The 119,346-nt window shown below is 33.0% G+C and overlaps 13 protein-coding genes, 1 non-coding gene and 3 pseudogenes across 16 annotated transcripts; 6 read left to right on the top strand and 11 right to left on the bottom strand.

The window, feature by feature from the left end:
• Nucleotides 1–6,108: 6,108 nt before the first annotated feature.
• On the bottom strand, nt 6,109–7,199 carry LOC107628154 (FCS-Like Zinc finger 17). Its single transcript, XM_016330950.3, has 2 exons — nt 6,832–7,199; nt 6,109–6,478 (listed from the first exon to the last, which is right to left on the bottom strand). Exons 1-2 carry the CDS (start codon nt 7,137–7,139, stop codon nt 6,280–6,282), a joined length of 507 nt encoding a protein of 168 aa, XP_016186436.1. The 5' UTR covers nt 7,140–7,199; the 3' UTR covers nt 6,109–6,279.
• Nucleotides 7,200–18,731: 11,532 nt separating this feature from the next.
• LOC148572958 (uncharacterized) lies at nt 18,732–20,542 on the top strand (annotated as a pseudogene).
• A 4,494-nt stretch (nt 20,543–25,036) lies between these two features.
• LOC107624770 (AT-rich interactive domain-containing protein 4) lies at nt 25,037–32,261 on the top strand. Its single transcript, XM_088504725.1, has 16 exons — nt 25,037–25,407; nt 25,528–25,745; nt 26,141–26,329; nt 26,890–26,943; nt 27,680–27,768; nt 27,918–28,200; nt 28,342–28,398; nt 28,826–28,857; nt 29,023–29,158; nt 29,309–29,479; nt 29,959–30,594; nt 30,752–30,889; nt 30,991–31,089; nt 31,282–31,382; nt 31,512–31,602; nt 31,729–32,261. Exons 2-16 carry the CDS (start codon nt 25,602–25,604, stop codon nt 31,849–31,851), a joined length of 2,343 nt encoding a protein of 780 aa, XP_088360851.1. The 5' UTR covers nt 25,037–25,407; nt 25,528–25,601; the 3' UTR covers nt 31,852–32,261.
• Nucleotides 32,262–38,971: 6,710 nt separating this feature from the next.
• LOC107624765 (uncharacterized) lies at nt 38,972–41,665 on the bottom strand. Of its 2 annotated transcripts, XR_002356990.2 has the most exons (6): nt 41,187–41,665; nt 40,449–40,601; nt 40,213–40,354; nt 39,765–40,006; nt 39,435–39,528; nt 38,972–39,340 (listed from the first exon to the last, which is right to left on the bottom strand). XR_002356990.2 is itself a non-coding variant. In XM_016327223.3 (5 exons), the coding sequence occupies exons 1-5, from the start codon at nt 41,520–41,522 to the stop codon at nt 39,134–39,136; spliced, it is 1,080 nt and encodes a 359-aa protein (XP_016182709.1). In that variant the 5' UTR covers nt 41,523–41,663; the 3' UTR covers nt 38,972–39,133. The 2 variants fall into 2 exon arrangements, 1 of the variants encoding a protein (XP_016182709.1); XM_016327223.3 differs by lacking the exon at nt 39,435–39,528 and having other exon boundaries at nt 41,187–41,663.
• Nucleotides 41,666–43,480: 1,815 nt separating this feature from the next.
• LOC107624764 (transferring glycosyl group transferase) lies at nt 43,481–46,520 on the bottom strand. The gene is made up of 3 exons (XM_016327222.3): nt 45,690–46,520; nt 44,904–45,067; nt 43,481–44,795 (listed from the first exon to the last, which is right to left on the bottom strand). The coding sequence occupies exons 1-3, from the start codon at nt 46,294–46,296 to the stop codon at nt 43,722–43,724; spliced, it is 1,845 nt and encodes a 614-aa protein (XP_016182708.1). The 5' UTR covers nt 46,297–46,520; the 3' UTR covers nt 43,481–43,721.
• A 3,558-nt stretch (nt 46,521–50,078) lies between these two features.
• LOC107624767 (vacuolar-sorting protein BRO1-like) lies at nt 50,079–52,334 on the bottom strand. Its single transcript, XM_016327225.3, has 3 exons — nt 51,653–52,334; nt 50,512–51,574; nt 50,079–50,411 (listed from the first exon to the last, which is right to left on the bottom strand). Exons 2-3 carry the CDS (start codon nt 51,307–51,309, stop codon nt 50,079–50,081), a joined length of 1,131 nt encoding a protein of 376 aa, XP_016182711.2. The 5' UTR covers nt 51,310–51,574; nt 51,653–52,334.
• Nucleotides 51,323–52,352, bottom strand: LOC148572957 (vacuolar-sorting protein BRO1-like; annotated as a pseudogene).
• Nucleotides 52,353–56,755: 4,403 nt separating this feature from the next.
• On the bottom strand, nt 56,756–58,312 carry LOC148572956 (uncharacterized). Its single transcript, XM_088505596.1, has 5 exons — nt 57,875–58,312; nt 57,653–57,787; nt 57,459–57,610; nt 57,040–57,281; nt 56,756–56,931 (listed from the first exon to the last, which is right to left on the bottom strand). Exons 1-5 carry the CDS (start codon nt 58,310–58,312, stop codon nt 56,756–56,758), a joined length of 1,143 nt encoding a protein of 380 aa, XP_088361722.1.
• Nucleotides 58,313–59,017: 705 nt separating this feature from the next.
• LOC148572955 (uncharacterized) lies at nt 59,018–59,626 on the bottom strand. Its single transcript, XM_088505595.1, has one exon. The coding sequence runs from the start codon at nt 59,624–59,626 to the stop codon at nt 59,018–59,020; it is 609 nt and encodes a 202-aa protein (XP_088361721.1).
• Nucleotides 59,627–63,338: 3,712 nt separating this feature from the next.
• LOC107624768 (cysteine proteinase inhibitor) lies at nt 63,339–64,194 on the bottom strand. Its single transcript, XM_016327226.3, has 2 exons — nt 64,002–64,194; nt 63,339–63,718 (listed from the first exon to the last, which is right to left on the bottom strand). The coding sequence occupies exons 1-2, from the start codon at nt 64,101–64,103 to the stop codon at nt 63,485–63,487; spliced, it is 336 nt and encodes a 111-aa protein (XP_016182712.1). The 5' UTR covers nt 64,104–64,194; the 3' UTR covers nt 63,339–63,484.
• Nucleotides 64,195–64,522: 328 nt separating this feature from the next.
• LOC148572954 (signal recognition particle RNA) lies at nt 64,523–64,826 on the top strand. The gene has a single exon (XR_015906590.1).
• A 3,199-nt stretch (nt 64,827–68,025) lies between these two features.
• On the top strand, nt 68,026–72,220 carry LOC107624769 (protein PARTING DANCERS-like; annotated as a pseudogene). The gene is made up of 11 exons (XR_015905348.1): nt 68,026–68,381; nt 68,620–68,698; nt 68,784–68,872; nt 68,976–69,071; nt 69,212–69,215; nt 69,305–69,393; nt 69,627–69,852; nt 70,191–70,283; nt 71,314–71,417; nt 71,704–71,811; nt 71,904–72,220. The product of XR_015905348.1 is annotated as a protein PARTING DANCERS-like (transcript).
• A 6,108-nt stretch (nt 72,221–78,328) lies between these two features.
• LOC107624766 (LURP-one-like protein) lies at nt 78,329–80,023 on the bottom strand. The gene is made up of 3 exons (XM_016327224.3): nt 79,580–80,023; nt 79,252–79,482; nt 78,329–78,736 (listed from the first exon to the last, which is right to left on the bottom strand). The coding sequence occupies exons 1-3, from the start codon at nt 79,811–79,813 to the stop codon at nt 78,602–78,604; spliced, it is 600 nt and encodes a 199-aa protein (XP_016182710.1). The 5' UTR covers nt 79,814–80,023; the 3' UTR covers nt 78,329–78,601.
• Nucleotides 80,024–89,617: 9,594 nt separating this feature from the next.
• On the top strand, nt 89,618–90,121 carry LOC148572953 (uncharacterized). Its single transcript, XM_088505590.1, has one exon. The coding sequence runs from the start codon at nt 89,618–89,620 to the stop codon at nt 90,119–90,121; it is 504 nt and encodes a 167-aa protein (XP_088361716.1).
• Nucleotides 90,122–90,620: 499 nt separating this feature from the next.
• LOC148572952 (uncharacterized) lies at nt 90,621–91,517 on the bottom strand. The gene has a single exon (XM_088504611.1). It carries the CDS (start codon nt 91,515–91,517, stop codon nt 90,621–90,623), a length of 897 nt encoding a protein of 298 aa, XP_088360737.1.
• Nucleotides 91,518–100,052: 8,535 nt separating this feature from the next.
• LOC107624763 (1-phosphatidylinositol-3-phosphate 5-kinase FAB1B) lies at nt 100,053–108,965 on the top strand. Its single transcript, XM_016327220.3, has 11 exons — nt 100,053–102,061; nt 102,476–103,213; nt 103,290–103,443; nt 103,551–103,898; nt 104,126–104,983; nt 105,077–105,408; nt 105,634–105,757; nt 105,830–105,949; nt 106,233–107,735; nt 107,929–108,195; nt 108,310–108,965. Exons 1-11 carry the CDS (start codon nt 101,439–101,441, stop codon nt 108,634–108,636), a joined length of 5,394 nt encoding a protein of 1,797 aa, XP_016182706.1. The 5' UTR covers nt 100,053–101,438; the 3' UTR covers nt 108,637–108,965.
• Nucleotides 108,966–114,970: 6,005 nt separating this feature from the next.
• LOC107628152 (uncharacterized) lies at nt 114,971–116,051 on the bottom strand. The gene is made up of 3 exons (XM_016330948.3): nt 115,688–116,051; nt 115,443–115,564; nt 114,971–115,333 (listed from the first exon to the last, which is right to left on the bottom strand). Exons 1-3 carry the CDS (start codon nt 115,856–115,858, stop codon nt 115,195–115,197), a joined length of 432 nt encoding a protein of 143 aa, XP_016186434.1. The 5' UTR covers nt 115,859–116,051; the 3' UTR covers nt 114,971–115,194.
• Nucleotides 116,052–119,346: the final 3,295 nt, after the last annotated feature.

Raw genomic sequence — 119,346 nt, 5'->3', positions numbered from 1 at the left:
CAATTCCGTCCTAAAGAAGAAAATGAAGATATCCTTGGTCCTGAAGTACCATATCTTAGTGTCATTGGAGCGCTAATGTATCTTGCTAATAATACACGATCCGATATATCATTTGCTATGAATTTACTAGTAAGGTATAGTTCCTTTCCAACCAGAAGGCATTGGAATGGAATCAAACAAATCTTTCGATATATTCATGGAACAGTTGATATGGGATTGTTTTATCCATATGGATCCAAGTCACAACTAGTTGGCTATGTCGATGTAGGATACTTGTCTGATCCACACAAAGAGATATCTCAAACAGGATATCTGTTCACATATGGTGGTACAGCTATATCATGGAGGTCCACGAAACAGACGATAGCGGCAACATCTTCTAATCATGCTGAAATACTAGCGATTCATGAAACAAGTCGCGAATGTTTTTGGCTCAGGAGTTTGATCCAATATATTCTGTCATCATGTAGACTGATTGACCATAAGATAGCTCTAAATGTTCTGTTTGAAGATAATACAGCACCCATTGCTCAACCTAAGGGTGGATACATCAAAGGTGATAGAACAAAGCATATTTCTCCCAAATTCTTCTTCACTCATGACCTTCAAAATCAAGGAACAATTGATATCCAACAGATCCGCTCAAGCGATAATCTGGCAGATTATTTACAAAGTCACTTCCAAAATCCTCTTTTAAAAGATTCGTACATCAGATTGGGATGTGCCAATTTCGAAATATTAAATAATGTCGACAAGAGGGGAAGACTGTACTCTTTTTTTCTTGATAAGGTTTTTTTCCATTGAGTTTTTCTTAACAAGGTTTTTAATGAGGTAGTCCCTATCACAAAGGATTTTGTACTCTTTTTCGTTTATTAAAGTTTTTTCCCATTGAGTTTTCTTTAGTAAGATTTTAATGAGGTATAATCTTAAATGGACATCCAAGGGAGAATATTGTGATAAGTATGATTGATGGCCATTTAATACGGGCGGTTCGTATTTTACAATGTTGAAGGATGAAGATATCAAGAGGAATAAATTTATTGTATGTATAAATAGAGGAAGTGAACGTTTGAAATAACACACATCAATAACAACAATCTTCTCTCTCTTTTCATATTACTAACAATATTCTCTCTTTTATATATATATATATATAGTATCTTTTATATATATGAATAATATTGGTGAATACTGATAGTAGAGTTTTCTATTTATACTTCTTTATTTTATATTTATTATATCTTCCTTATTTATTTTACAACAACATGAACATTATCAAATATAATGAAAACTATATATATATATATATATATATATATATATATATATATATATATAATATAAATTATGGGTAAAGTATACTTTTTATTCCTGAAATTTGGCAAAAATTTTAAAAATACCCCTGAGTTTTATTTTGTTTCAATTTTGTCCCAAAAGTTTTCAATTTGCATCAAATATACTTTCGACGGCTAAATTTTCAAAAAATTTAAGACTAATCTAACAATAATGCATTAAAATTATGCTTGATTTGCTTGTATTGAAAGTTGTTCTTATAAAATTGTTGTTGAATTTATCTTAAATGTTTTGAAAAATTAGCTATTAGAGATATATTTGATGCAAATAAAAAATTTTTGGAACAAAATTAAAATAAAATAAAACTTAAAAATATTTTTAAAATTTTTATCAAAATTTTAAAACAAAAAATTTACTTTACCCATATATTAAAAAGCATGTCTCAATATCAACCGTAGCAAACAATAGATGAAGAGAAAGCAACATAACATTGATTTTAAATAAGGTGAAATCAGGTCAGGTAGTCACTCAGGGATTTTGGGCATGATAAAAAAAAATTGTAATTCAAGCTCATGATAAAATCTTTCTAGCTTGAACCAACTTGGGTTACATTAGTTTAATGGTTAGATGATTAATCTATTTCAATAAGTATTGAGAATTTGAATTTTTATTTTGTACATGCAGTAATTTATTAATTAATAATAAACTTTTAAATTAAACTCTGATCCACCACAAATTAATTCTTAACCTATCAATTCAGAAAATGCCGTAAAAAACCCAATTTTTTTTTCTGGTTTGAGAGTAGACTGAATTCGAACTCATTGAAAAGCTTGCAAGGCCTATTAGGTTGGCCTTGACCTATTTAAAATGATCATGTATATATGTTGTTTAACAATATTGTTACGTAACCAACAAAGATTCTATCAATTTTTGCCAATTTTTGTTTATAGCTGTGTTTAATGAAAATATTTTTGTGGATATGTCTAATAAAAATATTTTTTTTATGATTGTGTCTAATTAAAGTGTCTTTGTGAATGTGTCTCCTATATATATCTTTTTATATATGTGTCTTTTAATGGAGATGTCTTTAATATTAATTATTATTGATAATAAATTAGTACATAGTATATTAGTACCCTATATTTTTTCGTTGTTTAATAAAATATTATTGTAAGTAAGATTTAAACATTAAACTTTTAAGTAAGGATAGATTTTCGAATAGGCCAGACTCAAGTTTCTAAACAAGCCTTTAATAAATTATTGGCCAAACTTAAATTGAATAACTGTAATATATACTTAACCTTTTAATGATAAAATCTAGCAGACTTGTCCTATTTTCATCCCTAACTCTAACAACCAAGTAACTAATTAAAGATGCTATCGTCGTTGAGAAACTTTAAATGAAAACTGAAAAGTGATAAAAATCTTGAACAAAAAATAAAAAAATAATAAAACACGAGATTCAGAAGAAAGAAAGTAAGAAACTCTAACAGAAGAAAACCTAACAAATCTAAAATGCTAATTCCCCCTTGTGTCAATTGTCTGTCTTCCTTGGCTTTAGTCTAGAAAAGCTTTACTACTCTAGGGTCGAGAGATTGGGTTGTAGAATTTAAACTTTTGTGGCCCAAATCACATGATAACTAAAAAGAATTGACACAAATGCAACTTCAAAGTACAAAAAAAAGACAAAAAAAATTTAATGAGCCTTGACTCTAATGGCATTTCTCCCCCTTTTCCACCTTAAAGGTTTAGGGTTCAAATCCTAGAGAATACAATTGAGAAAAAATGTGTAAAGAGTGTGGGTGTGTTGTGTACCTAGATCTGGAAGTTGTCAAATCCATTAGGGTACTTACTACTTAAGATTGGGGGTTGTCCAATCCACTTCTCCAAAAAAAAAAAATACACAAAAAAATATATAAAAAACAAATGCAACTTCAAAGTACATAAAAAAGTATATAAAAAAATGTGTTATCAATTATCATGCATCACCACCAAATAGATTATAAAGTTTGTACGTTTATTTTTATGTTTGCGTCTCTACATATTTGCCGTATAGTTGTATGTGTAACTTTTTTTATGAATAAAATATTATATCATTTGTTAAAAAAATAATTAACTAAAAATATCTCTAATGTTAATTCTAATTTTATTTTATTTTGAGCCTTATAAAAATATTTATGAGACCATATATTATAAATAATAATTTAAAATTAAAAATAAAATTTGTTCTTCCAATATTTTATATTAGTTCAATTAGAACTTTATATTATTTTAAATTATTTTATTAACATAATTATATAAGCGATAAAATTTTATTAATTTTTCATTAAGATAATACTATATCTCTAAAGTAATACAGTTTTATTTCATAAATCAATTTTAATATAAATTTTAATTTTAAATTAATTTATTTTTTAAAAATATTAAAAAATGATACTCTAAAAATACTCTATTAAAATATTTGTAATACCTTAATTAAGAATACAAAAGTAGAAAGATAGTATGGAAAAGGTAGAAATTTTTTTAAGTTTTTATTGATTATTAAATGTATAAAAATTCAACTTCTCTATTCTATTTTTATCCTTAAAAAGAAAAAAAAAAAACTTAAAATCTAAAAGGACTTTATTCCATATGAAATGGAGTACTACTGGCCATTATTCCAACTTAGCCCCTCGAAAATATAATTCCATCAAACTCAATTATTCATCTTTGGAACATGTTCCACTTCCACCCTTCTTCTGCAATATATACTCTATATATATACTTTTGTTCTGAAAATACCACCTCTTGACTATGTGGAGGGCAAACCATTAAAAATTGTATTTGAATTATTTTAGTATCGATAAAAATATTTTTAAAATTTTGTTATTAATAAAAATATTTTTTAATTATTTAAATATGCGATAAAAATATCTAATATTAAATATATATATTCATAAAAAAAATATAGTATGATTAGAAAAATAAAAAATTTTTATTTTTAAAATTTGATAATTTTTTGCTAAATATATTTTTTATGATTTTTTGTTAATAATCAATAATAATTTTAAAATATGAAAAAATATAGAAATCAAATTTTTATATGATTTTTTATGTATATTTTTTAAATAGTTATCTATATATTCCTATAAAATTTTGGGTTAAATACATAAGAAATTTTTCAAATAAAATAGTCGTTTGTCATTTATAAAAAAAATAATATTCTTTTTGACATTTTTATCGCATTTTAAAATAATTTGATGATTTTTTTATCGATAATAAAATTCGAAAATATTTTTGTCAGCACCAAAATAATTTGAATGTATTTTTTGTGGTTTATCCTTATGTGGTAGAATAAACGTTATAATGTTATTTAGTACTCTTTTTTTTTATTGTATCTTTCGATCCGTCGGAAAAAAAAATTAATCTGTTACGTTGTAAATATGACTTTCGTTTAAAGATTTATTGTCAACTAATAATAAATTGATATATGTACAAAGTATAATTCAAATTTCTAATACTTACTTATTCAGATGAATAAACATACCAGTCGATCAATCAAAATTGATATATTCTTTACCACTGCTAATAAGATGCAAAAGCACCCTAACTAGTTTTAATTAGAGACAAAGCGTTGTGGGATATCATAGTTTTAGAGACATGATGATCAATTTAGGTTCATCTCACTATCACACACAAAATCCTTTATTCATGGTAAGGATATCCGAATAATTAAGGTTCCTCTATATATATATAGTTCAATGAACATCTTTTGATAAAGAGATAAAATGCCTAGAAAATTATAATGGAACATGACACCACCACCTACTAGTTCTAGTTCCCCATTAAGTTGTCCTATCTTAGAGAGAAGAAAAAAATAAAAGAAAAAGTAAAAGGCATCTTATTATATATATTTTGGCCCATCATCAAAATACAATGACATGTCACAATTTTGCTAAAAAGAATTCAAACTTAATTAATAAATTGAGTTTCCTTCACCTTTTTTCATTGAAAGGGGAAAAAACTCAAAAAGGGACCAAGGCATATGAAACTATATATATGGTAATGTGGTACGGAAAAAAAGTAATTCCATTGATATAAAACTTTTTTACTTTATATAATTTTGATATGCATGTACCTAATAACACCAAGCTATATTATTTCAGATTAAATGGTCCACCATTTTTTCATTTAATAATTTATCAGTTTATTAGTTGATGAATTAATTCTTATGCAAGCTAAGAGCCATATTCATCATCAATTGATGGATAAATATCTTGTATTGAAGCCCCCTTCAATATCAAAATTAATGCAATGTGTCCACAGATTCTTTGGATTTTTGCATTAGACAAGAGAAAGACAATGATGGACAGGGTGTGACATAATGTATCATAATAATAAACCACAGTGTAAATAATAAAATAAATAAACAATTATATTAAGTACATGTACACAAAAAATTAGTCATTAATTGATTATCTTATAAAATATATATAATTAGAATTTTTTTTAAATAAAATTATTATTCTACTATAAAAAAATTTGATTATTCTGCTTGAGCAAATTTGATTTTTCTAGTAAAAACTATTTGATTATTTTAGAATACAATTATTTAATTAAAAAAATATGTGAATGGATATGTATAAATGTAGTCACAAATATAAGATGACTGATTTTTTTTCAGTCATTGTTTTTAACAAATAAATAAATAAAAATTTACCTTATGTATTATTTAATTTGCATTTACTAATATATATATAAGGTAGAAAATTACACTTCAGAAGCTCCACTATAAACAAAGTAGTACTAGTTAGTATTTACACTCATATCCAGCAATTAAAAGCAAAATGAAAGAGCTCAAATATATCTACATCAATATAATACATACATATATATATAGATCCCTCTCTCTACAAAATTATTGCATGCCAGCAGTGACTTCCATTTTTGACAAGGAAATTTTGATTTGATTAATTAACACATAATAATAATTATTAGAGTTCCAATTCAGAATCTATATTTGAGTCTTTGCATTCTGAGATCTTCAAGTATGAGACGAGTTTCTAAGCGTGCGTCATTGCAACAATGGTGTGTCCTATTATTATAAGATGCAACCATCTGCTTTGTAGAATTCTCTAATTCTCTCATATCATCCAAAACTATTTGTCTGTTCCTACACTCTATGCTGCAGAAACCTTGGTCACCCCTGCATCATAATAATAATTAACCATCCATCATAAGTAAACATAGTGAAAACTCAGGTACAGTCGACTTCACGTGAAGTTGATGGTTGAGAGTCGTTAGATGAAAATTTAATCAAATCAGTCAAATCATCTAACGGCTCTCAGTTATAAACTTCACATAAAATTGACTGCACCTGAGTTTCTACCACCAAACATACCCATATATATTTTTATGTGTAAAATCAAATTAAAACAATCCATCATCCTTGGAGATTAAATAATTAATATTTTTTAAAAAATAAATTATTTAAAATTAACTTCTAGAAATATATATTTTTTAGAGTAATAATTAAAATATAATTAAACAAATATTTACCTGTACATGTAGATATCCTTGTCAGATCTAAGCTGCTTATTGCAAAGGTTACAAGTTTTAAGGAAGCAATAATCTTGTTGAGATTGTTGAGGGCATGTTTGGATTTGATGATTATGATTATATGCTTTATTTCTCACTAATAGTAGTGAAGATTTCACAAGAACATTGCTCTTTGATGATGAGCTTGTGAGAAGCCTCAAACCAACAACAACATCCATGCTATTCTTATTATTCTTGTTATTGTGATTGTTCCCTTTTTCTTCTTCTTGTGTTTCCACCATGAAAGAACTCATGAACTTTGGTAGCATCTTCGAGAGTTTTTTTTTTTTTCTTTTTCTAAAGGAGAAGAAGGAGAAAGAATTAATGAAATGAATGAAAGAAAAGAAACAATGGTGGATATTTAAAAGGAAAAGCATGCCCCACGAAAGGGACAGCACCATTATTTTTTTTTCCACCATAGTGTGTGTAGAAATTAAAGTGTTACTAATTTTTTATTAACACGTGCTTCAATTGCATAGTGCAAAATATAGTTTTTAAATCTCTTCTCTCTCAATGTTTCACTCATGCTTTTTCTATGGTCAAAAACGAAAAGTGCAAGAGTTAATTAAAAAAAAAATACAAAAAGTAATATCTGAAATCATTATTTTGGTCCTCAGAAGATTAATTAATATATAATTCGTTGAACGTATGATATGTTTTTGAGAAAAAAAATATTAAGTGTACACAAAAAATTAATAATAAATGAACTATAATATATTTATATATTAATTTACTAATATTTATTATTTATTATATTATATTAAAATTAAATTTTTAAATTTAATGATAGAGTTGATATAATATATTTTTAAAAGTATTTTTTAATTTATTAAATTTAATTAATTATTTTTTAATTTATTTCTTTTAATTTAATAAATTAAATTAATTATATAATTAATTATTTAATTTGATCAGGTATATGTTAATTATTTATATTAACTAATTAACTTAATTAATTTTTAGAAATATTTTTATTTAATTTATTTAAATATATTAATTATAATTAATTAATTATTTAATTTGATTAGGATAAATATTAAATTATTTGATATTAGTGATGGAGCTGACATGAAAAGTTATTAGAGGTATTTTTTAATTTATTTTTTAAATTTATTGAATTAAAATAATTATACTAATTATTTGTATCAATTAATTAATTTAATTAATTTTTAGAGATATTTTTATTTAATTTGTTTGATTCATTTAAATTCATTAATTATAACTAATATATGTTATTTAGTTTAATTCGAATATATGTTATTTGATTTAATTTATTGTTCAATGTTCATTCTAGGTCTTATGCATCACCATAATAAATGCTATTTTATTTTATTTTATCCTTAATGTTTTAATATATTTCAGTAATATAACTAAAGTGAACAACATTAATTATAACTAATTAATTATATTAATTATTTGATTTAACTAAGATAAATATTAAATTATTTAATGAATAAAGAATAAAAATAAAATAAATAAATTTAATTTAAATTATTCTCTTATTATTTTCAATATATATGAAATTAGAATATATTTTATACTTTTTTTCTCTTTCTGGCTCTCTTGTGCTTCAGTTATAATTTTTATAATTTCTATATTTTTTGGTTTTATTTATCTTTATTTTGCCAAATTGTTTCCATAATTTTATTTTATATTTTTATGCATTTTAATTAATAATTTTTTAAGTGTGCCATTATTTTGTTTACTAATAATTTAAATCTTCTATAATATTTTTATAGAACTTGATTAATAAGTTTTTCTTCATAATATTTTTTTTGAAATATTTTAATAAGAATATATCTTAATTTTACTTTTATCTTTTATATTTATTAATTATACTAATTTTTTTACAATAATTTTTTATTACTTATATGTATTGTCTTTTCTATCTTTTTCTCTTTCTTTTAATTGCTTTCTTTATTTTATTTTTAATTATTTATTTTATTTTTATTCCTCATATATTTAGTATATTTTACTTCATCTGAGTCTCGTAGTTATCTTTTAATTGTATAAAATTAAATAATTTTATTTAAAATATAGTTAAATATATTATTTATTATATACAATAATTAGGATAAATAAACAAATATAAACTGAATATATAATTTAATTTGAATTTAAATTAAAAGATGAATGAATTATCAGGAGAGAATAAACCAATTTTATTTTTAATTTTTTTATAATTTTATTTAATGATAAAAGTCTCATTATAGCCACTTAATGGTTAATACAAAAAAAAAAAAGATATAAGCCTTTATAAAATAAAATAAAATATATATAAAATAAATAACATATATATAATTTAATTTTAAAGTTATTATTTATAGACTATAGAAAAATTACTAAAAAAAAATCTTATAAATCAACATGTAATTTTTAATATTTTTTATTTTTTCTAAAGTTGTTCAGTCTTATCAATATTTAAATTATTTATATATTATTTTTTAAAATATTATGATTTTATAAGTTATAATATGTAATATTTATTATTGTTATATATATAAAAAATGTGATTGATTTAGTGTTTAACTATTTATCTTCTATTATAACAAGGATACATGTGTTTTTATGAGAATGATATAACTTAAACTTTGGTTAGCTATAAATTTACTAAGTGGTAACAGTAACTACACGTTACGAACCAACAACTAGTAATAGGAATGATAAAAAAAATTAAATCAGCTGAAAACGGATATTCGCATGAATTACTTTCGATTTGGGATTAGATAAAGAACCGTAAAACCCGTTAAATCCACAAAAATATTAAATTAATGATTTATCCTAATTTATATAAACATAATAAATCCATTTCTTAAATTTAGTAATCCTAATTTAATTTCTACTTCCAATTCAAATCCTTCTTGTTTTTTTCGAGACTCATCCTCTATTGCCTCAATTTTACGCTCTCTCTAATTCGCTTTTTCTAACTCTCAAGTTCATCATTAGGTCGCTTAACCTCACCCAAAAAATTATGTTATATTTTTATGTTAAAATATTTTTTATATTTTTTTTGAAATGTTATTTTTCATAATAAATATGTTATGCACTGTGTTAAATTATATTGAATTGATTATTATATTTTTTTTATTTTTTTCTAAAAAATTTTAAAGAATGTCCATAAAACATTTGCGGGTATCTGCATCTCTTGAGAAAATCATTAAATAGGGACTTGCGATAGATATAGACAGGAACGAGGGATATTTTTTTTAAATAGGAGTGAGGGACGGTGAAGGGGGCTCTTGCGCCCCACAAGTACTTATTACCATTTTTAACTAGCAAAAAGATATCTAATTTGAGCCGATTTGAGAGGAGACATATGGACTTCATTCGCATTGAGTCTCAAGGTAATAAAACTAAATCATATTTAGGATTCTAATAATGGACCTATGTTAAATTTTACTTGATTGGATCTTATTGGACACAAGTATTATATATATATATATATAAAGTTGGCTATATTTACAAAAAAATAATTCAAATTAAGAAAATTTTTAATTATCTTTTTTTTTTTCTCTTTTAGGTTTAAATATTATTTACTAATATAATGAAAAAGTAAAAATAATAATAATCATTCACATAATTAAAATAGATCATCTTAATATATATCAAGGATTATTATATAGGACAAATTATTATAATAAATCAAGTTCATTCCAAAATTACCCAAATCCCCCAAAACAGAAAAGGCTACCTGAATGTCCCAAGTTGCATTTCTATATAAATCAAATTGATTAAATTCGATTTATCCAAATACGTACTAAATCGAATCCATTATATTCGAATTGCATGCAAATGAAATTCGTTTATAAATCGAAGCTAATGACTTCGAATTAAGTACCCACACTAAATCGAAACAATGAGATTCGATTTTTAATTGCATGTAAATCGAACCCATTCAGTTCGATTTAGAATGATACGTAGCATTTTATGTAAATCGTAGCCAATAGGGTCATTTAGTATGTATTACACTATATGATTAAATCGAATGCACTTAATTCGATTTATACATTACTGACATCTATAAATACGAGCTCAACGTGAAATTTTTACCATAGTGAGATTCACCATGGCTAGTGATAAAAAGTTTTGTAGCTCTTGTGCACTATAGAGGGTCCATTAAAAAAAAAAACGTGATTAGGTATTAAGTTTACTGATAAGGACCCACTGAGTATTTTCTCAAACATTTGACGAGTTTTGCTGAGTTTAAGGATACTATACTCTAGAAACTAGGTCTGCTTGGCATCAAACAGGTGGAGAAGTTGTTATATAGAATCCCGATATCCGTGTTACGCGATGATGTGAAGTATGATTCATTTGTTATTAGCAGTGACGAAGACTTGCAAGTTCTGCACAATTGTCGCCGTCAATTTTCTGAGGTGAGGACTCCGGAACTATTGGCTAAGCTTGTAGATTCAGTATCTAGTTCTGAAGGTTCGAATCGGAATCCTCAGGACATCCAACCTGCTCTAGTTCCATGCTTGTTGGTGCCTCGTTGGTTGCGCTGGTCATTGCACCTGAGACAGTTTTAGTTGCTTCTACTTCTTTTACATTCAATCTAAACCGCAGTGGTGATGTCGGAGTTGGTGAGACCGGACCATTGGGGGAGGTAATATTTGCGATGCCGGTTTTCTGCAATGGTCCCGGTCTTCAAAGAGGTTGGAGTACTCGATGGGGTTGAGGATGCACTGCATAATGATGATGATGATGTGGAGCCGCCACAATAGCGGATGATAGTGACGATGACACACCACGGTTCGGGTACTAATTAGTTTTTCCCACACTTCTCAGCTTTGGACTTGGATGCCATGGCACCTCAGTGAATCCGGGAGTACCTGTTGAGTTCGAGGCTAGCGAGACACAGAATACAGAAGTTGTATCTGAATTTGAAGTTGGTCAGCAGTTTCAGGATAAAGAAGAAGTCGTGTTAAGCGTGAAGACTTATAGCATTCGCCGTGGGCGGAGTTGAGTACAAGGTATTGGAATCCGATCATCGCAAGTAATATGGCAAGTGCAAGGAGTTCGGCAGCGGGTGCGTATGGCTCATTCGGGTTAGCCTCTGCTAGTGCAGGAGTATTTGGAAGGTAAAACGATACAATGGTCCTCATACTTGTCTAGCCACATCGATATCTAGTGATCACAGAAAACTTGATTATTACGTCATATCGGCCTTCATACTGCCCATGATTAGAGTTGATGCTGCCGTCTCAATCAAGGTACTGCAGAATGTCATAGAGGCACACTTCGGATTCAGACCGACTTACAGAAAGGTTTGGATGGCTAAACAGAAAGTCGTGACCCAGGTTTGGTATGCCACATCCTGGAGCGTGATCGTGCACTCCCCAAATGGCATGTGAAAAGTGTGCGTCTCAGGCCTCCATCTCTCCACGAATGCGCTGACCAATGGCTCGTCCTGTTGAAACCATGTCTCGTTCAGTCTTGCAAGATGGTATAAATCGGCCATCTGCAAGTACCGAACGATCTTATCGTCCAATGGCATACCGTGTTGGTGTCTCATGCTAGAGATGCAGCGATGGGACTGCACAATGATAAAAAATTCCTTATCACAATCGTCACAATACAATTTTCAATGAATGAAATTCTGAAAACAATTAACATGGCATGCTCTAACTTTAAAACTTGTTTATAATATCGCCTAAAGCTTTAGTAATCGAACCAAACACAAAATTCTAAATAATTCATGACCAAATTCCAAAAAAAAAAAGCATTTAGTCCCACACATTTACACAAAGACAAAAATGATTAAAAAACTGAAAAAAATATAACATATCATAATATTTCTAATCATAACTATCTAACTCAAAAAATCACAATTATAGAAAATATTTATATTACTTTTTTTAAAGAACTCAAAAAATTTATGGCCATCGCTCCTCATAAACCACGTCTCGTTGCATATAAGACTAATAACTTCAAAAATCTAACATATCCTACAATCCAAAACAACTTTCTTAGGTACTATTTCAACTTATCAAAATCTAACCACCTACTAGCTTACTAATTCTAACATGCATCTATATTAAAAAAAATTTTCTCCTAATCCCTAATTAAAGACTCTAATCAACTACCACACACTTTATGTTAATATTACTAGAATGACTAATCTATGTTTAAAAAGGAAAAATTTTCACTAATCTCGAGGTGGATGGCGCCAGCAATATGCGCGACTCCATCTAGCCGATATAGACGATTCGGGTCGTCCTCCATGTGTCCAGCTTCGATTTTTCTTGGGCGACTTTCCGATAATTTTGGATCTAGGTGGTGGGGTTGGGTGTGGGGTTTGTATGTTTCGTAGTTCGAATGAATAAAATTCGATTTGTATATATAGCAATATTGAGTATAAATTGAAGCCATTGGATTCGAACTACTTGAGGGAGATGTTGCTTGTAAATCAAATCTATGAGTTTCAATTCACAAAAATCATTAAATCGAAACCATTGGTTTCGATTTACCATCGACTGCTCTTCACCTGTCTAAATCGAACTGAATGGGTTCGATTTAAATGCAATTAAAAATCGAATCTCATTGTTTCGATTTAGTGTGGGTACTTAATTCGAAGTCATTAGCTTCGATTTATAAACGAATTCTATCTGCATGCAATTCGAATCTAATGGATTCGATTTAGTACGTATTTGGATATGTCGAATTTAATCCATTCAATTTATATAGAAATGCAATTTGAGACATTCAGGTAGTCTTTCTGTTTTGGGGGATCTGGATAATTTTAAAAGAGACTTAATTTATTATAGTAATTTGCCTTACTATATATGATAAATAATTTTTTTTTGTAATGACCATCTAATTAGTTTATTTGTAAATCAACTAATCTTCATAATATATAATTTATTGCAAAATTTTTTCCTCTTAATATGAATAAATTAATGAATTTAAGATACAAAATATTATTTATATTATTTAACATACGAAATAAACAACTTAAATCATCGTCTAAGATAAATATAATAATGCAAAACCTACTTATTTATTAATATTAAAAAATATATAAATAGTATAAACTAATTTTTTGGTAAAAAAATAATAAAAATTATTAATTAAATTAATTATGTAATAAAAATTATGGATAATTTCTTAAATAATAAAAAATAAGGTCGCCAATTAACATATTACAAAGTTTATAAAATAAATTTGGACAATAAATTAACTCTCAACAAATTGTACATTATATATTATTATAATATATATTATCGAATATTAAGTTATAATATATTTCTAACCCAATTTTGATAATTGAAATTTGAATGATTGAAATAATTAAATGCTGAATATTTTTTATTTATCTAATTTTGTTTTGGTTATTAAAATTAAAAAAAGAGTGAGTTATTAATCAATTCTAAATTTAAATTTAAATTTGAGTAAGAAAAAAATATTTTAAATTTTATCTTATTAATAAGAATTAATTTCAAAATAAAAATTACTTTGCACATCATATTATAAAATAGTATAATTATTTATTTTTTTTAATGATAATTATTATCAAATAAAATGGTATATGTATTTACCAATTCAAAGAATAATAATTTATTTTCTAATAGAATAAATTATTGAATAATAAAAGTTATTATAGTTTTTCTTTACACAACTTAATACTCAACGATGGTGTTCCAATAATGTTATCCATGAATATTAACCAATCTAATAGCTTTATTTTGTAATGACATAAATCTATCAACTTGGATATTGTGTCATAAAATATAAAATTTTAATAGGTAATAATTTTTTTCTCGGTATTTCTCAACTCGAGAGACTTTAAAGACAAATAGTATCTTTTTTTACGGTATTTGCCAACTATTGTATATTGGAGTTAAGGATTTTCTATTAGTTAATATGTTACTATACACAAAGTGTGATTCGAAACTCTAATACTTATTTAAGCGGATGAGTGAGATGATTATTCAGCTAACTCAAATTAGTTGAGACAAATATTATTTATTTTTAATATCGAAAACTATTAAACTTTAGTTTTAATTCTAACTTTATAAATATTTATAGTGATAATAACTATATATATTTTCACTTATTTTTTAATAAAAAATTTCATATATTTTTATATATTATCTTGTGCAGAATACAAAAATATATACTAATTTTCAATTAGATAATCATTTATAGGAATAATTAGATCTGACTAATGAAATAATCAAATTTGTAATCAACCAATAATCAAATTTATTTATAATAATATACTTTTTTTATAAATTTCCAAATATACATGTATATGTAATGACTGTTAAGTGATTAATCTTTTATGTACACATAATAGTATTGATGAAAAATATATTATAAATTTAACAATAAATAATTATTTAAAAAAAGCTGAAATTATTATCAGTTACATATGAAACTATTTCTTTAAAAGAATATTTAACTGGTATACCTTTACAAAATCATATTGAAAACAAATGATATATATATATATATAGACAATTATTTTTTTTTTTTTGCCAAATATAGATAATTTCTTAACATTTTCAAGCATGCACGAATATGAGTCTCCATCTAACGTACTTTATACTATTCTCTCTCTCGCTTTTTTTTTTTTTTTTTTTTTTTTGTTTCAAGCTTTTCTGCATGTCATTTCTCTATCCAAATTCCAAAATACTTATAGTGAGATAGTGTGTTACTTTTTGCAGCTTTTATTATTGCTTGATAATTTATATTATTGGTCCACACGGTGGAGTAACGAGTAGAGTCGTAGACAGATTTATTTTTATTGTGCGTAATTTGCAATTAGTACATGTGTAACTTGTGGTATGGAACAGGACATTACATAAATAAAATTATAAGCAGAGATTCCCTTTCTGGTGTTTTGTTGTGTTCCCCCTCAAAGTTTAACTTCCCACTCTTTGGAATCCGAACAAAGCAGGTGAGAATTTAGGCCAGGGTAAAATATATATTTTTTTAATTCGCGATGTTGGCAAGAATTTTGGAATTATTTTAAAATTTAATTTGTATAATTTTAAGTTTTTGTTTAGAGGAATGCTACGGGGCCAGCAATTTTTGTGATTTGTAGCCATCAAGTAGTCATCAATAATGATTTTAATGGTGTGAGATTGGTATAAGATTTCATCCAATGGCTCACTTTTCTTTGCTGATTACATGCTAGCCAGAATTTAACAAAATTGCTGGCCCCTAGACTTTTTCTTTTGTTTATAATATGTATAATTTTACTTTTAATACTTAAAATACATTTTAATGTTATTACGTGTTAATAACTTAGTTTAAGAGTAAACTCTCGAATTAGTTTTTAAAAAATTTTAGGTTAGTGCATTTGTCATTTTGAAATAGATTAATTTGTCTTATAGTAATATTCTATAGGATTTAATTATCTTATAGTAAAATTTATTAAGAACTTATTTGTTTAATTTGCATATTCGAAATTTAATTGAAAGACGAAGTAATTTATTGATCAGAGTAGTTAATAAGGACTTATAGTAAATAAAAAGGGATAAGTACTTTTTTCGTTCACAAGGTCTGGGGTCGAAATCAAAATCGTTCCCGACATTTTTTCTTATTAAAATCATCCTCAACGTTCAAAAACGCTTTAAAATAATCCTTTTCCGAATTTTTGGACCAAAATACCCTCATCATCATCATTCTTCTCTTCACCTTCCTCACCAATATTACCACCACAACCACCACCACCACCACCACCACCACCACCACCAAACAACAACAACACCCTCACCCCACTCTCTCACCGTAACCCCCCCCAACCCCTCACCCCCTCCCTCACCGTAACCCTCCCCACCCCTCACCCCCTCATCGTGACCCCCCACCCCCTCACCCCACTCCCTCACCGTAACCCCCAACCCCCTTCCTCATGCCCCTCTTTTCATGGTCATCATCATCATCATCAACAGATTTCATCAATAACAACAAATTTCATCAAAAATCCAGAAATTTAAATTTCAACAACAACAAATTTCATCAACAAATTTTATCAAAAATTCAGTTCACAGAAGAAGAAGAAAAAGAAGAAGAAGAAGCAGAAGGCAGAAAGCAAAAGCAGAAAAGCAGAGGCGGCGACAGGTTGGACGCGGGGCGGCGGGGGGATGGACGCGGGGCGGCGACGGGATGGACGCAGCGGCGGCGGTGGGCTGGACGCGGGGCGGCGGCAGGCTAGACGCAGGAGCGGCAGGGGTGAGGGGGTGATGGAGTGATGGAGTGAGGATTTGAGGGTGGGGTTTAGGGGTGGGTGTAGGAGGAAGGGAAATTGGGGTGTTGGGGGGGGGGAGAGGAGAGAGATGAAGAAATGCTGATGGATGTGGGTGGGGGTGGGGTTTTATTTTTTTTAATATTATTTTTAATTTTTATTAATAGTTAAGGGTAATTTGGCACAAAAAAAAAATAGAAAAGGACGATTTTATAACGTTTTATAACGTTGAGGATGATTTTAATAAAAAAAAAAGTTCGGGGACGATTTTGATTTTGACCCCAGACCTTGGGGACGAAAAAAGTACTTATCCCTAAATAAAAATTTGTTCTAGACCAATATATTTGTTCTAAAATTTTTTATTGGATTTGAAATTCCTCGTCTTCTTTACAACCGCTCTCTTTGTTCTCGCATGTCACCCCTTAAACTTTTCCTTTTCGTCGTACCCCTACATTTCTATTGCCCACCCTACTAATCCACCTCTCGTCGACGCTTTTCCTCTCTATCACCTCTCGTCGGGTCAAAGCCAACCTCTTGTTGATGATCTCCCTTTATCAATGATGAATTTAAAAAATTTTGACAATAGAGATACAATATATATATAACACAATAAAATGAGAGAGATAGAACAATAGGATCAAATTTAAAATAACAGGAACAATTATGCATAATTTTTATGTAATATTAAGGATATTTTCAAATTTTAGTAGGAAAACTTGCCCTCACAATAATAATAGTGGATTTGTCTCTACCATCGGCCTTGTTTCTTGCAAATTTGTCTTTGTGTCGCGACTTCTGTAGATTTGTCTCTCGTTATGTTTCTACCTCTATCTGACTACGCCACTGGTTTCATTGTATTCGCCCTCTTTTATTGTCGTCGACTTACATCCATCTATAGGTTACAAGCGGATCATTCATCTCTATTTGATTATTTAGGGTTTATAGAAGTTTAAAATAATTTTTTGATTTTCTCTCCTAATAATATTAAGAGTAAAGTATCATTTATGTCCCCAACGTTTGGGGTAAGTCTCAAACATGTCCCTAACGTGTTAAACGTCCTATTTGTGTCCCAAACATTTTTAAATGGAGTCAATGTTGTCCTACCGTCAAAATGATAAACATTTCGCTAACGGCGTTACCTACGTGGACGCTGAGGTTGTAAGCCCAAAGGTTTAGAGAGACACGTCTGCCTCTTCGCGCCCATTATACCATTCACTGAAGGAAATACGAAACGTTGAAGAAACATAGCACCTATACGCAAGGGTGTCCAGTCCAGTTCTCCTCACCACACACCTCTGACACTTCTTCGAGGGTGATCGCAGGGAGGGGCTACAAGGTAGTTAGCGGGTTGCTGTTGCTTGTGTTGCATGAAATATCACACCTTTAGTCTGGCGACAGAGAGGTTTCCTTCGACAAGGTATGTACGAGAAAGAAATTTTGTTTCTTGGGTTTTTATTTAGTAGTTCGATGAAGAACAAAGGTCATATAGGATATTGTTTACACTTTAGGGTTTATTTGATTTTATGTATTCCCAGAAAAAATGTTCGTTGCGAATGTTAGTTAGGGCATGAATTGACTTGTTTTTGGTGACTCAATCTGTGGTTACGAATTTACTCACTCTTACTAGTTTCACTATGCTGATATGATGTAACAGAGTTTGCTGTTTAGGATGAGTTATTTTAGTGTGAAAGTTTACCACCATGGTAGCTTTGGTCTTGAAGGAGGGCTTTTGAAGTATTTGGGTGGAGAGACAACTGTGATAGACTACTGTAATGAAGATGAGTGGAGCCTGATTGAGGTTTATGACATACTGAGTAGACAAGGGTATTTAAAAAAAGACATTGCAGCAATGTGGTACAAATCACTGGGAGAGAGTACAGAAGAAGGCTTAACGATGCTGCGAACCGACAAAGATGCAATGGATATGGCTAATATTGGGGTTAGGGAGGATATGGTGGAGCTGTATGTTGTTCATAAAACTAGTGATATCCATGAAGAGGTTGAGAATGTACACATGTTAGGGAGTACTGAAATTACCATGCAAGAGCAGGCTGGTGGATCTAATGGGCCAGGTCCAATGGTAACATTTGAGGCCCATTCAGCAATATAAGTGGAGACAAATTCTGGCCCAAATGTGGAGGAAAAAAATGTGGGTGAGAAAAATGGAAAAGATGAATCAGATGAGGAAGAAGAGGGTAGTGATGGGAGTGAGGACGAGGACTATACTCCCAAGGGTGGTGTAGATGATAGTAGTGATTCATGGAGTTCTGATTCCAGAAATGGTTATTACTCAGAAGATAGTGCTGCTGAGGTTATGTTTGGTGACAGTTATGATAAGAAGGAAGAGGCTGAGGGGTTAATTGATGTCAACATCAGGGTAGGGGATACATTCGAGGTTGGCACAACTGAAACCCAAACAGATGCAGCAAAAGAGAGTAGGAATGACAATGACAGAGGCAAGGAGAAGATTGCTGCATGTTTAGGGGATGAGGAAGAAGGATATAAATCTGAAGATTTTCTTGATATGCCTACTGTTGGTGATGATGATGATAATAATGTTGCCAAGAAGTATCCGTTGCACAAGCAGCTAAAGGACATGAGTGAGTACAAGTGGGAGGTTGGAACTCTTTATGTATCAAGAGAGGAGTTTAAGGATTGTGCTACTGCCTATGCTGTACATACTGGGAAGGGTTTGAGGTTTGATAAGGTTGACCTTCGGAGAGTGAATGTCATTTGCGTGGAGGGTTGCAAATGGTTTGCATACTGTGGGAAGATGAAGAATGAGCAAACATGGCAATTAACTAGCTACCACAACAAGCATAGCTGTTCTAGGGAGTTGAAAATTGGGATTATGCATGCAAAATGGTTGAGCAAGGTCTTTCTAAAAAAATTGCTGAGAATCCAAAGATAAAGCTCTCCACACTAATGAATAAAGCATACAGCAAGTGGAATGTAGAGCTGACTAAGTCTAAAGCTGCCCGGGTTAAACAGTTTGCTCTTGATGAGTTACAAGGGACGTATATAGAGCAGTATCGGAGGCTCTATGACTACTGTCATGAATTGCTGAGGTCTAACCCGGGTTCTACAGTAAAGTTGCAAGTGGAGAGACCACCTGAGTTTGCTTCTGAGAGACCAAAACCTGGTGTGGATTTAAGGCCAAAGTTTCAGAGACTCTATATGTGCCTTGATGCATGCAAGAAGAGTTTCATGGTTTGCCGTCCAATAATTTGCCTTGACGGGTGCTTCATCAAGACACCATATGGAGGTCAGCTTCTCACGGCTATTGGCTGGGACCCGAACGACCAGATATTGCCAATAGCCTATGTAGTGGTTGAAGCAGAGACGAAGGACACATGGACCAGGTTCCTTACCAATCTGTGTGATGACTTTGGCTATGACAAGATAAGGAGCTGCACCTTCATGTCTGACCAACAGAAGGTACTTATTTCTAAACTTAGTTTTAAGGAGCTACTTCATTGAACCTAGTATTAGTGTTAGTCTTGCTGCCCTGATTATGCTGGTGTTTGAATTGTAGGAGGTACTGTTTGTAGTGTATGAGTTAGTGTCTGAATTGTAATGACTTACTGAATTACTACATTAACTGATTTAATTATGCCTATCAGATATCATGCTGATTTAATTACTTAATTAACTGTTACTGGTGGGTTTAGGGTTTACTTAATCTAGCTATCTAACAATTTTCTCCTATAACTCATCATAACCAGCAACATCATTCTAGTGAAAGTCTCCCAAATTTGGTTGCTGTTGTTTTTTCAAACACCAATATCAGTGCAAGTGTCCATCCAACTAAAGCAACTCCCACTGCAACCATGAACCTGAACTCCACCATATCCAATTTGCCCTTCAAATTTCTGACCTTCAATCTTAACCTAGAAACTTGTGAGGGATCTTCCTCTGGTTATGCCATACAAAGTAGCCGCATTCTTCGCCAACCTAGACAAAACATGAGACAGTCGAGTCACACCCATAGATGGTCAAAACATATAACTCAACAACAAATAAAGACATGGCTAAAACTCACTCCGAAATTAACGCAACCCCAGAACCTCCGCCCAAGATTTTCTGCCGTCGACGACGTTGTGAGCACAGGTCGTTCCCCACAGTAACAGGTTGTCCTCCTTCAACGTGCTAGGTTTCTACTTCGTGTGGCTTGCTTGCTGCCTTGCGCCGCTTCAGATTGGCATGCTTCATGCTCCATCTCTTCTCACACAGAGGGAATCGCCCTTCAGAGGCAGCGCAGCAGCAACGAGAAGCAAAGATTTGGGGATTAGGGTTTCGAAGAGGACCCTCTGCTTCACATTTATTTATTTATTTTTTTAAATTGAATAACGGTAACAACACATGCGCTGCCACCGTGTCACATAACATCCACGTAGGTAACACCGTTAACGAAATGTTTACCATTTTGACGGTAGGACAACATTGACTCCATTTAGAAACGTTTGTGACACAAATAGGACGTTTAAAATGTTAGGGACAAGTTTGAGACTTACCCCAAACATTGAGGACATAAATGATACTTTACTCTAATATTTATGGTGTGATTTTAGATTTTTAGGTTTAGTTCATGTACTTTTTTCTGTTTAAAATTGATTTTGTTAAAATTGTCTTCATCCTAATGATTATGTAGCATTCAAACAATTTGGATTGTATATGAGGACTCACAAGTTAAAGTCTTCTAATTCTATGGAAAATTCTGTCGTAATTTTTTAAAAACTTAAGTTAAAAGAGCAAAATTTTTTGAAAACGTATGTAATGAAGAATTGTGACACCAACAGCTCAAAGTTGATTTTGGATGTTCTATAAAGTGCATCTAATTTATTCTATTATAATCATGAACCAATATAGTATGTTTAAAGAAAAGAACTTCCGGCTACTAGGCCGTCTATAATTAAAAAAAGGGTTCAATTTTATTATTTACAAATACCACAACAGTCTAAAATTAAATAATTAAATATTATCAATTAATATTGACAAATCTTTATCATCGGTTTAATTATTATATATATATTTTTTTTATATTTTAGTAACATTTTACCGATGTGACGGTCACGTGAATTATATCAATGAAATTTTGATCGACAAACTTTAATTACAAGTAGCTTGACCATGATAATCCTAAATGTTTTTTATTGACTTATTGCGAATTTAGAGTTAATTGATATAAATTAAATTTAAAGGTATTTTTTTAAAAAAATTAAATACTATTAGAAATAAAGAATATATTTTTCCTCCTTATTAGTGGAATATATATTATCTGTATTTTTTGGTTAAATTAATGTACAATTTTTTTATTAAAAATAAATTATTCAAAAATAAGTATCTAAAAAGATATTATGAAAAAAATTCTATAAAGTTTAAAGTTATTTTTAATATATAGATATCTGTAATGAGTTCATATTCAATGATCACAATTAAATTAAATTAAGAATGTTATGCAAAGAATTTATAATGTCATTTTGATATTTAAAATGGACATTATTTTAAACAAAAAAATGTATCTTTTTTTTTTAATAAATAAACATACATATCTATCTATTTTATTCCTTAATCACAACATTCCAAGAAGAAAAAGTGACACTATAGGCACTTTGATGTGTATAGGTGAATAGATGCCCTAAAGATGGGATCCAAGTGGCACCCCCTATATTGTAGAATTCTAATTTCTAAGAATAAAAATATATATTCATAATCAGGGCAAGAATAATCTCTCTTGGATAGTGTGGGAATGAAACTTAGCATCCATTTTGGAAAAATGCAAAATGGAAAGTTGGAAACATCAGAATGTGATGTTTGTGCCACTTTATGGCCTTTTCATTATGAAACATTATGGGCAGCAAAATCCTATTATTATGCACAATCTGATGTGTACCAATTTTAATTTTTAACTTATGAATAATATAGATAATAATTTAGTATAGAAAAAATTTTAAGTGTACCGAGAACACCGGCATTTCAATTATTTTAACAGTTAATTTCAATTAATATATTATATATATTTTTTATAATTTAAATCAACAGTTAAAATAATTGAAATATCGATGTTTTTAATACACTTAAAACTCTTCCGTACAGTATATCAAGGAAGAGCACACACACTAGTGACTAGACATTATTGAGTATAAAATTTGAAGGGTGTTGGTTCTTCATATTATTCTCAAACATTTAAAATATTTTATCTTGTCTTATAATTTTTTTTTTTAAATTTACTGTTCTCTCGTTATTAAGTTGAAAAAAAAAATACTTGATGCCATTAGTAATTTAGTATAGTATATATGTATAAGTATAATACAATATTATTAGTAGTTAAGCAATTATTGTTAGTCCAGTTATTTTAAATTCATCTATTGTCATTATATTTAACATAATAAATAGACAAAAAATATTTTTATATTATTATACTTAAACATGATTAATTGAAAAAAATATTTTAAATAAATTATAACTCTTTATTTTTTAAAACTTATCTAAACAAGATTTTGAAACCATAAACACATGTTAAAGGTGAGCGGATTACTATAACCTACTCTATGTATATTATATAGCAATATTTTTCATTTTGTATTGTTGGAAACATATATTAAAAGTTGAATTGAAATATAGGAACCGACCAAGAAAATCAACCATAATAAAACGTGACTGAACTGTGTTTCTCTATTCTTTACCGACGCTACCTTTATTGGTTTCTTCAACTCTTCACAATTCCTATGGTTTAGGTGTGAGTACGTTTAATTTAAGGTTTTTATTAGTAAATATAAGGATTTAGCTAATGTAAGCTTTAAGACTAAGAGTATATATTAATGTTATCGTTACTAAGAATTTTAATTTTTTTTAATAATGCATAAAATGATTGTACTCATAAGTGAGCTATGTTTTTACTGTTTTTTTTTTTATTTTTTATTAGATGAATTAGACAATCTCCAATTTTAGATATTACAATATCACAACACATTCACAATTCATACTCATTCACACAACACAAAAAAAAATTCTTATTCAATCACTGGTTTGATTCATCTATTTTTAATTTTTTACTACAACATGACACACATTTTACAATAGGAAAAATTTCAAGTGTACCAGGAAACATTGGTATTCCAGTTTTTTTTTTTTTTTTAACCAAAGATAGGAGACTCAAACCCGCAACCTCTTAATTGAGTATGAGAAAACTATGCCATTTGAGCTATTACTCATTGGCACATCGGTATTCCAGTTGTTTTAACCGTTGATTTCAATTAATATATATTATATATATTTTATAATTCAGATCAACGGTTAAAACAATTGGAACACCGGTGTTTTCAATACACCTGAAACTCTTCCTTTACAATATTAAACACAAGATAGAAGAACTTGAAACATTGGGTGTTTTGGGCCTCATTGGGCCGAGAGGGACATGAGTTGGACAAAGAGACAAAAACTTCTAAAGAAATCATACAGTGGACCCATTTCAACAAAAATATTGATCCAAGTCTTTTCAGTATATTGACACAAACATTAATGTATATGCATTTCATCTGTGCATCGTTATCTTTTCTCAAAATTTCAAGTACATGTATGGTCATTGGTCAGGCATTTAAAAGTGTACTTTTAAGTTTTAACTGTAAGTAGTTCTGTGATTTATATCCATAATCACGAATTACATAACTAAAAATAAATAATAGACTTTGATCCTAAACCCTAACTTGATATAGTCATTTATGAATATATATTTTCGGTCAATTTGTATATAAATATAAATTATACTAAATTCATATGAGTATGATAGTATATATAAAAATTGATAAAATATTAAAAGGTTAGTATATTAGCGGAAAAAATTTATTAATCCTTTATAATTTCTAATTTTTTGAAAAGAAAAAGAATGGTAGGAGTCATTATTAAATTATTATTATTTAAAAAAATTATTAGTAATCCACTTATTATTTGTTGAAAGATGAGCAATCACACTCTAATTCAAGAATATGAAACATGTAGACTTGGATAAAATCTTTGATTTATTTTCTATAATCTACAGCAGGTTTCAAAAAGATTTTTTTTAAAGGTAAAAGGATGCAAAACGATGTCGTTTTCGGTTTTAGAAGAACAAGAGCAAATGTGAATCCACATGCTTCCTCAATCATCATCTTGTTCTTCATCTCGTTGTTGTTGTTTGATTCTCAAATCCAATCCCAAATTCATCGTTTTAGGGTTTTGAGAACTCTCAATTAGTTTACAAATCAACACCATTGCAGCCACCTCTCCTCCCTCTATCGCCAACTCACCGCATCCCAGCCATGCACCGGAGCCTCGCCAATTCCTCCGTGATTTCCTGCTGAAAAACGGTACGGAACTCTGTTTTAGGGTTTCGAACTATCTATCTCTCAATTACTCCGTTTTTTCTTTTTCTTTTTCTTTTTTCTGTACTTTATTTATTTATTTATTTATGTTTATTTTTGTTGCAGAGGCTATTGTTGGTCGAAGTTTGATTCTTTAGTGCGTCTGTGTGGTGGTGGTGGTGGTGGTTGTTGTTGAAAAGATGTTTCAGTTTCATCCACAAGGAACTCAAAAACAGAGTTGTACTCTGCTTGCTGTCACCGGTGGCTCTGAGCAGAAGCTGCCACCACCACAGGATCAGCTCAATTATCCATTCCCTCAGCTGGTTTCTTCAGGGCGTCTTGAGGTATAAAGATAGAGACTTTATAGTATTGTAATGCAGCTTTCAATAGCTTAGATTTTGATGAGTTGTGATGTGGTTTAGGAGAGTCAAAATGGCGCCGATGCCATTTAGTTCATTTAGCTGACTTAACATTACAATGCTGGTTTTAGTGGCTAGATTTTGATATTTTGCATGTAGACATGGTTTTTCATGTGATGCAATAGTATTTAGTAAACCAAACTTACTGGGAAAACGGCTTAGTGTTGTTGTAATGTGGATTTGCAGCTATTTGTTTTGGTGGGAGAAGGGGGTATAGACTTTGGAATTTAGGAAAAATGTGTTTTGTGTAGTGGTCTTAGGTGGTGTTTTTTCTTTTTTTAAGTATAGAGATATTCCTGAGTAGATTGTTGTTGGTGTAGGTTCAAGTCCTGAGCAATCCTGATAAGGAGCAGTTTCGGAAAGTTCTGGATACATATCAGCCAAATTTTGTTTACTTACAAGGGGAGCAGCTAGCCAATGGTGAAGTTGGTTTGCTGGTTTGGCAGGGTGTGAAATTGTCTAATCCTGACGATATAACAGAGCTCTTTGGTTCCACATTGCCAACTGCTGTATGTATTTTCATAAATTAGCTGCCCCATAATCTATTTATTTATTTATTTTCTTTTTTATGTGATTCTTGTTATAAGGGCTGTAGGATACACATAATATGGTTGTAGAAAGCAAGTGTGTGTATAAGTAGAACTGCCACTTCCCATATATAGGAATTAGGAACACAGAGTTTCATGCTAAGAAAAATGTTAGATCAGTGGTGTTGCATAGAAATTTGTAATCACACTAATATTGAACTTGCCAATGCTATGTTTACGGCTGGTTAATTGGATAAAGTTTTAAATGTTGAATTACTAGAGTATTTAGATTTAGGAATAACAGAGTATGAAGAGTTTGTGCTACTTGGAAACAGCTCGTAAAATTTACTTGTGTTTCTCACACTTTCAAGGTCTATGCCAGTTGGAATCAATATTTAAGATTACATAATATTGTCTGATCATATACGAACTATTTGGCTTATTTGATTGTGATTTGTGATATTTCTCTCCAACCTCTGCTCCTTGGTTGGCTTTATTGGTAGTATGTATTCTATTGGATATAATTTGAACAACTTCTACAGGTTTATTTAGAAATACCAAATGGAGAAGATTTTGCAGAGGCTCTTCATGTTAAGGTAATTCTGTCTAAGGTTGCATGAGAAAAATTGGTGTTAATTGTCAATGTACTGCTTTTATTGAGTACTGATAAAATGATGGGTGGTGTTATACTTAAAATTTCTTATTTCTTAAGGGGTTGATTGGATTGTAAATTTTTTTTAAATCATTTTTAATTTTACTTTCGAATTTAGGAAATGCATTTGGCCTTAAAAGACATTTCTGGTTTCAAATTGTGGAATAAAAAAAATGTTTGATCTGTAAAACTAAATTTCATTTTCAACTACTTAAGCATTTTAATTAAAAATTAATACATCTGCCAATTTACCTATTTGCTTGTGTATTACAAAATTAAGAAGTAAAAAACTGAATGTAATTATATTTTGTCAAAACATACTTATTAAATATATATTTCATTAGTAATTTTATGAATAACTACTTTTTCATAGTGACAAGGACTCGAAACCAGAAATAACCAGTAGTGAGTGAAGTTAACGCAAAAAAGGAAAAAAAGTTTTCATAAATATATTCCAAATATCTTTTAAGAAGTGCTGGAAAGGCGGAAATAACATTTTCTCATTTTCTGAAACATGGCTCTTTTATGAAATGTTTTCATAAAAATATTTTTATCGACTTGCAACCAAACATTTTTATGTGTATTTTCTATTTTATCGAAAATGAAGTAGAAAATGGGTAAACCACTTACACCCTAAGAACTTATGGGGGAACTGATTCTTTTTAGTTTTGAATTTGCAGGGAATTCCGCATGTGATATTCTGGAAGAATGCGTTTTCTTATTTTGCTGCATGCCATTTTCGTCAAGCATTTCTTTCAGTGGTCCAGAGGTATGTTATTGTATATCTGTTTGCCACTAGTACAAAATGGCATATTATGTCTAAAAATAGTAATAAACTAGAAGTATGCTTTTTTTCCCTGGTTTAACAATTTTGAGAGTAACCAAATATTCAATGCTATTTTAACATTTCTTTTGCAGTTCATCTACACATACATGGGATGCTTTCCATCTTGCACGTGCCTCTTTTGAGTTTTACTGTGTTCAAAACAACCATGTACTTCCTACCGACAGCAATGATGCTGATAGTGAGATGGGGCCACACCTTATGGGTGACTGTCTCAAAATTAACATTGACCCTCCTGAGGTGGCCGAAGAAGATGACGACGATGATGAAAATTCCTCAGGCGATCTTCCTGCTATAAAGATACATGATGATGAAGTGAACTTGAGATTTCTCATTTGTGGTGCACCTTCTGGCGTTGTAAGCTGTGAAATCCTACTCCTTGTTTTGTCTGCTAAACCACACTTAAGCGTGCACTTTGCCACACGCACAGATGCATGTATAATTGTACTTTCCCGTAGTAGATGTGATTTGCTAACACATGGGCTTGTTTCTTTTCAGGACGAGTCATTGCTGAGATCTTTGGAGGATGGACTCAGTGCTCTCTTAACTATTGAAGTATGATCACTATAGTTAATCAAAATAATCTTAGTTGGACCAAACTCTCTTTTTTGCGAAATCTTAAAGATATATATCCCCTTTTTCAAGCAAAAGATTTTTCTGTTTACCAAATGGTGGAATGCTTGCCTTTTCATTATCATTCAGCCTGATGGTCTTTCCATGGAGTCCATCATTAACCATCTGTCCTAAAAGTATACGTTGTTGGTTAGAGTTACATGAATGATTTTATCTTAACACATCCCCTCACCAAGACCCTCATTGGTGGACGTGTCTGTGTTTGTGTCTTAAACACATCCATGATTTATGTTGTTGTTTTAAGAGCTTTTTTGTTTTCTTATTTTATATTGTTTTGTCACAATTTTTTCCACCTCTTCAAGGTGATGTCTGAGGTAATTTTCTCAATTTACTTATTTTAAAATTTCAGATCCGTGGTTGCAAGCTCCATGGCAAGTTTAGGTATGTTCTGCATGTTGATATAACTTGTGACTAGTTGTTTTGATGACTTTTATATCTTTTCTCTTTTTCATTTTTTCAATTTATATATCTTTGTCTATTTTTCATTAGGACTGTATAATGGAGGTATTGCCACTATGTAACATATATCTTTCTGCTTTGGTACAGTGCACCCCCACCACCTCTTCAGGCAGCTGCTTTTTCTCGTGGAGTTGTTACCATGCGATGTGATATATCTACCTGTAGTTCAGCACATATCTCTCTTCTGGTATCAGGCAGTGCACAAACGTGTTTCAACGATCAGGTATCCTCTGAATGTTCCTTGTTGGGTTTACGTATGATACAAAATCAAGCAATTTATTCTATGAACTCTGTAAGATATGAGTTGTGCAGGTAACTTTTTCCTACTGAAAATTTTATCTTATTCTTTGTTCTGTCTGCATTACTTTTCAAGCTCTTGGAGAGTCATATAAAAAATGAAATAATTGAGAAGAGTGAAATAGTTCATGCACAACTCAACGACGGGAACAAACAGAGTTCTTCCGAACCTCGCAGATCTGCTTCAATTGCTTGTGGAGCACCTGTATTTGAAGTTTGCATGAAGCTTCCTCAATGGGCCTTGCAGGTTTTTATGGTTCTTATTCTTTTGAATGTTCTTTATCCTAATGTTATCTTTATTGGTGTTGTTTAAGCAGTTTATGAATGAGTCTTCCCTTGCAAGTTGATAGTCTTATAGTTGGGACCCTTTATGGTTTTAGTTCTATGTGGCTGCCATTTTAAGAAATAGGATTAAAAAATATTGTAATGGGAAAGAAACAATGTCTATGTGTTTGATACAGGGAAAGGAGTCTTGAAAATTGAACTCTTGCATTTATGTAGGGTATCTATGTTGTTTCAAGTCTTTCTTTCTTGTTTTGGAAAATCTCATTAAAAATACCTTGATATAAAGCATATTGCCTAATTATATCCTGTGATCTTTGGAATTGAGTATACTTAAGCATATTAGTTGTTTCTTGTTATTGAAGTTATGATGAAGTTAAAATGTGCTCTTCTTTATGTTTCTTTTTCTGGTTTCTGATCATATTTTTTGTTGCTCCCCTTCAGATTTTGAGACAGCTAGCACCTGATATTTCTTATCGAAGTTTAGTTGCACTTGGCATTGCTAGTATTCAGGGGTTGCCTGTAGCATCTTTTGAGAAAGATGATGCTGAGCGCTTACTTTTCTTCTATCAAGGCTGTGATAAAGATAGCTATGCAAACAATACGATTTTCAGCAGTCCTCCTGGTTGGTTGAAACCACCCCCTCCTACTAGAAAGAGGTATGAACCAACCCAAGGAGCAAGTCTTGCCCTTCATGATGGCGCCTTTGCAGGGGATGGTGCTGTTCGAAAAGTAGATGAAGAAGAAAGGGATGGGAAAATGGCAAATGGGATCAGCACACCCTTAACTCCAGCCAGGCAGAGATTGAAAGTATCAGCAATGAGGCCAATTCCTCATGTTCGTCGCCATAGAATGACACCTTTTAGTGGACCTTCTCAGACAGATGGTTTTGATGGTGCCCCAGTTGAGCCTCATTTGCCTATTGTTGTCCCTGCAAAGAGGAGTAGCATTGGATCAACTTCTGCATCACAGAGAAAATCATTTTTAGGAGCCGCCCAGTCTAAGCAGGTTATTTCATTGAACCCATTGCCTTTGAAGAAACATGGTTGTGGCAGAGGCCCAGTACAGACCTGCTCTGAGGTGAGTTTTTATTTGGTCATTATCTTTACTATGATTTTCAGTATTGTTTAAAAACACATTACTTGACTTACGTTACTAAATCATATTTGGTTAGCCAATATCTTCATGATGCAATTTTGAAAACTTTAACAATTTAATTATTTTTAATTTCTGTTAGGAGGAATTTCTTAAAGATGTCATGGAGTTTTTAATTATTCGGGGACATAACCGATTGATTCCCCAAGGAGGCCTTGCCGAGTTCCCTGATGCTATACTCAATGGAAAACGCCTTGATCTTTACAACTTGTATAAAGAGGTGAGTTTGTCAAACTCTGTTCCTTGGCAAATGACAATGATAATGAATGAACTTTTTTTTATTTATTTTAAATGTTGTTATTTGATTTGTTGGTATTTTAGGTGGTTACCAGGGGAGGATTTCATGTTGGCAATGGCATCAACTGGAAAGGACAAATCTTCTCAAAGATGCGCAATTACACAACCACCAATAGAATGACTGTATGTTCGATGGCTGTTTGTATCTCACCCTTGCATGATCTATCATATTTTGTCATGTAGTCTCCGGAATTCCAATTAAGTTTTTGAGATTTCAAATATTGGAAACACATTGTTTTTTTCTAATCCTATGTATGGCACAAGAAATTAAATGCTATGATTAAGGTTTTTAACATAATTTGTCTTCTTCTGCAGGGAGTTGGAAATACACTTAAAAGACATTATGAAACCTACCTTTTAGAATATGAATTAGCACATGATGATGTGGATGGGGAGTGCTGCTTGTTGTGTCACAGGTCTGTGCTTAATATTTATTTATTTTTAATAATTATTTAATATGAAACCTTCCTTCTTGTTCTGGTGCATACAGTACAAGAATCTATTTTTGGTAAATTCTTTCTTACAATATGTCAACTGTTTAACAGTAGTGCAGCTGGGGATTGGGTGAATTGTGGTATATGTGGCGAGTGGGCGCACTTTGGATGTGACAGAAGACAGGGGCTAGGGGCATTCAAGGTAATAACGTCACTTGCCATATTGTTGCATATATGAAGAATCATGATTTTATTTTGTGCAATACCATTCTCATTTGTTCCTTCAATTATATTTAAAGATTCGTTTTTCTTCTGACAAACTTTGCAGGATTATGCAAAAACAGATGGGCTAGAATATATATGTCCTCACTGTAGTGTTACAAATTTCAAGAAGAAACAAAGTGTTGCTAATGGGTATTCTCAAGGGTCAATGTCGTCGCGACCCCTTTGATACGGTTTGGCCTCTCCCCTTTCTCGGAATGGCTGGCAATTAGTTCCTTTTGTTGGAATTTGTCTGTAACCATAATGTTTTAGATTAGATTAGTGAAGTATAGGCGAAGAAAATTTGAGAATTAGAGTCAATTAGGTTTAAGCAACACAGGTTTTATTAGGAGTAGGATCTCCTTAACCCCCCTTATACCTTTGTTGTTGACCAAGGGGGGGACAAATCACAAACAAATTAGAACTTCTACCGCTTTGGTGGCCCATCAAGCCCTCCATTATGAGCAGTGACTTCCAAGTTTGCTTTATTCTCTGTCCTATTTTGTATTTAAAGGAAATTGTATAGTCATATTCACTGAGTATCATGATATGAATTTTTTTTATTTTTATTTTTTTTCAATAGAAGTCTTTTCACTTTTATACAGAAGCACAAATATGCAATTATATGCATACATAGGAATGACAATACCACCCGGACCTGCAGGTACCCGCCCTGCACCGGGGCGGGTTGTTTCTGACTTTCTGTGACAGATCTTGTTATGGGGTGTGGCGGAACCAGGGTCAGTGTGCACAAATGCATTGTTTATACAAATAAATGCATGCATATACATGAATGGCCATTGTCCTTTCTAGGCTTGTGTTGAGGACTAAATTTCTAATGTTCTAAAAGCTTACTATTTATATTAGATAATGTTCCATTTTAGTTATGCAGGTAACTTGCAACTAGATAGTTGTGACTAAACTTGTTTCATGAAACTAAGTAAAGATATATTCCTTAGCTTCAAACTAGTTGACATCAAGCTAAACATTTTAAACGAAAAAAATAATGACAAAGACTATTTGTCAAGTAGTCAAAGGTATCTGCACGTGATTATCTGCATGATCATAACATCAAGGTGGAAATCTTTTTTTAATTGAGTGATTATTTGTATTAGTCCAAATTAGAATCGTTTTAGCTGTACAGCATTTTCATGTTTGCTTAGAATCAATTTAGGCTCTGCTTTAAAGTCCATTTTTAGTGTGGGGATTGTGGCCTAATGAAGCAGCTATATCTCCTATCTACAGATACTTTAATTGGGGAATAAATTTGATTTGCCATTTCCATTAAGAATATGTTCTTATAAACATGGCAAAAACATTTGTCAACAAAAAAAAAAAATTTAATAGTATTTTCTAATTTATTGACACTATTGCACACTAAAATTAAGTCTCTCAAAGAATCTAATTCTATCCCCTTATGTTTCATGCAATAAATTTGTGTAGCCCTTCTAAAGAATGCCGATGCTTGTAATGTCCAGGGGGGTTTATGCCTGAAGAAAAATATTTTTAGGTAGAAGCATAGAAATAAAAAGGGAAAAAAAAATCTCTCAATTTTACTTAATATACATTCAAATAAATATATTATAAGCTTAATTACTTGCTCTTTATAAATAAAAATTTTGTAATTTTTTTATATTTGATAAAAGAATTTTAATTAGGTATCTTTTAATTATTTTTTTGTTAAAACATACGAAATATTAATCTTTGTATTTGGTGTAAGATGAATTATGAATTATTCTAAAAGTAATTGTTTTAGGACTATGCATTTTTTTTCCGAAAGATAACTACTTGAAAGGATCATATTAAAAAAATTTATTTAGTACAGAGATTCAATTACAAATTTTCAAACTATAAGAATTAATAGAATAATTAATTTTATATTATATCAACATTGAATCTTATTACCATCATCTAAAAAAATATTAAACATTTTTTACATATAATATTGTGCTATTGGTTTATCAACTAACCTTATTAAAAAAAAAAAAAAAGAAGACCCACAACCTTTATAAGCTAAGCATAATATTGCATGTAACAAAATGCATGAATATCACCACCTTTTAGATTCCCACTTGGAAGTTCCATGCTCCAAGTGATGGCAACGTTGCCTTGTAAATTGACTATAACTCAGTTTACAACGACTTTTAAACGGTATCAATGTCCATGAACCAAAAGAATAAAGCAAAACCTCCTATTGCTATAGAAGATGATTACCATCATTATCTTAGAAGAATAAAAATGCCGTGGTTATTATTCACTATTCTTAGTATAACTTGCAACTTACATACTAATCAACACTTTTTTCTCTTAATTGGGTGCTTTTAGAGTAATTTTCTCTCTCTTTCTGAACTATAGTCTATGGAATTTTATTGAAAAATGTATAGTTAAAGTAGGAGACACCAAGAACCTTCAAATTTAAATTGAACATTAAATAGTTTATAGCATTTCTTCTTCTTTTAAAGGAACTTAATTTTTTTTCAGTAAATGTATATATCAACATGAATGATGCCACATGACCTGATTATTATATTCCGCCAGGCCAGTTGTTTAATTTAGTTTTGGCTGTAATATTATTATGAGTTTAACCATTCTTTTAATTCTAAAAAGTTTAAATTTTAAATTTTAAATCATAAATCTTAATATTCCAAGTTCATTATTCTAAATCTTAATTTTTTTTTTCAAAAAATAAAGGTTAAAAATAATTTTATAATAAAAAAAGTTAGTTAATATTTAATTAAAATTATTTTCCTATACATATTATTATTATTATTATTATTATTATTATTATTATTATTATTATTATTATTATTATTATTATTATTATTATTATTCAAGTGACTGCAACATTTCATTTCTTGCTTTCCAAACTAAGTTGGTGTATTACTATTTTGCATGGGTGTGGTAGCTAGAACTTCATGTTTGTTTCGTAAATAACTTCCTTATATACAACCTTTTGGACTTTGGTCAATATATTCCTTTTATCGATCACTACACATTATTCTCTCTATACTGAATCCGGAAAATTTTTCACCAGAATTTAAGTATCAACTATTTGGACCCACAATCAAGGTAGAGAAAATCGAGATTTTACGTGAAATCGAAAAAGTAAATAAAAAACGTAAAACGTAAAATCTTAACAAGATTTAAATCGTAAAATCGTCAGACTTAGTACAAATTTCGTAAAATCGATAAACTCATTTAAAATCGTAATATCGAAAGATTTTAAGAGTTAAATCGAAATTCTAGCTACTATGCCCACAATAGTATCTTATATTTAGGTGAGTAATCATACCATCAATAATTCAAAATTTAAAAATAATAATTTATGTTACTTTTCAAGTGGTAATTTAATTTACATTATATATTCTCGGAAAAGTGTATGTCTGAATTAAATTATTCTTATATAACGTGGGATTTAGTTTGTTTCAAGAGTTTGAATATGTATTTCTTAGAATTATATATTGCTGAAAATATTATACCCGGAAAAATTATTCTTACGTATTGAAAAGAGTTTGTTTATCTAACAAAAAAAAAAACATTCTAACTATATATAAATAATAATTCTAAAATATCCCTAACACATTTAATTAGGTAAATTACATTCTTTAAAGGACATACATATTATTATTATTATTATTATTATTATTATTATTATTATTATAAAGTGACGTACGCTTTTTCTTCGCTTTATATAAGATCCCTTCTTCCAAAAGAAATCTTCATCCATATACATTTGAGAGTTAGAGTTCATTCTTTGTATCAGTTTATGCAATCTTCATCAAGATGAACATCATCATCACCAAGCTTCCTATCAACCCTCTTCTCCTTCTCAGGTTTCCTTCTTCTTCTATATTATTATATTCATTTTAATTTCCTTTGCATGACTTTATATATATATATATAGGGTAAAGTATACTTTTTGTCCCTAAAGTTTGGCAAAAGTTTTAAAAATACTCCTAAGTTTTATTTTGTTTCAATTTTGTCTCAAAAGTTTTCGATTTGCATCAAATATACCTTTGACTGGTAAATTTTCAAAAAATTTAAGACCAATCTAATAATAATGCATGAAAATTATACTTGATTTGCTTATGTTGAGGGTTGTTCTTATGAAATTGTTGTTGAATTGGTATTAAATTTTTTGAAAAATTAGCCGTCAAGGGTACGAAAACTTCTAGGACAAAATTAAAACAAAATAAAACTTAGGGATATTTTTGAAATTTTTGTCAAATTTCAGGGACAAAAAATATACTTTACCATATATATATATATATCCAGAATTTAATTTTAATACACTGAGTTACACAATCGTGTAATCATATCCATCTTTTAGGATGACCATTTTTGTGTCAATAAAAAAATAATTATTTTTATTGATATAATAATATTAATTACGTGATTGAATGGCTTTGTAAAGTTATTTTATACTGAGAGAATGAAAAAAATATTATGTATTCACAATGTTTAGATTAATTACATCTTTTCTATCTATAATTATATGTTATTTTTGTCACATTCTTAACCGAATGTTCACACAAAACGTTAAGTCTTTTGGATTAAATGGTTTCATGATACACATGTTCAAATCTTCTTCCTTTCTTTTTTGTCTCTATATATAAAAAAAAAATTGAAAATCTTGTTATAATGATGAAAAGAAATAATCAATGTAGCAGGAGGAAGAGATACTATGGAGTTGTAGCAAAAGATGTGGAGCTTCAAATGGGAGCAACAAGGATGGTGAGTGAGTCACAATCATCATCAGCCAAAAATGATAATAAAAATAAAGATGAAATTTTTTGGATGAGAGATCCAAAGAGTGGAAACTGGATTCCTGAGAATCACTTTGATGAACAAGTTGATGCTGCTGACCTCAGAGCCAAGTTCCTTTCACAACAACAAAATCAACACTCAAACAATTTTTGATCATATTGGCTTTATAATTTTAGAATACTTAAAAAGTGTTACTAAGATTAAGGTTATATTTATTTTTATATTTTTCAAATCAAGAAGTTTTTTTTTAAATATTAAAATATTATTTTAATTTTAACAAAATATTACTAAAGTTGTATAATTACTGTAGTCATCATAATGATAATTACTATAACATGTACCAATATATATGATGGAATAAAAATACTTATAATAAATTTCATCAGAAGTTATATTATATGTGTAAACCTTAGGTTGTTGCAACATTTCAAGTCCTTGCTCAAATTGATTGAGAATTAGAAACTACTTATCATTAATTAATATGTATTTTATTTCTTGCTCACTCAAATTGATGTGTAATATATTTCTTATGATATTTTTAATTATATATATGGACATAATATAGGTATCCATCCCAATATGTTAATTAAACCAAGAATATAATCTATCAAACAATGAGAATTATATATAAGATTAGGGAATAATTCTTTCATTGATCTAAACACATACTGGTGCATGCCAAAATATAAGATAAGATTCTACAATTCTACTTATACAAAATATAGGAAACATTTCAAGTGCACCCAGTTATTTTAACTATTAATCTGAATTATAAAAAATATATATAATATATATTAATTAAAATCAACGGTTAAAATAATTGGTGCACCGATACTCTCCGATGCACTTGAAATGTTTCCCAAAATATAAATGAGTTTATTAATAAAAAGGAGTGTGTACAAAAATTAACTTTAAGATGATCTTTGTGTTGTTGTCGTTTGAATTTACTAATTTAGCCAATTACCCTCATTCAATTTTAATTTTTACACTAATGAATAAGCATTTTTCATTCTTTATTAATTTATTTCCTTGTCTCTTGCATGATGTGACTCAACATTTGTGTTACATTTTCTTTTCACAATAATAAGGACGATCAAAATGACAACAATATCTATGAAACTAGTTTCTTATTGCACATATGAAGAAAAGATCATAATAATGGAGAATTGTGGGATCCACAGACTTATATAGAGGCCATGAAATCCAATTATATGGAATTATGATATCTTCTTAGATTCTGTAGAATTATATATGGCTTTCTCTTCGCATTGTGTAAATATAAAGAGAAAAGAAAAGAATGGATGGTGATGGCAAAAAGCCTAGCATGCTACCTATATATAAGAAAAAAAAAAACACATTTTATGTAAAAGTAACACAATTGAAATTTTAAAACTAGTTTTATGATATCATCATGGTGATTAATCCAATTCAACGTAACGCTTTTTAAAATATCCTGAAATTTCACGTTAATAAAGAGACATAATATTAGTATTCATAAAAGGGGATTTTTTTTTTTCCCAAAAGAAAAATAGTATCTAACTTTGAATTCTTTCAAGAGGTATTATTGTTGTTGGTTACTAATTCGAAAAGTTAATACTTAATAGTTAATACGCATACAATAAAATAAAATAACAACTATAAATTATTATTTATTTCAAAATTTAAATTTAATTAATATAAATATAAATATAAAATTATGAATGTATCTTATAAATAATTTAGTTATTTATTTATCGAAAATACTATGTGCACATAAAAATCAACTACTAAATTAGTCATCATGTATTTTTATGTATAATACATGTGTAATTTAATTCATATTTTTAATGTATATTTTATATTAAAATATGTATTATATACTGATAACTAATTTTAGTGTATATCTAACATGATTGTTTGTCAACAAATTTAAAAAGTAGAATAAATGATCATTTATATCCATAAAAGATGAAAACGCCGACATATGTACCCATATTAGATCGAAACTAAACTTGTACCCACGCAAGATGCCCAAAAGTACCATGTCTTTGGAGGGTTGGAGTGCCACGTAGAGTACTTTTGTCACATGGAGGACATCTTGTGTGGGTACAAGTTTAGTTTCAATTTAGTATGAATACATATATCAACGTTTTCATCTTTCATAGATACAAATAGTCATTTATTATTAAAAAGTATTCAAATTCAAATGATATATATATCATTAACTACATTTTAGCTTGAAAGAATAAATTCTTAAAAAGCACAAGCGAGTGGTTGTATACTATGTTCAAGTCTTCAACAACTTAGGCACTTGGCAAGTTCTACGAGGATCAGTAAAATAGAAAATCTCCATAACACAACTATATAAAACAAAATGAATTCAATTTTAACCACCAAATACATGGTAATTATAAGATATATAGTTATTTATGTATCTTTATCTATCAATTTAAGCTTTTAGTTTAAGTGACTTTATGATATTATCAAAATTTCTATGACAGAAAAATATATAGTTCAATCATTGTTTATCCCAAAAGAAAGAATTTCAGAGGCTATGCAAAATCTACTAAAACACAATGGAAACACTATGATCCCCAATTTATATATTGAAGTTGGCAATGCAAGTAGTTGTTACAAAACTGTTATCGTGATCAGATACAAATGATCTTGATTCTTGAAATGGGACCAACATGAACAAAATTGTACATGGATGGTGATGAGAGAGACTATAAGTATAGCTGGATAAGCTCATCACTAACAACAGATGGAGTAAGAACACCTAAATCTGTGAAGAGCAGAGTCAGATATTGAGGAGGAGTGTAATCCCTGGCAGAACATTCAACCTCTACCTTTGATGGAATTGGTACACCGAAGTCAACTGGGCGCAATGCAGGTGCCAAATCCTTTTGATCCAACGGGTAAAGGCGAGCAAACTGCAGAGTATTAGGGAAATCAGTGAGTTAGTTAAGTAGTTAGATATCAGTTACTCTCATAGGCCTAAATAAGGCGTGTAATCACACGTATTACTCTGACTTAGTTGCGAAACGCAGCCTTAATGATTGTTTTTCTCACGGCAATGTTTGCTCATTTGACACTGTACTCAAGTCATATGGTGTTCTACCTACAAGAAATGTGGCATCAACATTTGTATCTGATCAATGCCCTAAAGATTCAACTATGTTCTACCTTATTGTAGAAAATCAAACACAATCCTCCTGGCTATGTAGAAATTTGCATTAAAGAACAAAGGTAGAATTTTCTTATTGATGTTAGATATGCACAAAAAGGTTGCAAGAATCCTAACATCTAAACTAACAACTGAAATACTATAATAACTTTTGTATGGAGCAAGTGTACCTTGTAGCTTTCAGCTGCCACATAAACTGGCTTGCTCATGCTCTTTGCGACCATTGCAATTTGGTATGTGCCCATCATGTTGATTATACCGCCACTTTCGACAACTCCATCTGCCCCTACAAATACCATGTCCACCTCATCCATAGTATATGCCACCGCAGAGTCTATTACAAGTTTCACAGGAACATCCAGCTTGGCTAATTCATTGGACAACCGTAACCCTGTTCGGTCTGGTCTCCCCTCTGCAAATTTACGCGAGAAAAAAAAAACAAAATTTTGATGTCTTGACATGATTTACTAAAATTGAATACAACAACGATATGGACTTCATCCAAGAGATTAGAATGAGATAAATCCAGAAACTGAGGTGATGAACAAAGTTATAAGGACCAAAAACTTGAGATTAATCCAAGGCATAAATATCTAACAGGAGAAGGATGGCACAAACCTGTGCACAAAACCCGAAACAATTTTTTATTTTGTGCTGCCAATTTCAGAACTTCCAAGACAACTCTGGAAAAACCATGAACCAAAATTGTACAACCATTGAATATAAAATCTTGACTGAGCATTGCAATGACTTTGCGAGCCTGCAAAACAAAGCCAATATGGGCAACCAAGTATGTAAATAAAATCATGTTGTACTGGAGAACAACCAACTCATCAGTCATTTAAGTAGCATACCGTGTATGAGATTTCGCCAAACTTATCGGCACGTTCAATCAAGCGAGATTTAGCCGAATTGAAGTCTTCGTATTCTAAAGCAGCAGTCCTAGTTACATACCGCATAAACAGATCACATGCTGCTGTCAATGATATAGAGGTTGTATCCCATGACTGCAAAACCTCATTGAAGATTTTAGTCAACAATTAACCAGCAAAACCAACAATTCCGAAAATTTGAAAAAAGCCAGTCCCATTACCTCTTTTTTACTCCTTAAAACTTACTTCAAATCCAGTTCAATTCAGGTTTTTCAACATAATCACATTCAGAAATGAACAACAAACCATGAGCACCCCAAGAACCGTAATGTTAAATTGACCATGCATAGAATAAGTAAACTTTCCAACAAAAACAAAACAAAACTAAAGTACAAGCTACCAAAACAAGTGATAACTATGCAGATAGCTAAAGGGTGCATTTGAAATTTTGAATAAGCTGAAAAAAAATAAAATAAAAATAATTGTTTGTTTGTTTCAGTTGCAAAATAACTTTACAATCCAAAACTTCTTGAGACAGCTTAAAAATTTATTCATTATTTTGGGATTCCACATTTTTTTTTTCTTCAGAAGAATGGAAAAACATTACCAAAAGCAGAGAATAAAAAGGGAATAAAAAGGAGCTGAAAGAACAGAACTTAATAGCTTCAAAGCAAAACAACTCCTTTTTTTTCACCACTAAACAGAAAATTCGTTACGAACCTTGAGCGAATCGGAAGCAGATTTGAGCTCGATCTCGAGCTGCATCATGGTGGTGGCCATGCTGGACCTTATGACTGCGGCGAGGGCGCGGATTGCGGCGACGGCCTCCGCCAGGTCGGGCTGTTTCCGCCACCGGTTGAATTCGTCGATGACCGAGAACGAGGGTTTCTGGTGGCTGGGATCGGAGAGAGTTGCGGCGGTTGGTGGCGGAGATGGTGGTGGTGGGGTGGTGGTGATGGCGGAGGCGGACTGGGCCTGGGCGAGCCAGTCGTTGGTGACTGCACCGAAGTGCGCCATACGTGTTTGGTAGTACGCCGAAATCTTTGGGTCCGCCATTGGAACAAGCTGTGTCTCAATGCGACGTCGTTTGGTATTTTTTATTTTTGTGAGAAGATGAATTAATGAAGGAAGTAGCACTGTACACTATTACCCACTCTGCAACAGTTTTCTTTTGTTTTCTTTTCTTTTATTTGTGGCACTGTGGTGTGAATGATGGTGGTGTCATACTTCACCCTATTTTCTAACTCAACCAATTAAGGATTAATAATTAATTTATTACGAATTTAAAATTTATTTAAAAATTTATTATTTAATAAATAATTTATTATATATATAAAACAAAATTTAAATTTTTTATATTTATTTAAATAAAAAAGTAAATTAATTATTAAACTAATCAAAATTAATTTTTATTTTAGTCAATTTTGTTATTTATTTTATATATTTTTTTAATCAGATAAATTAGACAATTTTTAATTTTAAATATCACACAACATACTTACACACTTTTTACATATTTATCAGATTTTTTTTCGATTAGATTATACTTGATAAGACTCGAATCCGAGATTTTGAGGTAGAGAAAGAAAAACTTGAAAATGAAATAATAGGTCTAAGAAAATGTGGTCAAAAAAACATTGTTAAGAAAAAACAGTAAAATAATAGTTTTCAGTCAATTTTCTACTCATTTAAGGTAATTGAGTGAAATTTAACTACTACTATAATTTTTCATGTTAATGTAAAAATATGTAAAAATAAGTGTATTATGATGTAATTGCGTTGCATATTAAATTATTAATGAAAGAAAGATAATAGAATAAATATTCAAATTGATTTTCAAGTAATTTTAATTTGTAGGATTTGGTTTTTAATATATTTTTATTCTTCAATTTTTAAGAATTATCTTTGTAGGATGAATTGATTTTTTATTGTTATTAGAGGTGAGAGTGAGTCGAGTTAGACCAAACTCAAGCTCATCTCACGAAAATTGAGTTTGTCTCACGGCTCAACTCATTAACAATCAAGTCTATTTTTTAAACTCAATTTGACTCACTTCCAGCCCTAATTGTTACGAATGAGAATTAATTTATTTTACAGTAATTTTTTTGAGATGTAATTTTCTTATAATAAAATTTGTTTAAAATTTATTTGTTCTAGTAGCTATCCTCCAGGACCTATCGTCAGATGTGAGCTTTTTGCTGTTTGGAGGGGTTTGATTTTATCTTGGGATTATGACTTGAGAAATATTGTGTGCAAAACAGATTGTCTTGACATTTTGCACATTTTAAACAATCCGGCAAATGGATTAAATTGTGATGTGGTTGATATTCTTCAGAAGATACTGGAGCTTCTGTCAAGACCTTGGGTTGTGAATTTTAAATGGATTACCCGTGATGTTAACGATGTGGCGGATTGGCTGGCGAAATATGCAGTCAAGACCAATCCAACTCATGTTATTTGGTCTTGGTCGGAATCTTGTGATGAACTTCAGCATCTTATGTTTGCTGATTTAGGATAATCGTCTTTTTTTTTCTTTATTTCTTTGTTTGTTGAGTCAAAAAAAAAATTAATTGAAAGTGACAAAGAGATTAATATGTTGAATGAAAGTAATTTTCAAAAACTTCTAATGAATAAAAATTTATTAGGGACCAAAGTGTCTAATTTAATAGTTTTGGATTTGTAAAATTACTTAAAGGTAGAATTAATTCTGTGAAATTAGTTTAGTTAAAATTGATTATAATTTTTTATTAAAAAAATTTAACAAGTTTTTACTTTTTTCCAAAATCAATTCTAGAGGACACAATTAATTTTGAATAAACGTAATCATATATTTACCTCTAATTCTGTTAGGTAATGCAAACCAAATATTATTCATCATATTGGCAAGTTCATTATATTCATCCCTGTTTAAATACAGAGCTTAGTTACGTGGTAGTCTTTGTTTTACAGCGACACAACACACATGAATCCTCCAAATCCTAAATTAGCATAGGAAACTAGGAAACATGAATGACTGTGATGAAAGGTAAACCTTGTATACAAAGAACTCTGTTCATTGAGAGGTTACTACTACACAAAATGACAAAATGCAGCTCAGGAAATTAATTCCAACACATCTAAACTCATTCACAGCTTAATTTTGTTACAAGTGATGATACAAAATGAGCAAAAGAATGTGTAAGCCAAACTGGCATTAAAAAAGTATAGAAAAAGATAAAATGTAAATGTAAATCTACTTCTATCTGCCACAAAATGCTATGACTTGTGACATACCACTGCTGTGCAGGATAAATCACTGTCTATACTCCATAAATTCAACTCTTCAAGACATTTTTGAACGGATTCTAGTTCCATCACAGTTGACCAATGTACCAACTTTTTATCCTCAAAAGAAGATTTGCCAACTTCATCAGAACAAATCTTCATTCCAAAGGTAGTCTCATCAACTCTTCCAATCATAGCACCACTCTCTTCCAATAATTTTTTTACCACATATACAAACCTTATACCATCATTTTTTCTTGCCAATGAGTTTGCCATAGCTACAACCTTCGACACGAAGTCATTACTCCAAACTTTCTCACTCGAAGATGAGCTTTTAGCATAGAAGAAATCCAAGTTGTTTGCAACAAAGAAGTCCTTATTGAGATCACTGGATTCGGACAAGAGGTTAGAATTGAGAAGCATGTTTCCATTGATCACCCATGTGTTATACCTATTATGGATACACTTTCTAATTACATAAGCCTTTGCCAAAATACTCTTGATGGCAACAGAATTTGGACCTTTGGAAGTCGATTTATACACTCCAACGCTACTTAGAAATTGGTCCATATCAACTACAGGATGCCCCCTCCTTGCAAGATCAAACAAGAAGTCAGATGGAGGGCCCATAAATATATAATTCCTGATATCTAGCCTCTCAAAGTGACATAATAAGTTTCTAGCTACTGCATCTGATACCCCAACAATATTAACTACAACGATACTATCTTGTTTCGGTAGAGAGTGAAGCATAGATCCAAGTTCTTCCATGTTTGTCACCACCTTGCTGGGAAGTACTTCTTTGAAACAAAAATCGTACCATTTTAAACTGCTCAGAGGCTGCATTTCCAAAAGATTGAAGTCCAGTGATCTTTCCTCAATTAATTGAGAATCAGGTCCAGCACTTTTTCCATAGTTTACTCCTGCATCTCTGTGGGAAACACTTAATGCTCTCTCATGCAGAAAGTTCTGGTAGATATTAAAGTAACCACGGGATTGAATAAATTTAATGAACCAAGGTGTCCAAATTTTCTCCCCCATCTTCTTATACCATCCTGTAGTCACCTACACAGAATTTTGCAACAAAAATTATATGCTAAAATCAACAAATCTGAGAACTGGATAAGAGTGAAGAACACAAATTTTTTTCTTACAGTAAAAAGGAAATATTACCATTCCCTCAAGAAAGGGCCTAATTCCCTTTGCCTTGTTTCCATCGTACCACAACCTGAACTCTTTCCAAGGCTTTGGAAAGAGAATTTGACCCCAAGTCCCAACCAGTTGGTATAAAAATAGTCGTGTCTGGTCATCTAACTGTAATTTGTTTCCATGTTTACCTGCAGCCCCGAACCAATAATACCATCAGTACCCATATTAACATACACAAATAATGAAGCAGCAGAGAATAATTACTTAGGCAGCAGATAAAAGAAGAAAGTTACACCAAGTGTTCAACAAAGTTCTTCCACCGTTCTCAACTTTGTAACATCCATTTTCATTTTCCAAATAATCATCACACACAAAGAAAAAGGTTCAACTCCATTCCATCAAAACTCAAAACACCAGTTTCTCACAGATCAAATTCTTATACTAAACATGATTGCCGCCGGCACGGAATCCTACTGCCGGAAGTATCCCACTACTCAACTAGTGAAATTGCATGCATTCGCAGCTTCCATTCTCAATTTTCAAGCATCACCATCAGAATTGGAAAGTATTAAAAGACAACTTCAAAAATCAAATAAACAATTAGAAAATCAGATAAAGCATAGATGAAGAACTTTGCCATTTCTATGGTATCTACATGATTAAACCATATTCCTTCAATACATAAAACTTCACCTACTTGTCAAAACACACACACAAAACAACATTTAAAATAAGTTTGCACAATTTTGAGCAAAATCAATCAAATTAATTAATCGTTAGAAAAACAAATAAACAGAAAAAACATGGTACCTGGGACAAACCTTGCTCTTTGCAACGATACACCATAGATGGAAGGGCTATAATTGGAGGCATTGTAATAGAAATTCATGATCACTCCTTTCACGAACTCGTAATAGAGTGAAGAAACCTCCAAATCATCCTCCACAACGAACGCAAACTCGTCATCGTTGCTTGGCCACCACGCTTCCAGCCACTGCGCCTGCAAGCCAGCATTCAGGGTCCTGTAAAGCACAACTTTTTCCCCAAATTTCCAATCGAACGAATCGACGAACTCCAAAATCCGGTGCGATTCTCTAAGCTTCTCATCAATCTCCGATGATCCATTGGCAAAATGGTCAATGTAGATGTGGAGGTGGACGCGGTCGCCGAGGTAATCGGCGGAGGAGAGTGAGCGGAGGCAGCGGGAGAGGGAGTCGAGGCGATTAAAGGCGAGGACTTTGATGATGAAGGTGAAGTTAGGGTTAGGGTTTTTCCGAATTGGGTTTTGGAGGGTGAAATTGGGGTTGAGTTCGGGGGCGGAAGGTGGTGGCAGTGAAGACTGGTGGAATGTGTAGAAGATGAAGGCGGTAACGGAGATTAAGATCAGTGGAAGGAAGTGTCTTTTCGGTCCCACCATTTGCGTTAGGGTTCGTTTGGGAGTGAAGAAGTTGCATCTGAGAGTGGCATTGGAAGGATTTCTGCGACTCTGATGAAGAAGAACACAGATCTCAAATCTCAGTTAAGACTTAAACGACAACGAATTTATGAAACGACACTAGCACAGACACCTCAAAACGACAGTAGTAGTGCGGTGATACTATGTGACCAAGGCATTTTGGCAATTAAATTAGACTCAGCCCCATTTGGGAAGTAGCTATTTATTTATTTATTTATTTATTTATTTATTTATTTACTTTTAAATTATGAAAAGTTATAAAGACATTATTTTAAAAAAAATTAATTTTTCGAAAAGTTAATTCACAATTTTTTTTAAAAGTACAAATATACGACTTCTCCTCTTCGATAAGTTATTTTATTATTTTCGTAAAAAAATGACTTTAAAATAAAAAATCTACTTTTATTCTTGACTCTTAGAAAAATATTTTTTGTTTTTGCTGAAAATATTGGCCCTCCATCGCCATTTTCACCGCAAGGTTCCATCTGCTAGAAGCACTGGCCTTCCACCATCATTTTCACATAATGATTCCTCGCTAAAAGTATTGACCCTCAACCATCATTTTAAAACAATGTTCCATCTAAACTACCTATTGCATGTATTCCTTCCAGTTTTATTTTACCATTTTACCACTCTATTTTTATTATTAAATTTGTATTTAACATTGTGTGATATAAAATCTTAGTTTTATTTTTATTTTTTTCTAAATCATGATGACTTTTCTCTACATGTTGTCGAAAATACCGCCATAGAATTAGAGGCATTCGATGTAGAGCCCACATTATAATCACGAGAGAATTCCGAAAACTGTTGTGGGTTTTGAGAATTATTTACTCCATTTACACCCCCGAAACGAACAGGAAGAACAAAATCACTCACTGGTGGAATATAACCAGGAGGAAGGCTATAAGGCGGGGCCAACCACCGGTTACTGAAGACTGGATTGGCGGTAAGTTACCACGTAGATGAATATTACGTCCAATATTTTCTGTTTGTACACTAGTAACCACTGTACTTTCACTTACAACTAACCATTCGGAACGTGAAGTAACGTCCAAAAATTACACCGTTATTGGTATACTGTCATTAGTGGACGAACCACCATTCACATTTGACACTTCTTCAGCCATGTGAACAATCCTTCCACTTCTTAATTGCATACACCAAATGACACTAAAAAATTATTTGACACACTTTAGTTTAAAACTATCCCACCGGACGTGCCAATTTGTTTTGTCAATTTTTAGCAAATCGATGGTGGTTCGATTCTAATGGTCTGGGAGCGAAACGTACTCCTCTTTTGCAGGTACCAGTTCTATAAGTGCATCAAAGGTTCTCGAATTAGCCTGAGTATTAAAATAGGAAAATAAGTTCGAAAAATGCCAAAGGATAAAAGAAGTGTAAAATAAAGGATTTGAAAAGGAGACTGACTGAAATCGAAATAATTTGCACTGAATTATAAAGAAAGCAATTAAAATGCCTCCGACAGGATCAAAGGACTTTTGGCAGAAAACTTAAAGATACTGAAATGTAAATCAGACAAATAAATAAAAAAAACTTTGAATGTAAATCTGACAATAAAATTAAAGTATGCTTTGAAGATAAATCTGACAAGAAAAATAAAGGTTACAAGAATTGTAAATGGAAAATTAAAGGCATGGAAGGAAACCATACAGAAATTGAACTCGAATGCAGACTCAGAAATTCGTTAGGAATGTGAGTGTGCTTGAGTGTATTTTTGAAGAGAAATTTCAACCCTATTTCCTAAAACTTACTAATATTTATAACCTGTTTCTATAACCGACCACTAATTGCATGGTGCTGCCTTGTATGCGCATTCCTCCTTTCCCATTCTTTTGCTAATGAACATTACCAATAAATTCCCAACTCAAAGAAAAGCCTTCAACTTCTTTCTTTGTGTAACCGCTCGATTCTCCACTCGAAAATGCCATTCGATTCTCTATTCGAATTATTTCTCGATTTGTTAAGGTATCGAAATCGAGTACACGCCAAATAATTTCCACTTAACGCTTGCACGTGTGTCTTTTCGATTTCTACTCCTTTCCTAACATCTCACCAACATTTCGAATTAGCTTATCCTTTCGAAAGTATTTTTCGACTAACACTACTATAATACCATGAAGCATTTGTTCATCATAGCACTGGTAACTTCTTTGTTCTTGTACTTCTATTATTGTTGTCACCATCAACATGCTCTTCTAATACATCTAAAAGGGTCAAAGTTGAAGTTCAACAATCCACACAAGTGTCTTATTCCTTAATGGGATTGAGGAGAAACAAGAACCCCTCTAAGAAGAAGGTGGAGTCATGTTACAGAGCAATTCCTCCAAGCAAGTCTAATCCCACATAAAACATGTAAAACTCATATAATTAATGTCATAACTAGCCATGTATCCCCCTTCTTTTCTCATCAATATATCAATGTCATAATTAACAACTTTATTGTTATAAAAAAAAAAATTAAAAATTCATCCGGTGCAAAAAATTGTATCACAATAGTAGTGAACTAGAAAGTTAATCATTCTTGCAAGTATGTTACCAGCACATCAAAATGTTGAATCCTGAAACTGCCACCACAGACAAATTAAAAAAAAGCTAACAAAATTTGTGGTGCAAGCATTGCATCGGACAACAGAGATGAAAACTTAGTACTCTATCATATGTTAAGAGTATATTAGCCAATCTAAAAATGAGACAATAAAGCTGAATAAAATAAGAAAGTATAAACAAAAGAATTGAAACATCGAATACATAATGAGAAGTAAACCTTCAACTAGGTTTGGTAAGAAAATCACATGATCAGATGCTTTGCAAAATTGGGTCAACAAAAACAGAAATGGAAAATTGGATGGAAAAAAAGTTAACAAAGAGGCAAACCCGATTAAGAATGATATTAAATTGTCCAATTTTAAAGAACTATATACGAGTCCTTCTATGCCAGGAGCAATCAAATTCAGGATTTGAGATTACACATATTCCAGTTCTATTTGTCAAAATATTCAAACAAAACTAAAGAGGTAAAAGAGGAGAAGACATAACTAGAGTCTACTGAAAAAAAAAAAAACAGAACTCATCGCAGCAGCATATCAAAAAAATTGTGTAAATACAAACAATAAATTCAGAAGGATTTGAATAACAATAGAAGCAGCTTTAAACAAGAATAATTAATACAAGAACAAAAGGACATTTGTTAAAATGGAAAAACATAACAACAAAAAGATATATTTTCTTTCTTCCACATTCCAGTAAAAAAAATACCTAATCTACTATTTTTCAAGGGGAAAAATAGAAAATAAATTAGAGAAAGAGTGAGAGACCATACCTTATCACTGTGTGACAGCAAGTTCACAACTGTTTTGTTTAGAAAACAACAACGTTCACATTTAGCAAAAAATATGCATATTGATCGCTCTAGTTGTGGTCTGTGGTATCTCTAAGATTAAAGAAAAGAGTAAACCGCTCTCCTTAGCACCATATGTAACAAAATTTGATAGGTTCTCTCTACCAATATGCAACAAAACTAACAACGGCTACGAGATCAGAGGCATAAAAATTGGTGAGGAATAAGAACCAATAAATTCACACATCAACAAACAAAATTACAAGGATAATATATATTCACAAACAGAGTTCTAGCATCAACGAATAAAATTCCAACATCCAACATAAAAAAGAAAATAAAAAACTACTAAGGCTTGTTTAGTTTTTTCTCTATGGTAATGTTACTGCGGTGGTGGTCTCCGCTCTCCGGCGAGCTCATCTCCCCCAATGGCAACATTACTGCCTCTAAGGTTGGGCACAAGATTTCCATCCTTAATCTTGAAAGAGCCAACCTCGGAGAAAAGGTCCAAGCATGATGTTTGATACGCCTCTTGAAGCAGGGATTGAGCCTCACAATACCCCGAAAGAAATTGTTCAGTGACATCAATGGAACGAGTTTTAACATGGAAGGCCTTGAGCTTCGACTGAAGAAATTGAGGTATTGAGGATTGAACAAGATTCTCAGCTAAAGGCCCAATTGTCGACATATCATAAGCTTTCCGATAACGACTAACCTACATCATCCCAATCAAACAATTCAACAGATCAAGATTGACATCAATCAATTGCACTAAGAAAAAATCAACTGAAAAGCTTGATGATGATGATACATACCGGATATGCAGGTAATGAGAATCCATGGGAATAGGAACAGGAATGAGGATAATTCCTTTTCAAGTCGGCAATCTGAGCGGTTATTATCTTGTGAAGCAGCTCGACCCAGTTTACTGACAAGTCAATGGTGGCAGATGCCTTCTCTGCCTCAAACTTCCACAGTACGAAGAACCAGTATGAGGCATCATTTAAGGCCCTCACTGCAAGGCGATGGCCTTGGTCGGTGGTGAGATCGCAGGAGACAGTAATGTGGGTGCAGATTGCTCGCAAGTTGAAGAGAACAGAGGCTTTTTCCAAATGGATGTTGTGCTGAGAAGAGTTGTCTTGTGGGTTGAAGGCATTGTACCAAACAAAGATAGGTGGATTGGGTGAGTTAGTCATGGGGAACAAAGGCTCAACCATGCAAAGGAATTTGAAATAGTAGATTAAGCAGTCACGGCGAATGGGTAGAGAGAGGTCATCACGCTGCATTTCATTGCGCAATTTACGTAGCATTTTGAAAAGGTCTTGTACTCTCTTTGCCTCGCTTTCCGAGTATTTAAGGGCAACATAACTGTGAAGGGGCTCATAGAGGTCCAAGGGCTCACTCTTCTTCAAAGGGATTGACAGCATATTTGACAAAGACGAAGCTGAGAGGATGGCCGAATTTGTTGGATAAGGAGGAGGCATGTTCCACGGGTTGGCCACTAGCTTTCCATCCTCAATAATCTTAAAAGAGCTGTACTCAGAGAGGAGGAGGTCAAGGTATGGGATTCTATGTTGCTTGGGTATAAGCATGCCCAAGGAATTGCAAGTCATTCTATAGATGTTTTCATTGACAGAATCTGCATCGAAAGAGGACAAGACTCTGCATCATGATCAAGAGGACAAGACTGGACCAATGGGTTGTAGGTCGCTCGGATTTCGGTAGGATGGATGATCGCCTCTGACAAGCCTCCACCTCAAAGAATTTCACCTTCCGGGAAAGATGAGTTATCCAGGTTTCGTCAAATGAGATGACATGTGCGGTTGCAGCCGAATCACGTAGTATCAGATCACATGCCATCCGATAAAGCTTAGAAACCTACATTATCATCATCATCATGCTATTAAAAATCTAAAATGAAAAAATAAATGTAAAATCAAGCAAGAGAAAACTGACCGATTCAAACGAAACGACGGCACATTGATGTTGTTGGAGAGCGGAACTGGCGTCGTCATTGTGTTGTTGTGGTGGAATTGTTGCTGCAATTTGAGCTCCGAAGCCTGAGCGGAGAAGAGGCGGTGCAGACTCTCGGCGAAGAGGAGAGTCACGTCAATAGTGGCGGAGACGTCCTTGGCAAAATCCTTCCAGAGTTTGAAGAAGAATTTGGCGGCGGCATTTCCATTGCAAGGTGACGGCCAAGGGCGGTGGTGCGGTCGCAAGAGGCCCCAATCTGGCTGTATATGGCGCCAAGGTTGAAGAGAACAGCAGCCTTCTCCAATTGGATGCTGTTGCGCTGCGAGGAGACCCCATTCTCATGCTCAGGGTTGAAGGCGTCGTACCAGACAAAGATGATCGGGTCGGAGTCGGAGTCGACGTCGGCGTCGGAGGAGATAGCGGTGAAGAGTGGCTCAACCATGCAGAGACATTTGAAGTAGTGGATGAGGCAGTCACGTTGCATGGGAAGGGAGAGGTCCCCTCGCTCCATGTCCCTGCGGCATTTGTTTAGGGTTTCGAGAATGCTTTCCACTTTCTGTGCATCGCTCTCTCAATATTTTATGGCTACGAACTTGCGTAACGGCCTGCACAGATCCACCGGATCACTCTTTTTCACAGGGATTGCCAGTACCCTTTCCAGGTTCAGATTATCGTTGCTCATGGAGATATTTTTTTTTTTTTCTAAAATTAGGAATGAAACTCAGATTTACTTTTAGAGATATTATGTCATTTGAGCGGTTAAAAACAAGAGAGTAATCTAAAGAGTGTATTAATCCAAAGAGTGTATTATTGAATGAGTTGAAAGACACAATATATAGAATATACATAGGTACTGGAAGAATCAAAGTAATCAAAGTATATAATTCTATAATTAATATAAGGCTTATTCTATCAAACTCCTTCTAAAATAACATGGAAGTTACTTTTTATGATGGGTCATATTTTAATTGATCATTATGTTAATTATAGTTGGGTTATTTTATAATTTATTATTTGAGATGAGTAATGATATTTCTTAAAAGAGTAAAAAACAAATAGGTCCCTGACCTTTTTAAATGCAGACATTTTTGTTCCTCAAAATTGAAAAATACATTTAAATTCCTCACCTTATAAAACGCGTGATAATAATTATACCCCTCCATCGAGTTGGGGCTCAAAACGGCAACGGAGAATACTGACCTGGAGGGGGTGGAAACTGAGCTGTCCGTTTTATCTGATGATGTGGATGGAAACAAATTATTAATGGACAAATTCATCTTTATGCTCCAAAATGACGCCATTACTTGAAATGAGTCCTATTTGATCGAAATGCATCTACGAAGCCATGGCCATTAATGGTGCGATCGTCCGTGATGAGTGAAGGGGTTCTTCATTCATGCACAATACCTGGAGTAGTGAGGTCTTCATTCGTCGTGCTAGGAGGATTCGAGCGAGATGGGGTTGCACCAAAGTGCTTCTGCGGCGTATATGTCATTCTGTACAAATCAAGAACAACTACTAACCCTAACCAAATATTTCTTGGGTGTCCATTTTTTAAGGTAATTTACTATTTTGGCAATAGTTGGATGAGACTGTAATGTGTCATTAAAGAACGTCACTGGAGGTTCTCTGTCTAACTTGATGAACACCTGAAAAAATCAGGGCCATAGAGTGTGAAGCATTTGGTGCTATAGATGATGGTGAGGGAATAGAAGTTGAAGAACAGCTTTTTCGAAGGCAATAATTAAAAAAAATGGAGGATTTTGAGAGGAAGCTTTTATCTATTGAAAAAATAAAATTCATGAATTTGTAGCATATTACTGTAATTAGTGTATGATGTACCTGTGATGTTGTAATGACAATTGACACTGCTGACTGTGTAATTTGATTTCTACTTTAAACTATCTAAAATAAACTAATAAAATAAACTAATAAAATGGTACCCAAAAATTTATGTTGTTGACAAAAAAAAAATTCACAAAAAATATTAACAATAAATTTTTATAACTTTTAAAATTTATTAATTAGGTCAAATTTTATAGCTATTTAGAATAAACTATTAAAATGATATCCAAAGTTTATATTGACAAAAAAATCCACAAAAAATTTTTGTTCATATATTTTTTTTGCATAACTATAAAATAATTTTTTTATTTATAATTTTTTTAGAAAAAAAAAACTTTAGAATCAAATGCTTAGTGACTTATAACAATTGATTTTTTCTCCCTAATAACAACAAATAAATCCTTTCTGTTCATATATTAAAAAAAAACCTTTAGCATAAAATAAAAATTAACTTCTACAAAAAAAACCTTTAGCATAAAATAAAAATTAAATTCCGAATACTTTTTTGACAACCATTACATACTCTTTTCCAATCATAATGTTTTTGAAAAAAAAAAAACCTTTAGAATCAAAGTACTTCTATTGACAACCATTACATACTCTCTTTTTATATGGAAAATGTTATTTGTACAACAAAATTTAGTCTTTGGTCAGTCTTTAATATTATTTAATTATTTTTTAATTAAAATATATTCTTATTTTGTAAGATACACATTTATAATTAAAATTAATTTAAATTTTAAAAATTAAAATTTCTCTAACTTTCTACCCACTTCATAATTATTTTCTCTCTCCGTAACACAGTTTTCTTCTTTCTTCTATTTTGCTACAATATTTCAATTTGTATCTGCACAAAAAAAAGAATTCAAAGTCAGTGCATTTAGAAAAAAATTAATCCCTTACTTATTGTATCTTTGATAAAATGCAGGATCTGTTTTATGACTTTCTATTGATGAATGGTCGAGTATAATTATATACACAAACTAAAATAGTTTCAATTGTAATTTTTTTAATTGTAACACATCTAAAATTTTAAGTTGTACAAAAAATATTTTTAAAATACATCCAAAATCATAAGTCTAAAATTTAAATTTAAACATTAAAAAATAATTGTAACACATCTAAAATTATGAAGTTATACATAAAATATTTTTAAAACACATCCAAAATCATAAATCTAAAATTTAAATTTAAACATTAAAAAATAATTGTAACACATCTAAAATTATAAAGTTATACAGAAAATATTTTTAAAACACTCTCAAAATACAGAAATTGCACATGCAAAAATAATTTAACATTGCAATATATATGAAAATCTCTTCAGGCCATCTTATTCGATTTTTTATTTCAAAAAAAAAAAACTTGTACAGAATAATAAAAAAAAAAGTAATGGTGTCAGAGACCCATCCAAACCTCCGATAAGTTTTCGGCGTGGCGACGTTGATGCGGACGAACGGCGACGAGGAGGAGGAAGGCGGCGACGAAGATGAGTGTTAACGAGGGGGAATGTGGCGTTGTGAATGAGAAGGAGGAAGGCAGCATCGAGGATGAGCGCGGAAGAGGAAGGTGGCGCTAATGAACGACGGCGGAGGATGACTTCTCGATGTGTGCCTCTGAGATTTTTCATGTGCGCCGAGGATGACTTCATTCTTTGAGTGTTTTGTACAGATTTAGTTAATAATTAGATGGTTTAAAGTTTATTTTATAATTTTAAAATAAAAATTTTGAATTTTAAATAATTTTATTTTTAGATATGTATTTAAATTATAATATATTAAATATATTAAATTTGAAACAGAAATTTAAAATTTAAAATTTAAAATTTAAATTTCAGTTTTATTTAGATTGTATTTTGAATGTGTATTTAATTTTAAAAAGATAATAAATCTATTCATAATTTTTAGATGTGTTTATTTTAATTTTTTTAAATTATTGTAATAAAATGCTGAATATTATACCATTTTTAAATGATACCTAGTTGAATTATTTTTATATATGTTCTAAAATATCAAGCTCTCACATAAATATTATTCTCCAACCACTTACTCATACGATCATAATTTATAAAAGAGTGATTTTGGGATGAAGAATCACAATTCACTTGTGTCCCATGCGAAATGAAGGCAGATTTCCTGTCCTATTTCTCATTCACTTTCACTTTAATCACATGCATAATCACATGCCGCTCGACCCTCATGCAGTACACATAATGAGGACGTTATCTGGAACATCAATCGGCATCTCTTAAAATCGAGTCTTGAGTCATTTTAATTTTATGTTAAATTTGGTACCTACTATAAAGCAGTGAAACTTGTAAACGTCATTCACTGAAAAAATAAAATACAGATCCAAAGTAAATTTTATTGTTAGAAAAGAAAAAAAAAATATTAAACACCAGACTTTTCTATCACCATAGTTATTACAAAATACAAAAATATTTATAGCTTAATCTAATTATGATGATATCTTATGCACCCTATGAGCCATCCTCAAATTTGATCAAATTTGCGGCACTACTATTCAAAAACAGTGGAACAAGGAGGAGATCATAGGTCATTGGATATGTACTAAATAGAAAATATTAAAGCAAATAATAACCTTAAACAAATAGAATTGGTCCCTGGAATTAAGCAATGTCAACAAAATTCTAGAATTGATCCTCATATTTTTTTTTTGTCTAAACATGGAAAGAAACAAAGCAAAGACTATCCTAGCTATATCCGAGCGAATAATTTGCTGGAGATCAGCACAAGACTCAGATCAAATAACATGATTAGAGTTACTCTTGACACCATATCTAGCCATCCAATCCACAGTTCTATTTGCTTCTTGGGACACCCACTCAATGTGAACAAGCCAAGGACGAGATAAAAGCTCCTGAATCTTGTGAACCAAATCTATTACTTCAGATGAATACCCACTTGTAAGCTAATGCATGATGGGCAGAATGTCAAGGCAATCCGTTTCACATATAATATCCCTCAAACCGCAATCTAAAACCAGCCCCCTCCAAGTAGCAAATAATTCACATCTGATGATAGACCAGGGGAGAATGCTTCCAAAGTAGCCCGAGACCCAATCTCCCTTGGAATCTCTAATAATACACCCAAATCCCGCTAAATTTGAATCCTGATACAAGCTTACATCACAATTAACTTTAAAACTGTTGCCTACCGGTGGTTCCCAACACAGGCAATTTCGGAGAGACCTAAAGGCATTGTTTCGATTCCTGTAAACTTATAAGTCCTTGGCAGTAATTCTGGCCAAGGCAACAACCTTGTGGTCTGTCCAAGGGTTGTCATTATTGAATATGTCATTGCACTTATGTCTCCATACCCACCAAAGCCCTGTACCAAAAGACGCCTCATTATTAGCCAAGGCCTTTCGAATCCACTCTTCAAGAGCAGTACCAGCTGTCGAGTCCAGGATACTAGAATCCAACATATGCCAAATTGCCTTTGATCGTTCACAGTCTCTAAGGCAATGCTACATAGTCTCCTGCGCTTTGTTACATCTCTTACACATATCTGAAGAAGCTAAATGCTGCTTGAATCGAAATGTCTCAGTTGGTAGAGCATCATGTAAGCCAAGCCACATAGTAAATTTGAACTTCTCTAGAATGTTTGTATTCCACAACCAGTTCCAGTTACTATTGGCATTCCAATTTAATGTTTTCTCTAATAACCATCTATAACTCTCCCTTGTACTATACTTTTTTGTTACTGCAGGCCACCACTCCCACTGTGGCTCCAACTCAGTCGAACTAGGATATCTCAGACCACAAATAAACTGCTTAATCTCATGCGGAATAGGCGTGGTAAGACTATCAACCTCCCAAGACACCCCTTTCCACAAGTCAGCCACTATGAAATCTGATTCAGAAATATGTACATAAGGAACAAGGTTGTAAAGCTTACCAAAAGGAGTTCACTCATCATACCAAACTGATTTATGGACATCCCCAATATTCCAATGAAGCCCTTCCTTAAGATGCTCATAGGCACTAACAATGTTCTTCCAGGTAGCCGATGAAGAATTTCTATTGTTTTCGTTCATACCAGATTGATTTCTGAGATATTTATGCTTCAGAACCTACACCCACAACTTCTCACTATTATTTAGACAATCTCATACCAACTTTCCCAGAAGCGCCATCTTAGCACAGGTAATATCCCTAATACCCAATCCTCCTACCCTTTTAGGAGTTATGGCGACCTCCCACCTGACCAGAGGCAGCCCTTTACAGGTCGCTTGACCTTTCCACAAGAACTGTCTCATCAATGAATCAATTTTATTACATGCATACTTCGGGAGAAGAGAAATTTGCATTTCATAAACTGGGATAGAGGCCATAACCGATTTAACAAGACAAAGCCTCCCTGTCTTATTCAGCAGGCATCCTTTCCAACTGGAGAGCTTCCTCGAAATTTTTTCAATAACCTCCTGAGCCGTCTTCCTGGAAGCTCTGGCATGACCGATGTTAATTCCCAGATATTTACCAAAATCATTGCAAAATCGGATGTTAGAGACCCCTGAGAGAACCTCTTTTCTCCTCTCTGACACCCTCTTGGAACACTGGGCCTTTGACTTATGAAGATTTACCTTCACACCTGACGCTCTAGAAAACAAGTCCAGGCAATGCATAACCTCTATTACTTGAGCTTTTGATGCCTTACAGAAAAGCAAAAGATCATCTGCAAATATCAAATGAGAGAGTCGTGGTCCGTTCCTAGAAACTGCTACCGGGTTCCACAAACCTTGGGAAACTCTATGAGAGATAAAGGAGGCAAGCATTTTCATACAGAGTACAAATAGATAAGGAGACATGGGATCTCCTTGCCTCAACCCTCTCTTTGGATTGAAATTTTGGAGCCTGTTCCCATTCCATAAAACTGACAACGAAGAGGAAGTCACACAATTTAATATAAGATTAATGGTAGCCTTTGGAAATCCAAACCGGACCAAAGTAGCTTCCATAAGCATTTTCTAAATCAATCTTAAACACCATGGTCCCTTTTCGAGACTTAGTGCTCCTCATGAAGTGCATAATCTCCTGAGCAATGATAATATTCTCTGTGGTTCCTCTTCCTGGAATGAACCCTCCTTGCAAAGGACCAATGATCTCCGACAGGAAAGGTCTGAACCTGTTAACTAGAACTTTTGTGACAATTTTATAAATTACATTACATAAGCTAATAAGTCGAAACTCCCGTAAGGAAGAGGGAACTTCCACTTTAGGAATTAGAACAACGAGAGTATCAAAAATATCCGCATTCATTGACTCACCCTCAAAGGCTCGCTTGACCAGTCCATACACATCATTGCTAAGAGAGTCCCAGAACTCTTTGTAGAAAATATCTTGAAATCCATCTGGCCCTGGGGCTTTAAACGAACTCATGGTCATCACAGCTCTTTTAACCTCTTCAGACGTCACTGGTTCCACTAACTTTTGACAAGCCTCAGTACTAAGAGATGGGCAAGGAAAATGCCCCATGGCGTCTAGGTCGATATCCTCCCTTGTAGAAAAGAGTTTTTGAAAGAAAAATTTGCCGCCATTTCTAGAGTCGAAGTCTCCGTGGCCCAAGACCCATCCTCCAAAAACAACCCATGAATTTTGTTCCCCTTTCGCCTAATAACCATCTGCAGATGAAAAATTTTTGTATTTCTGTCTCCACATCTCACCCATTGTTCTCTAGGTTTTTGATACCACAACAGCTCTTCTTGAAGAAGGACAGCATTCAGTTCCTGATGCAAAACTTGCTCTTTGATCCTAAGTTGTTGATCCTCTTGACTCTCCAGAGCAATCTGAACATCATTCAAAAGCCTCTCCAGCTCCCTTTTCTTAACAAAAATATTGCCAAAAACCTTTTTATTGAAGCTAGTTGCATCTTTTTGAACCTCCAACAAACATTTGACCACATCAGGAGCTCCTTTATTCCAAGCTGTATGAACAACATTTCTAAAAAGAGGATGAGTCATCCATGCAGCCTGGAATCTGAATGGACGATGGCCCTTGGTAGCCCTCTCTGCCATCTTGCACCTAGTGAACAACGGGCAATGATCAGAGTGAAGGCGCGCCAGCACCTCAGTATAAGCCTCCGGAAACATCAGTCGCTAGTCCTGGTTGATGACTGCTCTATCAAGCTTCTTAGCCACCTGCACCCCACCTTTCACCTTCCTGTACCAAGTGAATCTTCTCCCAATAGCCCCCATATCAAATAGCCCACAATCCTCCAATGTTTTTGCAAATTGTTCTGCTCTGGCAAGTCTAAACTGCCCCCTCTAACTTCACTCTGCAACAGCACATCATTAAAGTCCCCTAACACAATCCAAGGTCCGTGGATCATATTAGCAATCATTGTCAAGTCACCCCACAATTCTTTACGCTGATGTATATGCGGATTAGCATACACTGCACTACAGTAACTAGAAGTATTACCCATAGTGATTTCAAAACTAATACATTGATCAACTACATCCAATACTCTCACAGAAATATTTGAATTAGAACATAGAACCTAGATACCCCCACTATGACCATTAGTTTCAACAATACCAACACCCTGGTAACCTAGATTATTCTAAAAAGATTTTATCCTCTCGAAATGAATATGGGTTTCAAACAGAATGAAAAAAGTAGGGTAAAATTTATTCACTAACTCTTTACTATAAACTCGGGCCAATTTATTAGAGGCTCCTCTAATATTCCAAAATAGAAAGCTTAAATCTAAATAATCCATAAAACAATTGTACTGTAAAAAGGACCAACATCAACCGAAGTCCCTAACGAGATGATGAAGATCCACCATCATATCCCCCTGAGACTTGCTTGTCCTTACCCAGTTGTTGCCCAGTTTGTCTGTGTCCCTCCACTGACAACCCTTCCAATTTGCTGATTTGCTGCTTGCTGGTATCGCCAAGGCAGTTCGGAGTCGACGGCGAATTCTGCAAAGAAGAAGGGCACAACCTCTTGTGTCCGTTTATTAAAATGGCAGTAAAAGTCGGCACCACAACAGAGACAGCTTTGCCCTTCACACTTTGCTGTTTGGAAGACGCCAAGCATGCTTGAGATCCGCCAACCAACCCGGTCTTCACCCCTGATTTGGCTCCTCTCATACGTAGCCCAAATTCACGGTTCTGGTACAATTTCTGATTTGAGTGTACCGGCACTTTTTCTTTAGAGGTTTGTTGGGCTTTGTTTGATTGGCTCAATTTTTCTCTCCTTTTACCGCTGACTTTGGTCCAACCAGCCTCATTTCCCAAATGCTGGGACCCCACTTCCTTTTCATGCAACGTATCACCCAATTCCTCCCAAATTTCTGCAACTATCACAGAATCTTCGGGATTCCATCCAAATTCAAAAATTTTTTCCTTTGAGGCTTCTTGTGGCTGCACCACCTGGGCTGTCGTCTCGGTCACTGATGGTTCCTTTTGATCCAGCTTTTCCAACTCTATTGGGGTCATTCTGCAGTCAGTTGCTGGATGCCCGAAACAATTGCACTTGTCACAAATAAGGTGTAAGCATTCATACTACACCTTATATTCAAATTCATCGACAATCACACTCCGGACCACCAGCAAACCAAGATTAATTTGCACGCAAGCTTGAGCAAATTTTTCCTGCTCCGCTGACTTAGTAGCCAGATCTACCCTGACTGGTCTCCCCACAGCAGAAGCAATTCTCATCATAGCTTTATCCTGATAGTACCAAATGCTCAAACCAGCGATTCGAATCCAAACCATAGTCTCCCCGAAAGTGTCCTCACAAGGTTTAAAATCCGATGTCCATGGCTTGACGGTAATATAGTGACCGAATATCATCCATGGCCCCCTAGTAAAACCTTCTCTCGATCGTCCATGCGATCAAATTTAACGAGGAAGTACCCAAACCCCACATCTAAGATTTCATATCCAGTGATCCTCCCTACCCCTTTCATAGTTTGTTTTGTTTTATCATCTTAGCAAACCTTTTGTAAAAAAAAAATTACCTCCTAGCATTTTATGCCAAAGAAACAATAAAATCATTCTCAAAGTTATTGTCATACAATCACCATTCATACATTAATCCTTCTTTTGGTATTTAGTTAGTAACCACCTAAATTTTTTTTGTAGCATCATATTTAAAGCACATTACATATTAAGAGCATTTTGTAATTGAATCCTAAATGAGATAAATATCATTTTTTTTTCATTATTATTCATTAAAAAAACCTCTTCTAGAAATCATACAATAAACCAATTACATTATATGAAATTCCTCTAATTTTTTTTTGAATCTCTTGTGAGATTTCACACACTGGCCTTATCAAAATTTCTTGTTTGAAAATTTTCAAAATATAAAAATCTTTTTGCATGGATAATATGCTAGGAGAATCAGCAGATGCATGTCCCATTCGGCCTTATCAAAATTTCTTGTTTGAAAATTTTCAAAATATAAAAATCTTTTTGCATGGATAATAGGCTAGGAGAATCAGCAGATGCATGTCCCATTCAACACATATATTTCTCAAACTGCACAAACTAAAAGCAAACTCTATAGCCATTGAAATTATACACATTTAATCTCTTAAACACTACAACACTAAACCAAAAAGTATTCAGCGATTAAATTGTACATATTTTCTCATAAAGTATTAAATAGAAATTATTTAAAGGCTAAAAGCATACTAACGTGAATTCACCATCAACACTTGTAAGTGAAAATTTATCAGTACAAAGTCATAGACAGATAGATGACATATAAAAGTAGAATAGCATTTATAGCATCATTTTATGAAATAAAATTCAAAGGCACTTCAAGCTTTATATCAGTGCATAATCTATAATCTATGGAAATAATTAAAAAGAAAGCATTTCTCTACTTACTTGAACAAATCTCAAATCCTAGTCTATAATGGTGACTTTCATAAATCTGTTTCTTAGATCTGGCATAATGGTGACTTTCACGTAAAAACTCTAAATTCTGATTATTAAATCTACAATTTCTGATCCAAACACATAACTGAACTCATAAAAAATTAGAAAGATAAAACAATGATTCTAATAAAAATTTATTAAAAAAATAATAAAAAGAATGAAGAAGAGCTTTAATTGACTACCTACCTCCATCAAGATACAGTCCCAAAAAAAATGAAGAAGAACTTTAATTAACTACTTACCATGGAGCAGTGAAACTTGTAGCTGTCATTTATCGAATAAATAAAATACAGATCCAAAATAAAATTCATTGTTAGAAAAGAAAAAAGACATTAAACCAAACTTTTTAGCACAGTTATTGCAAAATGCAAAAATGTTTATAGCTTAATCCAATTATAATGACATCTTATGCACTCTATGAGCCATCCTCAAATTTGATAAAATCTGTGGCACTATTCAAAAACAGAGGAGCAAGGAGGAGATCATAGATCATGGGATATGTACTAAATAATTCACACCAATCATAATATATACCAAATAGACCTCGTTCTGCATTATATTGCAGGTATATCCTTATCTTGACTGTAGAACTATATATATGGACAATATCTCCCTGCCTATGCAACAATTATTATCAGCTTATGTGCATGCATTTTTCCTTATGAGTGTCATTTCTTCTTTTTTGTTATTCTTTATTGAAACACAGTAAATAAACAATTATAATTAAACTAACATATGAACTCTGCAAAAAATAACAACTTCTATTGGAAGGATAGTTTTATTTTCTTCACACTATAGTACTTTAGTTAGCATGTTTTAAGGTCATAAAGAAACTCAAATAGAAAAATTTTGGTTGTAAAGCATGCAATAATGCAAGTCAGTAAGTAAATGTCACCCTACTCTCAATTATAACTTCCATGTTCCATCAATAAGTAATTTTTAACTTTTTATACATTCTGTTGATGATATATTAATATTACACCCATTATAGTATTTCAGAGTATAGCTACATTTATTCCATACATATATTAGTGAAAATTAAATACATAGCTAGATAAGTGCTCTAGACACTGAAGCAGCATTATCATTTTCATTATCATCATCAGTAACAAGCTTGAACTCTTGCAGCTCCTTGAAGTTCAACCATGGCTTCACCAACACTTTGGCTTCATAAACTTGTTTCTTCTCATCACCATCTTTTGCCTCCATAGTTATTTCATATATGCTTCCAGCAACTACTTGCTCCTTTGCACTTATCACCCTCACAAGCTCCAAGCTTGAATTCTGCAGCAGAAATTAGAAATTATATACATATTATTCAAATACAAAAATATTAATCACTTATATTTTCTCAAATTCATTCGAACTAAAAGTATTACTTCAAATCATACAAACATAAAAATAGAATAATAAACCCCATTTTGAATAATAACCGCACTAACATACTAACATAAAGCACAAGACATTAATTAAGTGACAAAAATAACCCAAATTAAAATGAATTATTTATTTTATCTGGGAAAAAAATTAGAAACAGAAGTAGAAGACGAAGAAGAAGAAGAAGAACCGAATTTTTGTTATGTTCTTCAAGAGCAAAGCGAGCAAGGTTCTGGATCTCAATGCTGTTCTGGCTTCCTTCAACCACACGATTGCCACCTAGTGTAGCCATTTTCTCTTATCTCTGATTTCTTTTCTTTTTTCTTCACCACTTTATAATTTGTTACATGAATTGTGATCTTGGTTTGTTAAATATCTATGTCCCTTTATATATAGTTTGACACTTTGACTTGCAGGTTCAACGTTTTGAGTGGTTAATAATGGCACCCTCCAAGCATATCTAAATACTAATATCTAAATCTCATGTAATTACACGCACGTGTTTTTATTGGTGCATAGTCTTACAATGATTTGATAGAAAGGATTAATACTTGTAATTTACAATTCCATTAATAAAAGTACTTGAAGTTAAGAGTTAACGATAATTAGAAAATCTCATGTTCATCCTTAGATAACACCAAATTTGTCCCACATCAGGTAATAAAAAAGTTTTATAAATATTTTTAATGTCTGAGAGAGTTGGTTTAGTCCGCCGAGTTGAGTAACCCCAACTTGTGACTTAAGTGAGGGCACCAAGGTGATGGAACATGGTTTAGGCTACGCTTGGTGGGATTAGAAGCTTGCACTATGCTGGCTTGCCCGCTCCAAGTTGAGAGTTGGGCCCTGGCTCCCGAGCGAAGGCTCGAATGTCCTGGCTCGTAGGCTAGAGGGCACTGCGTCAGGCTGGTTTAACAGAGCAGCGAATACCTCTGGCTCCCAACAGTGGAGGGATCACAAGCTGCTGCACCACTAATCCACAATGCTGGGTGTGCCTAACCATTGAACCATCAACTTTTGTGCCTAATCCTCAACTTTTATTCAATTTAACACAATTTTTTGTGGAGAGTCAGTATTTGAAATAAACGTTACAGGAGTAATAGGGACAAAATTAAGGCGAAAAGAATTTGCAGAGAGGAAAGTCGAGATGAAGTTGATAACAGAAAATAAAATATAGAATCAAGTTAATTATTGACTCTTTTTTTTTCCTTTTCAATTACCAGAGAGACCTATAAACCAATATAACAGAGAAACAACAAAATGAAATAGAGTGATAGGAACGCCAATGTGAGTGGATGACGATGCAGTGCGATAGAAAATAATTTCAACAAAGAAGGATCAGATTCAGAATGGTGAAATAAAAAATTGAAAGCAATTCTGAATTAAGGAGATTTACCTGTCAAGACAAGGAACAGTGGTGGCACCTGACGGAGTAAAAGAAAACCAGTGGTGGCAGCGGAAGAGGTCACGGGTTTGCAGCGACGGAGGGAGAATCCACGGAGGACTTGCGAGGGAATTCAGAGTCACCGCCGAGAAGAGGGTTAGGGGTTTATGTTGGGACCTGCGATGGTGGGAGTAAAGTCTCACATCGGGCATATATCTAAATGAAGAAAGTTTATATAATTTATGAGAAGAATTATGTTTGCCGAGGTCACTGTTTCCTCAGCTCGCTCGACCTGGTGGAATGGACCTACCATATTTTTTATTTTTTGTTTTTATTACAATTGAATTTTTTTTCAAAACAATTAAAAAACAAATCTCCTTTCATATATTTTTTTGCACAACCATTAAATAATCTTTTCTATTCATATTTTTTGGAAAAACAAAAATTTAAAATTAGATAAAAATTAAATTTCACACTAATAAATTTATGGTTAAGTACTGTTTTCGTCCCTAAGGTCTGGGGTGAAAATCAAAATCGTCCCTAACTTTTTTTTTGTTATTAAAATCATCCTCAACACTACAAAACATTATAAAATTGTCCTTTTTCACTTCAATTTTATTTTTTTTACTATATTACCCTTCATTGTTAATAAAAATAATATTTAAAAAAAAGTAAAACCCCACCCCACCCACTCCCCAGCATCTCTTCGGTCTCTCCCTCCACCCCTCCCTCAATCCTATCCAGCCAAAAAAGTGATTAGTTAGAAAAAAAAAAGTGATGCTTTATGAGCAAGACATACCAGACCATGTGGGCCGAGAGTGCAACAGCCTGTTATCCCTTTGTCCTCCAACCTACGCCCAAGTCCCGAGGCCCAACTCTCAACTTGGAGAGGACAGGATAGCATATTGTAAACCCATTTAACCCAACCAAAAATATCCAAGCCCATGTTCTATCACAATAATGTCCTCATTCAGGTCACATGTTCGCGTTACCAAGTTCGGAAAACATTACACATTTTCATAAGTTTCATAAACCCGTGTGCTCTAATATATATGACCGATGTGAAACTTATCTAGCATAAGAACTTAGAACAATGTTATAAATATTTGATAAAAAATTTGATCTCTAAAATTTATTTTTAGAATATATATCTAATTCTTTTCATCTCATTTTTAAATTTTTCAAAAGGCTTATTTATTGTTAACATTTTTTGTGAATTTTTTTTGTCAACAATATAAACTTTTGAGTACTATTTTAGTAGTTTATTCTAGATAGTTATAAAACTCAACCTAATTAATGAATTTTAAATGTTATAAAGAGGCTTATTTGTTGTTAATATTTTTTGTGAATTTTTTTGTCAACAATATAAATTTTAGGGGACCATTTTACTAGTGTATTATAGATAGTTATAAAATTTGACTTAATTAATAAATTTTAAAAATTATAAGGATTAAATTGATTAGTTATAAATTTTATGTGTGAGTAAAATTTAGTTTTTATTTGATGCTAAATTTTTTTTCCAAAAAAGTTATGAATAGAAAAGATGATGTAATAGTTGCACAAAAAAAAATATATGCACGGATATTTTTTTTAATTGTTTAAAAAATTTGATTATAATATTAAAAGTTATAAGGATTAGATCAGCTATAAATTTTTAGTATGAAATTTAGTTTTTATTTGATGCATAATTTTTTTCTAGAAAAATTATGAATAGAAAAGATTATGTAATAGTTGTGCAAAAAAAAATATATGAAAGGAAAAAATTTTTAATTGTTAAAAAAATTTGATTATAATATTAAAAGTTATAAGGATTAGATCAGCTATAAATTTTTAGTATGAAATTTAGTTTTTATTTTATGCATAATTTTTTTCTAAAAAAATTATGAATAAAAAAGATTATGTAATAGTTGTGCAAAGAAAAATATATGACAGGAGAAATTTTTTTAAAAAAATAACGATGGTTGGAAAGGCCACGAGGGCCTGTGGGCTGAGGATGCAATATCTTGATATCCCTCTGCTGTAATGAATCGAGCATGCTCCCTGCTGTGTGAGTATATTATAATCTCATGCGTTGCCACGTAGGCCCTCGCCCCAGGCAAAGAGGCCCAACTCTGTACTTAGAGAGATAAGACCAACATTGCCACCTATTCAAGCCCAAATCCAACCAATAATGCTCCCTGCTGTGTGAGTATATTATAATCTCATGCGTTGCCACGTAGGCCCTCGCCCCAGGCAAAGAGGCCCAACTCTCTAACTCTGTACTTAGAGAGATAAGACCAACATTGCCACCTATTCAAGCCCAAATCCAACCAATAATGCTCCCTGCTGTGTGAGTATATTATAATCTCATGCGTTGCCACGTAGGCCCTCGCCCCAGGCAAAGAGGCGAATGCTCCCTGCTGTGTGAGTATATTATAATCTCATGCGTTGCCACGTAGGCCCTCGCCCCAGGCAAAGAGGCCCAACTCTGTACTTAGAGAGATAAGACCAACATTGCCACCTATTCAAGCCCAAATCCAACCAATAATGCTCCCTGCTGTGTGAGTATATTATAATCTCATGCGTTGCCACGTAGGCCCTCGCCCCAGGCAAAGAGGCCCAACTCTGTACTTAGAGAGATAAGACCAACATTGCCACCTATTCAAGCCCAAATCCAACCAATAATGCCCCCTGCTGTGTGAGTATATTATAATCTCATGCGTTGCCACGTAGGCCCTCGCCCCAGGCAAAGAGGCCCAACTCTGTACTTAGAGAGATAAGACCAACATTGCCACCTATTCAAGCCCAAATCCAACCAATAATGCTCCCTGCTGTGTGAGTATATTATAATCTCATGCGTTGCCACGTAGGCCCTCGCCCCAGGCAAAGAGGCCCAACTCTGTACTTAGGTCACAAGCTCGTGTTACCAGGCTCGGCAAACGTTACTCTTCTCATAAACAATTTAAAGGTTTATGATCTGACATACGTAACCGATGTGAGACTTTACTCCCACCATCGCTGCTCCCACCATAAACCCCTAACCCTCTTCTCGTCGGTGACTCTGACTTCCCTCGCAAGTCCTCCGTGGATTCTCCCTCCGTCTCTGCAAACCCGTGACCTCTTCCGCCGCCATTGGTCGAAAGAAATCCGCTGCCACCACTGGTTTTCTTTTACTCCGTCAGGTGCCACCACTGTTCCTTGTCTTGACAGGTAAATCTCCTTAATTCAGAATTGCTTTCAATTTTTTATTTCACCATTCTAAATCTGATCCTTCTTTGTTGAAATTATTTTCTATCGCACTGCATCGTCATCCACTCACATTGGCGTTCCTATCACTCCCAGCACTTTCACTCTTTTTCATTGTGTTCTTTCTCTGTTATATTAGTTTATAGGTCTCTCTGGTAATTGAAAAGGAAAAAAAAAGTCAATAATTAACTTGATTCTATATTTTCCTCTCTGTTATCAACTTCATCTCGACTTTCCTCTCTGCAAATTCTTTTCGCCTTAATTTTGTCTCTATTGCTCCAGTAATTTACAGATTCGGATTCTGTGTTCTTTTAATTTTTATTTCAAATATTGACTCTCCACTAATTTTGAGAAGCTTATTTGCAGGACTTCATTTTCAATTGTGGGGGTTTGTCTGTAGCATTTGTTTTTGTGACTAACTGGGATTGCAACAACGTGTCTCTGATCTTCAGCAGGTAACTGAGCTGTTGGTTTTCAAGTCTTTAGTTGGGACTTTGTTATCTATTTCATTAAGAGATTTTCGAGTCTTTAATGTTAGATTCAATTCTTCTCATACAGAGTTCAGAAATTGAGAACACAATTTGCACGTTTTTATGTTATCATCACGCTCCCAGCTAAACAGCAAATCGATTCATTTATTCAGTCATACTTCAAGTGAGTTAAATACGTTGCTTTTATTTTGTTCTGATTGATCATTTGCCATGTACAATTCATCTGGAGGTGAAAACTGAAACTTATTACCAACTTTGATGTGTTGTTCCAATTGACATTTCTTATATTAAAAATAATTACAGTTGTGCGAAGTGCATACAATAATTAGCTTCCAGGACTTAAGAATTAAACTTAAATATTGATTTAATGCATGAACTTTTATTATGGTTATAAAGAAGCAGCAATCGGTGCAAGGAATGAACTTTTACCTTAAAGTGGTTTGGTTACTTCCATTCCAGGCATTGACAATCACGACGCAAATGCGGTAAATCATTTTATTATGAAGCATCTTCTCATTTTAGTTTTCGTGATTTTTCATGCCTAAACCTAACAGTGATAAAGCTCAGGATTCTTGATTATATAGATGTTTAAACTCTGGAGTATCTTCTTTCTCTAACAATAGCTATATCACCTAATATTTGACTTAAATGTGAAATGAAACCATGATAAGCATATGCACATCGCTTGAGTTATTGTCATTCTGGTCGCTCAATTCAGCTTAGTCAAGCTATTGGTTCTGTCCAAGCAATTGCCAAGGCATCAAAAGACCAAATTCTGGAGAATACAGACCTTTCTGCTGAGAAGGCAGAGATGATTTCAAGGTTTCTGAGGGACCCCAAGTTTTACTCTTCTCCCAAGATCACCTGATGGCGCAGTAACAATGGAATCCGGCAGGTTGGGATCTTTTGTTTTCTCCCACAACAACAATAAATAATAATGTAAAGTGAGCATCTCCTTCTAATTCCTTTATCTGGTTAGCTTCACTTAGAATAGTTCTCGTATTCATAGTTTCAAATTAGACCAAGAAATAGATAATGACTTGGAAACCTTCCAGTTAAACAGTATTCAAATCTCATCATACTAATTTAAGTCCTGACAAACAAATTTCCAATCAGGGGAAAATATTTATCAGAGTTGGCCTACCATTAACTTTTGTTATTGAATATCAGGAATTAACATCTCACTGGCAGGACTGTATTTCATGCAATCAACTGATATTTTACATTAACATATTTCAGAAGTCCTTGGAGATTTATTTTTTCAGGCTTTAAAACTTTTCAGGATAAGCTCGATGAGTCAGCACACAAGGTATTAACTGATTATCAAGCTGCTGCAGTGACTCTCTTAGCGCTATTATCAGCTGCACCTGGTGATGTGAGTATTACTTATCATGCTTGCTTGCTTGTTGCATTTTGTTCATCTATTGGCTAAGCTTGATTTTAGAACAAATTATTTATTAGTTATATGCACTTAATGCTAAAATTGTGTTTCTGCCTTTGCCACTATTTGATGTTTATGCTGAACTTATTATTATTGTCATATAGTAACTTAAATTTGATTCTTTATTTGTTTTTCGATTTTATAAATTGTAATTTTTGTTACAATTCTATTTACATTCAATCATTCATAATTTTAGAAGAGAGATAAATTGAAATTCTTTAAAAATATTTGACGTAAAATTAAAACTTTCGTCAAATACTGAAAACATTTAATATGGTTTTGCTTGTTTCCTTTTCTTTTATTCTTTAATCTTCTTTTAAAGTTTTTTTATAAGATAACACGTGTTGGTTTGAGACTTTGAGTGATAGGCTAAAAGAAGTTGTGAAATTTGTGATTTTAATCACCTTGTTCAGTTTTTGCTGAAGTTGTGACTTACACTGAGTTTTTATTGAAATGTTAACACACACACACACATATATTATATTGGCTCACTGATTCTTGCTTGATTCACTTGTGAACTCGATTTTATGTATCAAGATAGTTGATTAAGTAATAATTTTCATTTGATAATTTTTAAGCCATCTGGTCAAATATTTTTATTTTTATGTTTGGATAGTGTTCATAGTTTTATGAATTTTGAAATTTAATTTTGCACGTGGAATTTTAAATATTATAAGAGCGGGGTACCTCACAGATAGGTTTCGGTGATTTGCACTACCTGCGAATAGGGATGGAATTTATATGGAATCTGTTGGGAAAACCCACCAACAGAATCTATATAGCACTTAATGGTAAAATTGTGTTTCTGCCTTTGCCACTATTTGATGTTTATGCTGAACTTATTGGTATTGCCATATAGTAACTTAAATTTGAGTCTTTGTCTGTTTTTCGATTTTATAAATTGTAATTTTTGTTGGCTTGGGTGTTGGTGTTGCTTCTGTCACTGCTCCTGTCTACATTGCAGAAGCATCGCCATCTGAAATAAGAGGATCTTTGGTAAGCACAAATGTGCTTATGATCACTGCTGGACAGTTTCTTTCCTACCTTGTCAACCTTGCTTTTACAGAGGTATCATAATTTACTTACCTGATTCCAAATGAAATGTAAATGCAATTCAAATGCCAAATTATGAAGTTTGTTAATTAGTTATTCAGTTCAGTTAGACAGCTGGCAGCTGAGCTGTTAGAACTGTTAGTTAGTTATTTAACTAACCTGCTGATCATCAGTGTAAAGTCTAACATGTAATTAGTGTGATTTTGCCGTTATCTTTTAATCAATGAGAACCAATCAGTGATGCTATTTTACAAATGCTATGTTTACTTTTGGCTATTAATTCACATTCTTCATTGATCAGGTTCCAGGAACATGGTGATGGATGTTCGGAGTATCAGGTGTGCCAACAGTTGTTCAGTTTGTTTGCATGCTCTTTCTTCTCGAATCCCCAAGATGGCTATTTATAAAGGTACACAATTGCTTTGAGAGTTGTGTCAAAAATGCTACTTTCGAAAGCTACTTATTTAGGAAAGCATCTTGAGATTTTGCTTTCATGTACAGAATAGGAAAAATGAAGCAGTTGATGTGCTTTCTAAGATCTATATATGATCTTGCTCACTTAGAGGATGAAGTTGATTTCGTCACAGCTCAATCGGAGCAAGACCACCAGAAAAGGAATAATGTCAAATTCTGGTTACGAGTCCTTGTCATTTTTTTTTTTTTACCAAAGATACGAAGACTCGAACCCGCAACCTCTTAGATGAGTATGGGGAGATTATGCCATTTGAGCTATTACTCATTGGCTACAAATCCTTGTCAGTTGTCACTATGAAAAAGTAGTTATTCATAAAATTACTAATGAAATATATATTTCATAAGCATGTTTTGATAAATATAATTGCATTCAGTTTTTTACTTCTTCATTTTGTAATACGCAAGCAAATAGGTAAATTGGCAGATGTATTAATTTTTAATTAAAATGCTTAAGTAGTTGAAAATGAAATTTAGTTTTACAGACAAAACATTTTTTTATTCCACAAAATGTCTTTTAAGATCAAACAATATTATATAATCTTAAATATTGATTCCAACTGACATAGACTGATAGACCTTGAAAGTATGAGAAACACAAGTAAATTTTAAAAGATGTTTTCAAGTAGCACAAATTCTTCATACTCTGTTATTCCTAAATCTAAATAATCTAGTAATTCAACATTTAAAACTTTATCCAATTAACCAGCCATAAACATAGCATTGGCAAGTTCAATATTAGTGTGACTACAAATTTTTATGCAACACTACTGATCTAACATTTTTCTTAGCATGAAACTCTGTGTTCCTAATTCCTATATATGGAAAGTGGCAGTTCTGCATATACACACACTTGCTTTCATCAACAACCATATTATGTGTATCCTACAGCCCTTATAACAAGAATCACATAAAAAAAAAAGAAATAAATAAATAAATTAAGGGGCAGCTAAATTATGAAAATACATACAGCAGTCGGCAATATGGATCCAAAGAGCTCTGTTATATCGTCAGGATTAGACAATTTCACACCCTGCCAAACCAGCGAACCGACTTTACCATTGACATGTTGGATTAAAAAAATTTGTGAAAGATTTCTTAAGAGTTTGATTTGTGGGTTTGTGAGTGTGTAATTAAAAAATTTGTTAGATTTTATCGATGTAAAATATGGATTTGATGATATATTTTTTAGAGTTTTATTTCTGAGTTTGTTAGAGTATGATTTTTAAACTTACTGTAAAGTATTGTTTTTGTTCTCAACATTTTGGTAAGTTCTTAACGTTTAAATCGTTCTATTTAAGTTTCTAACATTTTAAAATAGTCTCAATGTTGTTTGGTTAGTGATATGTTAACAGAATTGGACAAAATTGAGATGATTTTGAAACGTTAGCGATTTAAAGAGGACAAAAACATTAGGGACAAAAACGATATATTACTCTTAAAAGAATTACAAAATCAAGTAAACGAAACTAAATTTTAATATAATGAATTGTATTACGAATTTAAAATTTTTACTCATCATAAAATACTTGTAGAATGAGTAATACATAAAATTTTCAGGAAAAAAAATGAGTATAATACATATATAATACAACAATGCTAGGGAATCAAGAGGGTATCAGTCAAAAACCAGCCAAATGCCTCTGGTGAATCCAAAACCTCTACGTGAATGGTGCTTATACTAGGCATAGGATGTTTCTTCTACTAAGTATCAGAATGTTTCTTTTTCATACTAAATGGATGTTCTTTTATATATTTTATAAATTTTTTTATATACTAAGAATCGGGATTGTTGGAAGTTCTGTGATTCCCGCCCCTATTTCTACAACGTACCATTTAAAATTTTAATTTGGGATGAGAAGCAATTAATATCAAATATTATAAATTAAAAACAAACAAAATTAATTAAATATAATTATAAATTAATTAAGTTGTTTATTTTTTTGCTGATCACCTCTTAGTTCCATGTACTTTTCCTATATAATAAAGTATAAACTAATTTTTTGACATCATATTTGTTCTTGTTTTTGACTGATTATCATGTTTACTGGATTTGATTATATTTAAGTTTAGTACTAATTTGTAAGTTTCTGCCTTTGTTTATAAAAAATTGATTGTAAGATGATTAAAATTGCAGATTGAGGCATAGAAGCTGGAAAAAAAAAAGGAACAAATATATTGGAGAGAAAAGTAATTTACAAATTGGATGATTAGAATGATGCTCTAAAAACTCACAGAATATATACCACATAGAAACCAAAAACCAAGCATTTAGAGATTTAGAGTCCAGAATGAAGGTAAAGCAACAAATTTTGTGAAACGAACCACTACTTCTGCGTACTACCCAGGCGAGTGTTCAAAAATTTAATCCGAAGCAAGTGGGACAAACCACAACCATTGCGTACTACCCAGGCGTCTCAAGTACTAACCCAGAACAAGTGAGATAAACCGCAACCCTTACATACTACCCATGTGTCTCAAACATTAACCCAGAGCAAGTGGGACGAACCACAACCCTTGCGTACTACCCAGGCATTTCAATCATTAACTTTAATTCGTTATCACTCAATCAACTCCATTCATAAATCATAATCATTCATCCTCATCTGTCAACATCATAATCATTTTCATCATATCTCGATCATAATCAATTTTCATAATCACTATTACTCATATCTCATTCAATATTTCAGCACTTCATTCATTAAATTCTTCATTTCACAACCTCCCTTAATATCAATTTAACTCCCTCAATAGGTTCACTCTTCTCCCGATGTCTAGAAACTAGCTATCAGACCTTAAAAAGTAGTTACAGAGGTTTTGAAAGCTAGAAGAATGGTTCAAAACTCAAAAACACCATTTTCAGTAAAACAGGGTTCCGCGTATGCATGCCATCCGCATACGTGAAAGTGTAAAATTTGATAGTCTTGCGTACGCATCCCTTGCCTACGTACGCGAGTGTGTAATAAAGAAAGTTCCATGTACGCGCGCACATGTCTGCATACGCACGTTTATCGGAAGTTGCATAAAGCTACTAAGTTCAGAAATCAGTTTTTCAAACCCAACTTTGAACGCGCATAATTTTTTCATTAAAAATTATTTTTAGTACGTTCTTTAAATGTTACAAACTTCATGGATCCAATTTTCATTTAAAATAAGTTTCACAAAATTTGGGGGTCTGGAAGCCAAGTTATGGCCCGCCGAAGTTGGTAAAAAATTAATATTTATCAAAAGTTACAAATCCTCTAGTTTTCCAAAATTCTCATCTCAAACCAAACCATTCACAACCAACTCAATTTCGAGCATTCACATACATCACCAACACTAGTCCCCTACTTATCAATCTCCCAAACACCTGAATTATTATATTTACATTATATCAACTATTCATTATTCTCATTGCACATCACTTATATACACATTCAATAACTTCACAAATAATTTCCGAGACCTAAGTTCTTCAATTATTCAACGATTCTATACATAATTTTTCACTAAACTCAACTCATGTAATCACTAATCATTAAACATTAACGATTAACATAATTCAACTTATCCTACGGATAATTAGCCTAAGTTTACACGCAATATTATATATTAACTACGGATAATTAGCCTAAGTTTACACCCAGTGGGGGGTGTTAGGCCCGCTCATGGCGGACATAGTGGACATAATTAGCCTAAGTTTACACGCAATATTAGGCCCGCTCATCCACAACTACCATTTTAAATACCTAAACTTCATAAAATTGAAGAAATCAAAGGGGATAAGAGTTTCTTACCTTTATACACCGAGCACATGAATAAAACCCAGCTATATCTTGCACTATAGTACCCCTAAACTAGCAAAATTACAAAATTCCTCAATACCCAAGACAAAAAACGTCAACATGAAGAGAAGTAAGGGTTTGGGTGAGAAATTTTGAATTTTTTACCACTTTGTTCAAATGGATTTGAAAAGTTCGGCAAGACGGTTGCGTGGCTGCAAACGATGCGGTGATCGGAGCTCTGGATTGAAAGTTATGGAAGATTGAAATTGGAATTGGATTTGGGGTTTAGGTTTTGCTCTCCCCTTCCCAAGTTCAACGTGATTCCTTTATTGTTAAGGGAAGGAGGCTGGGTTTTCAAGATTTTATATGTTTGGCCTTGGGCTTGGTTCGGCTCGTTGACTTAATTTTGGGACAAAATTTTTAAAATTAGTGTTTAAATTCATATTTTAAATATTTTTATTTCTATTATGAAATTTAATTTTCTAATTTCTTTGAATAATAATTTATTAGTTAATTATTTATTAATTTACAAGGCTTTACATCCTACCCACCTAATTAGAAATTGTGTCCCCAAAATTCAATCACTAAAAGAGAACAAAATGAGGGAAGCGCCTTCTTATCCCAATGTATAGTGCCTCAACCTCTTACTAACCTTCCAGAACAAGTTCGTATTCCACAATCCCTCTTTTCACCTCACACAATCTTAAAGTTATCAACAATCACCGTACTTCTGCTGCGCCACTCTAATCCTTTGCCCATCAAGAACTTATTCATTTATTTTCGCCGACCAATTATCTTCTTGAGCCTTGACAGCCCTAATGGCGACACTGTAGACGACAAAATTAAGTTCGGTCCTAAGTTTGATACTACGTCTAACACTTTCAGTCCTAAATCCTCAACTCTGTTATGCAACATGAACGAATGCAAGGCTTTAGCATAAAAGAAAGCAAATTAAAATTACGTGTCCAACATCACAATTACCTTGACAATTACCTTGACCCTGTTGCAACCGACCCGGATCCGTAGTTCTCCCACATGGACAATCCTTGGACATATGTCCCAGTAAACCACATCGGTAACATAGACCTAACCCAATCCTGTGCGACTCATCTAGAGCAGACTCATCCTGGCCTTCTAACGTCAGAGTCCACTTCATGGAATAATCTTCTGCGAGCTGGCTCTTGTTAGCCAACTCAATAAAACTCTTTATTCTCTGGGGGTTCACATAGTTGAATATCTCCTTTTTGAGTCCCCTCTCATACTAGGCACAAACCCATTGTTTATAATCAGCTAGATCGTCTTGGCAAATCTTAGAAAAGCGGCACAAGTTACTAAACTCCTGAGTATACTCGACGACAGACATATCCTCCTGCTTCAACTGCATCAGCTTTAACTCCTTTGCGGTGCGAATCGCTCGAAGGAAATACTTCCCATAGAGCTCCGTCTTAAACTTGTCCCATGAAACATCAGTAACTTCCATTTGCAAGGTATAACACATCCCTTGCCACCAACACTAAGCATCTCCCATTAACATGTGGTTTACAATCTTTACATACTGTACTTTGGGAACATGTTGAGTTTGCAAAAACTTTTCTACATCTCGGAATCACCCATTGGCATCTAAAGCATTTACAGTTCTTTTAAACTAGGGCGGCGGACCCATCTTAAGAAAGTCTACAAGAGTTATATATCTATATCTCGAACCGCGTTGCTTGTACCACTGTCAGGGTTCCATCTCGACGTCCTCGCACTAGTTTGTCCTTGGTAACTCCTCTCCGAGTACCTTTCCCATGTCCATGAGACGCGATAAATTTAGGTTTTTTTTTTATTTTTTATTTATCAAAACAGAAATTCATTCATTAAAAAGGAATTATAAAAAAGATAAGACGATTCAACAAAACTTGTGTTAAATCTAAGAGTGGCACACTATTATAATTTATAATATCAATGATGAACAATGTTACATAACTAGCAAATATTATTATTTTTTATTAGTATTTGGTTAGCAATAATTTGCACATATATTTACAAACATTTTACACACAATAAACATAAAATTTTACACACATAAATCAATACAGTTTACTCCAAAATTTTTTAAAATTTACATACATAAATTAATAAAATTTATTTATTAAAAATAATTTAATATTTATACTAGCTAAATAATAATTAAAAATACTAAAAATTGCTAGCCTAAGAATTTCTCTATCAGTGATATTAGTTGTTAGAGGTTGGAAGACTAATATAATATAATCACAAATGCCTCAATTTTGTTTTTTGCTTTTTTATTATTTTTATTTTTTCAACATAATATAATTAGAGATTGAAAGACACTAACGATATTATCTTTTCATTTAGCAGTGGTTTATTTGAAATCGTTGCTAAATTTTCACCACCATCTACCAATTTTAATGTAGTAACAGTAATTATATGATATTAATGTGGGAGCGGTTCAAAAGTGAAACTGAGTAACTGACATTGTACATCTAGTTTAGAAATCTCTTTATATATACATGAACTTTGCGTATTAATTTATATTTTTTTAACTAAATAATCCGTCACTAAAATAATTAAATTTGTCATAGATAAATAATTAAATTTGTCTACACATATATTTTATGAAAAACTAACTACTTATGTGACGACCGATTAATAATGGATTTTTATGATTGTTGTAATAGTGAGTTATTAACAGGTTTATATTTTCATCCCAAAATAGATACAAATATATATAGATATGTAATACAATTGTGAGTACAAAACAAAAGAGAAAACAAAACTGCTTTATCAAAAGGAAGTAGTTTCCTATATCCACCGTCTGAATGAAGAGACTTGCATTGATAATAGCTAGTTGCAATGTTGGGCCCACAAGCCATTTTGATATTTGCATAGTGCTTCTTGAAATTGGTCTTTTTAGGATCAAAGATGCAAATCACTCTCTTGATTCCAAAGTAGTTACATTTTGGAGTTAATGAGGCTGTAAGCTACAACAATCCCCATTATTAGAGAAATATCTACATTTGGCTCCACTACCATTGTAAATACATCTTCTCCTAAGTCAACTCCACATGGTGACTTCTTTCTTTTAAGCTGCTCATAGAAAAATACAAATGTATGACCAATAATTCATTTCTTAGAATATTACATTTTTTATTAACTAAAATAATAATAATAAACTTATGAGTAAATTATACTAGCCTTTTTTTTGTGATATTATTAGTTTATTACATACAATACATTTTTATTTATAAAAATATATATAATTTTGTATGATTTAGGGTATTATATGTAATATCACTTAACCTTAAAAAATTTCAAACTCTATCTTATTGCTCTATTACTATTACTAACATATATAAAAGATAAAAGTAATAATATAACAAATCTTAATAAATCTCTTAAATACTAAACAAACTAAAAAATAGATACACCAACCCATTTTAGAAGCTTAAAAAACAATAAATTATTTATCCATTATTTAAACAAGAAGGAAGATTTGTTTAGAAGTATAGATCATGATAAAGAAAAAAAAACCATCTTAATTATGTATGTTATGTACCAAATCTTAATCTTTGCTAACAAGAAGGAGGTGTAAAATAATTTACCTCTGCAACTATTACACCAAATTCATCAGCAATTTTGCAAGCAGATTTGCCAGTGATACTTTCAATTTTAAGATTGCATGGTTGGTTTTTGTCCAATCCAAGTTGCACTTCATATGTTGAACCCCCTCTTGAGATCTTATAAGTCTTACAAACCCTAAAGCATGGTCCTTTGTGGTCATTTCTTGTGGCGGGGGATCGATATCCCTCCCAAAACCTTGACAATTTGTATTGCTGCATACATAAAACGAGTCAGAAATCGAGTCATATATCTGACGTAATTGAATATCTGTATAAAATGATTTTTTTTATACTACGAAAATTCGCGTACCTTTCGAGTTATAGTGAACAAACCATTGCCTTCTTGATCCATGAGATGAACTTCATGTTTATCTTTGCAATTATAGTTATCAACTCGATAAACGATTTGTCCACTTGAATCAAAGACAGTGCAACCTTTTCCATTCAAAACAAGAGATTTCATCCATAAGGTGAAGGTTTCTTGCTTGGAAGTGAAGCTGCAATTAGGAGATAATTGTAGTGCTTGGGGATGAACTTTTCCCATGATTGATTGGTTGGTTGTTGAAAATTTTATTTGAAGAAATTTTATTTAGGTGCAATATTAGCAATTTCAAAGAGCTACTTTATATACTAACTATCATGGGGTAATGAGAACCACAAGAAAATATTTAATCATATCATCATGATTAGTGGTTTAATTTAATTTTTTATTATTTGTGAAGCTACTATTGGTTTGAGATGTAAACAAAAGCACAATAAGCAATGCTCACACTTGATGTATAAAATACAACATTATGTCTATTGTTCTTTTGTCTTTCTTATTATTCTGTTGATTTCCTTGACCTATTCTTTGTAATTAATCAAAAAGTCCACAATTGCATCCGTAATCAATTTAGGGTTAATTCCACCAAACCATGCCATCAAAGGCTTCTAACCACAGTTCTTAAAACTGGACCGAACCGAATTAATACCGCAATCAATTCTAATAAAACCTCAATAATTAGACTATTTGTCTAAAAAAAATCTAAGAAACCAACACTTTAAGATAGCGTTTGGTGGAAAGACAAAGACAGAAAAATTAAAACTGAGAGACAGAGACTAAGAGATAGAGATTGAAATAAATTTCAGTATTCTGTTTGGTGCAAAGTGGGAGACAAAAATTAAAACAAAAATAAAATTCTAATTTAATTTGTACAAAGAATAAAATTGGAATTAATTAATTGAAATAAAAGTATTTTAAGTATAAAATGTTATTAAAGTTTCAGTCTCTATCTCTAAAAATTTTAGTCCCCTGTGTCCCTACTTTTTAGAGGTACTGAAATACTAAAATTTTGGAAATAGAGACAGAAATTTTAGTACCAATTTCTGAACCAATAAATATGATATTGAGTCTCAATCTCTCAATCTCTGTCTCAATACCTCAAAACAAACGCTAGGTAATAGTTGTTAAAACCGAATCGAACTGATTAGTTTAAATCAAAAGGTAGTAGCCACCATATTAAGAAGCTTATTGTGCTAGTAGCTAGTGTTGTGGACCAATGAAAATATACAAATTGTAATTTGTAAGTCACAATAAGGTTTTTATATATTTATTCATTTAATTAAATCGAGTTCAAAGGGTTCAACTAATCCGATATATCATATAATAGCAAAATTGATCAGTAGTCCGAGTTTAATAATGATACTTTTAACTGTGATTAAAAGATGGGATTAAGTTAGGTCTCCCCACTAGTTAGATGATAATAGAAATATATGTAAGGACCGTACCATTCTACTTTAATTTAATAATATTGCTAGAGTCATATATATTGCAATTTCATCTTTCTATAGGTGCATAATTTTAATATTTTTTTTCTCCGAAGGTTCTGTCGGTTTCTATTTTATTTACATGATAATCATATATTCTAATTCCAATCCATGATTTAATTTATTGACCAAAACTTAATATATAGCCTGCCAATGACGTAGCATTGTGTTGTGATATGATTGTTTAATTAAATCTACGGTTGTGTGGACATTGGACGGTGTAATTATCTGCAGCCACTCACTTTGGATGTTTAGACATATTTTTAGCATTTTTTGCTTATTGCTTTTGTTGATGACCCTTTGAATGTGACAAACATCATTATTGGCCCTTAAGACTTTGAGTCATAATTGTCTTATAATAACATAAATAAATTTTATTGTTAGAAAGAAAATAATAGTTCAATATATATATATATATATATATATATAAAAGTTTTTAATAATATCTGTCAAGTTAATAAATCAAGAACTAATCTGTTTGATATCAATATATCATAATTCTATTAAAAAGTGTGTTGTTCTAAAAAAAAATATTTCTTTTTTTGTCATCTATTACTTTTTAAATAGAAAAATAAATATTTATTATTATTATTATTATTATTATTATTATTATTATTTGCGACGTAGGTTTTATTTATGATTTATAAAATTAACTATTTTTAGTAGAATTAATTTTGATACAAAATAATTCAGACAAAATGTTATTAAAACAAATAATTTTCTTGTATTGAAGTGTGTTTGTACATAAATCATTAAATCCTAATTTTCTCTCCAAAGTAGATTCTTACCATGAAAACTGAATTTGCAAACTACTAATGAAAAGTTTTCACATGTACCAAGCCACTTTATTGAATTTATGCTATTTCATTATTCATAAGCATTAAGATCTATATTAAAATACTGTAATATTAATGGACATAATTGATTGATAGAAATATGCAATCTACTCCTTAAAAGGGGAGTGCACTGAAAACTTTCAACTAATAAACACCCTTATCCAAAAATTTGATTTGTGCAAGCAGTAATTTATCGGTCAATAATAAATTTTTAAATAGAATTTTGATCTGTAACGAATTAATTCTTATCATGTCAAAATAAAAGATATATAAAAATTTTTAAAAAAAATCTTTGTGTATAACCTTATATTTTTTTCAAAACATGAATGAAACTAACATAACAAACTATAACTGAAATAATATAATTTCTTCGTCCTCACCTAAAAATCTCGAAATCTCGAATTTGGATATGACTCTTAACTTTGCAAGAAAAAAAAGAAAAATCATTGTATAGCGGCAAGTTAGTTTGCCTAAGGCCTGGGGAGCCAATGGAAAATATTGGGTTGATGAATTTTTTCCAATAATTTATATGGGCCTTGGATATGGGAACAAAATATCAAGGGTAGATGATTATAATTTGTAACATTGATGGTGTATTGTAATAAATTATTAGTATTTTATTTGGTCTATTTTAAATATTCGAATTTAATTCTAAATTAATCTAAAAATAACCAATTAAACTAGATTAAGTCATTGTATTTTGTAAGTTTTATATAATAAAATATTATCTTTAAACATTATATTTAATAATTATATGATATTTATATAAAAAATACCTGAAAATAAAAATAAAATTATATGTATAATATAAAATATATTAATTAAATTAAATTAAATTTTAGACATATTTTTATTCCAATATCATCGTTCTCCTACCTTTTTTCTCTGCCATAGTAAACATAAATATTCCAACATATTTATTTAGATAATAACCGTTTTAATGCTACCACTGTCATCATTAATGAAAATAATTTTTTTAACAATAGTATGAAAATCTTGTATTTTGTTATGAACATTGAACACGTATTATAACTTTTATTATTTATTTGTGTAGTATTATTTTAATTAGTACACATGACATAAAAAGTACTGTATTAATACATGGACATTAAATTTTATTTTGGGGATAATTGTATTGCAGAAAAATTATAATTGGACACAAGTGAAAAAATATGGTGAAATTATGGCCAAATAATTTTCAGGAATAATACTAGCAAACAAATAATTAACTTAAAACCGAACCGTAAAATAGTAGACTTTTAATAAAGTGGTATGGTCTATGTAAAATTTTTTTAATTGTTTGTCTTAATTATATATCGATACATTCGAAAAATTTTTAAATATATTTAAGAGTATATATTTAAATAGATTTTTAAAAAATTTTGCATCCAACATTTTCATCCTCAAAAAAAATTTATTACATTAAAATTTTTAAACTTTACAAAAATAAGACATATAAATTTCTACCTTAGATCTATTGTTTTTATTTGATAAATAGATCTTTAAAAATATGATGCAAGGATCTATATATTTTATTTTTAAGAAGTTCAAAAACTTTAACCTAATAAATTTTTTTAAAAACAAAAATTTTGGATATAAAATTTTTCAGAGAACTATTTGAATATATACTCTCTATTTAAATAGAAAGATGTCCATTAGAATTATTAAGATACCATATCTTGTTACTATCTGCTACTTGTATAACCTTAAATAATCAATCTTAGTCATTTCCTATGATTTCCATGAGATGCCAGCTAGAGAACTAGGTCCAAAAAAAATTGTGTAGTCAATCAAGATACACCAACCAATCAGCAAAGACTAAGAGGGAAAAAATGTTTGGCTAGCTAACTAGGCTTCACCTTATTTGCCAGATAAATATAAACAAAAAAATATATATATGGAAAAATCATTCATTCAAGTAAACCCAAACAAACCAATCCATGTGACAAAGCAAGTAGAATAATCTAAACTTTGATCATTAAAAAAAAAACATTTTTAAATGTCTCTAAAAAATACAGATGATGGTATAGATATTTTACAATATTAAAAATTAATTATTTTTTGATTTGATAATTAAAAAGATGTTTAAATATATATATGTGTGTATAGTTAAGTGATTTTACATATGTTCATTTCTACAATTAAATTTCATAAAATGTTTAGTTTGAACGTGAAGAGATATATTAAGAATTTTATATTTTTTAAGAATAAATTTTTAAAATATTTATAAGTGAACAACATGTTTTACATTTTGAGTTAATTTTTAAAATTTAATTAGACTCAATAAATTCTACAGTTAAATTTCATAAAATGTTTAGTTTATTTGAACGTGAAGAGATATATTATGAATTTTATATTTTCAAAAATAAAATTTTCAAAATATTTATAAGTGAACAACACGTTTTACATTTTGAGTTAATTTTTAAAATTTAATTAGACCCAGTAAATTCTAATATAAATAATTACATTTGTTTATGTACATCGGCAAAAAAGGCTTCATCAAATAAAATTTTACTAGACCAAAAAATACAAAAATTAAAAATATAAATAAATAAATTTTATTTGAAACCAATTTTGATATGATTATATCCAAAACAGCTGTAGACAATAACCTTATTGGCATCCATTATTTTTCCATGAAAAATACATGTAACCCAAAATGTTGACATCTTTTAATTTGCCTGCTATAATATGTGCTACCAACTAGTCATCACTTTAAATTTGTCACCAACTTTTATGGGAAAATTATACACCCAAGAAAGTAACTATTTGGAATATACACCAAAGCATAATATCTTTATGTTCAAAAGTGACTACTCAATGAGAGAAAATAAATACTCATTCATGATAGGACACCAAAAAATAAAAAAATAAAATAAAATAAAATAAAAACTCATTATTATTCATTCATGGTGCTATGTGTGGACTAAAAATTTGGGCAAATCAAATAGGGTGATTTATTTATACTCTTATTTTTTAAAAGTCCTTCCTAGCTAGCATTATTTGAACTTAATGGAGGAATAAATAGATATATGAAGCACAGACACTTGGTTGAATTATTATGTCTGTGTGTCGGATATATTTTAGATACGATATTTATCGACACTCGTTCGATACGTATATCTGTTATGTCTAATTGTGCCTTAATAAAAATAAAAAAATTTTCGGACATGTTTGGACACACCTAAATACCATTACATGTCAGCGTGTCCAATCTTATTCTTAACATATATTTTTAAAATAAATTTAGATATAGTATATATTATTATTATTAAAATAAAAAATATTTTAAATATTTGATATAATTAAAATAAGACATTAAAAATAATTAAAAAACTAATTTATATTTTAGTATCAATAAAATATCAAAATATCAGTATAATTTATCTAAAAAATATTTTATATTTTATATGTATACATATTTTTGTGTTTTATAAAATTTTAAAATTCACGTGTCTTGTATCGTGTTGTGTCTCGTGTCTGCCTGCATCATAGAAATAGATAAAATAATAGGTTGCTTGCGTATGTGGCCCAAAAAAATTAAATACCAGCAACGAAGGGTTATGACTTATATGAATCAATTAAATGGCTCTTTGGATTAAACCATTGGACACGCGGTTTTGTTTCTGTTTCAGTCAAACCTTATTTTTTTATTTTTATTTTTTAAAGTTTATTGAGTATTTTGAAACAACAAACATTCTTTAGTTGAAGGTAATTTGGTTTGAACTTTGAACAATATATATATATATATATATAAATGGATAATCCAAAGGTATTATTTAAGTAGTTAAAAGAAGTTCTATTGAAGAGAAAAAGAGTCTACTATTCAAACCAACTATATTGATTAAAATATTAAATCCTAAATGCTCATATCTTTTTCTTGATTCTATACTTGCAATTTTAGTTGATAACAAGTAGAAATACTCGGAGGTAAAATAATTCGGATAAATTATATTATGTAAACATAAAAAATTAATCATCTGTATATAATATACATTAAAATATAAAATACATATTAAAAATAAATTAAATAATATATACATTATCACTAATTTAATAATTATTTTTTATGTACATATATTATTTTAAATTTGGATAACTACTTTTTCAATTCAAACCAGAATTAAGCCGAATTTATTATTAATATCACGTTAAAATTAAAGGCGATCTTTCTTTTTTTAAATAATGAGTATAAAAATTAATTATTTTTATTTATGTGATACAACAATATACATAAATAAATGTCGATGCAAATGAGTTTTAAATTAATCTATGGGTTAAGTACGATTTTAGTCCCTAATGTAAAGATTAAAAATTTATTTTATCCCCAACTTTTTTCGCTATAAAATGGTCCTAAAGATTTCAGTTTATTTTAAAATTATCCTTTTTACTAAGTTTTTTATTTTTATTACCAAATTACATCTAACTAAAAAAATTATAAAATAAAATAAAATAAAAAAGAAAGGGATGGGGAAAGAGAAAACGGGAGGGAGTGTTGTTTCGGAAAGAGGGGAAAGGGAGAAGGGGGAAGAGGGAAAAGGGGAAAGGTCGCCGCTGCTCTTTTCTTCCTCAGCACATACACAGCGCCGCCGAGAAGAGAGGAACGAAGTCCTCCACAGCGCCCTCCTCGTGGCGTTTTGTACCCCGCCAACACCGCATCGTTGTTCACCGCCGCAGCCCCTCCTCTCCTACCACCGCCACAACCCTTCCCTTTTGTTTCAATTTTTAATTCTTTTTTCTTTAATTTTTCAAATTTAAAGGATTCCATTGTTGTTGTTGTTGATGATGCTTCTGATTGTTTCTGTTTATTCCTTTTATTTCATTGTTATTGTTGATGCTTTGGTTGCTTCTGCTTCTGTCTGCTTCTGTTTTTACTTCTGCCTACGTTTGCGCTTCTGCTTCTACTTCTGGTTAATGTTGAGGAAGAAGAGGGGAAGGAAGGATATTTTTATCCGAAGGAAGATTTTAAAACAAATTGAAACATTCGAGACCATTTTGTAGCGAAAAAAAGGCTAGAAGCAAAATAAATTTTTGACCTTTATGTTAGAGACCAAAATCGTACTTAATCCTTAATCTATAATCTATTGTGATAGAAATTATTATCTTGGTTTAAACTTTAAACATATTAAATTATGATGTTAAATACATATATGGTCTATATATAACAAGACATTATAATATCAACTAATTCATATAATCAACCATATCTTGCAAAATAAGTTTTTTTTTTTGTTTTTTATAAATATTAAATTATATTGGCCATGATATAAAATATGTAAAATAATGAAAATGCAAAAATAATGAAATCAGAAATATTCAAATTTTCTAAAATAATGATTTGGGTAAAAAACAGATATATGCCAAGGGGAGTTCAAAATTACGCAAATCAGCCAAACGAGATTCTCATTCATCAATCAACCAAAGCATACTTTAATGTAATTCGAATCAATAAAATTCGAATTATATTTCTACATAATTCGAATTGATATAGCTCGAATTATTCCCAAGCATTCTGCCAAAGTAGTTCGAATCAAGATGCATCGAATTAGGGAAGCATAGTTCGAATTATGTCAATTCGAATTACTAACACCACGTGATTAAGGAGGAAGTTCGAATCTTGTTGATTCGAATTACTCTGGTTTGTTAATTAAGGCTAATTCGAAATGACTTGATTCGAATTACACATATATAGTGCGAATGAGGATGATTCGAATTACTGTGAAGCAGAGCTCTATATATATGATGTGAACGTGAGTTGCTCTCAATAGAGGGGTCAGATGGCTAGTGATGATAGTTTTCTAGTGTTGGTTCACCACAGAGGATCGATTAAGAGAAAAACTCGATCCGGTGTGAAGTTCACCGATAAGGATCCTCTTTGTATTATCGTGAGGCCTACGACGAGCTATGATGACCTTGTTAGCTCTGTACTGCTGAAACTTTGTCTGAAAGGTGTGAAAAGGGTTAAGAAGTTTTTCTATCGCATTCCAACCACGGTGCTCCAAGATACCGTGAAGTATGATTGTTTCACGATCGGGAGTGATGAGGACTTGCAGGTCATGTTTCATTGTCGCCGGCAGTTTCCCGAGGTGAGGACACTAGAGCTGTTGGCAAAGTTGGTTGATGTGGTATCCAGCTCGAGGGGTTCAAACCGGAATACGCACACTTTAGCCACGGTGGCCGGTTCTAGCTCGAGACCTGCCGTTGCTTCTTCCTCCGTCCCTGCGTACGAGCCACCGATCCAGCCTATCGCCTCCCCTTTGTTCGCTGTTGATCTCAGCGGCAATGTTGGCGACGAGGTTGGTACATGGGAACATCTTCCGACCTCAGTACAGTGTGCTACACCGGCCGGTGTTGGAGACGGATTGTTTGATGATCCAGATGACGATGATGTTGAGCCGGATATGATTGCTGATGACAGTGGCGATGATCTCGGAGCGAGTGACCCGAGAGGGACTGCAGGTAGATCTAGCTCTGGCACACAGCAATACCCACCCCATTTTTCATCATTGGACCTGGATGCCATGAGGCAGGATGGGCTTCCTGGGCAGCCTACTGGATTTGGCGCTAGAGATGCGGAAGGGTCTGCTGGTATGACAGAGTTCCAAGTTAGTCAGCAATTTCAGGATAAAGATGAGACCCTGTTGAATGTGAAGACTTACAGCATCCACCGAGGGGTACAGTACAAGGTAGTTGAGTCTGACTATCGCCGGTATATGGGAAAGTGTTCTGAGTTTGGGAATGGGTGCACATGATTGATTCGGTTGAGTCTCCGGCAGCGCAAGGGCATTTGGGAAGTCAAACAGTACAACGGACCGCATACGTGTCTCGCCACCTCTATCTCCAGCGACCATAGGAGTTTGGATTATCATGTGATAGCGACATTCATTATGCCAATGGTTAGGGCTGATGCATCCGTCAACATCAAGGTGCTCCTAAATGCCACGGCCGCACACTTTGGGTTCAGGCCGATGTACAGGAGGGTCTGGCTGGCGAAGCAAAAGGCTGTTGCCGTCATCTATGGTGACTGGGATGAGTCGTACAACGAGCTCCCTAGGTGGGTGTTAGGAGTCCAGTTGACCATGCCTGGTACTGTAGCAGTCCTTAGGACTAGCCCTGTTCGAGTTGGGGGACAGCTGGACGAGTCTCAAGCTTATTTTCACAGGCTGTTTTAGACGTTCCCACCTTGTATCGAGGCATTCCGTCATTGCAAGTCGTTGGTGAGTATTGACGGCACCCATCTATATGACAAGTATGGGGGAACGTTGCTTGTCGCGATTGCATAGGACGGGAACTCCAACATACTCCCTGTGGCATTTGCACTAGTCGAAGGTGAGAATGCTGAGTCATGGTCCTCCTTTCTCTCCCACCTCCGTCAGCACGTGACACCGCAGCCAGGTCTGCTAGTTATTTCGAACAGGCATAACGGCATCAAGGCCGTGCTTGAGGCTCCTGATGGGGGATGGCTACCTCCGGCTGCATACCGGGCATTCTGCATTCGACACGTAGCATCAAACTTCGCCTTCACCTTCAAGGGCAAAGACGCTCGGAGGGTTCTTGTGAACGCCGCATATGCCAAGACCGAAGTCGAGTTCGATTACTGGTTTGACATTCTGCGCTCTGAGAATCCGGCAATGTGTGACTGAGCGAACCGGATTGAGTATTCGTTGTGAACACAGTATTGTGATGAGGGGCGCAGATTCGGGCACATGACGACCAATATCTCTGAGTGTGTGAACTCAATCCTGAAGGGTGTCAGGAACCTCTCTGTGTGCTCGCTGGTGAAGGCCACATACGGAAGGTTGGCTGAACTATTTGTCCGCAAGGGGAGGGAGGCCGAGGCCCAGCTGAGTACCGGACAACAATTCAGTCAACACCTGATAAAGTGTATCGAGGCCAATCTGAAGACGGCTAGGTGCTTCACCGTGACTGTATATGACAGGGATAACTCGGAGTACACCGTGGCAGAGACGACTCCGAATGGTTCCTTCTCATTGAGTAGCTATAGGGTCTCACTAGGTTCTCAGACATGTGATTGTGGATACTTCCAGGCACTTCATTTTCCGTGTCCGCACGCATTGGCATGCTGTGCCTACTCACGGGTTACTTGGCAGCCATACGTCCACCAGGTGTATCGCCTTAGTTCGGTTTTCAGTGTATATCGGATGGGATTCACATCTCCCATTCCGGAGGGTTTTCTGGCCACCATATGATGGGCCGACCGTTATACCGGACCCAAACAAGAGGCGTGCGAGGGAGGTTCGTCCGAGGTCCACTCGGATACGGACCAATATGGATGAGGCAGATCTGAACCGGCCCAAGATATGTGGCCTCTGTAGGCAACCCGGACACACTCGTCGGAGTTGTCCACAGGCCGGAGGACCCAGCCATACAGGGTAAAATGAATAGGAATGTCTAGATTTGTGTTCTTATTTGTATTAGTTTGATCATATGTACTTTTTTTTTTATAAAATGATGTTCTAGGTTTGATAAGTAGTCGGTGTTCAGTGCTGAAAAATTGTAGTCGTAAAAGACACGTATGTTAAATGTCTTACTAATTATGGAAATAAGTTACATAAGCAATGTACACATGTTTTCATAGTCACTGATACAAAATAACGCAATATGAAACTCACTGATGCATGAACTAATGAACTAACGAAATAAAATATAACACTGATACCACAAATAACATACACCACGATACACATATCATCTAAAGATGTGCGACCCCGTGAAGCAACGACGTGGAACCCGTGTCCTATGACCTCTCCGGATAAGCGGCTCCTCATCCTCGATCTCGTCCTCCTCGTCCTCCGGGGGTGGCTGTGCAGGCGTCCTAGGCTGGACATGTACGGGTCTGGATGAGGACGGCCCGGCAACTGAATGTGACCCAGCAGTATGTGCCGATGGTGGGGTCCCACCCAAGGCGAAAGTATGAACAGGTGCCATGGAGGGAGGCTCATTCAGATCGACATTTAACGGTGCCTGTGTCCCCGTCGTCTGACCCCGTCGACGGGCAGCCTCATCCTCCTGCATGATGATGGTAATCTCATCTAGGAAATGTGATCCACCGAAATCCGCACCAATCCCATCACCGGCAAGAAAGTCTGAAAACATGGATCCCAGACTCACCCATGGCGTACTCTCCTGAAGTGTCTGGTCGTCAGCGGGAACACCAACGAAGTAATCTCCGAGCGGCCCCACTCCAAGCCTAGCGTCAGCATGGCTCGATGGATCTCCCATACCGGATCCATACCACTCTCCACCATGTCCGCCATGAGCGAGCCTAACACCCCCCACTGGAGCCCCTCTTCCAGCGGCATCCTCACCACGATCAGGCAGATCCTGCCTAGGAGCAGCCCCCCTCCTCCTGCCTCCACGCCCTCGTCGTCGACCACCGCCCCTACCGGTCTCATCACCCTCCTCCATAGCCTGGTTCAGCCACCTCCACTCACGCTGGCTACGGCGTGTCCCGACTTGAGCTCTCCTCTCAACCCGACGCCTGTCAGAAACGTCGTCAACTCGGTCCATATCAGGTACTCGGCCGGCACCCCTCTGCGTCGCCTCAACCGGAATAGGAATACCTCTCGGATCCCCCAAGTACATCTCAGGTGACAAGAACCTCTTTCCGTGCTGATGCCACCAGTCCAAGAACTCATGTGAGGGTCCCAGGTCAGCAACAATGTCGAACCGTAACACGTGATCCGCACGTGTCTCCCAATGAAGATGCCAATGCTGTAAATGGGACGGGAACCAACGATCACCTCCTCTCCCGTCCTTCTACATCAAGAAGTCGATGTTCAGGGTGGGATGCGGGGGAGGCTGTACGCCGTCGAACTGCGGTAACACTCTATCAACCTGATACCACTCAACCACCGTAAAATATATCAGTGACGTCACACACCGCCATAACATCGTATGACGAGGCTCCAAGACCTTCGGATGGACAACCTGAAGGACGTCGGGTGTGCTATAGGGCATCCATATAAACTAAAAAAAGCAAATCAAATCCATTTAACAAATTCGTTAAACCGTATAAACTGAACAAAGCACTAACTATACATAGGAGCTTAGCGTACTTACATCCCTAGCCTGTAACATGTCGATCCTCAGTCGAGCCATCTGCACCGATGTCCCTTCTCACTAACCCCAAGATTGTAACCTGACCACCTGCATAGGAATTTAAACATGGTAGTGCATTCATGAATGATTCTAAAAGGCATAAAATTGCATGCGAAACTGAAAATAAATAAAATAAAGATAAATAGTAGACTACGATAGTGGTACCTCGAGGCAAGGGGCCAGCTAAACGCATCATACTCAGCAGGCCTAAAACCAGAAAACCACCAAAAGATCCAAGATTGAAGTAACTATAACGGCCCAGCTAACTTCACGACATGTCTGTTGGCCACTCGGCACATGCACCGGTACAACCATGCTAGTGCCGCCGACCCCTAGCTATAGCCACCCATCTCCTCAAGCCTAGCCACAAACGGTAGCCATCTGATGTGAATACGATTGCCGGACTTGTCGGCAAACAGCTGGGTGTCCGACAACATCATGATATAGGCACGGGCAAAGTGCCTCACCGTCTCCTCATCAGCCCCCTCGGGGTACTCTCCAAAAGTCTCCTGGAACCAGGTGCAGTTCACTGCGAACTTTTGTATTTGGTTCGCGGGAGGTAACACACCGAGCAACTCCTGGAACCACTGCCAAGCTGGCTTGCCACCCTCTATGTATACGTGGAAGTCTATCAGGCAACCACTGATGTAACGTCCATCCACTGGCAACCCTAACTGGTACGCGACGTCCTGAAGTGTGATCGTGCACTCTCCGAACGGCATGTGGAACGTGTGCATTTCCGGACGCCACCTCTCCACGAAGGCACTCACAAGGGGCACGTCCAATCGGAACCATATGTCGTTCAGTCTCGCAAGATGGTATAATCCGGCCATCTGCAAGTACGGAACGTACCTCTCATCGAGTCGCATCCCCTGCTGCCGCCGCATGCTCGATATGCAACGCCGGGGCTGCGCATTACATGGACCGCATAATTAGAACGATTTACAACACCACTAACAGATGCAATTCACGACGTAAACAAGAAAAAGATACCACATGCAATAGCAAATATAGTCAACCACTACCAAAATTGCTTACGAAAACTGCAAACATTGACCTTTTCTGAAAACCACATGCAGAAGCAAATTGTAGTAAACCACTAGCAAAATCGCATACTAAAACCGCATAAAAATTTACTAAGATAAACCACATGCAAATCCACTTACGAAAACCACATGCAAAACCACTCAATTAACCACCTCCAATACCACCACCCTAAACCGCTAAAATAAATCACCATCAAAACCGCAAACAATAACACTAGAATAAACCGCATGCAATACCACTAACCCAACCCACTAACATAAACCGCCAATAAAACCGCATGCAAAATAGCTAACATAAACCACTTGCAATACCACTTTCATAAACCACTAACATAAACCAATATCATAAACCACTATCAAAAACCACTAACCTCTTCGTTGATCACCCCGGCGATATGAGCAACTCCATCCAGTCGATACAGCCTTCCCGGATCGTCCCCCATTGCCTGACTTTGCCGCTCCAGTCTTTTTCGGACCGATTCTGGGTCGTTTTCTCTGGGATTTGGTGAGGTATGAGAATGAAAAACTGGTTCGAATGACCTTGATTCGAACTCCTTATATAAGCCACTCCCTTGTAATTCGAATTAACTCGTTTCGAATTACCATTTGTTTCGCAAAGTGAGTAATTCGAATCAACTTGATTCGAACTTCGTACTACTCACGTCGTCCTACTAATTCGAATTGATACAATTCGAATTATGCTTTTATAATTCGTGCCAAGTTAATTCGAATTACTTGTAGGCAATGCTTTGGAATAATTTGATCTGTATTGATTCGAATTATTAACGAATGTAATTCTAATAAACTTGTTTCGAATTACATAATAGTTTACTTTGGCTGATTCTTGCATCAGATTCTTGTTTGACTTATATGCGTAATATACTTCTTTCCATGGCTTAAATGCGTTTTTTATCCTAATGATTTACTGTGCGGCTGCTGCTGCTAGTTTTATATATTAAAAGAGAAAACATTATACGCACTATTTTGCATAAGTAATTCAGCTTAATATAAAATAAATAAAATTTAAAATTATACAGATATTTTAAATTAGAATTGATTATTACACAACCTACTTTAAATACATTTATATAAATTGAATTTAAATAATTCAATTTTATTCATTACATATAAATCAAATATGATAAATTCGAATTAGCATAAACTAACAAAATAAAAATGGAACAATATTAAATTAAACCAAGTTTCTTCAAATTATACTAAAATACATTTTAAAAATAATCGAAATAAATCACTTCCATTTACTACAATTGAAAAATTTCGCTTGTTATGATCTTATTATGATATATATATATGGACTATATATGTTTTTCGAAAATATTTGATAACAAAAAAGAATTAGCCAAAAATTAGAATTTATTTTATTTAATATTTATTAATTGTTATAATAATTAATAAATGTTATATAAGATAAGTTATGGCTATTTTTTTATTTCTCTAACATTATTGTATGCTTTCCAATACTTAATTATCATTCTATATTATTTTCTTTCATTTATTATTATTGATCATTTTCAAAAAAATAAAAATAATATATACTAAAAACTATCATTAAAATTAACCATTATATATATGTGTGTTTTTTTTCTAAAATAAGGTGTACAATCAATTTTGATTTAAAATATCTGAATAATTTTAAACTCTATTGATTTCATTAAAGTGAATTATTCCTATTTTATATGTATTTTTATGAATCAAAAGTAAAAAGCGTATAAAAGAAGTCTTAATCAAAAGTAATACAATTTTTTTAAGATTTAACTAACTTATATTTTAAGAGCACATTTTAAAAATATAATAATAATATTTTTTTATGTATTTAATGGGTTAAAGAATTTTAATATGGAATAAAGAGTTGTGTTTTTGCTGGAAATGGAAGTTTTTGGTGTAGATACAACACGCAGGTAATGTATTGACTCAGCATGCACCCAAGTGTTGGACACTTGTCCAAATCAAACACAACACGCACCATCCGTGTTTGACACGTGGCGCACATCCATTCAACACGCATCATGTGTGATTCACACGGGACAGCCTGGCAAGCAACACGCATCCTGCGTATTTTACACGTGACAGACACTGGTTAGATGGCGTTGCAACACGTAACCTGCGAGTTAAGTCTTCTGCCTATAAAAACCAAAGATCGTAAGTCGTAACCATTTTTTTATTGTGTGAGAGGTGTTTTTCTCCAAGGTCGGTGCGATGGAGGGCATTGCAAATATAGTAGTTTACCACAACGGTGAGGTCATACGAAATACATATGAGGGGGTGAATTTTGCGTGTGAGAATACATTTTTATTTGTGGTTCCGTGCATTATAATATTTGCGGAACTATAGTACGGGTTCTGTCAAAGTATAGAGGCTGATATTTTAAAGAGGGTGACAACATTCTCTACAAGAATCTGGTTGTCATATTTGACGGCCTGATACAGTTTGAGGTTATGCCAATCGTCGAAGAAACAAGTATTCAGTGGATATTTCATATTCACCAGCAAACTCAGGTGCAATACCCGATGATTGAGTTATATGTTGAGTTTTAGCATATAGCTGCGGATGAGGTTCAACATGACACAGATGTACAAGATGACAGAGCTGAGCGTACTTGGGAATGAACAATGATAGCAATGAGGAGTTCGAAGCCGGTGATGAGGACGAGGACGACGATGAGGGAGATGAGGCAGTGGCGGAAACTTTAGTGGTTCCAGCCGCAGTTAGTCAACCGATGGACGTTCCACCTTTTATGCATAGCTTGGATTTTGCGCCATGCATGCACCGGAATTTTCTGAATATACAAACATAGGTACATGAGCAGTGGGTAATATGTTTACTTGATTTGGTTTTAACGGATTGATGAGCGATAAATTTGTTTTCTTATAGGTGTTGCTAATCCTGAGGATGGGGAGTTTAGAATCAGAATAGAATACGGTTCAAAAAAATCAGTCATTGTGGTAATTCGGAGTTACACTATTTCCAGAGGAGTCAATTACATTGTTTATGAATCCGAGCCATAGACGTTCTATGCAAAGGGCAAGACTTATGGATGTGGGTGCGACTGCCTTATCCGAGCCAGCTTGATACAAAAGAAAGCCTGTTGGGAGATTTGGAGATACTACGGGAAGCACACGTGTTCCATGGGAACGATCTCATAAGATCACTCCAAGTTAGACTCAGACACGATTGCTAAGGCTATGAAGCCATTGATCGAATCTGACTCATCCATAAAAGTCAAATCTATAATTGCAGAAGTCAAGACAAGATTCAACTACACTATTAGTTACCGGAAGGCTTGGTAGGCAAAGTAGAAGTCGATAGCCAAGGTTTTCAGTGGATGGGAAGAATCTTACCAAACTTTGCCGTTGTGGTTCTTGGCAATGATTCAGAAGATGCTTGGTTCACAAGTTTAAATCGAAACACGATCCCTGTACAACGGGAGTCAAGAGGTGGACGGTGTTAGGATACTTCATCGGGTATTATGGAGTTTCAATCCATGCATAAGAGCTTTCAAATATTGCAAGGCGCTGGTTCAGGTTGACGGGACCCACCTATACGTAAAATATAAAGGTTATTTTTTGGTTGCAGTTGTAAAATCACTCAGTCTGCAAGAAGCCATTCGACACACTCGAATGATACCAATGGCCCTACCGTGTCACAGACATCAAGGTGTACGTGTAGTTTGGCAGGTATGATGATGCTGACATATGGCCTCCAGACAAACTACAAAATATTGCAAGGGCCATTAGATTATTAATAATACCATAAATTATAACAAAAAAACCTCAAAACCCATACTTATCTCTTCCATAAAGTCGATTACGTACCTAATAGACGCCACGCTCGTAGACATCCATGTTCGGGTCTGTGGATGATGATTCCATCTGCAACACAGAACATTATTCATAGAGTTTGAATTACATCTTGCCAGTAAAACATAAATAACATTCAAATTAAATTCCAATAAATTATTTACGATTACCTACGTGCCACCGATTTATCAGTCGGCGCAAGCTACTGTCGGGGAATGGGCATAAGCCACGACATACGCTCCCATGCCCAAACAAACAACAAATCAAGTGGGACATCCATGTCCTTACAATCGTACCGTGATGCATGACACAATGACATGTAAAGGTGCGTGAGACAAGCTGACTCCCAACTGTAATTGCCGATTTGATTAAAATTCTGGAGTAGTGGTAGATACTTCGCGTGAGCATATGCCGTTGACTTATCCGTGAAGAGGGTGGTACCCAACCGACAGAAGATGTGACACCTAACATAGCGCTTAACAAACTCCCATGTTTTTAAAGGTTGTGTGTCTCTAATATGGAGAACCCATGAAAGCTTTATTTAGCTTTTGGAGAAATTGCTCACCATGGGTTCGCTGCCGAATATCGCGAGACTCTGGGTGACCAAGAAATCGGGACTACTATTGGTCCAACAGGTCACAACCTCTCCATTGATCAGTAGGCCGAATATGTGTAACACGTCCTCTAGTGTCACTGTAACCTCACCCACTGGCATTACAAACGTATGTGTCTCCGGCCGCCACCTTTCCACAAGAGCAGATAGTATCGCGGAATGTCCTCTGATCACTCTAACTCTCAAGAGCTAGTAGAATCCGGTGGTTTGTAAGGCTTGGTCAACTGCTAGATACCACGTCTCTGGCTGATCAAGCTTACGAGGCAGAAAATTCCTATTAACCTGGTAATATTCAACCACAAAAGGAATTAATTTAATAAATAACAGAAAAAATAAATTAATAATAGAAAATAAAATAAAATAAATAATAATTACAAAAATTCAAATTTCTTATTATTCACATTCATATTTTTTATTAATTTCATTAATAAAATCATTTAGATAAAAATTATTCAAATAAATAGTGACAAACTATTAAACTAATGCTAACCAAATAAATACTAATAAATTAACTGAAAATAATAAACTTACATAGTTAGGATGTCCTAAATAGTTGATGATATGATGTTCTGCAGACATATAATCACGTACCATTTTAGATGTTCTAATCTTACTTTCAACTCTAAAACTAACTATTTCTAGCACAATAAATTGAAAAAAAAAAAAAAAAAACCGTTGCTGCTAATGACTATGGCTTGATGAGATTAGAGTGTATGGTAAAGTGAAGGGGAACGAAAATGAAATGAAGCCAAGCCATACTCCTCCTTCGCTTTTATACACAGGAACCCAAATTAAACAATAAATGACACCTGTTTCCCGAGCAAGGCTTGCCTCTTGCATGGAGACAGCAGTCAACACGTTACCTGCGTGCTGTTGCATGGCCGACACGTGGCGGAAGGACGTTACCAGACTCCACGCACCCTGCATGTTGCTTGGATAGAGACACGTGGCTTTCGCGTGTATGGAGCCACTGATCAATGCACCTTGGGAACATGCGGAGAGTCTCTATAACAAGTATCACGATGCTGCGTGTTGCTCTGCAGCTGCCACATGGCGAATCTCTACTGAGAATCTCTAATAAAGTTGTCTCGAAAATTTGCGCAGAATTTCTGCTACGTTAACATGGAACCTGCGTATTGTCTGGGAACACGACACGTGACAAATCTCTGTTAGAAATCTCTGATAAAGCTGTTTTCATTTTACGAAAAGCTAACATAAAACCTGTGTATTGAGCAGTATTTCTGACATCTCCACATCTCTATAAAACACTACAAACACTAATATTTAACTAAAATGCCATTTTTTTATATCTAAAATAATTTCTATATTCAATGCATTGAAAATATAAAAAATTAACTTTTACAATAAGTTTTATAAAATATTTTTTTATGGTATATTTAACCTATATTCTTAGAACATAAGTTAGAAAAATTCTTTTTTTTTTTTTTAATTATAAACAAGAGGGGCATTAATGGAATTGTAGGTTTCTTTATGTGAAATCAAATGTTCATCTTGACTTTCTAAACCTACCTTTTTGTGCACTTTGACTAGTCATGCGGAGACGAATTACTGCTGTTGCCTTTTATCAACAAAACATGCACAAAAGGACATAAATTAAACCCTGAATTAATGGACCCAAAAAGAGAGTAATTTTTTAGTCCAATTAAAATGCATTAATTATAGACACAAAAAAGGCATTAATTATTAATATATTGTAATATATTATACCTTGAATATTATTCAAATAAATTCAAGATTTTATATAAAATAATTTTATACAGTAACCTACAAAATAAATTTATATTTTTTGTATGCATTTGTTAAGATGTCATTAAATAATAATAAATTTTTTTATAACATAATATATATATATATATATATATATATATATATATATATTTTTTTTTTTTTTAAATTTTAGCGTATTTAACAAAATATTTTAAGTGAACATAAGATACAATTATTTTTATTTTTTAAAAAATATTTTAACATAATAAATAATTAAATTTTTTTTATATTATTATATTCAAACATAATTTATAAATAAAATTTTTTTACATAAAATATGTAAATATTAAATTACTTTTATAATTTTTAAAAAATTACTTAAATTATTAATTTTTTTAAATTCATCCAAATAAGTTCTTTATCTTAATAGATAACAACCAAATTCTTTCAACTATATGACAATAATATAAATTTAATTTTGACAATAATTTTACATATATATTTAATTATATAACAATATGACAGTAAAATTAATTATTTTTACTGTCATATAATTAAACAAGTATATAAAATATTTTATATGTATTAAAATTAAATTCTAAAAAATATTTTTAAATATAATTAAAGATGATAATGACATACTAATAAAATATTATATTATTATTCTTATAAATAAAAAATACAGAGGAATATTAGTTTTAATTCTGAGTTGCTAAATTTGAATTTGTCATGCACAGGTGAGGTCTGTGTCTTGGGGTCACAGAAGAAAAAGAAAAAGAAAAAAGAAAAAAAAATGGCAATTAAATTGTGAAAACACAACACAACTACTAAGTTCCTTTCTTATCAGAAAATGATGGAACCAAAAGAGAAAGAGAAAATGGAAACAAGTCATCACTCAAAAATTCCCATTACAAAATTCCAAGCCCCAAATATTTCCCAATAATCCCTTTTGCTTTTTCCTCAGATTTCTGCGAACGGATAATAAAGTTCCACAAAGTTGGAACAGAATTCTTGCAGCTATCAATCCAATCAATCATTGTTAATTACTTTTATTGTTATTGTTATTATTATTGTTGTGAATCTTCTTCTTCTTCGTCTTCTTGGATTATCTGATATTAATCGTAGACACATTTTGTGCCATGACGATTCTTATGATGATCATGCTCATGATCAAGATCAAATTTTGAAGCCGTTGAAGATTCAATCTGCAAAAGCCAAAAGGATCGTTTCTGAGTCGGTGTTTGTTTCCCTGAATAGATAATTCTCTTCCACCTTTTACGTTCTTCAATGCTCTCTCCAATTCCCTGTGTTTTTGGGAGCTGGTGCAATTGGTTTGGATCTGATTGTGACTTTTGAATATGGTTTCAATGAGGACTTTTTGATCAGCATTTAATGGAACTCTATTCTCCATGATATTGGTCAACAAGGGTTATTTTCTTGAATATTGCTTCAGGAATTGTGGTTTCTTATTCCCTCCAAGGTTTGAAAAGTTTGCATCTTGCTAACCATCTTTGCCACCTGGTTGATGGGTTTGTTCTTTGCAATGGGGAGAAGAAGTGGAATGATTGAGGAGAGATGAGTCTGAGTCTAACATTTTTGAGTTGGAATTTCTATTGAGGTGTGTTTTATATTTTTTTTTTCCAGTTGTATGTGATGATGGTATGGAAAGGATTTCACCCTGGTATGAGCTCTGTCTCTCTTTTAAATTCAGTGATTGTTGATTTGTTTCATCATTCTATTAATTTGACTTGGGTTGGTTTAGATATACAGTTAGTTATGTTGTAGTACCTTGTTTAGTAATAGAAGAGTGATCCGCGGAAGAGTTGAACTGAAAACTCTGATAAGTAGGCTTCCTTTTGTGAATTTCGAATTCCAAAGGTTTGATAGAGGTGCCGTTGGTCTTGTTCTTGAAGAGTGTAGTTGTTGATGAAGTTTTTTCATAGACTGGAATGGAGGAACATAAATTACCCTAAAAACACCAGGGATTGTTTGTGGATATAGAAGGAATAAATATTCTACGGGTTCGTCCCTGAGTTTTATATACATTAACAGCCGCAGTAGCTTTGGATCTTGGGGATTGATTGTATCCATTTTGGGATTCTAGTTCCTTATTTTGGATTAGATTCCCATTTTGAATGTGGTCGGCTGTAAGTGGCGAATGAGCATGTCATAATGAGTGGGGAAACAAGATTGCTTGTCAATGGATGTAGTAGACAAGACATTTTCTGATATTGTCAACGTCATCAAATCATGGATTCCCAGGCGATCCGAGCCGGCAAATGTGTCCAGGGATTTTTGGATGCCTGATCAGAGTTGTAGGGTATGCTACGATTGTGATTCCCAGTTCACCTTATTCAATCGAAGGCACCACTGTCGCCTTTGTGGACGAATTTTCTGTAACAAGTGTACTGCAAACTCAATTCCTGCTCCAGTTACCAGCCAGATCAATCCTTGGGATGAGTGGGAAAAGATTCGCGTATGCAATTTTTGTTACAAGCAATGGGAGCAAGGAGTAGTTGCTTTTAATAACAATACACAGGTTTCCAATCTGGATTGCAGCGCTACATTATCAACTTTGAGCTCGGTTAGCAGTAAAACCAGTGTCACTGCTGACAGTACTAACATTACTCTTTTCTCCATGCCTTATTCAGCCGGGCCTTACCAACAAATGCAACAGGGTCCGTGTCTGAACTTGCATCAGTCTCCTATGAGTGGAAACAACACTGATAGGGAAGGTTTATCACCTCCATTAGGGGGGAGGAATGATCTTGCAGGAGACATAGGGGATCCATTACAAAAGCAATTTGAATTCCCAATGAACAGGTATTTTCTGGTTCTTGTTTTCATCAAAAGCATTGATATATTTGTTTAGTTAGGCGTGTTCCATGCAGTGTTATATTTTATATAAATAGTATTTAGCCAATCATATTCTTCCTGTGCCTATGACAAACTAAAAAATAGTGTGTAATAACTATGTGTTTATAGCTAATTATGACTGCATTCAAGATGCAAAATCTGATAACTGATAACATTAACATTTTGTTTCAAAGGATGTGAGATTAATTAGCAACCAAACAATCTAAATATGTGGATGTTATTTCTGGATTGATTAGAAATTCGTTTAATTAGGCCACACATTTTCTGTTGATCACTAACTTCTGTGTTTAAAGTATCCCATGTCTATGAGGGCTGCTGCTTTTTCTAATAGATTATTGTGGCTTGTATGCGCATTTTTAGGAGTGATGATGAGGATGAGTATGGTGTATATCAGTTAGACTCTGAGATGAGACATTATCCTCAGGTGAATATCTACTATGGACAGGCTGAGTTTGAAGGAATAAGCAACACTGATGGCTCGCAGAAAGTGCATCCTGATGCAGATAACGGTAATGCAAATCTCACTTCAGAGAACGGATTCGACACACAGGGTTTAGAAAGAAACACAGCAGTTGGGAAGAGTGAGGATGAACCTTATATATATGAAAATGAAGCACCTTCCTCACTATATGTTTCAGAAGATGTTGATGCTGAACCTGTTGATTTTGAAAATAATGGACTTCTCTGGCTCCCTCCTGAACCAGAAGATGCAGAAGACGAGCGAGAAACTTTTTTTGTTGATGAAGATGATGAAGATAATGACGGGAATGGGAATGCCATTGGTGAGTGGGGATATCTGCGCAATTCAAACAGTTTTGGAAGTGGAGAGCATCGCCACAAGGATAGGACAAGTGAGGAGCAGAAGAAGGTAATGAAGAATGTAGTGGATGGACATTTTAGGGCATTGGTGGCTCAGCTGTTACAGGTTGAAAACCTACCTGTTGAAGACAATGGTGAAAACGTTTGGATGGAAATAATCACATCTCTCTCGTGGGAAGCTGCTACTTTATTGAAGCCAGATACTAGCAAAAGTGGAGGGATGGACCCAGCTGGTAATGTGAAAGTCAAATGCATTGCATGTGGCAGCCGCATTGAAAGGTAAATGCTATAATTTATCTGATTTTCTGCACGTGATTTCTATATTATCATACTTATCAGATTTTCTTTTTTACAGTACGGTTGTTAAAGGAGTTGTTTGTAAGAAGAATGTGGCTCATCGTCGCATGACATCAAAAGTTGATAAACCTCGCTTGTTGATCCTTGGAGGGGCTCTTGAGTACCAGCGTGTTGCTAATCTGTTGTCTAGTGTAGATACCTTATTACAGCAGGTTTTAATTGCGATCCATTTATTTTATTTATTTATTAACTTGCTCATTTTGTGGTGCAAATGCTATTATCCCGAGTTCATGTTAATGAATTTCCATTCTCTATATAGGAAATGGACCATCTGAAGATGGCAGTGGCAAAGATAGCATCTCATCAACCAAATATCCTTTTGGTAGAGAAATCAGTCTCTCGATATGCACAGGAATATCTTCTTGCAAAAGACATATCTCTGGTACTTAATGTCAAGAGGCCGCTTCTGGAGCGCATAGCACGTTGCACAGGCACTCAAATTGTGCCTTCAATTGATCATCTTTCATCACCAAAGTTGGGATACTGTGAAGCTTTTCATGTTGAAAAGTTTGTTGAAAATCTTAGCAGTGCTGCTGCTCAAGGTGGTAAAAAACCAATGAAAACATTGATGTTTTTTGACGGCTGCCCAAAGCCATTGAGTTGCACAGTAAGTTCTAATCTAATCTTATTTTATAGAAAATTTTTTGTTATTATTTTATTATTATAAAAAAAATCTTCTGGAGACTTTAACTTGTAAATTACAAATCATGTAAAATGTGTGTGCACTAGCAACCACAAGGCATGTGCCATTTTTAAGGAAAAAATATAACTTAATTGTCATTACTGCCAACTACACATCATTAATATTTTTCTAATTTTGACAACGTTGAACAGATTTTACTTAAAGGTGCTGATGAGGAAGAATTGAAGAAGGTAAAGCATGTGGTTCAGTATGCAGTTTTTGCAGCTTACCATCTGGCTTTGGAGACATCTTTTCTTGCTGATGAAGGAGTCTTCTTCCCAGAAATTCCGCTTAACAGTCTGCCTCTTCCTAACACAACATCAACCATTCAGAGGTCAATCTCAACAGTTCCTGATTTCGTTGCTCCTAGCAGTGAAAAGTCTCAGGGGCTTGAATCCGAAACTGGACCACAGAGAACTAAGAGTGTCAGCAGTACTGAATCCTATTTGCCTAATGATGATCCTTGTGAATCTTTGCAATCTGCATCATGTATCAGCCATACAACTGCCTTTTATTCTTCCATTGTCGCTTCTGGAAATGCAATTCCAGGTTCATACAATGAGAAAATTCTTCCTAGTAAATACACAAATGACTCCACACAACCCCTGAAGGAGGAAACTCCTGAAGTGAACAACTCTTTGGGAATCATGAATGATCCTACTGTAAATGGTTATGGACCTGCAGAGAAATTAGATCATGGCATTTTAGCTGACACTATGCAAAATGATCTCAAGCAAATCTCTACAAACCGATCAACTGTGTTAGAGTTATCTTCAGAAGATGTTCAAAGCCATCCTGAGAAGGCTGGAATCACAAATGAAGAGAAGGTTCCTGAGGAAGAAGCGTTTCCTCCATCACCCTCTGACCATCAAAGCATTTTGGTGTCTTTGTCATCTCGGTGCGTGTGGAAGGGAACTATGTGTGAGAGATCCCAGCTCTTTCGAATCAAATATTATGGCAGCTTTGATAAACCACTGGGTCGGTTTCTTCGGGACCATTTGTTTGATCAGGTAATGGTTTGTTCTGGATATATATATATATATATATATATATATATATTACAATCATGGCAGCAATTTGACAACAAATCTCTTTATTTTCAGAGTTTTCGATGCCATTCTTGTGAAATGCCATCGGAAGCACATGTGTATTGTTATACTCATCAACAGGGAACACTTACCATATCAGTCAAGAAACTACCAGAAATTCTCCTTCCTGGTGAAAGGGAGGGAAAGATTTGGATGTGGCATAGATGCTTGCGGTGTCCAAGAATCAATGGCTTTCCTTCTGCTACACAGAGAATAGTAATGTCTGATGCCGCATGGGGTTTATCATTTGGGAAATTTTTGGAGCTCAGTTTCTCAAACCATGCTGCAGCCAGCAGGGTTGCAAGCTGTGGTCATTCTTTACACAGAGATTGTCTACGTTTTTATGGGTAGTTATAGTCTTCCCCATTTCCATGTTTTAACTTATCAAAGCATCTGGTCCAAGTTTTATAGGTGTTACCTGTTTATAACAAAACTATGGTGTTTATGGAGGACAATAGGTTTGGAGTGGCATTATGAAAACTATATAAACTTGTGTTATTATGCCATGCATGAATATAGATTTTGATCATTGCTGAGATTAATTAATTACCACACTGACATTTCATGTGCAGATTTGGGAATATGGTCGCTTGCTTTCGATATGCATCAATTGATGTTCACTCAGTCTACCTTCCCCCACACAAACTTGATTTTGATTATGGGAGTCAGGATTGGATACAAAAGGAATCAGATGAGGTTCAGTATTTTTTTGTATTGGATCTTAAATTTTAGTTGTATCATAGTGGACCTAATATCTGGTTGTTACAGATGGTTAAACGGGCAGAGGTTTTATTCTCCGAGGTACTCAATGGTCTTAGCAAAATAGGCGAGAAGAGATCAAGGGCTGAACTGGAGGGAATGTTGCAAAGGGAAAAACTGGAATTTGAGGTGAGCTCTTTGGTGATTGTACTCGAATTTACAGCTTGACTCTTTGAGCTCTTTGGTAATTGTACTCGAATTTACAGCTTGACTCTTTCAGGTTCTGTGCCCTGCAGTGTCCTTGTGTATATAACTAATTTAGTAACCATTATATGTATAAAACCATTTATTTCTGTTATAATATTAGAATTCTTCCTGTTTTAGTAATCTTGTTATGTTAGTTGTCCTATTGGGGAAGAAGTTATATTGAATTTAATTACTGTGGGTTTAATCGTTTCTTTCTGTTTATCAGGAAATGCTTCATAAGGTTTTGAACCAGGAAAAGAGAAAGGGCCAACCTGAGATTGACATTCTGGAAATTTATCGATTGCGGAGGCAGTTACTTTTCCAGTCATATATGTGGGATAGCCGCCTAATCACTGGGGTCAACTTATTCAAGTCTAGCGATGAAACTGGTTTAAGCAGTACAAGTTCAGAGGATAAGGAAATACATGATGAAAATCAGATAAGCGTGACCACTACAGCAGGAAGCCGCTTCAAAAGTGTTGACTCTATTGATGGTGATCCAAAAAAGCTGAAAAGAAGCCCAAGTGTTGGAGGAGTAGGAGGGGGTTATGTAAAAGATTCCCAATCTGTTGCATTTCATCGAGATATCGACATGCCCAAAAATACCAACCATAAGAAAGAAGACCAACCTAATCTTCCAATCAGCAAAAGCATATATGACCCATCTGAGCCCTTAGAACCTGAATTGCGTGTTCGCAGAGCAATGTCTGAAGGCCCAATGTCTCTCATGTCTAGTTTGTCTGATACACTTGATGCAAAATGGACAGGTGGAGACCACTCTTCGGCACAGCCTGATTCATTTCTGGCAGAAGCTACCACAACTTCGATGCTGAAAGAAGCATCCAGTGTTGGGGATCATGCTGAAGACCAGAATGCCAACAAGAGTATCTTTTCTTCTAAGGGTCAAGATAACATGGAAGACTCTTCAAGTTGGTTAGCAATGCCCTTCTTAAACTTCTATCGCCAGTTTAACAAGAATCTTTTTTCTAGTACAACAAAGTTTGATACACTAGTCGACAGCAATCCGGTTTATGTATCATCCTTCTGGAATCTGGAACTCCTAGGTGGTGCAAGGTTGCTTCTGCCTATTGGTGTTAATGACACTGTCATTCCAATATATGATGATGAACCCTCAAGTGTTATAGCTTATGCCTTGACGTCACCAGAATACCATTCCCAATTGAATGACGATGTAGAGCGACCGAAAGATGCGAGTGATTTAGGTTCATCATATTTTTCTGAATCAACCACCTTACAGTCATACTCTTCTACTGATGAAATAGCTTTTGATCTTCAAAAGAGTTTCGGGTCAGTAGAGGAGATGTTATTGTCAATGCCATCTCGTAACTCGTTGATGCTAGACCCAACATTATATTCAAAGACGATGCATGCCAAAGTTTCTTTCGGAGAAGATGGTCCCCTCGGCAAAGTAAGATATTTGGTGACTTGTTATTATGCCAAGCGATTTGAAGCCTTAAGAAGGGTCTGCTGTCCTTCAGAGTTTGATTATATAAGATCTTTGAGTCGCTGTAAGAAATGGAAAGCTCAAGGTGGGAAGAGCAATGTATTCTTTGCAAAAACATTGGATGATCGATTCGTCATTAAACAAGTAACAAAAACTGAGCTTGAATCATTCATTAAATTCGGGCCTGGATACTTCAAATATCTTTCAGAATCCATTGGCTCAGGAAGTCCGACATGCCTCGCAAAGATTCTTGGCATATACCAGGTATTTGTCTTTAGAGCCTTTTTTAGATTAAATTTGATTTTTAGAGCCTCAAAAGAAAAAAAATGGAACCACCATGCAATAGATCATCTCTTTTAACATCATTGGTAATTGGACTGATCCTACATAGATTCAGTAATCTTGTATCACATATCATCTTAGTCACTAAATTTTGTAATGTCTTTCTGTTGAAAAGATTACATCAAAGCATCTCAAAGGAGGGAAAGAATCAAAGATGGATGTTTTGGTTATGGAGAATCTTCTGTTTAGGAGGACTGTGACGCGACTTTATGATCTCAAAGGATCTTCCAGGTCCCGGTACAATCCAGATCCTAACGGGAGGAACAAAGTTCTGCTAGACCAGAACTTGATTGAAGCAATGCCGACTTCTCCTATTTTCGTGGGAAACAAAGCAAAACGGTTGTTAGAGCGAGCCGTCTGGAATGATACCGGCTTTCTTGCAGTAAGTTCCAAAACTTCTTAACTCTGAAATTCTTCTTCCTTCTCTTATTGGTTTCTTGCTTAGGAGGGAACCTTTTCTTGTAAATTAAGCATTATCTTCTTCCTTTTCCGGCAGTCGGTTGATGTAATGGACTATTCGCTACTCGTCGGGGTGGATGAAGAGAAGCATGAGTTAGTTCTTGGGATCATTGATTTCATGAGACAGTATACATGGGACAAGCATCTTGAAACATGGGTAAAGGCTTCCGGCATCCTCGGAGGGCCAAAGAATGCGTCTCCGACGATTATATCGCCAAAGCAGTACAAGAAAAGGTTCCGGAAAGCGATGACCACTTACTTTCTCATGCTTCCTGATCAGTGGTCACCTCCAGCCATAGTTGGAAGTTCATCACAGTCTGATTTAGGTGAAGATTACACTCAAGGTAGGTCCTCAGTTGAATGATTCTGTGTTTGTGTAAATTCTAGTTCCAATTTGGGGTCATATTATTCACCCCATATTTCCATTTTCATTTTTTCCCCTTCTCATATTATATAGGAATTCTTTTGGTTCAATTGTAATCTGTTCAACTAGATATTTCCAATTATTATTTTTTTGGGAAGAATACCAAAAAAGAAAAAAGAAAAAAAAAAAAAAGAAGGGGGCTGTTAGAAGCCACATGATGTTTGTCAGGGGTAAAAGTATTTGATATCCTCTGATTGAAGTCCTTTGTACAAAAACTAGTCACTTTTTATAGAATCAAGTAATATAAATGTATACAGATTCAATTTCAACTCTTGAATATCTCAAATTTCATTTGCTTGCCTTCAGAAGTTATCTATGATGATATGATATTTTAATTAGAAAAATTCGGATGAATAAGTTATTTTTGTAACTAAGTTTAACAAAGTCTTTTTTCTTTTTCTTCTTATGCATCTCTTTTTTTTTCCCTTCAACTGGTTTTTATTCTGCCAATAAACTATTCAACAAACTTAATTGAATTTAGTTACTAAAATAATTTAGTCATGTAACATTATTGTAATATTGTTTTAATTAATGACAAACTACCAATTTTTGGTGAAGAGTAGTTAATTAGTAAAACCACATCAACAGAATTCTATTTAAAAAAAATGTATTTTTTTTGGAAGAAAACAAATTGTAATTTGCATGACAAATAGATTCCTAAGTGAATCAAAGGCAGATACCAAGGTCCAAGGTGGGGTTGGTACTTTTGTCCAAACCTTATCATATATACTCTCTGCTAGGGGTATACATAGCCTGGGTAAAAATTTAGATTCGGTCTTAAATATATACTAGATCTATTTTTTTAGACCCTAATTCGACTCTAAACTCAATGAAACTTAAATATTTTTGGACTATAATTATATCAGGTTCAATCCGGATGAAAATCAGGCCTTTAAAGCTTTAACAATAATTTATAAAAAAAACTTATTTATAATGTATTTATTTATAAAGAAAAAACTTGTTGCCGAAAAGTTGATATTCATATTTGAACTTGAATTTGTCTATAAATACTAATTTGATATTTCTTTGATCTATTTTCTAATTCAACATGTATGATTAAAAATAAAACAATAAGCTTATAAACTTATAATTAATATAACATAATATTGGAATTAATTTAAAACATATATACCTTTTTTAGTTCCCTTAGGGTGTACTTGAGTCGGGTGAAGTCAGGTTTGTGTTGACCCGAACTTGACTCTAAATAATGACCGGGTCTATTTTTGAGACCCTTACCTGACCCTAGACCCGGTAAAATCACACCAAATTAGCCTCTAAAATGTTCGGATCCGAGCCGGACCGGACCATGTGCATCTCTGCATTTATATATATTTTTTAGATCGTCGCTACAAACTCGATCCAAAGTTGGAGAGAAATGATTTAATTTGTGAATTATCTCTTTTGACAATGCTATTAAGAATAAACACAAATTAAATAAAATACACATCACATTAAAATGGTTTAGAAAACTAACAACTAAGACATAAATAGACCTTCGAACAAACAATAGGTAAAATTACATGATAAACCATAAATAAATCTTTTCTTGTCTATTGTTGAACACTCCAAATATTGTATTTATTTTGCTTTGATTTTCTCCCAAATGATTTTACGATACTAACCATTTATATTATTCTAGTTTCACAGACTCAACTCATTCATCCCACTTTCATTATCATGCATTTATATTTATGTGGTCCATTTCACCCAATAATTATTGTTTGTCATAGTCTTATTTGTTCTTTTTTTTTCTTGTCTTAAAATTACCGGTGTGCTCCTAAACTTGATCTCAATATTTTGTACCAAATACTTTATTCCATAAACTTTACTTTTTAGGTTCCATTGCTCACAAGACTTACTTTCTTTTCTATTTAACCACTTTACTATGATGGTTTCAGTGGCTAAGAGAATGGGGGGTTGAATCTTAGCCCCCTTTTTTTGTTGCTAATACTTGTTGAACTCAGAGGAGACTTTTCTGTTTTTAGCTCGTCTCTGGACACGGGAATTTTTCTTTTGTCTCGTCACTTGGCACGAGACATTTTTAGTTTTTGCTCCTGTGCAGTAGAAAACAGAGATGTAGTAGGAGAGAAGAAAGATTACACCCAGATATATCCTGGTTCAGCTGCTAAGTGCAGTGCAGCCTACATCCAGTCTCCATCACAACAATGATGGAATTTCACTATAATCAACTTGATTACAAACTGTAAAGTGCTAACCCAACTTACAAGGGGATTCCCATAGAATCATGAAACACAACATAGATGAACAAAGGAACTCTAAGACATCTATGGCTTTTTCTTTTAATTTTGCACTCTCTGCCTTTTTCCGCTCTATGGCTTTTTCATACAAACCTCACTGTTTGCCTTTTTCCATGAGACTCAAGACATGACAAAATTAAACAAAAAAATACTAAACAGAGTACATTGAAGGAGAAGAGAAAACTGTTAGCTCAGGTAGCTCTGAGAACACTGTGCCTTGCACTCTCAAATTTTTCTCCTTGCTTCAAACAGTGGTTGTTCTCTCTTTTTAAAGAAGAGGGAAGCCTCCACACTTGAAGCCAACACCCAAACCAACTTCTTTCTCCTTCAACAAACAGAACCGGTTCGGCCACATAGAGAGAGAAGAGATAACCATGCAAAACCCAACATGCAATTACCTCTAGACCTTCCTTGATCATCACTCTTCATCAATCCGGGCTCTCCATCCTTGGCTTCCTCTCCAAGATGGATTTCTGGCCCTTGATACTTCATGATGATAATGACTTCATCTGCTTCAATCTCTGCCTCAACCATCACTTCGCCACTCTAGCTACTTCCTGTGGTGGTTAAACAAAATCAAAGACAAGCTATGCTTCAAGAATCTCCCTTACTGGCCGAATCTTCACCTTCCTTTTTGAGCATAAAGAGCTCAAGATTACTTCACCAAATCTAACCATATTTGGTGAAAATCTCAGCCACAGCTCATTTTTATTTTAGTATGTTTTCTTGCCATCATTAACTTGATGGTCTTGATGCATGCAACTTCTTCTTTTTCTTGGTAGATGAACATAGCGTCCATAGCTTCCTGGACAAGGACCGAAGAAGAAGCAAGAAAGAGATGAGAGAGAAGAAGATATTCAATAGTTTTGATCAAATAATTAATGTAGCAAAGAGAAAGAATAAAAGTGCACTCATGTTTCCTACTCCCCTTTGCTGAGAGGCGTGCATAGTCATAATAGCCATCAAATCAATTCTCTCTCTCTTTTCTTATGTTTCCAATGCATTAAATTAAATTTGAAATCCATCCAAAGAGAGAAATGGAGTCCGTTGGAGGCAAGTAGTAACACTTGCTTTTCTTTAAACTTGGTTTCGGACCAAGTTTGGAAACATTCACCAAAATAATATTGGGCTTTGTAACATTGGAATTTAATCTGGCCCAATTAGTAACATTTGCTTTCCTGATGAATTTTTGGATCAAGCATTGAACAAATAGAAAAGCTTTCTTTGGGCTTATAATAACAAAATTTATTCTGGCCCAACTGATAAAACCTTTTCAGCCAACAATCACAAAACAAGAATTACATAGGGCTGAATTTTAATTTATTGGGCTTAGGATCTTTCTTTTTATTTCAGCCCAATTATAAAACCTACAACACAAAATTATTAATTAACATATGTTAGATGAAAATCAAATTAATAATTTTATAATTAAATGTTTAATAATGTTTAGTCATCACAAATATTAATTTAGAATTTTCCAAACTCATCATACTATAATTTTGTTATCAATAAAAATCACAATGTCTTTTTTTTTTTCCTCTAATTTTTCCAATAAAAATTAAAGCACTAATTCTATATTCGTAATAATAGCTTCACCTTCATATTCTTTTGAAAACATTCTTTCCCATAAAACACTTTATGATAGCATGAGAATCTTAAAGTATCTACCAACAATAAAATTATTATATCTAAAAACATATATTTTATATACCCATTAAGACCATTTTCTATTAACTTTTTCAATTCTTATTAATCTTAATCCATTATCTTTTTTCTCTTTTGCTACACGCCATTGATTTATAAATGCATAGCTACTATTAACTTCGGGCAATTTATAATTTCTTGAAAATTTTACTTCAATAAGAAGTTAACATTTTCAATAATAATTTATTGCAAGAACAATAAAAGGTTATGGTAAAAATAACAAGAGGTAATGACCAAATCAGTACACGAAAGATTCAAACGCTGATATTTTGGTACCTCACTATTGTTATTAACAAAATGGTCCTTAAAAGATTTTAAAATTTGACAAGCGTACCCACGAGTTCACCGGAGCACATTTCCGGCAAGCACAGTGCTGATGTGACCACCGTGTTTTGGTGACTTGGCAAACCACCCCCAAAGTTCCCTCCCCAACGCACACTCCCTCCCCTTCCCTCTCCCTCCCTGTTGCAGCCCCCGTCCCCAATGCACACTTCTCCCTAATTGCAGTCCCCGCCGCATCACAAGCCCCTCCCCAACGTACACTTTTCCTTCCTCCCTTAACACCACCATTCACAGCAACAACAACTTTAACATCAACAGCAACAACAACCTCCACCACTCTCTCTCTCTCTCCACCACTCCCTCTTCCCCAACGCACACTTCCCTCTCTCTCCCTCAACACCACCATTCATAGCAACAACAACCTCAACATTAACAGAGTTGTCCCAAATCATGAATTGTCCCAAATTTTTAGGTTAAATTATCATTCAAAAAGATTAATCACAATAAAACTCAAACAAATTCATATACAATAATCAAAATAAAATAAAATAAAACTTAATACAAACACCACTAAAGTAAGAATAGAAGAAGAACACCAGACACAGAGGGGGCAGGACACGATAGAGCCAAGATGGAACCCAGACAGAGGAGGCATGGCAACGACTAGGGGCTAGCAGCAAGTAGATACAAGCAGTGAAGGTGACAGCGGTGAAGACGTGCAAACAACGCAATGCTACGAAGGAGACACTGGCGGACGCAGAAGATCCGACGACGAGATGGCGACAGGAAGGATTAGGGCTGGGGAGGGAGGAGAATGCATTCAGGAAGGGGAAAGGGGGAGTGCGTTGGAGAGGAAGAAGGAGAAGGAGAAGAATTAGAGTTAGAGAGGGGGAGGGAAGGATTAGGGTTGGGGAGGGGGGAGAATGCATTCAGGAAGGAGAAGGAGGGAGTGCGTTGGGGAGGAGGAAGGAGAAGGAGAAGAATTAGGGTTGGGGGGAGGGAGGGTATTTGCCGTGTCATCAAGATGCAGTGGCCATGTCAGCACTGTGCTTGTCGGAAATGTGCTCCGATGAACTCGTGGATACGCTTGTTAAATTTTAAAATCTTTTAAGGACCATTTTATCAATAACAATAGTGAGGTACCAAAATGTCAGCGTTTGAATCTTTCGGGTACTGATTTGGTCATTACCTCAAATAACAAATATCAAGAAGGACTTCAACCAACTCTTCTTTCACATTTTGGTGAGATAAGATATTTGATGTTACCATTGTCAAAGTCTATGTGTTCACATAAATGGGTGATTTATTAACAAAATAAAATAGTAAGATCCTTCATTTATTCAAGAGAAAATAATATAATACATGGACGCATGCACATAAATAATGCTTTTGCTTCGTGATTAGGAAGTCACCATTCTTCCACTTTCCTTTTCTAAAATCTCTCTTATGTCCATAAATAATTAGCATCTTTTAAAGTTAAAGTTTTAGCAATTATTAAGATTTAAATAAATTTTAGTATCTATAAAATACACATCAGTATTAACCTATCACGTTAATACTAAACGAAATAAATTAACGATAAGACTAAAACAGACAATTTTGAAATTTTCGTAGACCAAACTCAAAAAACACAATTTATATAAAATAAAACAAAAATATGCATATTTTTATAAAGACCAAAACTTATTTAAGCAAATATTAATTAATAATTTTCGTTCAATCCTTATTTTAATAATCTCTATCAATTCGATAATATATCTTTTATTTTTATTCTTTTTACAATTTACTAAGAAACATGGCATTATTTTAGTTTTAATTATTTATTAAGTTTAATTTTGATACACTGGCCATATAAAGTGTTTTATACAATGGTGCAATCGCATCTGTTTTTTTGAATAACTATTCACGCAGTTAATGTAAAAAGTAATTATTTTTACTGATATAACATTACGTAATTAAATGCATACGTAAAATTACTTTACACTAACACTACATCAAAATTAAATTCTTTCTTATACACGCACTAAACCTTAAAAGCTAAGAGAGTTATTCATAGAGGGAAAGAGTAACAATATCCATTACATACACTACTAAATGAAAAAGAAAAACCACTAAGAAAGGCATTGTCATTGTTATTATTATTATTATTAACATTTGTACAACTTGCATGAAACTATGCAACGGGAACAAACCTTCTATGCATATATTCTCTTTCTTACATGCCTTTCTTAAAAAACATACACACTAGCTAACACTAAGAAAAGCCATTCAAGTTTAAATCTTCTTTTAGACTAATAACACCTTCAACTTCACCATGATTGAGATTGATTTCTTCCCCTTTAACAATCTGAATTCCACTTTGTCTTAGAAAAAGATTCATAATTTCAACATCCCTGAACAAAAAAAATTATTAAATTACGATCAGATATATAACTATTCATGTGTTTCTGTTAAAGCAGCTTAAATTTTTGGAATAAGCGATTTTATTACAGTTCTGTTTACCTCGGGTGACAGGTTGGCCTAACAGGATGTTGATAACGAGGTCCTTCATCATAACCTTCACAAATTATTTCTCCATTCTCATCTTGGTAGCAAATTATGCCTTGTGATTCATCCTCATAAACCTATTTAGATCCAAAAATAAACATAATTAACATAATTTTTTTTTTTGTTCACTAATTAATAAACTTGCTATGTGGAATCTATATATATATAGAAAAAGAAGGAAGAAGAATGAAGGTTTTGACCTTGTTCTTGATGGATGATGCTGTGATCCTCAATGGTAGAGCACCACCAACTTGTTGCCCCTTCTTTTGTGGGACATAGCTTTGTTTTGGCACCAAATCTTTGTTTGCATGTTTTAGAAATGAACCATACTTCTTAATTGAGATTTGAGCTGAAGAACAGTTAACAGCCATCTTAATATAAGTATCTAATTATTCTCCAAGAACATAGAGGCAAGAAGAAGAAGAAGAAGAAAAAGAAGAAAAAGAAGAAGAAAAGAATGAAATTGTTGTTGGGTAGTTTATATTAATATATAGCGAAAATATGATGATGTCATGACACGATTAATTAGACAACTAATTAATTGTTTATTATACTAATAGTGGTGGTATAAGCACCGGTTTTGTATGCTTTGCTTATTATATAATAAACTCAATTATTGTTGGTTTCATCATGTTTTGTCATGATGTATTAATATATTATTATTGATAAGCCATCTAGTGTATTATAGGAAGATATATGCTTAATTATATTCAACATATTTAATTTACTAAACATAATTTTTTTTTTAACTATTAATGTTTGAATTTTATCATCACAAACTTGTTTAAAAAATATTTATGTATTATTTAAATTTTATTTTCTAAATTCAAATTTAAGATTACTAAAAAGGGAGACGAACTTGTTTATTAGTCACTCATATCATATGTTTGTATAACATTCATATTTAAAAAAAAAAAAAAAAAAAAAAAGAGAGAGAAAAAACTTGTTTCTATTATTGTATCCATTTCTCTTTGAACTCATAGGTTGTTTAAACAAATATTTAAACTTTAAAGATAATGTAGAAAAATGAGATGTCATTATGTGTTGAAAATGTAGTGCCGTGAAGTCCAGATCACAGAGAATTAGGTTAATGCTTGTAAATGTCTCTCTCCTATCAATTGGTTGGTTGGTCCATTCACCATGTCAATATTAGGTGGCAACCATGGTTTTTTTTATTGCTATATTTGTGGTAATTTCAATGTACTTCACATATTTTCTCAGACGAAGTTTAATTATTAGTGTGTTTTCATTTGGACATATTGTTCCTTTTTTATACTTAATTTTAAAAAAAAAAAAGTTAAATTGTCATACTTAATTTGGACATACTTCTTTATTTTATTTCATATTTGCAATTTTCATAGGAAATGAGATATAAATTGTGTGTAAGTTATTTTTAGATGGATAAAAGATATATTTTTATTTGTAAAACTATATAATTTTAACAAATGTATAAATATATACTTATTTCTTAGACTTTTAGCTTATAAAATTTAAGTAATACTATATAGATTTATCTATTTTGTGTCTTTAAGGTATATATTAAGATTATAAAATAAAATTTTTTTATTAAAAATATAAAAAATTTATATTTTTAATGTATTTATTTTATATTTATTTAATAAAAATATTTAAAATTTTCTACTAGTAATAAATTTATGTTATTATGTGCCTTAAGACACATATTAACTAAATATATACTATATTTTATATTTTATTTTATAACGTAATAATATTGAAATCATCTAAAAATACAAGAAAAAGATTTTATATATATAACAAATTAAAATGTTACAATATAATATCACCAAATTTATCCGCAATGGAAATTAAAAGAGACAGAAACTAACCTATCGGATGTTGGATTCTTTCTGTAATTTCACATTTAAATTTGCACCATTTTTCTCACAATTTTCTTTTTATAAAATATATATTAATTGAAATCAACTATTAAAACAACTGAAACACCGCTGTTCCTCAGTACACTTAAAATTTTTCCGATGAGTTATTATCCACTTGGCACGCATCTCAAAATTTGAATGAAATTTTGAAACCTAACCCAATTATAAGAAGCATTATTGCACATCTTATTTATGGCTGGGGGACAGTGATTACGTTACGTGCAAGGATAAGGAATCCAAGTCAATAGTTTATGTATGTGGGAGATGCACATACTCAAGAGATTCTATATTATTCCTAACAAAAGATTCTGCCCACAGGTTTTGGTTCAATTTTTATTCTTAGTCACTTCTTCCTTATTGGAAGCATTATTAATTAATAATTATATAGTAATTAATTTGATTTTGTATGTATGTATGTATATATTGTTTTCCATGGGCGATGCGTCAGCATATAGACCCTTTTCTTTTAATTAATTTTCAAATAGGTCACTTCCCAAGTTGCATCTTATCTTGTTATGTAAGACTTCCTTAATTTTTCTATTTTTTTTCTTTAATTTTTTTTATTTTTTTTACCAAAGATATGAGACTCAAACCCACAACCTCTTAATTAAGTATGGGAAGATTATACTATTTGAGCTATTCCTCTTTTATTACCGGAACAAAGTATAAAGTACCGGTTCATGGAAATGGATCCTCTTCAGTTTTTTTTTAACACTTGAAGAAATGAAGTGTAATCTCTCACCATTAATTTTATAAGTAAGACCAAAAATAAATATGAAAGAAAAACAATGAAAGGTAAGAGATCACAATTGACACCATCTAATTTTTTTTTACTGGAGAAGATCCACGCTCCCGATTGAGAGGGTGGATGAATTAATTAATCAGCAATTATTATTATTATTATTTTATTTTTATTTTTATTTTTTTTTGCTAAAAATAAGAGTGAGATTCAAATTTATAATCTCTATATGAGTATGGAAAAATTATGTCATTTAAATTTGGCAATTAACAATATATATATATATATAAACTATACACAATTAAAATAGATAATAAATTAAAAAAATATTAAATTTTATTTCTTTTTAAATTAATTATTTATTTTAATTGTATTAAATTTTATTGAATATATACAAATTTAAACGAAAAAGACAAAAATATTATTCACTAATAATTACAACACATTTTTTTTCTTTCCATGATTATAACAATTTACTAATATTTTCTTTTCAATAAATATGTGGAGTATCATATACGTAACTAATTAATGCGTAATTGAAATTCGAAAACAGCATTTAATTTGATAAAAAGAAAACTAAAAAAAGGATATTTATTATGATAAAGAGAGAGTATAATATATAGAAGGGTGAAATTTGGGGCTGAAATATGCATGTCATGAATTTAAGGGTGATAAATGCAATTACTATTATTTTGAATGTGTTGTATTTTTCTCCCATAAAAAGTTTTTTTAAAATGAAGAGATATGTAAAGTAATAAAATAAGATATTAATCACGACTAAGTTTATAATTTCTATTATATGTAAATTTTACTATGTTATTCAAGGATATAATTAGACTTTTGCTCTCTTTCTTTACTAACTTTATTACTTCCAATGATTTTGATTTTTTTTTTTTTTTTGTAGTTATTACATGCATTGTTTTCACATATGTGATCAAGCTCTTTCAAAGTGAACATATTGATAATCACCTTAAATTAAAATAGGTATATATAATAGAAAATTTAATAATGATTAAATTTTTTTTTTACTTTATAAATTATTTTTCATTTGTTAATACTTGATACTCTTTTTGTGTGTTTTTTTTATCATGCACACATTCATTCACTCACACACTAAAAAGCTCTTTTTTTTTTTTGGTCTTGATATATACTAAAACCCTTTTTTTGGGGGTCAGTATACTAAAAAACTTTTTTTCACTCTTTGTAACTCTTGTAGTTATTG

The sequence above is a fragment of the Arachis ipaensis genome, chromosome B2 (genome assembly GCF_059453495.1).
Source record: "Arachis ipaensis isolate K30076 ecotype BB chromosome B2, ASM5945349v1, whole genome shotgun sequence".
Lineage (NCBI taxonomy): Eukaryota > Viridiplantae > Streptophyta > Magnoliopsida > Fabales > Fabaceae > Arachis > Arachis ipaensis.
This window is presented reverse-complemented; position numbering and strand designations above follow the sequence as displayed.

Coding starts and splice junctions, on each gene's coding strand:
- LOC107624770 (XM_088504725.1), top strand. CDS start 25,602: ATGTTTCAGTTTCATCCACAAGGAACTCAAAAACAGAGTTGTACTCTG. Junction 29,159..29,308: donor AAACGTGTTTCAACGATCAG/GTATCCTCTGAA, acceptor TTACTTTTCAAG/CTCTTGGAGAGTCATATAAA. Junction 30,595..30,751: donor CAGTACAGACCTGCTCTGAG/GTGAGTTTTTAT, acceptor AATTTCTGTTAG/GAGGAATTTCTTAAAGATGT.
- LOC107624768 (XM_016327226.3), bottom strand. CDS start 64,103: ATGGCTACACTAGGTGGCAATCGTGTGGTTGAAGGAAGCCAGAACAGC. Junction 63,719..64,001: donor AAGAACATAACAAAAATTCG/GTTCTTCTTCTT, acceptor TTTCTGCTGCAG/AATTCAAGCTTGGAGCTTGT.
- LOC107628154 (XM_016330950.3), bottom strand. CDS start 7,139: ATGCTACCAAAGTTCATGAGTTCTTTCATGGTGGAAACACAAGAAGAA. Junction 6,479..6,831: donor AAGGATATCTACATGTACAG/GTAAATATTTGT, acceptor ATTATGATGCAG/GGGTGACCAAGGTTTCTGCA.
- LOC148572956 (XM_088505596.1), bottom strand. CDS start 58,312: ATGCTTGCCTCCTTTATCTCTCATAGAGTTTCCCAAGGTTTGTGGAAC. Junction 57,282..57,458: donor GATGTCCATAAATCAGTTTG/GTATGATGAGTG, acceptor GAGATATCCTAG/TTCGACTGAGTTGGAGCCAC. Junction 56,932..57,039: donor TTTAGCTTCTTCAGATATGT/GTAAGAGATGTA, acceptor TGGACTCGACAG/CTGGTACTGCTCTTGAAGAG.
- LOC148572955 (XM_088505595.1), bottom strand. CDS start 59,626: ATGTTTCCGGAGGCTTATACTGAGGTGCTGGCGCGCCTTCACTCTGAT.
- LOC107624764 (XM_016327222.3), bottom strand. CDS start 46,296: ATGGTGGGACCGAAAAGACACTTCCTTCCACTGATCTTAATCTCCGTT. Junction 45,068..45,689: donor AAGAGCAAGGTTTGTCCCAG/GTACCATGTTTT, acceptor TCGGGGCTGCAG/GTAAACATGGAAACAAATTA. Junction 44,796..44,903: donor GGCCCTTTCTTGAGGGAATG/GTAATATTTCCT, acceptor AATTCTGTGTAG/GTGACTACAGGATGGTATAA.
- LOC148572953 (XM_088505590.1), top strand. CDS start 89,618: ATGACGACCAATATCTCTGAGTGTGTGAACTCAATCCTGAAGGGTGTC.
- LOC107624767 (XM_016327225.3), bottom strand. CDS start 51,309: ATGACTTGCAATTCCTTGGGCATGCTTATACCCAAGCAACATAGAATC. Junction 50,412..50,511: donor TCTCATTACCTGCATATCCG/GTATGTATCATC, acceptor GGGATGATGTAG/GTTAGTCGTTATCGGAAAGC.
- LOC107624766 (XM_016327224.3), bottom strand. CDS start 79,813: ATGGGAAAAGTTCATCCCCAAGCACTACAATTATCTCCTAATTGCAGC. Junction 79,483..79,579: donor TGTTCACTATAACTCGAAAG/GTACGCGAATTT, acceptor TTATGTATGCAG/CAATACAAATTGTCAAGGTT. Junction 78,737..79,251: donor TTGGTGTAATAGTTGCAGAG/GTAAATTATTTT, acceptor TTCTATGAGCAG/CTTAAAAGAAAGAAGTCACC.
- LOC107628152 (XM_016330948.3), bottom strand. CDS start 115,858: ATGGCTGTTAACTGTTCTTCAGCTCAAATCTCAATTAAGAAGTATGGT. Junction 115,565..115,687: donor CATCATCCATCAAGAACAAG/GTCAAAACCTTC, acceptor GGATCTAAATAG/GTTTATGAGGATGAATCACA. Junction 115,334..115,442: donor AGGCCAACCTGTCACCCGAG/GTAAACAGAACT, acceptor TTTTTTGTTCAG/GGATGTTGAAATTATGAATC.
- LOC107624765 (XM_016327223.3), bottom strand. CDS start 41,522: ATGGCGGACCCAAAGATTTCGGCGTACTACCAAACACGTATGGCGCAC. Junction 40,602..41,186: donor CTGCTTCCGATTCGCTCAAG/GTTCGTAACGAA, acceptor GAGGTTTTGCAG/TCATGGGATACAACCTCTAT. Junction 40,355..40,448: donor TTGGCGAAATCTCATACACG/GTATGCTACTTA, acceptor TTTGTTTTGCAG/GCTCGCAAAGTCATTGCAAT.
- LOC148572952 (XM_088504611.1), bottom strand. CDS start 91,517: ATGTACTTGGGGGATCCGAGAGGTATTCCTATTCCGGTTGAGGCGACG.
- LOC107624763 (XM_016327220.3), top strand. CDS start 101,439: ATGGATGTAGTAGACAAGACATTTTCTGATATTGTCAACGTCATCAAA. Junction 103,444..103,550: donor TAGATACCTTATTACAGCAG/GTTTTAATTGCG, acceptor TTCTCTATATAG/GAAATGGACCATCTGAAGAT. Junction 105,758..105,829: donor TACAAAAGGAATCAGATGAG/GTTCAGTATTTT, acceptor TGGTTGTTACAG/ATGGTTAAACGGGCAGAGGT.